Source organism: Esox lucius, chromosome 23, assembly GCF_011004845.1.
Source record: "Esox lucius isolate fEsoLuc1 chromosome 23, fEsoLuc1.pri, whole genome shotgun sequence".
NCBI lineage: Eukaryota > Metazoa > Chordata > Actinopteri > Esociformes > Esocidae > Esox > Esox lucius.
In genome coordinates this window covers 24,560,549-24,685,612 of record NC_047591.1, presented here as the reverse complement: position 1 = coordinate 24,685,612, position 125,064 = coordinate 24,560,549, and the positions used below count along the sequence as shown (strand labels likewise).

General features: G+C 42.2%; 5 protein-coding genes across 7 annotated transcripts; 3 read left to right on the top strand and 2 right to left on the bottom strand.

The window, feature by feature from the left end:
• The first annotated feature begins 1,128 nt into the window (after positions 1–1,128).
• si:busm1-57f23.1 (CY domain-containing protein) lies at positions 1,129–4,297 on the top strand. Its single transcript, XM_010898267.5, has 4 exons — positions 1,129–1,464; positions 2,636–2,787; positions 3,041–3,145; positions 3,590–4,297. Exons 1-4 carry the CDS (start codon positions 1,365–1,367, stop codon positions 3,671–3,673), a joined length of 441 nt encoding a protein of 146 aa, XP_010896569.2. The 5' UTR covers positions 1,129–1,364; the 3' UTR covers positions 3,674–4,297.
• A 1,603-nt stretch (positions 4,298–5,900) lies between these two features.
• rassf6 (Ras association domain family member 6) lies at positions 5,901–26,198 on the bottom strand. Of its 2 annotated transcripts, none has more exons than XM_010898269.5 (11): positions 25,788–26,198; positions 22,477–22,553; positions 22,052–22,130; positions 21,703–21,848; positions 20,520–20,614; positions 20,185–20,384; positions 18,795–18,896; positions 14,158–14,209; positions 13,867–13,985; positions 8,056–8,153; positions 5,901–6,139 (listed from the first exon to the last, which is right to left on the bottom strand). In XM_010898269.5, the coding sequence occupies exons 2-11, from the start codon at positions 22,545–22,547 to the stop codon at positions 6,067–6,069; spliced, it is 1,035 nt and encodes a 344-aa protein (XP_010896571.2). In that variant the 5' UTR covers positions 22,548–22,553; positions 25,788–26,198; the 3' UTR covers positions 5,901–6,066. The 2 variants fall into 2 exon arrangements, with proteins under 2 accessions (XP_010896571.2, XP_010896570.2); XM_010898268.5 differs by lacking the exon at positions 25,788–26,198 and adding an exon at positions 23,244–23,803.
• Positions 15,568–17,029, top strand: LOC117593796. Its single transcript, XM_034290215.1, has 2 exons — positions 15,568–16,161; positions 16,292–17,029. Exons 1-2 carry the CDS (start codon positions 15,856–15,858, stop codon positions 16,943–16,945), a joined length of 960 nt encoding a protein of 319 aa, XP_034146106.1. The 5' UTR covers positions 15,568–15,855; the 3' UTR covers positions 16,946–17,029.
• A 3,800-nt stretch (positions 26,199–29,998) lies between the features above and the next one.
• musk (muscle, skeletal, receptor tyrosine kinase) lies at positions 29,999–57,711 on the top strand. 2 transcript variants are annotated; one of them, XM_013140247.3, is made up of 18 exons: positions 29,999–30,266; positions 36,800–36,926; positions 37,266–37,417; positions 38,363–38,490; positions 38,698–38,839; positions 39,745–39,869; positions 43,958–44,117; positions 44,922–44,928; positions 46,103–46,363; positions 47,389–47,561; positions 48,032–48,055; positions 48,156–48,244; positions 49,738–49,894; positions 50,246–50,429; positions 51,197–51,388; positions 52,821–52,969; positions 53,580–53,776; positions 54,521–57,711. In XM_013140247.3, exons 1-18 carry the CDS (start codon positions 30,188–30,190, stop codon positions 55,124–55,126), a joined length of 2,952 nt encoding a protein of 983 aa, XP_012995701.2. In that variant the 5' UTR covers positions 29,999–30,187; the 3' UTR covers positions 55,127–57,711. The 2 variants fall into 2 exon arrangements, with proteins under 2 accessions (XP_012995701.2, XP_028973008.1); XM_029117175.2 differs by lacking the exons at positions 29,999–30,266; positions 36,800–36,926; positions 37,266–37,417; ... (4 more) ...; positions 44,922–44,928; positions 46,103–46,363 and adding an exon at positions 46,447–46,457.
• A 10,828-nt stretch (positions 57,712–68,539) lies between these two features.
• Positions 68,540–107,572, bottom strand: lpar1 (lysophosphatidic acid receptor 1). Its single transcript, XM_029117027.2, has 3 exons — positions 107,274–107,572; positions 80,715–81,470; positions 68,540–69,846 (listed from the first exon to the last, which is right to left on the bottom strand). The coding sequence occupies exons 2-3, from the start codon at positions 81,451–81,453 to the stop codon at positions 69,539–69,541; spliced, it is 1,047 nt and encodes a 348-aa protein (XP_028972860.1). The 5' UTR covers positions 81,454–81,470; positions 107,274–107,572; the 3' UTR covers positions 68,540–69,538.
• Between the last annotated feature and the right edge of the window lie 17,492 nt (positions 107,573–125,064).

The window sequence follows — 125,064 nt, the reverse complement described above, 5'->3', positions numbered from 1 at the left end:
GAACTATACCCAAGACCAGAACCAGTCCAAAATGAGGTCCAATGCAACCAGAACAATGAGAGCTAAACAGGTCAACTGCTTGTTACAGGGTGGCAGTGTAGTTCAGCAAAATCTGTCCTGGTTCTAATCCCAATGGAAACAAGGGGGAAACCCAATCAGTTCAGAGAACTGGGAAGTAGGAAACCCAGATATTCTGTTCTAAGCTGTCCATATTGATCTATTGTTAATGTGTGAAGTTGTTAAGTTGTACGGAATATAGAAAAGGGTGTTTCATGTAAAACTGCGACACTCCTGCATCTTTTATGTGAACCTCTTTAGCATCTGTCATTTCTCTTCCTGTAGAACCGAGGCACTAATTCTTGAAAAACATTGTTGAAGGTTCAAACACCTCAGATCATGATCCATCCATGATTCACCCATGATCCATCCATTATCCACCCATAATCCACAGGTTCCTGTTTCTTTGAGTTATTTTTCTCTTTGTAAAGAGCTCAGCATATTAGAAACTGATACATGATAATCACTTTCATCACACCACAGTTTCCTTCACTTTAAGATTCATTGTCCTATTCGCTATCCTTAGTCACACTGTTTAAGAGCGTCTGCTAAATGACTGAAATGTTAATGTCATTGCAAAACAAGTTTTCAGGTCAGCAAATGCCTCTGTGCCAGCAGGCTGGTGGATTATGCTGGTAAGGGGATTAGTAGTGACTCTATAGGGACAATCATAGTGCATCCTAAATGATACGCTTCACCCTATCTAGTGTACTACTTCTGACCAGGTTCAATAGGGTATTCAGGACCTAAGCAGACAGGGTGTACTACATTAGGAATAGGGCGCCATTTGGGAGACAGATTCTGTTTTTTGGCTTATTCTCCCTACCCCCTGACTCACTGTCTGTCTGCCTGTCTGTTTCTCTGTCTGTCTGCCTGTTTGTGTATTCAGAGTGCAGGGCCTAATTTCAAGTCACAAGTTCACATAGAAACATCTATACCTTTCTTTCTTTGTACACACATTCATAACACACAAATACATCATACACCCACGCCCACACACACCTACTCAAATACTGAGTGCACGGTCAGCCCTATTAAAACCCAGCTGGATGGACTCTCTCTCACTGCGGTCACTGCCAGGAAGAGGGTGTGGACTCAACTGCCTGGTTAAACATTCCAGTTTTTAAATACAGAACCCTCCCTTGCTGATTCCTCAGCAGACTGACTGGGACATCACAGAACATAGCTGCCACTCACCAAGCCTTTATAGAATACTGGAAAACTCGGTTTTCACCTCACAGAATAAGAACTACTCTCTCTTCCTCTCTCAGTTGTCCAAACCCCTACAGAGGGTACAATCTAACAGCATGGGTCCCCAGGTGCTTTCGCTGCTGTCTGCAATCTCAGCCCTCTACCTAGTGGCCCAGGGACAGGAGCAACCCACAGAGGGAGAATTCATCACAGCCAGTAAGTACAACTTGCAGCCATTAAAACCTACTCTTCACATCCAAACATTGTACCTGACTTTGGAATAGTTGTCCGCGCCAGTGTTACAAATGAACAATTAATGGAAGTTACGTTTTCATGTTTAATGTAAACTTGTATTGTGGTTATTTTACCATATTAACAAGACAGCAACTAAATTAAAATTATCTATTTATGTCCATGATTGGGTACATACAATTTAGGATTCTTTTGGCATATTTAAAATCTCAGATTTCTTCTTTAATCATTTATTTTTATCTGTTGTGCAGGCATTATGATCACCAACATAGACAAAGATTCATTGATAGTATGTTAGATTCAATGAGAGTATGTTAGATTCAATGAGAATATGTTAGATTCAATAAGAGTATGTTAGATTCAATTTGAGTATGTTAGATTTAATGAGAGTATGTTAGATTCAATTTAAGTATGTTAGATTCAATGAGAGTATGTTAGATTCAATGAGAGTATGTTAGATTCAATGAGAGTATGTTAGATACAATTTAAGTATGTTAGATTCAATGAGAGTATTTTATATACAATTTGAGTATGTTAGATTCAATGAGAGTATTTTATATTCAATGAGAGCATGTTAGATTCAATGAAAGTATGTTAGATTCAATGAGAGGGCATTAGAGGCATCTAGGGATCTCTGTAAATGCAGAAATATTGCTTTTTAAAGCAGCAATGTCTGTGAGCAGCTGCAGTTTGAGTGGTTGACTGTCTGGTTGACTGACTGGTTTATTTACTAGTCAGGGTAGATGGAGTGGTTGATTGGTTGACTGGTTGACTGACTGGTTTATTGGCTAGTCCTCCTCAGAGCAGCTGGAGTGGTTGACTGACTGACTGACTGATTGACTGATTAGTCCTGCTTCTGGGTGGGCCTTGTGCAATGGAATAAGCTTCTTACTTCACTGCAGTTTTCCAAACATGACATTTTTAAAATGTAACCTTTTTGAAGTCAACTGAGAACTTATTGTTATTTACAGTGACGATCTGTTGCAAGACGATGCTCAGTTACACATAAATACAATCAGAGCAACGCATCAAAGACGCCTGTTTCTCCGTTCACACATGACTAGATGGCCTCACAGTGACTGTCTTCTGTCCTGCTCCATCTGACTGTGTGTTGTTGTATTTGTTGTGGTTGTAGGGTACATCCAGCCTCTGGGTGGTTGGTTCATGAGAGATCCAAAGAGCCCAGAGATACAGGAGGCTGTAAAATCTGCAGTGGAACACTTTAACAGCCAGTCTAAAGCCAGGAAATACTTCAGACTGGTCAATGTCCTCTCTGCTGAAACCCAGGTTAAATTTATTGGATAAGTTATTATATAAAAACTGTTATAACCCATCAAAATGTATTATAACCTATCATAACTTATTATAACCTATCATTACTTATTATAACCTACTATAACCAAAGCTAATATATGGTAAACAGATAGGCAATTTTTTATTTACATGAAAATCCACCTCCCATTTGTTTTCTGTGAACAAATCTGTCACAAGCTTTTGAAGTTGTTTCAACCAAGCCTTTCCTTCCCTATGACCAACACAGGTGACCAACATGATCAACCACAAGATTACGGCAATCATCGGCAAGACCAAGTGCCTGAAATCAGACAACACCACTGATGTGGAGTCCTGTGTGATGGGGAAGAAGGTGAATTTGTTCCAAATACAGCATGTGGTTTAAATGTTCATGCAAAGAAAATAGAGACTTTTAAAGGGCTTGTTTGTCCTTAAGGGCATCCTAAAGCCTCCGTTCAGAAACGCACAGGGATTATGAAGCCATTTGGACACTGTTAAACAGTGTGGTTATCAAATTACTGCTTTTACAGTGAACAGCTTCAGATTTCATTCAACATCTTTTTACTTTTTATGGATGATTCAGCATGTTATTCAGGCATTGCCAGAGAATGGAAACCTTAAACAGGGACTCCATCAATACTTGGACGTCTGGTTTTGGCTCATAAGCCTTCTTGTTTTAGAAGACATACTCATATTAGTATTAATATTTCACTCCTTGTTAGGGTGGTTAGTGAAAGTGGCCAGTCAGATCACAGCATGTCCGGACTAACAGGATGTTACTGTTTGTTTTTTGCAGCGTCTGACGTGTACATTTGAGGTGCAATTTAATCCTCGTAATGAGCGTGAGGCTTTCACCTCCTCCTGCCAGAAGTCACAATGATTTGAGGTCAGCTCCAACCAACAGCTACTGTACCTGTCCTCCTCCTGTCTAACCTGAATACTGACTATACATCAATTTCAACCAAAAACAACATGCTGTCATTCTCCTGCCTAGAGTAAATACTAACTATAGATCAGCTTCAACCAAAAACAACATGATCTGTCCTGTTTGTATGTAAAACTGGAAAGCAGCTATGAGTGTTCACTAACTGAACACTAATCTAACTGAACACTAATCTAACTGAACTATTACCACAATGAAACCCCACACCTGTGCACACATTAACATCTCGTTTACAGCTGTAGAACTATATAACTCTATTCAGCTGATCTAGAAGGGCTTCATTGTTAAATTAGTTGACTTTTTACCATAGTATGTAAAAGTTAAATATATAAGAAAGGTAATAGAGATTTCTTAAAGGATGTGCTAAAAATTATTTTAGGATGTGTTGTTTGTACAAATGTAACCAACAAAATATTCTGTACATTGGATCCTGCATTTCTCTGTTTTATTGAATTGTATTATTGTCTGGTGAAATGTTTTTCTCAGATCCCCCCACTGCTCTAAACGTGCACTCCTGAAAGTTCGTTAGTGAAAGAAATTAAAGAATTCGCCACAAACAGATTTGTTCTGCATTGTTTTACTGTGGTGGTTTGGATCAAAGTGTCATAACACTGACATGAGCTACGCTACGCTAACATTACTTCCCTCACATGCTGCATCCAGCCTCATTGCCCCGGCCTCATTGCCCCGGCCTCATTGCCCCGGCCTCATTGCCCCGGCAGCATTGCCCCGGCCTCATTGCCCCGGCAGCATTGCCCCGGCCTCATTGCCCCGGCAGCATTGCCCCGGCCTCATTGCCCCGGCAGCATTGCCCCGGCAGCATTGCCCCGGCAGCATTGCCCCGGCAGCATTGCCCCAGCACAGCCAGCTGGAGGGAAGGACAGTAACTCAATGGTACCGTAAACATCTCAACACTGGTTCTCATCCACACCAGCATTATGAATCTGATTGGGTATATCGCTCATCATATGTAGTACAACATACTGTGAGAGGACCTCACCACACCAGCCTGCCTGACGCACAGCTGAGGAACAAGGACATTCTGAAAGAATAGAGAATTAAAGTTAAAACCCAAAATATATCAACACATAATCAGCACTCTCCATGTAGGAGAGAAATGTATTGGAAGTGCTTTAATACCAATTTTAGAAAGATCTTTATAGTCTGAATGAACACATTCCATCAAAGATTTTTCAGCTCACCTTTTTTTTTTCAGCTTTTGCCAAAGCATCATCAGACATCCATATCAATCCAGTGAAAGAATGGCATCCAGTCCAACTATAATCTTAGCAAAGTAATGAAGCGATAACCATCCTTGACAAGTATCTTTTTATTCAATGCTTACTTTAATACAATGCATGTTCTTTTTATAGATGCCTCAAGTTCATAAACAAATATATACAAATTAAAATTGTCCTATTTTGTTCCTGTAGTCTCAGTTCATCACTCAGCATCATGCATAATCTCGTGTTGTTGTGTAAGTTGGCATCAGGAAAAGCAATGTTTCCCAATCCTGGTCCTGGGGACCCAAAGGGGTGCACGTCTTTGTTTTTGCCCTAGCACTCACACACCTGATACAAATGAAAGACCTGATGATAGGTTGATTATGTCAATCATGTATGTAAGTGGCAGGGCACCATTTAAAACAGGTGTGTGAGTGGCAGGGCAACATTTAAAACAGGTGTGTGAGTGGCAGGGCAACATTTAAAACAGGTGTGTGAGTGGCAGGGCACCATTTAAAACAGGTGTGTGAGTGGCAGGGCAACATTTAAAACAGGTGTGTGAGTGGCAGGGCAACATTTAAAACAGGTGTGTGAGTGGCAGGGCACCATTTAAAACAGGTGTGTGAGTGGCAGGGCAACATTTAAAACAGGTGTGTGAGTGGCAGGGCACCATTTAAAACAGGTGTGTGAGTGGTAGGGCACCATTTAAAACAGGTGTGTGAGTGGTAGGGCAACATTTAAAACAGGTGTGTGAGTGGCAGGGCAACATTTAAAACAGGTGTGTGAGTGGCAGGGCAACATTTAAAACAGGTGTGTGAGTGGCAGGGCACCATTTAAAACAGGTGTGTGAGTGGCAGGGCACCATTTAAAACAGGTGTGTGAGTGGCAGGGCACCATTTAAAACAGGTGTGTGAGTGGTAGGGCAACATTTAAAACAGGTGTGTGAGTGGCAGGGCAACATTTAAAACAGGTGTGTGAGTGCTAAGACATGTCCCCAGGACCAGGATTGGGAAACAACAAGGTAAACACTGAGACTTTTCTCTGTTTAATGCTTTCTTTGAGCTGACTCCTCAGGACTAAGAAACCATTTGGAACAGGGGTTGCTCCTCACACCTCTGTTTCTGTCTTGGTGGTTTTAGAGCTGAGGACTTGTGACAAGACCTTCTGTTGCTGATGATACCTATAGGATGTAAGAACAGCACACAACCATTTTGAATACAGAGGGATCCAGCATCCAAGTCTCCACGTTAGATCACCAAACTAAGTCTAACAATACATTTGACTAATTAATAGAAATGTCAGTGTAATTTATTTTCATATAAATCTTTCTAAAGTATAATACATCTTAATCAAATAGTTTAATAGTCCATCCAGTGTATGGTCATACAGTGGGGAGAACAAGTATTTGATACACTGCCGATTTTGCAGGTTTTCCCACTTACAAAGCATGTAGAGGTCTGTAATTTATATCATAGGTACACTTCAACTGTGAGAGACGGAATCCAGACAATCACATTGTATGATTTTTAAATAATTAATTTGCATTTTATTGCATGACATAAGTATTTGATCACCTACCAACCAGTAAGAATTCTGGCTCTCACAGACCTGTTTGTTTTTCTTTAAGAAGCCCTCCTGTTCTCCACTCATTACCTGTATTAACTTCACCTGTTTGAACTTGTTACCTGTATAAAAGACACCTGTCCACACACTCAATCAAACAGACTCCAACCTCTCCACAATGGCCAAGACCAGAGAGCTGTGTAAGGACATCAGGGATAAAATTGAAGACCTGCACAAGGGTGGGATGGACTACAGGACAATAGGCAAGCAGCTTAGTGAGAAGGCAACAACTGTTGGCACAATTATTAGAAAATGTAAGAAGTCCAAGATGACGGTCAATCTCCCTCGGTCTGAGGCTCCCTGCAAGATCTCACCAGGTGGGGCATCAATGATCATGAGGAAGGTGAGGGATCAGCCCAGAACTACACGGCATGACCTGGTCAATGACCTGAAGAGAGCTGGGACCACAGTCTCAAAGAAAACCATTAGTAACACGTCATGGATTAAAATCCTGCAGCACACGCAAGGTCCCCCTGCTCAAGCCAGCTCATGTCCAGGCCTGTCTGAAGTTTGCCAATGACCATCTGGATGATCCAGAGAAGGAATGGGAGAAGGTCATGTGGTCTGATGAGACAAAAATAGAGCTTTTTGTCTAAACTCCACTCACCGTGTTTGGAGGAAGAAGAAGGATGAGTACAACCCCAAGAACACCATCGCCACCGTGAAGCATGGAGGTGGAAACATCATCCTTTGGGGATGCTTTTCTGCAAAGGGGACAGGACGACTGCACCGCATTGAGGGAAGGATGGATGGGGCCATGTATCGCAAGATCTTGGCCAACAACCTCCTTCCCTCAGTAAGAGCATTGAAGATGGGTCATGGCAGGGTCTTCCAGCATGACAATGACCCGAAACACACAGCCAGGGCAACTAAGGAGTAGCTCCGTAAGAACCATCTCAAGGTCCTGGAGTGGCCTAGCCAGTCTCCAGACCTGAACCCAATAGAAAATCTTTGGAGGGAGCTGAAAGTCCATATTGCCCAGCGACAGCCCCGAAACCTGAAGGATCTGGAGAAGGTCTGTAAGGAGGAGTGGGCCAAAATCCCTGCTGCAGTGTGTGCCATCCTGGTCAAGAACTAAGAGATACGTATGATCTCTGTAATTGCAAACAAAGGTTTCTGTACCCAATATTAAGCTCTGCTTTATATCAAATACTTATGTCATGCAATAAAATGCAAATTAATTACTTAAAAATCATACAATGTGATTTTCTGGATTTTTCTTTTAGATTCCGTTAAACACAGATTCCGACAAACAGAGTACCAGTGATAAAAATGACAGACATGCTTTCTAAGTGGGGAAACCTGCAAAATACTTGTTCTCCCCACTGTATGTTAGCTTATTAGACACAATGATTTAGGGGCTTCAACTAAAGGGTCAATAGTATCACCAGAAATATCTTTAGTATACAGGAACAGGGTCAATAGTGTCACCAAAGAGATCTTTAGTACAGTAACAGTAAGGACTCCTCTTACTTAGTGGTGATCCTCTGCACCTCCCTTCTCTCCTCTTCCTCCAGTTGTACTAGAACTCTCTCCAGGATGGGCAGCTCAAGGTTGAGGTACTGAGCCACCTACATTGGAGGGGTGGTGAGAGTTGGGGTTAGAGTTCATTCCCACATAATCAGGCCAGAGAAAAGGTGGTCTGGAGAAATCATTAGCTCGATCAGCCTATTTCTCCAACCTGATTGAGGTAAACAAAAACAATCCAAATTTTATTTTTGATACAGTTGCAAAGTAAAAAAATAAGCAATGCTCAACAAGTGACGTGGGTCTTCACTTCAGCAGCAATGAATACCTGAACATCTGTGATGAAAATATCATCACCATTAAAAAACAAATCCCTTATTAAAAAACAGACTCCTTAAATAGGTATATTCCTCAAAAACTCAGTTGTCCTGAGAATGTGTAAAACTTCCCTGACCTGGTATAATTATTTTTATCCTGTATCGATCGACACGTTCACTAAATTAGTAATGAGTTCTAAACACACCAGTTGGCAACTAGACACGATTCCAACAAAACTACTTAAGATGCTACTTCCTGCTATAGGTCAGGTGATGTTGAACATAATTAATTGCTCCCTATCCTCCAGATGCATACCAAACTCACCAAAAGTACCAGAAATAAAATATTTTCTGAAAAAATCTAATCTAGATCTGGGTATATTACAGTTTTTTACAATCGCTATGACAGTTTTTTCAATACATTTAACAAGTTTCCTAAACTCTTAACACGGCTAGCACAACATCCATCTTTGTAGGCTATACATTTAACACATTTCTTGTTGCTTTGACACAAAATGCATACAGTTAACACAAATTTAAAATGCTTGAACTTCTTTTACACACAAGCTCAACCAAGACCAAAACAATGTAATTTTACAGTCAAATTTACAAATGCTTTCACACTGTATGCCAGAACAGATAACACCATGTTCTAAACCTAACCTTACAGGCTAAAGTCAAGGTAAACAGCTGTGTATATTGTGAATTGAAACACAAATATATTCCCTGTATCTTATTCCATTGCTAATGAGAAAAAACTTATTGAAGTTCTGCAAATATATAAATCACAGCTGATTCCCATCTAGGAAGCACACTCAGGTGTTGAGGTTCTTTCAATCGCATGATCATATGTTCTAAAAGAGAACTCTTTGGGCTGATATTGTGTGGAAAAGGAACAATATGGAGCAACACAAAGAAAGAAAGAAAGAAAGAAAGAAAGAAAAAAATCCCTGCACGACGGAGAGGAAGACGAGTACCAGGACAAGGGAGAGGAGTGGGACAAGGACAAGGACAAGGGAGAGGAGTGGGACAAGGACAAGGACAAGGGAGAGGAGTGGGACAAGGACAAGGACAAGGACAAGGGAGATGAGTGGGACAAGGACAAGGACAAGGGAGAGGAGTGGGACAAGGACAAGGGAGAGGAGTGGGACAAGGACAAGGACAAGGGAGAGGAGTGGGGCAAGGACAAGGGAGAGGAGTGGGGCAAGGACAAGGGAGAGGAGTGGGGCAAGGACAAGGGAGAGGAGTGGGACAAGGACAAGGACAAGGGAGATGAGTGGGACAAGGACAAGGACAAGGGAGAGGAGTGGGACAAGGACAAGGACAAGGGAGATGAGTGGGACAAGGACAAGGACAAGGGAGAGGAGTAGGACAAGGACAAGGACAAGGGAGAGGAGTGGGACAAGGACAAGGGAGAGGAGTGGGGCAAGGACAAGGGAGAGGAGTGGGGCAAGGTAGAGGATGAGAACATGTGGCCAAATGCAGAAGACCGGGCAGATTAGAAGATTACTTTGTTTTTGTTATTATTTTTCCAGTGCTTTTTCTGTTTGTATATCTTGCAGCAATGTCCTTTTACAAATAAAGTCTTTACTGCAGCAATTCTGTCTCTGTCTTTTTTTTTTCATAAACTGTACATTCTATAAAGCTACTCTAAGATGGTCATTCATTTTTTGTATTGAATTTCTGCAGCAAAAGAAACAAAATGCATGCATTTACTAAACCCAACAAAACAAAAATGTAGAGAGGCATCAAAAGAAACTGCAGTGCAAAACACAATCTATGATCAATACAATATACTGTCTATTGTATAAGGGCAGACCTGATACATAAAATAATGCAGTTTCTGTAATTTCAGCTGATGTTTTTTTTTGTCATTGTGTTATGATTGACTAAATGTTCCTGTTGGAAGAGAACATGTGTTAGTGTTTTGAATAATTATTTGATTTTGAAACATGTTTGCAGTGTTTTGTTAGACATGGTGTATTGTGTTAGTGTATTATTGTATTTTGTAAATTAGTTTTGGAGTTTAGTTTACAATGTGTGATTTTGAGCATGAAATTAAACGTTTTGCCAATTGTGTGTTTTAGGTGTGTTGGTGCGTTAAGAGTTTAGGAAACTTGTTAAATGTATTGAAAAAACTGTCATAGCGATTGTAAAAAACTGTAAACAACCATAAGCCAATATCGAACCTCCCGTTTGTATCAAAAATGTGTTTCCCAACAACTGAAGGCCTTCCTGAAGACAAATAACATGAAATTATCCAGTCCAGTTTCAGACCCCATCCTCTCGTGAAGGTAACAAATGACCTTCTAATGGCCTCAGACAAAGGTTCTGCACCTGTCCTGTTGCTTCTTGATCTTATTGCTGCCTTTGACACTATTGATCATACGCTCCTCTTGAAAAGATTGTAAACCCATATTGGGCTACGTGGACATGTTCTAGCCTGGTTTAAATCTTATTTATCTGAAAAATATCAGTATGCATGTGTGGATGGCATGTCCACAAAATATGCAGCCAATTTCCACTGTTATGGTGATGGCATACCGCTGTATATTTCGATGAAACATGGAGAAGCCTCAAAATTAGCTACTTTGGAAGCATGTTTTTCAGATATTAGGATGACGGAAAACGTTTTGCTTTTAAACTCAGAAAAAAATGGAAACTTTTGTTTTAGGTCCCAAGAAACAAAGATATTTATTGTCTCATCTCAAAGTGAACCTCGGCATTTGTATGGTCGTATGCCAAACCTCGGTGTTTCCCTAGACCCTGACTTCTCCTTTGATTATCATAGAAAATGCATCTCTGGAAAAACTTAAGAGACCACTCCTAATTTTTCTTAAATAAGCATCTCTACATGTATGGCAGCCATTCCATTCCACTGTCTGTTAAATTCCAACACAGGCACACCTCATTTTACTTAATGAGGTACTGATTAGGTGATTATCTGAACCAAATCTAATTTAACAAGGAAAAGTATAAAAACCACTGCTGTGGTCATCAATATCCTCTTGCAATAAGACCAGCTGGATGGCAAAAACAGTGCAAGTAGTACCTCAAAGGTAATTTGAATTAAAAAAAAAATAATTCAGCATGACAAAAAAGTTGAAAAGAAAAGCATTGAGTGATGAAAGAAGGGTTCAATTCTGGCTTTACTGGCAGAGGGATACAGTGAGTGTCAGGTTGCTTCCATCCTGAAATTTTCAAAGACAGCGGTTCATAAGAACACGGTCAAGCAACAGACATTGAGGACAACAAAGCTACAGACTGGCAGAGGGTGAAAACTACTGTCCACTGACCGAGATGACTGTCCACTGACCGTCAACTCATACGAATGTCACTCAACAACCGTAGGATGACATCAAGTGACCTACAAAAAGAATGGCAAACAGCAGCTGGGGTGAAGTGCACGATGAGGACGGTTTGAAACAGGCCTCTATGAGCAGGGCAGGAGTCGTGCAAAGATAGAAAAATTCCTTTCATCAATGAAAAGCAAAGAAGAGCCAGGCTGAAGTCTGCAAAAGATCTTAAGGATTGGACCGTGGAGGAATTGAGTAAGGTCATCTTCTCTGACGAGTCAAAATTCAGCTTTGCCCAACACCTGGTCATCTAATGGTCAGACGGAGAGGCCTACAAGCCACAGTGTCTCGTACCCACTGGGAAATTTGGTGGAGGATCGGTGATGATCTGGTGATGCTTCAGCAAGGCTAGAATCGGGCAGATTTGTCATTGTGAAGGACGCATGAATCAAGCCAAGTACAAGGTTATCTTGGAAGGACACCTGCTTCCTTCTGCTCTGACAATGTTCCCAAACTCTGAGAATTGGTTTTTCCAGAAGGACAATGCTCCATGCCACACAGCCAGGTCAATCAAGGTGTGAGTGGAGGACCACCAGATCAAGACCCTGTCATGGCCAGCCCAATCTCCAGACCTGAACCACATTGAAAACCTCTGGAATTTAATCAAGAGGAAGATGGATGGTCACAAGCCATCAAACAAAGCCGAGCTACTTTAATTTTTGTGCCAGGAGTGGCATAACATCACCCAATGGTAATGTGACAGACTGGTGGAGAGAATGCCAAGACACATGAAAGCTGTGATAAAAAATCTGGGTTATTCCACCAAATATTGATTTCTGAACTCTTCCTAAGTTAAAACATAAATATTTTGTTGTTGAAAGATTTATAGGAATTTGTTTTCTTTGCATTATTTGAGGTCTGAAAACAATACATATTTTTTGGGGGAATTTGTTATTTTCTATAAATAAATACTCTAAATGACAATATTTTGATTTGGAATTTGGGAGTAATGTTGTCAGTAGAATAAAACAAAACTGTTTGTTTTACTCAAACACATACCTATGAATAGTAAAACCAGAGAAACTGATAATTTTGGAGTCTCTACATTTTTTAATTTTTACAGAGCTATATATTTCAAGAGCTGCTTTTCCCATCTTCGGAAAATTGCAAAAATCTGAAACCTTTTTTTCAAAAACAGAGAAACTAATCCATGCATTTGTTACTTCAAGATTAGATTACTGCAATGGTTTTCTCTATAAATAAACTTCAATTAGGGCTAAACAGCGGCTGCTAGAATCCTAACTAGAATGAAAACATTTGAACACATTACTCCAGTACTAGCCTCTTCACACTGGCTGCCTGTTAAGGCTAGGGCTGATTTTAAGGTTTTATTGTTAACCTATAAATCAATACATGGACTTGCTCCTACTTACCTCGCTGAAATGATTCAGCCATACATACCTACATACCTGCAGGTCTTTTAATTGTACCTAGAATTTCTAAACAAACAGCCGGAGGCAGGGCCTTCTCTCACAGAGCTCCACTACTGTGGAATGATCTGCCAATTAAGGTTAGAAATGCAAACTCAGTGCAAACTTTCAAGTGTCTACTAAAGACTCATCTCTACAGCATGGTCTATGATTAAGTGTAGTCTGTCCCAGGGGCTTGAAGGTGACCACAAAGGCTTGATACTGTCCACCCTTGCTGTCTTGCCAGGCAGGCTCTCATCGCCACTGGGATGCCCTCTCTTTAATGCCATTCAGGCGCAGAGTCACTGGCTTACTGTTGTTCTCCATTGCTGTCCTTTTGCAATGAGAGTGGCCTATACTGGGCAATGTGGGTTGATTGACTTCCTGCCTGTTGAGCCCTGTCCGAGGCCTCCCCCAGATAGGGCCACAGTGTTACTGGACCCCCCTGTCTCAGCCCCAAGGTTTTACGCTTCTATATTATTGTGCTAGGGGGGAGTAGGGTCAGTTCTCCTTCTCCATTCTAGTTCCTTGTTAATCTAAGGAATGTGCTCTCTAAATTTTCTTTGTATCCTGCTCCATTTAAACTTAGGAGGACATGATGTCTTGGTCCACACCTCAGGAGTACCAGGCTTGGAAGACTTGTAGCTGTCCCTGTCTAATGTCTTCCTGGTAGTGGTGCAGATGAAGATGATACCTGACAATTCCAGCTATCAGAAATTGCTGAAAGAAACTCACATCGTTGCTGACTTCCTCTTCGTCTCTGTCCATGAGGAACATCTTCATAATGTTCTCCGCTGGGCCCTGAAGAACCCTTTCCCACAGTGGCATGTCAAAGGCAGACAGCTTCTTCTTCTCTGGAACAAACACAAATAACAAAGAGATCCCTTGAGAGCTCTAACCACATAGGAGAACTCTCATCCTGGAATAACAGCTATCCTGGAGAAAACACTGAATCCTGAACCTTAACCCTATACAACCCTCCACAAATGGATGGTATCAGTTGTTTTATGAGAACTAAAAACTTACCTCCACTTTGATGAACACAGTAGAGGGCAAATTCATTTGGATCGTTCTCTATCTGAAACACATTCAGTCATAAGTCATATAGTGGTATTAAATCATTAAGCCCCCGGGTAACATATAGTGGTATTAAATCATTAAGCCCACAGGTAACACATAGTGGTATTAAATTATTAAGCCCACAGGTAACATATAGTGGTATTAAATTATTAAGCCCACAGGTAACATATAGTGGTATTAAATCATTAAGCCCACAGGTAACACATAGTGGTATTAAATCATTAATCCCCCAGGTAACAAATAGTGGTATTAAATCATTAAGCCCACAGGTAACATATAGTGGTATTAAATTATTAAGCCCACAGGTAACATATAGTGGTATTAAATTATTAAGCCCACAGGTAACACATAGTGGTATTAAATCATTAAGCCCACAGGTAACATATAGTGGTATTAAATCATTAAGCCCCCAGGTAACACATAGTGGTATTAAATCATTAATCCCCCAGGTAACACATAGTGGTATTAAATCATTAATCCCCCAGTAAAACACATAGTGGTATTAAATCATTAATCCCCCAGGTAACACATAGTGGTATTACAGTTTTTTTCAGTCGCTAACAAGCGTTTGTCCAAACAGTAGTCACATTTTCAAAACTCTAAACACAATTAGCACAGCATCGGTCTTTTGTGGCCATACCATTCACACATTTAATGTCGTTTTCACACAATATGCAGTCAGTGAACACATTTCCACAATGCTTACATTTTCTTAACAGACAAGCTATACCTCCCAACAAAATTATGGATTGTTTTTGTAGTATTTACAAATGTTAACACACAACATCCCACAATAGCAAAAACAATATTCCAAACCTTAAATACAGTATAAAAACCTCTGCTTCTGAAATGATATCAGTTCAAAAACAAAATATATCAAAAATATATCTCAGCTGATAATAAACAAACAATTGAATAATTGACACAGCTGATTTATGTTTGGTGAATTGGGCCAACCACAGCTGATTCCAGTCTGGCTTAGACTCAGTGGCAGGGGCTTATTTTTTCTATTACTATAAAAGGAGGACTTTAAGGAGTGATGTTTTTGGAAACAGTAACAGAAAAAGACAAACATTGTAATGTCTGGACGAGGAAGAGGAAGAGCAAGGGGCCCAGGGAGAAGACCAGGTCCAGTGAGAGATGCAGAAGGAGGTGCAGTGAGAGGTGGAGGTGCAGTAAGAGGTGCAGTGAGAGGAGCAGTAAGAGGTGCAGTGAGAGGAGCAGTAAGAGGTGCAGTGAGAGGAGCAGTAAGAGGTGCAGTGAGAGGTGGAGGTGCAGTGAGAGGAGCAGTAAGAGGTGCAGTGAGAGGTGGAGGTGCAGTGAGAGGAGCAGTAAGAGGCGCAGTGAGAGGAGCAGTGAGAGGAGCAGTGAGAGGTGCAGGTGCAGGCCCAAGGAGAGGGCAAGGTAGAGGTGTAAGAATGCGTGGTGGTGGCATTCCAAGGGCTGCAAGAACAGTAGTCAGTGATGAAATTCGTGCCACTATCATTGACCATGTAATCAACCACGGTCTCTCACTAAGAGAGGCTGGTGAAAGAGTCCAACCCAATTTGAGTCGGTCAACGGTTGCCTCCATTATTCGCATCTTTCAACAAACCAACAGGTAAGTATTGCATTTTACATGGTTTGTTTCTATTCTCATTTGACATGTCAATAAGGTCATACAGTAATGCATATGTTGATATTTTTATTTTTCTCTACAGAATGCAACATCTTCCACCCTCTGGGGGAAGAGGAAAGCTCCTCAATAATGATCAAGAGCTTGCCATTGTAGAAATGGTTGTTGCAAATAATGTGGAGGACCATGAGATATTTGCCAATATAGAAAGCATCAGCCTCACAACCATTACGCGGACATTGTCCAAACACCGAGTGCGGATGAAGCAGCTCTACACTGTTCCCTTTGAAAGGAACAGTGAGAGAGTCAAGGAGCTACGACGACAATATGTCCAGGTATAGTGTATATTCAATTCAATGTCCAGTTATATAACCTTTGCACTTTGCAAGTAGGTTACCTACACAGTAATAGGTTACAGTACAGTATGGTAGACACAGTAATGACATGACTTAAACTTTGTTTCAGAGAGTTATGGAATTGGAAGCCAACCAGGCCCCTCATGAATTCATTTACATCGATGAGGCAGGATTCAATCTGTCCAAAAGGCGTCGACGTGGACGAAATATAATTGGAAAAAGGGCCATAGTTGATGTGCCAGGACAGAGAGGGGCAAACATTACTATGTGTGCAGCAATGGCAAATATAGGATTACTCCTTCACAGATGCCAGGTTGGACCTTATAATACTGAGCGCCTCCTTGCGTTTCTTAATGATCTCCACCAGCGCCTGGTACCAGAGCAGGGTCAGGAGGGTGAAAACATGAGGACCTTTGTAATTACCTGGGACAATGTTGCTTTCCATCATTCACAAGCAATAACAGCATGGTTTGAAGTCCACCCAGTACTGGTGAGTCTCTTCCTTCCACCCTATTCACCTTTCCTCAACCCCATAGAGGAGTTCTTTTCTGCATGGAGGTGGAAGGTTTATGACCATCAGCCACATGACCAGATGTCCCTACTTGAAGCCATGGATGCTGGATGCAGGGATATCACAGTTCAAGATTGCCAAGGGTGGATCCGACATACCAAGCGGTTTTATCCCAGGTGCATCGCCTTAGATGATATCAGATGTGATGTTGACGAAAACATGTGGCCTAACCCTGAAGATCTCAGGGATTAGATACATAAATTTTGTGCCATTTTTAGTTCCCCCCCTTTTTATTTGGGCTTTTTGCTGTTTTTTTTTGGTCAGAATGCTCTTGTGTTTCATGGATATTTTGTAAATAAACCTTGAAAATAAAATAAACCTTGTCTGTTCTACTGTACCTTCTTTGGTAAACAGTTACTGTAAGAAATAACTGATTTGCTTTTTACTGGAATGCGTTTGAATGTGAACATTACTGTACATGTGCACATACAGTTCCAAACCAATAAATTTAGTGTAAACGGTGGATTGCATGTTACCTGAAACATAAAAATCTATGCAGTTTTTATAATTTTAACAATAGCCAGAATTTTGAAACCTGGTGTACTTCGTTTGACTGCATGTACCTTGTGAAGTGAAAACAAATGTTACTCTTTGACAGAATTATTTCATTTTGAGTCAGATTTCCAGTGTTTTGGTAAAGTTAGTGGGTGTAGAGAAAAATATGTTCTGTTTTGAAATTAAGAGTTAGTATATATTTAACAAAATGTGTTTTTGAGAAGAAAATGAACAATTTGGCCAATTGTGTTTTGTAGGTGTGAGTCTGTGTTAAGAGTTTAGAAAAATTATCTGAAGTATGGGCAAGCGCTTGTTAGCGATTGAAAAAAACTGTAAATCAATAAGCACACAGGTAACTCATAGTGGTATTAAATCATTAAGCCTTCAGGTAACACATAGTGGTATTAAATCATTAAGCCCACAGGTAACATATAGTGGTATTAAATTATTAAGCCCACTGTGTTGTCAAATACTGTAGGTGACTCTTGATAAACAATAATATGTTTTTCTCCACTACCTATATATTTTATCTCCATTTTGGTTGAGGTGCTCCTGATGCTCCTGAAAGTTTTGTCATTAGCAGGACTGTTCACAACATTCAACTAAACCATGTTAATCTGTATAAAAAATCTGTCTTCAAAAGAAAATTCCTCTCATCAGTCAAAACTGGTTGTTCTCCCAGACTCAGATGGAGTGTAGCAGACTAGAACGCAGCCTTCCCATTCAGCCACCAAAATAAAACTGAAAATAAATCTGGACAGGAACCTGAAGCTACAATAAGCCACATATCCTGCCACACAGGCCATTAACGTCCTAAAATAGACATTTTAGAAACTTCTTAAAATCCTCAATTACTTATTTTATTTTTTACTGCAGTGGAGGGTTTTTCATCTCACCTGTAATTGGTCAACACACGTGATATATATCAAACAGCTGATTGTTGATGTTGCTGTTGTCAGTAAAGAGCAGACAGCAAACTTTCATAATGTTTCCAATACAATTGCTGAGGGGAAAAAAGTTTGAATGAATCAGCGCCACTAGAAGGTTTGTGGACTATATTTATCTACTCATATTGTAGCCTACAATTTGTCTCTTTGGCCTAAGCTGTAATTGGTTGCATTTAAGACAGGAAGAAAGTTTTATTGATCTCAGTATGTCAGTATCCTGTCATTTCGGTCATTTGTGTGGTGGCCATTTAAAAGTATACCTTCAGTTGTGTAAAAGAAGCGCTAAATGCAGAAATGTTTTCTCAGACAGGCAAATATCTTGAATGTTCTGAAACTTGTGACTCCCTTGGCTCTCTCAATTGATAGACATGGTTTTGATTTCTGTTTCCCATAGTGAGGCCAGTTCGAAAAAAATAAACACCCAGCTTTCCCCTTCAGAATGAGGCCTCAACTATTAGTTCAGCCAGTCCAATCAAATTCAACATCTTTCAAACTCCTTAACTCTGGGAGTATTGATATGATTTGTCAGTATTTCAAATACCTACATAGTATCATGTTTTCAGCACATTGACAAGAACAGACCATTTTAAAGGACTCACCTTGAACTTCTGCAACAGTTGACCAATGACCTCATGTGTTGTCATCCTGCTGTTGATGCAAACTGTGGTGGATGTCCCATGGGAAGGGATGAATATTGACGTCTGGAGAGAGAGAGAGAAAAGATAGAGAGAAGACAGAATGAGATGAGACAGAATGAGATGAGACAGAATGAGAGGTAAAAGGAGAAATATACTGTAATATCATATAATATTTAGTCAATATTGATTAGATGTAGGACATATACACTCACCAAAAGGATTATTAGGAACACCATACTAATACTGTGTTTGACCCCCTTTCACCTTCAGAACTGCCTTAATTCTACGTGGCATTGATTCAACAAGGTGCTGAAAGCATTCTTTAGAAATGTTGGCCCATATTGATAGGATAGCATCTTGCAGTTGATGGATATTTCTGGGAAGCACATCCAGGGCACGAAGCTCCTGTTCCACCACATCCCAAAGATGCTCTATTGGGTTGAGATCTGGTGACTGTGGGGGTCATTTCAGTACAGTGAACTCATTGTCATGTTCAAGAAACCAATTTGAAATGATTCGAGCTTTGTGACATGGTGCATTATCCTGCTGGAAGTAGCCATCAGAGAATAGGTACATGGTGGTCATAAAGGGATGGATATGGTCAGAAACAATGCTCAGGTAGGCCGTGGCATTTAAATGATGCCCAATTGGCACTAAAAGGAGCAAGTGGTTATTTCAGTCAAAGTTGCTCTTCTATCAGCTTGAATCAGTCGGCCCATTCTCCTCTGACCTCTAGCATCAACAAGGCATTTTTGCCCACAGGACTGCTGCATACTGCATGTTTTTCCCTTTTCACACCATTCTTTGTAAACCCTAGAAATGGTTGTACGTGAAAATCCCAGTAACTGAGCAGATTGTGAAATACTCAGACCGGCCCGTCTGGCACCAACAACCATGCCACGCTCAAAATTGCTTAAATCACCTTTCTTTCCCATTCTGACATTCAGTTTGGAGTTCAGGAGATTGTTTTGACCAGGACCACACCCCTAAATGCATTGAAGCAACTGCCATGTGATTGGTTGATTAGATAATTGCATTAATGCGAAATTTAACAGGTGTTCCTAATAATCCTTTAGGTGAGTGTATAACCTTGTAGATATAGAAGTGTCTGTTTGATGTTATATAACATTGTATTTGTATAATTGTGTGTGATATTATATAACCTTGTAGTCATAGAAGTGTATGTGTGATGTTATATAACCTTGTAGTTATAGAAGTGTCTGTGTGATATTATATTACCTTGTAGTTGTAGAAATGTGTGTGTGATGTTATATAACATTGTATTTGTATAAGTGTGTGTGTGATATTGTATAACGTTGTGTTTGCAGAAGTGTGTGTGATATTATATAACCTTGTAGTTATAGAAGTGTCCGTTGATAGAGAAGCGATGATGCCTGTTTGTCTCTCTCTGAGAGGGATTCTTTTTCACTCTCCTCTTCACCAGGGAGGCATCACTCATGCAGCGGATGAGATTTGACAGCTCTTCCTCCGCCTCAGTCTTCTGCTTTGTGGGGCTCGGACGTAGCGTAGAGCTCTCATAAACCCTGTAACCTGCTCAAAGAGTCGGAGGAAACAGTAATATGACCATATTACGGGAATCCCTGCCTGACTTTCCTAATATGGAGAAAGTTAAAACGCAATTAGTCGTTTCTGTTTGGAGGGAAACCCCTGTAGGGACATTTTTACCTGTTATCTGTTTATTAGCGTCTGTAGGATCCTGGCTGTCTTCTATCTCATTGATCTGATGAAGGTCTTCAAACTCCCCCCAGCGAGTCATCCCCCTGCCAACAGTTGGACATACAGGCAGTCAGACAGGCAGACAGTCAGTGAGACAGGCAGGCAGACAATCAGCCAGAGGCAGACAGTCAGGCAGTCAGACAGGCTGGCAGTAAGACAGGCAGACAGGCAGTCAGACTGGCAGGCAGGCAGTCAGACAGGCAGACAGTCAGTAGACATGCAGGTAGGCAGACAAAGATCGATAAGTTTGAATGTTGCTTAGAATTATTCAGTTAATTTCTGGAATTGTTGTTTTTCAAAGAAACAATCAGCCTTAGAAATAAAACTAAAATGATTCCCTGCCCGTTTTGGTAAAATACTGAGGTATGTGGAGGGAAAAATGTAATAGCCCTGAAAAATATTCAAAGACATATGGATTGAAAAACTGATCATCAATCATATAAAATTATAGTTTTAACATTGTTATGCAGTATGCATGATAAATGCCTAGGTAACAGAAGACAGTATGGGATATAGGATTATGGATAAAGGTGACAGAAGACAGTATGGGATATAGGATTATGGATAAAGGTGACAGAAGACAGTATGGGATATAGGATTATGGATAAAGGTGACAGAAGACAGTATGGGATAGAGGATTATGCATAAAGGTAACAGAAGACAGTATGGGATAGAGGATTATGGATAAAGGTGACAGAAGACAGTATGGAATAGAGGATTATGGATCAAGGTGACAGAAGACAGTATGGGATAGAGGATTATGGATAAAGGTGACAGAAGACAGTGTGGAATAGAGGATTATGGATCAAGGTGACAGAAGACAGTATGGGATAGAGGATTATGGATAAAGGTGACAGAAGACAGTATGGGATATAGGATTATGGATAAAGGTGACAGAAGACAGTATGCTGAATTAAGGATGGACGTCATCCAACATACTATTTTCTCTTGCCTTTTTCTTTTATACAATATCCTGGTATAAATGACACTTCTTAAGATCCTGATAGTCTCTACCGACAGAAGACTGTATGCAGGATATAGAATAAAGGATGAAGGCAACATAAAATAGTATGCAGGATAAACATGACATAAAATAAATTTTCCAGGATATAGGACGAAGGTGAACTATGACCTCTTGCCTCCATGTGGACTAATTGGGTCGGGTGACATCAGGCTGGTAAAAGGAAGTTGTTTTTCATCCTGTATTTTGAGCCTTATGGGCCTCCTTACTCCCCAGGATATATTGAGGAAGCCCTCGAAAACCAGCTCCCCACCTCTCTGGAGTGACAGACAATCAAACAGACAAGAAAATAAGACAGATAGACAATCAGTTAGTCAGTGGAGGATTAATGTCAACATTGGAAGAATAACTTGAAGTTTGCTATGTGTTTGTGACCAGCAGTAAAGCTGTCAGAGCTGTAAATGTGTTCACGGCCGATGCTCTGTATTTAGATATGACCAATAGATCTGTTTCCATCTACCTCATTAACCTTCAGCTGCAGTTGTGCCTTGTCTTTTAAAAAACAGTTGTAAGTGTTGATCAATGATATGAACTCAGCCCTGAAACAAACAAACAATGTAAATGATAAGAATCACATAACATTTTGGAATGAGGTTCTGGAAAAACACCCAACATGTTAGACTGGATTTTAAATTAACACTCTATACTGAGTTGGGATGAATGGAAACTGAAGCATTCGGCCTACATATAACTACATATAACTGGTTTAATAAAAAACATGATACTTTGGACTTTGAACTCAAACTGATGGCAGCATGCCCTTCCTCCTTTTCAACAGCGCTCTATTTTATGTGCAGGTAGTATCTCATATGGAATCAGATTCTACACACAACATCCTGACACACATCTTATTATCATAGGTTGATTCAGTGTTATTTGATGTACCGTGACAGGACTCTGCGTTCTCCAACAGTAACATGTGTATTCATCATGGATTCACACCTGATAAAGACCATCAACACCTGCAGAGAAATATGAAGTTATTCTTGAACATTTCAGTCATACATCACTCTATAACATGTATATTGCCTTGTCGTGTACTTCTTTTTTGTATTTCCTAGTTCTGAGTCACAGTAATGTTCAACAAGAATTCTGATTGCTAATACTTTGTCCCAAATCACTACTGCCAAATAAGTAAATACCCAATAAGCTATGTAGTCAATATGATGCCATATAAGCTATGTAGTCAATGCCATGCCCTATAAACTGCGTTGTCAATACTATGCCCTTTGGCTATGTCAATATGATGACATTAGGCATGTTGTTTCCTGATTCCTCTCTGTCTAAACCTGCTCTGGTTCTCTGAAGGGAATCCAGTGTTATTTTAATCAAAGCATGCTCACTGGCTGTAAGTGAATCTGACAAATATAAAGAGTGATTTAGAGCATGAATGAGAAAGTGCCACATTGAAGTGTTTTCCCCCACATGTGCTCATACTGCCCCAAGTTACCCCCTATTACCTACACCCTATTCCCTACACCCTATTCCCTACACCCTATTCCCTACACCCTATTAACTACATCCTTTTCCCTACATCCTAATCCCTACACCCTATTCCCTACATCCTATTCCCTAGTCAATATATTTTGCCATCTGTTTGACAGAGGCTTAGACTCTATTCCATATGCCGTGCACTATTCAATGGGACGCACCTTGTTTCAGTGGAGGGAAATCCGAAGGAGTCCTATCAAGTCCATACTGTCTTTATTTCTAGTGTGTTCAGCCCCCCAGTGAGTTTTGACCCGACCATCCAAACTCTTTCTCCCTCTCTCTGTTCTGAGAGCTCTGACACGTGTCTCAGTTTGCAAGCTACTTCAGAGGGAGTGGCCTGTCTAACTCTGTCCTGTCATGCCTGAGCGTGTATGTGTGTGTGTGTGTGAGTTCTAGAATCCTGGCTGTGTGTTCTCAGAATCAAAGAAGTCTCTCAGCCACTCAGCACAGAGCAAACACATGGGGAGAAACACTCTGGAACAAATGTCAACATTCCAGAGTCAACAACAGTGAAGCTGTAGTCTCTGACCGTTATGACAGTCTGAAGAGACCACAGGCTGCCTTGATAGAGGAGCTGAGGGAGATTGTAGAACCAGACCTGGGCTTCTTATAAACTACTTTGGCCTCTAGCTGTAGCATCCTTGGAGTGGCAGATAGGGGTTCATTGGATGTTTACAGATACATTTATCAGCCATAACATTATGACCACTGACAGGTGAAGTGAATAACACTGATACACCCATCAGCCATAACATTATGACCACTGACAAGTGAAGTAAATAACACTGATAATCTTATCATGGCACCTATCAGTGGGTGGGATATATCAGGCAACAAGTGAACATTCTGTCCTCAACGTTGATGTGTTAGAAGCAGGAAAAACAGGCAAGCGTAAGAATCTGAGCAATTTTGACCAAGTCTAAATTGTGATGACTAGAAGACTGGGTCAGATCATCTCCAAAACTGCAGCCCATGTGGGGTGTTCCCGGTCTGCAGTGGTCAGTACCTATCAAAAGTGGTCCTAGGAAGGAAAGATTGTGAACCGACGACAGGGTCATGTGCACCAAGGCTCACTGATGCACGTGGGGAGTGAAGGCTGGCCTGATCTAACAGACGAGCTACTGTAGCTCAAATTGAAGAAAAACGTAATGCTGGTACTGATAGAAAGGTGTCAGAACACACAGTGCATCGCAGTTTGTTGCGTATGGGGCTGCGTAGCCACAGACCAATCAGGGCGCCCATGCTGACCCCTGTCCACTGCCAATAGCGCCTACAATGGGCATGTGAGCATCAGAACTGGACCGCGGATCAATGGAAGAAGGTGGCTGGGACTGATGAATCATGGTTTCCTTTACATCACATGGATGGCTGGGTGCGGGTGTGTTGCTTACCTGGAGAACACATGGCACCAGGATGCACTATGGGAAGAATGCAAGCCGGCAGAGGCAGTGTGATGCTTTGGGAAATGTTCTGCTGGGAAACCTTGGGTCCTGACATTCATTTTACTTCGACATGTATCACCTACCTGAGCATTGTGGCAGACCATGTGCACCCTTTCATGACAACGGTATTCCCTGAAGGCATTGGTCTCTTTCAGCAGGATAATGCACCCTGCCACAAAGCAAAAATGGTTCAGGAATAGTTTGAGGAAAAGAACAACAAGTTCAAGGTGTTGACTTGGCCTCCAAATTTCCCAGATCTCAATCCAATCGAGCATATGTGGGATGTGCTGGACAAACAAGTCTGATCCATGGAGGCCCCTCCTCACAACTTACAGGACTTAAAGGATCTGCTGCTAACATCTTGGTGCCAGATACCACAGCACACCTTCAGAGGTCTGGTGGAGTCCATGTCTCGATAGGGGACTGACACAATATTAGGCAGGCGGTCATAATGTTATGGCTGATCGGTGTATTTCATTGGTTCATTTGTGCTAGGCATGCTCAGTCAAACTCCAAGAAAGTTTGTAAACGTTTTTATATATATTTAGTTTTGTGTTATCAGTTGTAGTTACAACCAGGTCTCATCGCAGCCACTCCCAATAGGCTCAGGTTCTCTGAGGCCCAACATGTTTAACATGAACCCATTCTCTGTGTTTGATACTGCCCAGTGAACTAGCAAGTTATTGGAACCACGAGGTCAAGCTCCCCTCCACTAACATCCTCAGTAAACTGGAGACATCGTCCCGCCTGAGGGAATCAAATGAAAACCTGCCAATGATGCCCCCCCCACCCGGCAATCATGCACCACAAAGCAAGGAGCCGAGCCAAAGCCTAACCCTATACTGTGGTGGACACCACAGCTCTGCCCTGTGTCATTTTCGAATACTACTTGAACCCAGGTTTGTATGAAACATCTTATCCAGTCTAATCCTTTGTTCCCATTACAATACATAGCTGAATGCTCTGTCTGTCTGCTGGTCCGTGTCTGCCTGCCAACCTGTCTGTCTGCCTGGCTTTTTATGTCTTCCTGCCTGTCTGTCTTCCTGCATTTCTGTTTGCCTGTCTGTTTGTCTTCCTGCCTGTCTGTCTGTCAGCCACCCCATCTGTCCTTCACACCCAGTGTGAGATGAACACATCACCATAACAACACAGTGTTCTACAAGGTTACCCGCCTCTCAACACCTCCTTTAAGAGAATTTGATCATGAAGGCTAAAGACTAGATTATTCATTATTTGTTTATCAACAACACAATTCTTATTAACCTTATTCCTTTGTAATTCAATTCAGTAGCTTTTGATTCATGTGGAGTTAATCCAGAATTCCAGGGTTGTTGAATTCAAGCCGTTATACATTCCTGTTTGGTTTATTCCAGTACCGTTTGAGTCCTGTGTGGTTTAAACATTTGTTCCCTTTGTGGATTAATCCAGTGGTGTTTAACTCCGGTGAGGCTCAATCAAGTTGTTTTTTATTTCTGTGTGGTTTATTCCAATAGTGTTTGAATCCTGTGTGGATAAATACAGTATAGTTTGATTCCTGTGTGAATTGCTTCGAGTTAGGTAATCATTCCACTGGTACTGATAGGTGATTCTGTCTGATCAGCAGTCACAAGTCCTGAATGGGAAGTAATGTGAAGTAGAAGAGCAGAACATCAGGCTTTAGGAGACAGAGAGAGAGAGCAGCATGAGCCACGGACAGCAGTTAATCATTCCAGAACACGTAGATACATTGTTGGGAGGTTTCTGCTGTAACCTGATATGACTCACCTGCTGGAGGGTGTGTGTGTGTGCTGCTGCTCACAACAGAGTAGTTTGAATGAACACACCTAAACCTCAGGTATCAACAACATACTCAGCCTGTCAACCACTGGATGAGGTCAGCATGGACAACCCCTTCCCAAGAGGGCTATCACAATACTGGGATAAGCTGAGATGGACTGATATGGGTCTGTGGTGGGGATAGGGCTGAGATGGGTCTGGGGTGGGGATAGGGCTGAGATGGGTCTGGGGCTGAGATGGGTCTGGGGTGAGGATAGGGTCAACATGGGCTGAGATGGGTCTGGGGTGGGGATAGGGCTGAGATGGGCTGAGATGGGGTGGGGACTGGTCAGGAATGGTGAAAGGCCTGGGATATTGGGAATAGGTGGTTGCCCGATCACGCCATATTCCCACCCAAAGGACCTACTTACTAAAGATAATTAATCAAAATAAGGATTTATATCTGTCAAGTTCTGTAGTCCAAATGGTGATGATCTAATTTCTCACCAAGGAAAGGGAGTAGGTTGTAATAATGTGGTCAGCCAACAGGGGCAGTGTAGGGGTGTAGTAATTTTGTCAGCCAACAGAGGGCAGGGTGTATCAATGTTGTCAGACAACAGAGGGCAGAGCAGGGTGTAGTAATGATGTCAGCCAATAGAGGGCAGTGCCGGGGTGTAGTAATGTTGTCAGCCATGAGAGGGCAGTGCAGGGTGTAGTAATGTTGTCAGCCAACAGACGGCAGTGCAGGGGTACAGTAAAGAAGATTTACCCTCATTATCATTTCATCAAACTGGGGCAACTGGTCAGCTAATTGGCAAGACATTTGATTGGACATTTTTTTCAATAAACAGAAACAATTAAAACAGAAAAACATAACAGAAACAATTAGCCAATGAGATGCCTTTCTTTGGAGAATGCCCTTTAGAGGGATGCGGCAATAATCTGACCAGAGTGGCATCACACTGATCCAGAAATAATTGGGGGTGTCTTCGAATGAGCTGTCTCTTCCTGCTAAAATCTCTGTTAATGCAGTGTCTGCTGTTCTGTGCTCAGTGGACAATGAAGATCCCTCATCACCTACCAGAGGGCAGTGCAGTGGTGTAATAATGTTGTCAGTCACCAGAGGGCAGTGCAGGGGAGTAGTAATGTTGTCAGCCACCAGAGGGCAGTGCAGTGGTGTAGCAATGTTGTTAGCCACCAGAGGGAAGTACATGGTTTAGTAATGTTGTCAGGGAATAGAGCACGGTGCAGGGTGTAGTAATGTTGTCAGCCACCAGAGGGCAGTGCAGTGGTGTAGCAATGTTGTTAGCCACCAGAGGGAAGTACATGGTTTAGTAATGTTGTCAGGGAATAGAGCACGGTGCAGGGTGTAGTAATGTTGTCAGCCACCAGAGGGCAGTGCAGTGCTGTTGACAAGCCAGTGTGAGACTCAAGCTGAGTGAAGACTGCAACAATACATGAAGCTGTGGAGACACATTTATGTTTGGGTCAATATAATGTTGGGAAAAAGCTAATAAAATGTTTAAACACAACAATACAAAAAACACAAAACTCCTGAGTAAATCATGACAAACAAAATGAAGGCAATTGTCTGTCATGCCTGTTGGGCCCAGTCCAGGGTTACCCTTGAATAGGGCCACAGTGTCACTGGACCCCCATGTCTCAAGGTTTTACGCTGCTATATTATTGTGCCTGGCGAGTAGGGTCAACTCTCCTTCTCCATCATAAATCCTTCTCATTCTAAGGAATGTGCTCTTCATCTGACTTATTTCTGATGGAGATGAGTCCGCCTACAGGTGGGAGATTGACCATCTGGTGTCCTGGTGCAGTCAGAACAGCTTGGAGTGAAACACCCTAATGACAGTGGAGATGACAGAAGACTTCAGGAGAAACCTGACAGCCACATCGCTCTGGGTGGCTCCCCTGGCAACTCTGTGGACTTCTTTCGCTTTCTTGGCACCACCATCAGCCAGGACCTCAAGTAAACATCACCTCTTTTACAGAGAAAGCACAGCAGAGGATGTACTTCCTGTGGCAGCTGTAATCGTTCAACCAGCCAAAGACTACAATGGTGCATTTCTACATTGCCATCAGAGTCCATCCTGAACACCTCCATCACCGTCTGGTACGCTCTGCAGAGAGGTACGCTCCCCACATACACACACAACCCTCAACTGGACAAATCTATAACCCCTCCCCACATACACACACAACCCTCAACTGGACAAATCTGTAACCCCTCCCCACATACACACACAACCCTCAACTGGACAAATCTATAACCCCTCCCCACATACACACACAACCCTCAACTGGACAAATCTGTAACCCCTCCCCACATACACACACAACCCTCAAATGGACACACCCCACATGCATTTAATAATTAATAAAATGTGTACTGTTAAAATGTTCACCCAACAGAGCCAGCAGAGGACGGGTCACCCCTCTGAGCATGGTCCCTCTGAGCTGTTATTTGCATGAATGGACTAAGCAAGAGAGGGGCTCAGATAGGTGGTGGTGGAGTAGCTTTAAGCAGAATATAAAGAATTATAGTTAGAGGAACAATGTGCTATAACTGTCAATACCTAAGTTCATTCTGGCTAACAGCGTTGTTCATTTGGACCTGTGTGTTACTGTAACTATTTTGAAAACGTGAATTCTGTATGAACAAAAGTTTAAAGCAATCGAGAAAAATGTTAACACCTTCACACAAATCAGACACGTTATGGGAGACTAAGTCGGCCAACATTCAGCTTGTGGATGAGGAGCAAACAAATGCTTTCTGAAATGTCATTCCCTCCCTGCCTAAAATACATTACAGTAGGGAGAGCCAGGGGCTACAGGCAACAGGTGGAGGAACAAACAAAAGCTGCCAGAGTTTTTGTTCATGTGTGTTCATGTGTGTATGTGTGTGTGTTTGTGTGTTAGAGAGTGAGTTTTTATGACTTGTCTGCTTAGTATGTATGTTTATGTTTGTCTGCATTGTGTTTATTGTCTGTGAGTGTATGACTTCTTTGCGTGCCTGTTTGAGGGTGTATGTGAGTGAGTTTGTGTTTTTTATGCATGTCTGAGTGAGTGTGTTTTTTATGCATGTCTGAGTGAGTGTGTTTTTTATGCATGTCTGAGTGAGTGTGTTTTTTATGCATGTCTGAGTGAGTGTGTTGTTTATGCATGTCTGAGTGAGTGTGTGTTTTTTATGCATGTCTGAGTGAATGTGTGTTGTTTATGTATGTCTGAGGGAGTGTGTATTTGTTTTGTGTGTGCACCTGTGTTAAATGTACACGTTTGACTGTGCTAGTGTATTTTGAAATGACTAGATGAAACATTTCCCAGAATGAGTCCTGAATCCCTGATTCTTAATGATCAGGAAGTGACCATGTAATGTCCAACATGAGTTTTCACAGCAGAAGAGGACCCGCTAACGGTTGGAAGATGTCATTTAAACAGGCGTTCCAAAGGGTTCTTTTGCTGTCTGTGTGTACCTTTTCACAGACGGTTCTAAATGAAACCCACAAGACCCAGAAAGGGCCTTTGAAAGGGTCCCATTGATATTGGCTTGAACACTCTCTGCATCACAAATGCCACACTTGTGCTTTTCTAGTGCACTATTTCAGACCAGAGGGCACAGGGCTATATGGGGAGTAGGGTGTCACTAAGGAGGTGGCCTTTGATAAATACACAGCAGCTGCTGGCCTTCGTCTCCTCAGAGAGAAAATACCAGACCAGACGCCCCCAAATGGCAGAGTAGCGTCACCAGTTAGCATGGCAGGAGACCTGCCTGGAACACACCAACATCAGGGGGAAACTACGGCCTGAACAACAGACACACCGGGAATTACACGCCAGCCAACCACACAGACGGACCGGAACCGCTTGCCTGAAACGATTCACAACTCAGAATCAGCATGAAGATCATGGAACACATTCCAACGCTGCAGATTGTGTGCCTGGCGCTGTTTGGAGCGAGCGTTGGACTGCAGACAGGTTTGTCCTTAAGATCATGCCGGCCATGCTGTTACGCCTCCTAATCTGGAACTAATCAGCGCTGGTTGTTGTCAGGTTCTCCGAGCGGATGGCCTGGGGATGAGTATTGTAAATAGTGGTACAGATGGGAAGGACACAGTATATTACAGAGATGAGTTGTGGACTTTGTTCTGTCAGCTCTGCCCCATGTGGAGTCAGAAGCACAATGTAGAACAGACAGATGCAGACTAAGAATGCACAAATACAGGCTATTGTTGGCAGCGTAGACAGGGACACCTGTAACACATTGACAGAAAGTACACAACATGTACTGTCTTAATACAGTATGGCCACGTCTCTCAAGTCTGTTGTGTTAATGTGGCTCAAAGTAACCCTTACAGGAACCAAGACCCGACAGGAATATATAGTATATCAAAGATGTCGACTCACAGCTACCTGGTAACAGAAGTCTGTTATCGCATAACAGTAGACCCTCTTATGTCACAGCTACCTGGTGACAGTCTATCAAGTCACAGCTGTCTGTTAACAATAGGGACAAAGAGACAAGGACAGAAGACTGCACACTGATATGATGGCCAACTAATTATTCTAACATTATCAAGAATCTGAGTTAAGTTCATGAAGTTAAGGCCTATTACTGTAAAAACATTAGTCAGTGCAAAGTGAAGGTAGGATGTGGCATGATTATAGTGTTACAAACTGTGTCCCTAGTGTCTAAAACAATGTTGATGGTTAACATGTGTTTAGTTGTTTTGTCTTTTGTAAGGACGAACACATTAAGAACACATTTCTGGTGGTGTTCCTTGCATAAATAATAAATATTTTGGATTTTTTTTTAAATAGGAAGCAAACCAACGCACGAAAGAAAACTCTTCACCAAGCAAACACACAACCTTACATAAAAAACAGATGTAATGAAACATCACATCACCAATGGTTAAAGAACTGTGTGAGGGAGCTGAAAACCAGCAGGTCTGAACTGAGACACATATCTACAGAGGATAATATCTACAGCGGATTTGGAGAGTTGCCTGTAGTTTGAAAAATAGCGTCCATTCCAAATGTTAACTTACACTCTGAACTATTTGCCTAACCTTATTCAGACGGTTCTCACTTCTCCTTTCAATCATCCCAAACATTTCAAAGATAATGAGATGAAACTTCACAGCACACATGAGATGAGAAGACAGAAAAAGACAGAGGGACAGACACAGAGAGGGACAGACAGTGAAAGAGAGAGGTACAGACAGAGGGACAGACAGAAGGACAGACAGGAGTGACAGACAGACAGAGAGGGACAGACAGAGAGTGGGACAGACAGAAGGACAGACAGAAGGACAGACAGAGGGACAGACAGAGAGTGGGACATACAGAATGACAGACAGAGGGACAGACAGAGGGACAGACAGAGGGATAGACATAGAGGGACAAACAGACAGAGAGAGAGAGGAACATAGAGTGGGACAGACAGTGAAAGAGAAAGAGAGAGAGAGGTACAGACAGAGGGACAGACAGAAGGACAGACAGAGGGACAGACAGAGAAACAGACAGAGAGAGACAGAGACAGAGAGAGAGGAACATAAAGTGGGACAGACAGTGAAAGAGAAGGAGAGATAGAGGTACAGACAGAGGGACAGACAGAAGGACAGACAGGGGAGACAGACAGACAGAGAGGGACAGACAGACAGGGACAGAGGGACAGAGGCAGACAGAGAGAGAGGAACATAGAGTGGGACAGAAAGAGAGGGAGAGACAAAGGGACAGGGACAGACAGGGACAGACAGACAGAGAAAGAGGGGGACGGACAGACAGACAGAAGGACAGACAGACAGGGACATACAGAAGGACAGACAGACAGGGACATACAGAAGGACAGACAGAGAGGGACAGAAACTCAGAGAGAGATTATAATTTGGGTTCGCCCTGTCCACACAGCTCAACAATAAACAGCTCCAGATCTATTTGATGTTCAGGAACACATGGACCCTGAGATATGAAAGGATTTTTTTGAAGTTAGTCACCCTGAAGTAAAACAACTGTGGTCATCAGTTACATGTTGGCTTCTAAGTTGGACAACTACTTGTGTCTATAGCGCACTAATGTACATGTATTCCAAAATGGCACCCTAAGCCCAGTATAGTGCTCTTCTTTTGACAGGCCCATAGGGTACTGCTGTAAGGAGTGCAAGGATGTGGGGTCATTTGGGACACGTGTCAGGTCGCAGTGTAGAGAAACAAGAACTAGTGCTGATGTCATCACTGTTGGACTGTTTTATTGCATGGGTATCAGTGCTGCAATCTGCAGCTGTCCGACGTTCAATATTCCAATGATTACTAATGCAGTAAGAATATTGTTCCAACATATTTTTTAACCCTCACAACCAATTTACAATTATTATGAAATGTTTGTATGCATAAAAATTATTTTAGAACACATAACACTTATTTCAGCTACTGTGATTGATTTGTAACATATTAATGTGAAGAGTGAACTCTTCTATTGAAGTATACCACATAATTGTCCCTACATTTTGATCTACTGTATTGTTTGGTCTCTTAGACAGTGTGGTGGCCAGTTACTAGGAGATTAAAGTGTTGGCATCTGTAGGAACAGGTGACATATCCGCCAAATGACCCAGCGGAAGCTGCCAGGTTGGGTTGCACAGGACAAGGAGGGTTATTTCACACACACATACACATAGATGTACATTACACATTACCGCCTGGAGTGTCCTGGAGATGAGCCTAAAAGACAACTGGAGGTGTATTCAGCCAGGCTGTCCGTTCGGTCAATACAGGCCACCCATTCAGTTCTCTCTTCCTGGGAGGTGCTTTCTGATGGATAGCTTCAGTTCCAGTGGAACCCAGTGGGTCCTGTTTAGCTTTTGATTTGGTGAGTCCTAATGTTCAGGAATTGGAGGATTTGTTTGGATGTGTAGATTGTGTCCGGGTCATTCCTGGTCACACTAATTCAATCAAACTTGCATTGCAATATTCAGGCAGTATGTATTGTTCAATGGTCATATTTACACAGACTGGTCTTGGTACTTATAAAAACCAACAACTACCACGAGACTGGTTTTAATACTGTATAAAACCTACAACTACCACCAGACTGGTCTTGGTAATGTATAAAAATCAAAAACTACCACCAGACTGGTCTTGGTACTGTATATAAATCAACAACTACCACCAGACTGGTCTTGGTACTGTATAAAAACCAAAAACTACCACCAGACTGGTCTTGGTACTGTATATAAATCAACAACTACCACCAGACTGGTCTTGGTACTTTATAAAAACCAACAACAACCACCAAACTGGTCTTGGCACTGTATAAAAACCAAAACTACCACCAAACTGGTCTTGGTACAGTATAAAACCTACAACTACCACCAGACTGGTCTTGGTACTGTATAAAAAACTAAAACTACCACCAGACTGGTCTTGGTACTGTATAAAAAACTAAAACTACCACCAGACTGGTCTTGGTACAGTATAAAACTTACAACTACACCCAGACTGGTCTTGGTACTGTATAAAACCTACAACTACACCCAGACTGGTCTTGGTACTGTATAAAACCTACAACTACCACCAAACTGGTCTTGGTACTGTATAAAACTTACAACTACCACCAGATTGATCTTGGTACTGTATAAAACCTACAGCTACTACTAGACTGGTCTTGGTACTGTATAAAATCTACAACTACACCCAGACTGGTCTTGGTACTGTATAAAACCTACAGCTACCACCAGACTGGTCTTGGTACAGTATAAAACTTACAACTACACCCAGACTGGTCTTGGTACTGTATAAAACCTACAACTACACCCAGACTGGTCTTGGTACTGTATAAAACCTACAGCTACTACTAGACTGGTCTTGGTACTGTATAAAACTTACAACTACCACCAGATTGGTCTTGGTACTGTATAAAACCTACAGCTACTACTAGACTGGTCTTGGTACTGTATAAAACCTACAACTACACCCAGACTGGTCTTGGTACTGTATAAAACCTACAGCTACTACCAGACTGGTCTTGGTACTGTATAAAACCTACAACTACACCCAGACTGGTCTTGGTACTGTATAAAACCTACAGCTACTACCAGACTGATCTTGGTACTATATAAAAACCTAAAACTACTACCAGGCAGTTAGCTAATGAAAATCCTAGTAAAATCCTTAATGGTTTGTGTAACGAACAGCGCTCTGATTAGAAAACCGAACATTAAGTACACTGATGCTGAGAATAGCCATGAGGTCGCAGATTGCATGTCTCAGTTGTGAATATTAATAATTGCATCAGCGTGTAAATTGCAAGGTCCATTTTTGGCTGCCTTTAATCTCTCTCTAATCACACAAGCAGATGATGATGAAGTAGTGTCAAACTAATGAAGCCTACACTGCAGACTATGTGGTATTTATAGAGTATGTAGCTAACACTAACCTCCTTAACCCTCTCCCAAACCCAATCCCTATCCCAAACCCAATCACTATCCCAAACCCAATCCCTATCCCAAACCCAATCCCTATCCCAAACCCAATCCCTATCCCAAAACCAATCCCTATCCCAAAACCAATCCCTATCCCAAACCTAATCCCTATCCCAAAACCAATCCCTATCCCAAACCCAATCCCTTACACTATCCCAATCCCTGATGCTATTCCAAACCCAATCCCTATCAGAAGCTGGATGTTTATTCATGTTTATTTATTTATTGACAGCTGTCACGTCCTCTGTTCTTCTCTGTTGACTTCTGTGTAGTTATTTGTATTGGTCATGGTCTTCTGTGTAGTTATTTGTATTGGTCATGGTCTTCTGTGTAGTTATTTGTATTGGTCATGGTCTTCTGTGTTGTTATTCATATTGGTCATGGTCTTCTGCAGCAACTTCCTGGTCATAGGTCAGACTGAGGGGTACAGTGACCTCCAAAAGTATACTTTTTTAATTTGAAACTATCAGTCACCAGCAACACAGTCCAAATCCAAAGGCAAACACAAAGGCTGAAATAAAGACTAGACATTGACAGCACTCATATGCCTGTAATAACAATGCATATAAACACACCTGTCTAATAAATAGCTGTAAAGCCGATTGTCTGCCAAAAATGGCAGGACTACATACAAAACATTAATTTCAGTGTACTTTCCTGAGTGTTTGAATTTTAATCTGTGTGTTCAAGGCAAACCATGAATATTCAGGATTGTGGATTGAAGCAGGCTTGTAGCCTTGGTGAGATTCAATGACCTTCTAAAATGTATCCAACTGAAAAAATATTTTAGGAGTGTAGACTCTGTTAACCCATGGCCTAATTTAGGAAGGTCAATAAACTTTTGTCTCATTTGCTGTGTGTTGTCTGACCTCTTCTTGTTGATAGATGACTAAGGGAGTTTGGCATGTGGGACATCTCATATTTTAACGGAAGTGGGAATGTGTATTCTAGAACAGAACGCAGAAAAACTAAGACATGAACAATATATACTGGAACAGGAAATCATAAATGACAACTGAAGAGTTCCTGGTCTGTATCTCTTTCTCTCTCTCTGACCCAATGCAAGGTCATTAAAAGCCTTTTTTACTGTGGAGCCTATCTGTGCATTTCCCTACTTGAACTTCTCTAAGGTCACACATTCATTACTATGCACACAGAGTTCAGCATTCCAGCTATGTTGTTGAGAAAGCTAGTTTCACAAGTCAATAAGACGGTAGTTCACTCCAGGGGTCATGACTGTAGTTCACTCCAGGGGTCATGACTGTAGTTCACTCCAGGGGTCATGACTGTAGTTCACTCCAGGGGTCATGACTGTAGTTCACTCCAGGGGTCATGACTGTAGTTCACTCCAGGGGTCATGACTGTAGTTCACTCCAGGGGTCATGACTGTAGTTCACTCCAGGGGTCATGACTGTAGTTCACTCCAGGGGTCATGACTGTAGTGCAGTATTCTAAATGACACCCTACTCTCCAAGGCCCTTGTCAAAGGGATGCAGAAAGGACACAGCTTATGTATTTAGGACCTTCAGAGCTACAGTACATCCTCAACTCTCTGCTCACCACTCGGATCCAGATTCACAAATAAACAACCAGGACGGACATTGTCTGACCGACCCATCTCTGTGAGCCACATGTGAAACCTTGGTGTTTACCAGACGAGAATGCTTCAGTGCCATGGCTAGAACACCTTTGGCTGGGTCTTTGCATCCAGCTGTGGCTTGGTGGCTCTGTGCCATTATTGTGCTGAGAAATTATTCTCTACAGAGGAGACATCTAGCTAACATTGTTGTAGACACTAAAGGATATTTGGAATTCAATGGAATTCAAACAATTTAATTGATAATCAAAATGGATCAAACTGAAGTTATGGCACTAGACTGGTGTGTTCCATTCATTTTTGTGAGCAAGGATCTTTTCCATGTTCTTTTCGCTAGCTTTGCTTTCTTTTTGGGTTTAGACAGCACTTTTTGACCAGCACTGGTGTGAAATTGACTTTTTACATTGGATTCATGTGCTCTTCTCTCCCAAGCTCCAAGCATCACGACCCTGTTGGAGACCATAGACATCCCGCTGGATCACAACGCCACGTTCTTCTGTGAGGTTGACTCTCGGCCGCCAGCTGATATCACATGGACACGAAATAACCGTGCCATCCCGTGAGAACTGAACCACAACCCTACACAGACCTTTGACCCCAACCATGTCCATATCAACCTGTTGAATACACCCAGCTGCATGCAATCTAAATATGATGACATGATAGTACAAACTGTGTTTGAAATGAAACTCTATTCCTTAGCGTGCAATACTTTTAATCGGGGTATATAGGGAATAGGGTGCCATTTGGAACACACCTAATGATATAATAGTGTAAGCCTACTACGAGCCTGTTTCCTGTTGTATCCAGATGCAGTGATTACTCTTTGATTGCCATGATTAATGTCTATTAGCTAATGTCCTCCAGATACTGTGATTCTGTTTCCTGTCTTATCCAGTTACTATGACTCCCGCTACATCACCAAGGAGAACGGCCAGATGCTGTTCATTCCCAACGTGAAAGAATCCGATAACGGGGAATACTGTTGTACCGCTAATAATGGCATCGGAGAGCCGGCCAAGAGCTGTGGAGCCCTCCAGCTGAAGATGAGTATGTGTGTCCCAAAAATTCATCCATTATGCCACAGTGTCTGGGCTTGTGTGCCAAATGCCACCCTAAACCCTATTTAGTTGTATTTCACCAGGACACTCTGGTAAGGTAATACCCTACTTTTTAGGGCAACATTTAAGCGTTGCACCTCAGTCACTTGCCTTTAGAGATTTTAACGTTTTTAAGCCCCAGTAAAGCACTGTCATTTGGTACCCATTAGTGTAGACCGCTTAAAGCAAATATTCTGAACAATTCTGAGACAAAATGTGTGACCCACAATCAGTGTATTCTGATGTTCTTCAACAGATCACTTTACTAGGCGAGTAAAGGGCAAAGATTTTAGTGGACTCTCGCTGTATGTGATGGTCCCTGTCAATCATGTTGGTGTGAACTTTCCAATATGTAAAGCTTGCTGAAGCTGCGCCAGTGAACTGAGCTGCCTCTGGCTCAGATGGTAAACATTCAAACAATTAGCGTTGGACGTTACTCTGAAAGGTTGCCACAATAGCACACAGACAACCATGGTTACACTACATATGTTATGGGTCGACAGGTGTAAAACTATTAACAAAGGATAGTAAAACTATTAACAAACGATAGTCTGAAAACGCTGTTGACATGAAACAGCTTACTCAACTTGTGGTCTGAATAAGGGTTAGTAGTGATGCTTTGGGGTTAGTTAGAATAAAGGTTTAGGATACTGGTTTATGCTAGATTAAGCGTTTTGGATGATGGTTTGTGGTGGGTTAAGGGTTTAGGATGATGGTTCATGGTTAGGTTAAGGGTTCATGGTTAGGTTAAGGGTTGATGGTTAGGTTAAGGGTTCATGGTTAGGTTAAGGGTGAGTGAAAAGTTCAGGTAATTGGTTTATGGTTAGTATATAGCTGAGATCATCCTTCTTATAACTACCCAAAGAGTAATTCCATAATGATGTTATTCCTCCAGAGCCCCAGATAAAACGACACCCTACAAACTTGACTTTGCTCATTGAGTCTAAAGCAGTGTTGCCATGTGTGACGCTAGGAAACCCCAAACCTGAGATCTCCTGGATCAAAGATGATAATCTTATACAGGTAACAAATTATCTTGTTCAGCAATGATGTGTTCGTTTACGGGAAAAGTATGCAAAATGAATTCTGAGACAATTTTCTTTTAAACTGCAAGTAAAAACTAGGAGACGCTAGATGATGCCACAGCTAATGGAAACAGAGGTCAAGTAGAACTCTGAAACAAAACTTTGAATTGGCTGGAGGAAAAAATGCTTTGTTCTTACTCAACAGGTGAGCGACCGGATCAGCATTCTGGATTACGGCGCTCTGAAAATCCATAATATAAAGAAGGAAGACGCTGGGCAGTATCGCTGTGTAGCCAAAAACAGTTTTGGGATTGCCTTCTCAAAACCTGTCACAATAGAAGTACAGGGTAAGTTCTAGATCCAAGGAGTCACCTTAGAAGTACACAGTGAGTTCTAGAATAAAAACTGTAATCTTTGAAGCAAATAAATTCACAGAAGTTCAGGGTACAGCTTACTTTGAGACTGTCAAGGCTCAGACAAAGACCCAAATGCAGACTCAGGAGTTTGAAGCTCAGGCAAGTAATAAGCAATAGTAAAAATAAGGAGCTACATTAAAATAATAAGAAATAGGAAAATAATAACAGAAATGTGATAGACAATACATGTTAAATACACCAGGGATAAGGGAGAGACAACACAGGCTAAATACACCAGGGATAAGGGAGACAACACAGGTTAAATACACCAGGGATAAGGGAGAGACAACACAGGCTAAATACACCAGGGATAAGGGAGAGACAACACAGGTTAAATACACCAGGGATAAGGGAGAGACAACACAGGCTAAATACACCAGGGATAAGGGAGAGACAACACAGGTTAAATACACCAGGGATAAGGGAGAGACAACACAGGTTAAATACACCAGGGATAAGGGAGAGACAACACAGGCTAAATACACCAGGGATAAGGGAGAGACAACACAGGTTAAATACACCAGGGATAAGGGAGAGACAACACAGGCTAAATACACCAGGGATAAGGGAGAGACAACACAGGTTAAATACACCAGGGATAAGGGAGAGACAACACAGGTTAAATACACCAGGGATAAGGGAGAGACAACACAGGCTAAATACACCAGGGATAAGGGAGAGACAACACAGGCTAAATACACCAGGGATAAGGGAGAGACAACACAGGCTAAATACACCAGGGATAAGGGAGAGACAACACAGGTTAAATACACCAGGGATAAGGGAGAGACAACACAGGTGAATGGACAGTGATGTCCCCCACCCTCCACCTCCAGCCCCGGCCCGGATACTCCGAGTGCCCAAGGATAAGAAAGTGGCCTTTGGGAGTGAAGTTTCTCTGGAATGTAATGCAACCGGGAATCCCATCCCCACCATCACCTGGCTGGAGAACGGGAATACTGTGAGTACTACCATGAATACTACTGTGAATACAAATAGAATTCTCCTAGAAATACTACAGAACACTCGAAAAAAGATTGCTCTTTGTCGTCCCTGTGTGTTGTAACCTGATCAGCACTGTTAGATCAGGAATACAGGCCCATTTCTAATCAGGCAGATCCAAAACCACCTGAAAACCTGGGTCCTCGGAATGATCCACTGTAAATGTCATCTGGCACATAACTCCTTAAAGGATCAACTTTCTGTTCCTTCAAAACACTTCACATCAAAATGTTCTCTGTGACGCCCCAAAAGAGGTCAGGAGCTCTGTTAACACCATTCCAGTCTAGGTGATGGCTTGACATTATCCTGGCATGATTGGGGATGAACACAGAAGAAGAATTCTCATTTGCAGATATCACAGATTCAGCATGAAAAGCACTAAAAGAAGAATGTTAATGGAGAATGATAAAACAGAGATGTAATTGGTTAGTGAGGTTCAACAGAGATGACTTATGTTGAGAATATTCCAGAGGAGACTAAGTTATCATCTGCAGCCCATATAGCATGCTGTTCCCCATATGGAGCACAACTAGGCTAATACAGGGCCCTGGTTAAATGTAGTGGACAACTAGGCTAATACAGGGCCCTGGTTAAATGTAGTGGACAACTAGGCTAATACAGGGCCCTGGTTAAACGTAGTGGACAACTAGGCTAATACAGGGCCCTGGTTAAATGTAGTGGACAACTAGGCTAATACAGGGCCCTGGTTAAATGTAGTGGACAACTAGGCTAATACAGGGCCCTGGTTAAACGTAGTGGACAACTAGGCTAATACAGGGCCCTGGTTAAATGTAGTGGACAACTAGGCTAATACAGGGCCCTGGTTAAATGTAGTGGACAACTAGGCTAATACAGGGCCCTGGTTAAACGTAGTGGACAACATAGGTCATAGGATGCAATTTTGGAGAGTTTCTTTCATTAGTCAGCCTTCACATACATCCCCATCCCCGTACGTCCCCATGATCAGTGCTGAAAACACATATTAGAAATCATCTTGGTTAAGGAGAAAACAGAAAGACTGTTCACAGAATGTTCCAGTAATGGTTCTCCTAAACGTTGTAGGAACTTACATGTAATTACTGTAATGCTCAGTCTGCAAATGTGCTGATTTGTCCAGTGGGCTGGTGGTCAAATAAACATGAGAGCTATGACTCTGCATTTAGTGGAAGCAGGCAGCTCTCCTGTGGGCGTTAATGAGTGGCGTCTCGGTCAATGAGGGCTCACCTAACTGCTGAGGTGTCATGTGGATCTGGTCTCAGCATATCGGAAGTGGTAAGATGAGTGGAAGTCTGACGGAAGGTGAGAGAGGATCAGAGAGAGACCACGCAGCCAGAGGCTAGCGGCTACTGTTGACCAACCTGACCTTGTCTCTGCCTCAGGGTAAAACACGCCAACAGGCTGGGCACAGCTGGAAGTAGGCACATAGTGGCAGGATAGATCTTCATTAGATATTGTAATTGCGTAATGTATTGCGTATTATGACCAATAATCCAGCTGCCCTGAATACATAAAACACAAAAACAAAAGCCACTTGAGAAATCAACAAATACCATTTTGGTGTCTGAGGCATGTCACGGTGGGTGTGGTCAAGGTGGGTGTGGTCATGCTGGAGTAGAGACAGAAGAGATTCCCATACCCGCCTGTGCTGCTGGGAAACAGGTGGAGTGGGTGTGTGTAGGAATGCAGATGATAAACTGTAAGGTGGGAGTCATTGTTGCTGTTGGGGTTGCTGGTTGTAGATACTGGACATGTGGTGGAGGGTCTCTATGTTGTTGGTCCGGAATGTTATTTTAGAGATTTGTTGAAAAGCTCACAGAAACAAAATGTTGAAGAACATAAGACAGGCGTTTAGTAGGCTGTGTTGTATGACCCAGATACATCATAAACCTGTGTCTCATTGCTTAAATATGTGCTGATTTTGCCTTCAATAACAACTGTGATCATGTGAAGGGACTGAAAGTTCTTGTAGCAGCCCTGGACAAGCTGTCTCTGCTAGCTGAAGATGACGGGCCAGTAAAGATCTACTGACATGGTGACTAGTCCAGGGCTGCAACTAACTAAAAAAATACATAATTTCCAGAATTAAATGTGTTTTATTTAAAATAAAGTTTTTCTTATCCTTTTACAATGCCTTCATTACAACAACTGTAAGATAAAAAAAAATTCAAGACTGTTGAAAAGGCATTCCAGGGAACAACATGAAGCTGGTTGAGAAACCTTTGACTGATCCTGTAAATGTTAATGTAATTTGCAATGAATTTAATTTTAAATACCTCAACATTTCTGTTATATAGAACTCACCAAATTTGACACAAATGGTTTAATTCATCAGTAACATCATGAATGCTTAGCTAGCTGGAGCTGCTCAAATATACACCATTTTAAGTAGATCGTGCCCAAGTAGGTCATCGGTCTGGTGGTGAAAAACGTGACGTTAACGTTAACTCAATTAATGATGAATTTGTATTATATTAACTCTGTTTCTGATGTTATCGATTATTAGTTGTTGCAGCCCTGGTCTGGCTCTAGGACGGGCTTCCAAAATGGCATCCTCTGCCCTTGTCACGGTCAAGGAGGCAGGACACAGGCGCAGAATGGTAGCAAGACGTTCCTTTTAAATGGCTTTCAATAACTAAAAAAGAAAGGAGAAGTACAACCACAATAAAGGCATAAACAATGACCCACCCAGTGGTGTCGACAAAAACAACTAATATATGGTCCCCAATTAGAGGCAACGATGGACAGCTGCCTCTAATTGGGGATAACTAAAATCAACAGCAAAAAGATGGCTAGAGGCCTCTCTTCTGCCTATTGATGGCCAAACGAGGCTGCATTAACGTTATTTTAGCAGCAGTATATTATGCTGGCCGCACTCAGATTTTCTTTATCACAATAAAAGCCATCATTGTAATGTATAAGACAATATAGTTTACAATCTAGTCTGTAAAAAAGAACAGACACAAACAATATTGGAACCGACATTAAACATAATATGTAAAGACTAGATTGCTAACTATATTGCCTTATATATTTCAATTATGGCTTTTAATTTGAAAAACAAATTCTCAGTTAGCGCTGCTAGCATAATACACAGTTGCTAGAAGAATGCCCCTGCCATCACTACACCTGCCAGGTCCTGACTATGGCCCCTAGCCCAGTGCAGAGATGGCTAGGGGCATATCTTCTGCTAAGACCTGACAGTCCCAGTTAGTGCACTACTTTTGAGTCCTCCGGTGAATAGGGAGCAGTTTAGGTGTAATTTAGGAAGCATCCAGGACCTAAAGACATGCAGGGACCCTGGCCAGGTTCACTAGGACCTAAAGACATGCATTGACCCTGGCCAGGTTCACTAGGACCTAAAGACATGCATTGACCCTGGCCAGGTTCACTAGGACCTAAAGACATGCAGGGACCCTGGCCAGGTTCACTAGGACCTAAAGACATGCAGGGACCCTGGCCAGGTTCACTAGGACCTAAAGACATGCAGGGACCCTGGCCAGGTTCACTAGGACCTAAAGACATGCAGGGACCCTGGCCAGGTTCACTAGGACTTAAAGACATGCAGGGACCCTGGCCAGGTTCACTAGGACCTTCATGTAGTAATTAAAACAGAGGGTGTTTTGGGGTGCTATTTAATTTTCTTAAGCAGAAAGAACCTCACTGTCTAAAAGTGGGCGTGTGAAGGAAGTGTAAAATATAGCCTGGTGAACTTCTGCTTAATATCATGGCGAGGGCACAGCGTTCTCACTGTATATCCATACCATAGTAAACAGTTAACAGAAATATATTACACCCATGTCCCACAGGAGGGAATATTTCAGTTCAGAGAGTACATGCACAAACATACACACACACACACACACATACACACATATTTTATATTTTACTGTCCTTATGGGGACACCAAAATTAAGGAACCAAACATTTCCACACCTGCAGATTGCCCTGATATTCCCATTTAAAATCACATTAACCCTAACATAAACTCATACACACACACGCACACACAATCTTACGATGCTGCTCTTTGTTGTGTTGCTGCTCTAGGTGTCAGAGAGTTCTGTAGACGAGACCATAATTGGGGAGGTGATTTTGTCTGTCCTCCACATAACAGTGACTAAACCAGCTCGATACACCTGCTTGGCCTCCAACAGACACAGTGCTGGGGCCAACTCTGTCAAATCTAGTGCTGGAGTCACCATCCAAGGTAGGTCCAACTAATACTGTCCCAGACAGGTAGAACCCCAAAACTATGCTAGGCAGGTAGAACCCCACCACTATCCCAGGCATGCAGAACACCAACACAATGCTATGCAGGTAGAACCCCACCACTATGCTTGGCATGTAGAACACCAACACTAAATAGGTTTAACATGTTAGGTTTGGGACAGAGTAGTGTGTTGACTCAAGAGTGTGTTGATTTTAAATCTTGTGTTTTGCTAGCTGCTGCAGTGTGTGTTTGTGTGCATGTGTGTGAGTGTTTGTGTGTTTGCACAGGAGGTTGTAATAGAGTGAATGGAATGAAATGTAGATGCCCCCAGCCACCTGTGCTTTGTCTCTATGAGGGTGTTCAGCTGTCTGTGTCAGTCTGTTATGGCTCTCTGTCCATGTGGTCATTGCCTTCCTGGAAACACCACTGATTCTACAGGACCAGGTACCATTTGGATAGAAATAATCCTGATTCTAGATAAAAGCTGCAGAATATCATCTGAGAACATATTGACTCTTCAGCCCGACCTTCAGTGACCTCTCAGACTCCCACTTGGGGAGGACCATTCAGGCTTTTGTGACCCTCACACAGACACCTGGCAGAGGTCACTGCCACCCCCTTTTCACACCCACGCTGCTCTCCAGGACGGCCAGGGCAGTCTATCCACGTGGTCTGAGTACTCAGCTGAGACAATGTCTCTCTGCCGCCCCTCACTGCAGAACAACACTGGATTAATAACCTCCTTCTGTCTTTTTCTCCTCTGTCCTCCGTTGATCAACACATCCTGTCCATTCCCCGTAGAGTGGAGGTAAGAATGACTTTCCTCTCCTCGCTGCTCAGTATCAGAGCTGTTCTCCCTTTGTGTCTGATCTGTATTGAATGGCTGCTAAGCTACAGGGTCCCTTATCTGCCTGCCTGATTCTGAGTGTTAACTGCATCAAACCATGTCAGATGTAATGCTATAGCAATATTTACGCTCTGTCTTCCTTTGTAATATGCCACTGCTCATACTACTGTTCCTAACAAAGGCATCGATATGTCCCTGTTGGAGGGGGGTCATCCTCGTAGCAGTTGTAGGTTTTTATACTGTAATCTGTCCAATACTAATTGTGAGTTAATCTGACCATTGGAAAAATAGCGGCTGCATGAAAAGGCTACAATACTGAACTGAGGACTGTTATAGAGGAATGCTTTCTCTGGGAATGAAATCAGTGTGTTCCTTCCTGTTCAAGTCATTTTGACAATAAACACTGGGGCTTTGTAAATAAATGTGTTGCCATGCAAACATGACTCCATGAATCCTCCAAGTCACATGGTGTGAGTTAGATGTGAATCACGATAACCCGCGACTGGATCAGTCAACATCTGTCCTAGATTCCTCCAGGACGTAGACGATCCACTGGCCTGCTTGTTGTTAGTTGGTTCCTCACCCTGAAAGTGGTCGAAGGGTCAAGAGAAACTGTAAAACTCTGGTTCCGTTTTCTTTAAACAGCCAATACACACGTTAGCTAACTATGACCACTACCTGTTATTTCATTGGCTAAATCCGATGTCGCTGTGTGTTCGATTCCCAGTGGGGACTGGTTTTACAAGGAGAGAACGTGTTTGCTTTCCCTGCAGTGATTCTGGTTGAGTGTGTCTGTGGAATGACAACAATGTTTGCGTAAATCACATTTCTTAAGTAGCATTAAGATAAATATGGATTGGATGTTCATGGTATGTCTATAATCCTTTTAATTTAGCAACGGCTTAAGTAAGGGGATGGCAGTTTCAATAAAAATAAAAATAAATAACAGAGGATTTTGGCCCCAGACCAGGGGATAGAACCATGTAAAATAAAGTAATTGCCTCCATTAGGAACTAGCCCTTGAAATGTACACTTTTGAGAAACACTAAGAAACCTGTTGTATGATATTGATGATATTGACAGACTGATATGTGGACTGCAGACGTGGCTATGTTCTCTCTGCTGTGTTTTCCAGGCTATATAAAGGCAGCTCTGGTTACTGCAACACATACCGTGGTGATGTCTGTCGAATGCAGCGGACCAACGCATTGGTCTTCTTTAACTCCTCCCTCAACAACCCAGAGGACATGCAGGAGTTCCTGGTTCAAAGCGCCTGGGCGGAGCTGGGTGGACTGAGCGCGCTCTGTAGACCAGCAGCTCATTCCCTGCTATGTCACCACTCCTTTCAGGACTGCAACCCTTCTGGCCTGGGCCCCTCCCCTAAACCTGTCTGCAGGTAAACATTTCCCCTAGCTGAGAACACGCCCCTAAACCTGTCTGCAGGTAACCAATTCACCTAGCTAAGAACACGCCCCTAAACCTGTCTGCAGGTAACCAATTCCCCTAGCTGAGAACACGCTCCTAAACCTGTCTGCAGATAACTAACAAGTTGATGCGTGGTCATTAGGCTTGGATTTGTTGTCCCTATATAGTATCTATTATGCAAATAACCAGAGTTCATGTACAGACAGGGATTCATGGACTGACCAGGGTTCATGGACAGACTGGAGTTCAAGGATATACTTGGCTTCATGTACAGACCAGGGTTATTGTACAGACCAGGGTTCATGTACCGACCGGGCTTCATGGACTGACCAGGGTTCATGTACAGATCAGGGTTCATGTACAGATCAGGGTTCATGGACAGACTGGGGTTCATGGACAGACCGGAGTTCATGGATAAACTTGGCTTCATGTACAGACTGGGGTTCATTTACAGATCAGGGTTTATGGACAGACTGGGATTCATGGACAGACCGGAGTTCATGGATAAACTTGGCTTCATGTACAGACTGGGGTTCATTTACAGATCAGGGTTTATGGACAGACTGGGATTCATGGACAGACCGGAGTTCATGGATAAACTTGGCTTCATGTACAGACTGGGGTTCATGGACAGATCCGAGTTCATGTACAGATTGGGGTTCATGGACAGATCCGAGTTCATGTACAGACTGGGGTTCATGTACATTAACCAGACCCTGGTTAGTGCACGACACACATTGATGGTGGTGGGGTTTGTGGTCCTCAGGCCACAGCCCCAATGACAGCATCTAGCAGGGTTTCTTCCAGAGTTAGGTCAGTGTTGGATCACACATGTCTCTAGTGTTTGTCCAACGAGCCCTGTCTGACGACTGCAGCATACTGTCATTGCGAGTAAATGTGTAATGTTCTAGAGCGTTTCCACAAGGTGTGTGTGTGTCACAGAGTATGTGTGTGTTGTGATCTACTGTGTGTCTGTGTGTGTGTGTTGTGTCCCAGGGAGCACTGCCTGGCGGTAAAGGAGTTGTACTGTAATAAGGAGTGGTTGCAGATGGAGGAGAGCTCCCACAAGGACCTGTATTCCTCTGGCCTGTCTATCGCGCTGCCCCACTGCCTCTCCCTGCCCTCTCAGCATGAACACCGAGGGGCCTGCACCCCTGTCCCCTTCCTCGGTAAGTCCCAGTCTGGTCCAGGAAGGCTCCCCATTCAAGTTAGCACACTAGTTTTGACCAAGTTGCACCATGTTCCTAATTATGACAAGAGCCCAATGGGCTATTTGGGAGGCATACTCAAATGAATTTGGCTGAGCCTGAACCATGTATTATAATAATATGGCAGTGTTCTGCTCTGATATGGTTGATATGGAACAGCTCTTACATGGTTTATATGGAACAGCTCTTACATGGTTTATATGGAACAGCTCTTATATAGTTGATATGGAACAGCTCTTATATGGTTGATATGGAACAGCTCTTATATGGTTGATATGGAACAGCTCTTATATGGTTGATATGGAACAGCTCTTATATGGTTTATATGGAACAGCTCTTATATGGTTTATATGGAACAGCTCTTATATGGTTTATATGGAACAGCTCTTATATGGGTCATCAAGAACAAAGTAATGTTTTTTGTTTTTCAGAAATAAATAAAGATCAAATCACAAGTAAGTTTTTTGTTGTTGTAAGAAATGTATTTACCAACACATTATAAACATATGTTCCTCTACTAGCTTTCAGTTGAATACAAACTATTGTTCTGAACAGCAATGTGTTACAACGACAAGGGAAGGTATTACCAAGGACCAGTCAGCAGCACCAGCTCAGGTATCCCCTGTCAGAGGTGGAGCCAAAAGGTAAAACTCCCTACACATTACATACTCTTATCATACGATTCCCTTGGTAAAAATCTCTACACATTAAATACTCTTATCATATGATTCCCCTGGTAAAACTCTCTACACATTAAATACTCTTATCATCTGATTCCCCTGGTAAAACTCTCTACACATTAAATACTCTTATCATCTGATTCCCCTGGTAAAAATTTCTACACATTAAATACTCTTATCATATGAATCCCCTGGTAAAAATCTCTACACATTAAATACTCTTATCATCTGATTCCCCTGGTAAAACTCTCTACACATTAAATACTCTTATCATCTGATTCCCCTGGTAAAAATCTCTACACATTAAATACTCTTATCATATGATTCCCCTGGTAAAACTCTCTACACATTAAAGATATTTTCTTTCTTTCTTTACCTCCTGAGACCCTGTGTCCACATATGAGGACATATGCTTGTTGTTTCTAAATGAACTAACACAGACACAAATATATTTTCCTAGTCTTACAAGAAAAATGACCTTGAACTTTTCAACAAGCAGTAGAGTTTAGATTTCTTTTTTTGCTGAAATGTGCCAAGGTCATTTCTTGTGAGAATTGTTGTGTGTACTTCGGTCCCAGAAGCTGAGCAAGGAGTTCACAGGATTTTCATCTGTCCCTCAACAAAATTACTTTAAAGTACTGTTCATCAGTTATAGACAGTTTACTACTGAATGTTGCTTTTCATAAGCAAATTGACACGTAATATTCTTTATACCAGTTGCACATGTGTCCTAGGTCTTTGGCACAGTACTGAATGGTGAGCCAGAAAATAAATTATTATAATAATACAATGTAATTCATTGTGAATGTGTGGCAGTGTTATCTAGTGGAAACAGATGTCTCAGTTGAGGTCTAACATGGGGGAGGAGTCCTGACAGAGGGGAGGAGTCCTGACAGGGGGGAGGAGTCCTGACAGAGGGGAGGAGTCCTGACAGGGGGGAGGAGTCCTGTTTGAAAACAGACAGGCGTCTGGTCCAGGTTAGAGTGGGTGGGGTGTGTGGCGTGTGAGGACTAATTGCTTCCAGAGCAGGATGTGACAGAGTGGAGCCCTCCCTCCCTGATGATCCAGCAGAGACACAGTCACACACACTACATGCACACTAAACCAACACACATTGTAAATTCGGCTTTTTGTTATTTCAGGATGACTTTCATCTAAGCACACATGACCGAATATACCGTCATCCTGAGACCTGTTACAGATGTTTTGCCACATGGGCTGAATGTTGCCGGACTCTCCAGTGACAACGTCATGATGTCACTGGAGTGATGTTAGTCCACTGGAGGTGGAAGAAAGAGTGGGCGTGTCTCAAAAGACAATCTATTCTATATGCCCTGGTGCACCAAACGCCAACCTAATCTGTTTTTAGTGCCCTTATTTTAACAAAATGAAGCCCTATGTCTCTCTGTCCATCTCTCTTTGTCTTTCCCTCTCACATGCCTTTTTCCTGTTCCTAGGTTCCCCATCTGCACCATCTCAGTGTGGATGTGATTCCAGAACTGAGGAATGCAGAGAACTTCTGCCGGAACCCCGGGGGGGAGAATGAGAAGCCCTGGTGTTACACAACCAACCCCAATATCCGCTGGGAATACTGCAACGTTACGAAATGTGAAGGTAGTAATACGACAATGTTACTGTAGACAAGATGACTAGAGTCCAGAATTTAATAACATAATTAGAGCCCTGACTTTTATAACATAACTAGAGCCCAGAGTTTTATAACAATTTATAATGTATGACTAGAGTCCTGAGTTCTATTACATACTTTATTACATATCAATGGAGCCCTGGGTTTTATAACACATGACTAGAGCCATAAGGTATAGTCTATGACTAATGCTCTGAGGTTTCTCCTTATTACTAGTCCTGGTCATGTTTCTGGAATGTAGGCCTCTATAGATGAACTGAAACAGAAGCATGCTTTTAATAAAGGTGTGGCCATAAAATGTTTGTTTTTCTTCACAGCCGTAGTGACAACAGAGTTGTTGTTCCCTCATCAGACACCTCTCCTACCCCCTACATCTGTCTCTCCAGCTTACTCAATGAGCATCATCATCTGTCTCCTAGCAGCTTTTGCTGCCACAGCCTTTCTCACCATCATCTTTCTCATGTGCAGACGGAAGAGGAAGATGTGGAAGAATCGCAAGAGGCTTGTCAAAGTTCTTAATGATCCGATATACTGTAACGTTCTAATAGAGGTTGTTGGTTAGGGTTGATACGTTAACGTTCTAATTAACATTGTTGGTCAGGGTTGATACAGTAACGTTCTAATTAACATTGTTGGTCAGGGTTGATACGGTAACGTTCTAATTAACATTGTTGGTCAGGGTTGATACGGTAACATTCTAATTAATATTGTTGGTCAAGGTTGATACGGTTATGTTCAAATTAACATTGATGGTCAGGGTTCATAGAGTAATGTTGTAATTAACGCTGATGGTCAGGATTGATACAGTAACATTCTAATTAGCATTATTAGTCAGGGTTGATATAGTAACATTCTAATTAGCATTTTTAGTCAGGGTTGATATAGTAACATTTTAATTAACATTGTAAATCAGGGTTGATACAGTAACATTCTAATTAATATTGTTGGTCAGGGTTTATACGGTAACATTTTAATTAACATCGCTGGTCAGGTTTGATATGGTAACATTCTAATTAACATTGCTGGTCAGGGTTGATACGGTAATATTCTAATTAATATTGTTGGTCAGGGTTGATATGGTAACATTCTATTTAACATTGTTGGTCAGGGTTGATATGGTAACATTCTAATTAATCTTGTTGTTCAGGGTTGATATGGTAACATTCTAATTAACATTGTTGGTCAGGTAACATTCTAAGGAAGGCATCCTATTCCAAGTAGTGTGCTACAAGGGGGAGGCTGTATCATTAAATCTCTGTCTCTTCCAGAGCCATGGAGACCCCTACCCTGACAGCCTTACCATCTGAACTCCTTCTGGACCGCCTCCACCCCAACCCCATGTACCAACGCCTCCCCCTCCTCCTCAACTCCAAGCTGCTGGCCCTAGAGTATCCCAGGAACAATATTGAATATGTCCGGGACATTGGAGAGGGTGCCTTTGGACGTGTCTTTCAGGCCAGGTGAGGGACAGATTAAGTTACACTGCCTTGTATGAACCAAGAAATGCTCTAGGTGTTACACTATTTATGTTTTTATTAGGTATATTGGTCTGTTTTTGTTAATTTCAATTAGCCCCAGAATCACTTCATTGTGGCTGTGTGATTTTGTGTACAAATTCTTTCAGTTGACCCCCTGTTGACTTTATCTGTTGACATGTGTTTCTGATGAATCTGCAGTGTTTCCCAGGTGAAGGAGAAAGAGAGTCTTATTAGATTATTAGTCTTATTAGAGGACATTAGATTGCATTACATGCTAAAAGGGTAGATGGGGACACTGGCTTCTATCTGCAAAGGTTGCTGTGTCTTACGACTGGTGTTTCGTTTCATTGGAGGATTGTGATATGGTCAGGTTAATCTGTCAAATCCAGCGTCAGAGACTGAGGCTGTCCTAATATGGACAATGTTGCGGTTGAGATACAAGCATTCTGTCCTTTGATACAAGATAATGTGTCAAATGTATGCCGACTCCCTCTTACCAGTGTTAGTAGAAAATAAGTGATAGTTGTTAATATTTAATGTGCAATAGACAGGATGTGCATCTGATACATTATTTTCTCTTCCCCTTCAGAAAGCTATGGCTGGACAACAGTAACTAACCCAGTCACTCCTGCAGACTACTTTGGAGACTCATTTGTCGTCCTGTTTTATCCAGATGTGCGCATAGCTAAGCCAGAGTCCATTTCACCCCCTTGTTCTGCTTAGTTCTCTTACCAAATTAGTTTTTTCATGAGGGATCCAGTATTGTCCAATATGCAATGGTTATTTGACTGAAAAGTAGAATGTGGCCTTCAGTTGGTTCTAAAGAGTTGTAGAACACCTTCAGTGGTTCCAGAATGGGGCCTTTTTGTGGTTCCGAAGAGTTTAGGACCACTATCAGAAGTTTCAGAGTGTGTCAATCCTGTCGTTCCATGTTTCTAGAACACCTGTGGATTGTGAGGATTCAGCTGCTTATCTTGTGTTATACCCCAGGACACCGCACATAATTCCTCCTGTACCATGAGATACCTAGGAACAACACCTTGCCAGCATCTAGTATCTAGTAATATAAATATAAATAGCAACTTCCTCATCCATAATGACACACCCCTCCGACACCCTTCACAACTCCTTGGCCCTGTACAGCTCCGCCCCTTCCTTATCCCAGCCCAGAATAGAGCAGCTTTGACCTGGGACCAAAACCAGCCCAAATTGGTCATCAGTGGGGATAGATTTGACCCTTCTATTACTCCTTCGTCAGCTGAGAGTAAAACAGTGACATGATGTGTAGCCAATCGGACAGTGAATCTGGTAAAACAGCTGAATTTACACTGAGAGAAAGAGTGAGGGAAAGAGTGAGAGGAAGAGAGTCTGTTTAACGGCAACAGACCAAACAGACACATGTATATGTCCTCAGAGCTCCTGGCCTCCAACCCACTGAGCCTGTCACCATGGTAGCAGTGAAGATGTTGAAAGAAGAAGCCTCTACCGATATGCAGAATGACTTCCAGAGAGAAGCTGCTCTCATGGCCGAGTTCGACCATCCCAATATTGTCAGGTTGCTTGGTGAGTTCATTTATCAACCCCAACATAGTTTGGCCATGAGGTTATTGACTTTGACCACTGTTATGTCATCATGTTGATTCAGGAGTTAGCTGTGCACTCTCTCAAGGGTTGATGGACTGTTCCTATTGGAGAACACTATGATTCCTAATTGGTCATTTGTCGTTCCAAACTATGTTGGTTTCCATGTAGAATCCTCAGTGGAAAGGGTTCCGTATGGAACAAAAAACTGTTCAAACTGGAACTAATACAATCTAATCTAGTGACATTTTACAAAGATTTGTGATACCATACAGTCTCATTTGTTCCTGATCATACTGTTCCCAGAATAACTCTAAAGTGGATGTGACATCATAGTTAATCCGGTCATATGGTTTTACCTTAGAAAGCACATAAGTTATTTGATCTGGGACATATTTTCCCTTTCCAAAAAAGTTGTGATACTGCATAAAATGGAAAAAAAAACAGAATGCAATAATGTGCCAATCATTTAAACCCTATATTCAAATGAAAATACTACAATAGACCTTTTTTGGAAACGGGGTTGTAGTTTGTAAGCAATTAGTTTCTGTCTTTGCTAGTGTGACATTAGTGTTGGTGTCTTCTCTTCCAGGTGTGTGTGCAGTAGGGAAGCCAATGTGTCTAATGTTTGAGTACATGGCTCACGGAGATCTAAATGAGTATCTGCGCCGACATAGCCCCACCCAACATCACAGCCTCAGCCGTGCCAGCCTATCAGGACGCAGCTTCTCCTCCGAGCTGGATGCAGGCCCCCTATACTGCGAAGACCAACTGTTCATATCCAAGCAGGTGCAAATATACATTTTGTGGTATTGTGGGCATTTCCCATAGAAATCCTGTACAGCATTTCTAATAGGAAACTTGGCAAATGTATACTAACTGCCAGGATAAGCCTGAATTCTCTCTGGAGTCTTTTTGTGACTACTAACGCTACCAATGCAACACTTCTGTGACTACTGGAGCTAACAATGTAACTTTTATGTGACTACTAACACTAACGATGCAACACTTACATGACTACTAATACTAACGATGCAACACTTAAGTGACTACTAATACTAACGATGCAACACTTAAGTGACTACTAATGCTAACAATGCAAAACTTAAGTGACTACTGACATTAAAAATGCAACACTTAAGTGACTACTGACATTAACAATGAAACACTTAAGTGACTACTAATGCTAACGATGCAACACTTAAGGGACTAAAACGCTAACAATGCAACACTTAAGTTACTACTGACATTAACAATGCAACACTTAAGTTACTACTGACATTAACAATGCAACACTTAAGTTACTACTGACATTAACAATGCAACACTTAAGTGACTACTAATGCTAACGATGCAACACTTAAGGGACTAAAACGCTAACAATGCAACACTTAAGTTACTACTAACGCTAACGATGCAACACTTAAGTGACTACTAATGCTAACAATGCAACACTTAAGTGACTACTAACGCTAATGATGCAACACTTGTGTGACTACTAACGCTAATGATGCAACACTTTTTGTTTGTCAGGTGGCGGCAGGTATGGCATACCTGTCAGAACGCAAGTTTGTCCACCGTGACCTGGCAACCCGGAACTGCCTGGTAGGAGAGGAGATGGTGGTGAAGATCGCTGACTTTGGTTTGTCCAGAAACATCTACTCAGCTGACTACTACAAGGCCAACGAGAATGACGCCATCCCCATCCGCTGGATGCCTCCGGAGTCCATCTTTTACAACCGCTACACCACAGAGTCAGATGTGTGGGCCTACGGCGTGGTCCTCTGGGAGATTTTCTCCAATGGCATGCAGCCATACTATGGCATGGCCCACGAGGAGGTCATCTACTATGTGAGGGACGGCCACATCCTGTCCTGCCCTGATAACTGCCCCTTAGAGCTGTACAACCTGATGAGGCTGTGTTGGAGTAGTCACCCCACAGACCGGCCCAGCTTCAGCAGTATCCATCGCATCCTAGAACGCATCCATGAGAAAACACTGAGACCTCCCCTACACGAACTAAAGCTAACTCTGCCTGCGTCAGAGATAACACCGGCTTTGCCTGCCCTGCCTAAATTGTCTCCATTCTGTCCCCACCCTGCATTGTGTCCGGGGCCTGGGTCAGGGCCCATTGATTGACACTTCAAACTGCCAGAAATGTAATCAGATGTCCAATCATTAGTGATAGTTCCTGTACTACCCCCAAACAAAGATGACTGGATCCAATCTGGTCTCATTGTCATGTACCTTTGCAGTTCTGCCTGTGTGTATGTGTGTTAATTGCCTACAAGTGCAGGAGGGTGATTGGACGGCGGTTTTCCCGCCTGTCGTTACTGTTCCGGTCAAGAACTGGACAGGTGGCATCGTGGTTCAAATGCACAGACACAAGGTTAAGAAAACCGACTGCCGCATAGATTCACCTTAATGTTGACATTAATGTTGTTGGCCTTGGGCAGGAGCAGAGACTCTCATGTCTCTCATATATAGAAGAGACCAAGATGAATGTGTATTTCAGATATTTAATTCAGTTCAAAGGGGCTTTATAGGACACTTTTTGACTATGTCAAACAATCACAAAACAAATTCTTCCCAGCTGCCTGTTTCACTTCCCCATGGGAAATAAAATCAGACGGACTCCTACAAGTAGAGGGAAGGAAAGCTGTACCCTTCCACCCCAGGACTCTAGACTACATCTACAAACTGTAATATACTGTACCCTTCCACCCCAGGACTCTAGACTACATCTACAAACTGTAATATACTGTACCCTTCCACCCCAGGACTCTAGACTACATCTACAAACTGTAATATACTGTACCCTTCCACCCCAGGACTCTAGACTACATCTACAAACTGTAATATACTGTACCCTTCCACCCCAGGACTCTAGACTACATCTACAAACTGTAATATACTGTACCCTTCCACCCCAGGACTTTAGACTACATCTACAAACTGTAATATACTGTACCCTTCCACCCCAGGACTCTAGACTACATCTACAAACTGTAATATACTGTACCCTTCCACCCCAGGACTCTAGATTACATCTACAAACTGTAATATACTGTACCCTTCCACCCCAGGACTCTAGACTACATCTACAAACTGTAATATACTGTACCCTTCCACCCCAGGACTTTAGACTACATCTACAAACTGTAATATACTGTACCCTTCCACCCCAGGACTCTAGACTACATCTACAAACTGTAATATACTGTACCCTTCCACCCCAGGACTCTAGATTACATCTACAAATATACTGCATTCTTCCATTCAACAGCTTCATCTATAATCTAGACACTAGAGACATATGACAAAGATTAGAGGCCGTGAATGTAGGGTTAGTTCCGTAAATTAATCCAGCACCTAGTTACTACATGATTTAACTATTCTTCCAATGACATCACTCTAACTCATGTGTATTCCAGCACTGGCACATACTTGCTTTTGTTTTGTTTTAAGACTAATTATTATTCCAGTTTTGGGCATTCTTATTGAGTTACAATTTTCTGTTTTTAATGTGCTTTATCAAAATAGCATGTTTCGAAAAAGTGATTATGATAGACTTGAACCCAGCTATCTAGCTTTGATGATGTATACATCTAGGTTAATGTCACTCACTTTTGGAGATTGGAGATTTGGGGTTTTGGTTTTGACCTATATATTAATTTGTGAATTACATATTTTGTTTTTATAAAAAATATATTACATTCAAATTGCGTGATCAGGGCAACAATATGAATTGAATGACAAATGAACTCACTGTAAGAGCCACATTCTTAATTATCATTTCAATTGTGTTATACAGCGTTTAGTCCTTTAATGCTAGATATTTTAGGGGTTTTAGTAATTCGAACGTACTTTAGAGCTAAACAATATATTATTGGTTATTTAAAGTATTACTGTGATTGATCTAAGGCGCATGTGCCACTGTTCATGAGGCACGTGCAACTGTTCTTTCTAAATTGACGGTTGTTGGAAATGTTAGAAAGAAAGATGTTATGTAAGATTAGGGCTATAAAGTTTTTGACCGTAACTTAGCGTAGCTCATTCGAACATTGTAAAGTATATAAGGTACTTGAATTGACAACCAATGTTTGTACTCAATCATTGGAAGCTATTGAGAATGGAAAGCTCCAATAAACGCCCCTGGACCGTATTCCTGCTACGTGTTGGATTCGTGAGTACAACGCTAACTAACTCAAGCCAAGAAAGCAAGCAATTCAGAAGTGTACAAATGCATAGTTGAATTTGGATACGCGTCAAACATCCGATTGATCTACATAGCAGCCTAAGCGGCGTTAGGAAAGTAAAGCGACCACAATACTCACTTTAAAATGGTTTTCAGTTCGTTTGAAATTGACTGAATGTGATTGCATCTGTCATTGTTTTCTCATAACTAACACGCCATAATCATACATGATAAGTGTCATGTCTTTACAACCAGTACATATTGTTCCGATGTGTTACAGCTGCAGGGTCTATTTGTTTGTAAAGACAGATGGCGCTGTTTCACCATAATCACGCTTGGCACAATAAAGTTAGATTTTCATAGAGAACAGCTTGGACACATCATCGTCTTTGAGTTTCTCAGAGTTCAACTGGAATTTCAACACAATAGACCATTTGACCAAGCAAACCCACAGCAGTCAGCCCCTCCGCCAAAACCATGACATTCCACTCTTCTTCTGTCAGTTTGATATGTGGCTCCAGAAAGGTGGAAAAAAAGCAACATAGCATATGGAATCAGTCAGATATAGTGGTCCACAACGAAGACCGACATGAAATGGAGAGATAATGAAATTGAAAAACAGCCTAAAAATGACCAGTCAGGGAAAAACAAACCAGAATCCCTCCATCCCCCTTATCTCCCTCCTCTGTATCTCCTTTTCCTCCAGTCCTCTACTGCCTCCTCTCTATCTCCTTTTCCTCCAATCCTCTACTCTCTCCTCTCTATCTCCTTTTCCTCCAGTCCTCTACTGCCTCCTCTCTATCTCCTTTTCCTCCAATCCTCTACTGCCTCCTCTCTATCTCCTTTTCCTCCAATCCTCTACTGCCTCCTCTCTATCTCCTTTTCCTCCAGTCCTCTACTGCCTCCTCTCTATCTCCTTTTCCTCCAGTCCTCTACTGCCTCCTCTCTATCCCCTTTTCCTCAGAATCCAGCCAAGCCACCGCATTCAGACAAACAGACAGACTTAGTGACAGACGGACAAGAGCCAGTGAGAGAGGAGGTGAATTTCAGCACTCAACTCTTCCTGACCTGGATGACTTCCTGCTGGTTTCTCCATTAGTAACCCATATTCTACACTACTCCCTGTGTAGTGCCTGGTCAAATGAAGTGCACTACAAAGTGAAAAGTGTGACATTTGAACCCCATCCCAGGTCCCAGTAGCAGAGACGTCCACACAGCCCTCTGTCTTTCCTTCCAGTTCAACATCCAGGGATTTCAGACATCAAAACACGACCTCACATTCTCCTGTCATAACAGTCATGAGCAGCTACAGCACTGCAGGAGCAGACAGGGGGGTCTTTGCTACTGCGACAACAGAACATTAAAAAGGCAGTTTATTTAGCCTATGTATGCCCCTAGCCATGATTGGTTGAACTGTGGGATCTATGAAAAATAGTCTTTCAGGGAGTAATCCACCCACAACCAAAGAAAAACAAATATTGTTGCAAAATGCAATGGATTAAAAAAGTTCCTTTTATTGTGAAGATAAGTAAGCAAGCAGGGTGAGACATTTGTTGACATCTGTTGAGACTCAAGTCCAGTGGCGGCTGCATTATTGGGCCTAGGTGGGCCTTGGCCCGACCAAATTACTCATTGGCCCACCTAGAAATTTGTTAGGATCTGGATCAAAACATCATGTTGTCCTTCTGTAGTTGAAATATGTAATTGCGAGAATGATCCTCATGAGACTATATCGTTTGCTTATTTTATTATCTTTTGTTTTACAACTATTCTCTTAGAGAAAAAGAAATGGTTACTCTTATCAAACTATCAATTCAGCCTCTCAACGCTCCCCACACCTTCTGCAGGTGCGTCTTATCAATTCATTACTCACACCTCTTCTCTGGTGCATCCCTCATTCATGTGCATGTGCATGTGCATGTGCATGTGCATGTGCATGTGCATGTGCATGTGCATGTGCATGTGCATGTGCATGTGCATGCGCCTGTCTTTCAGGGCACCTGAGTGCGACGTTCCGATTTTGTGTCCTGCACATAGTTAACCTGTCAAAACAGACAAGCCTATTTCAATTTGTGTAAAGAGCACACACTGAGAAAACCATGGCCAGTCTTCTCCTGACGTCAACCTGAGGGAACAGCCTCAGCGGACAGGGCAGGTAGTCCCACACAATCTGCTCCAGGTTCTTATTACCCTCCAATGAGACAGCGGATGGGAGGAGCTCACAGGAAGTCTGAACTCTGTCTGTCTGTTGACATTTGACATTCAGACCTAACAGACAGCTCAAAATATGATGAGGTTATAGACATTTTTAAAATAAAACCTCGCTGCCTCCTGCTTTAGTAGCAATTAGACTAGCACATTTAGGTTTGGAATATGTATATGAATAGTGATATTTTCTCTTAATTGGTAGACCACTACTAAAATAACCACATATTCATGATCTACAGAAACCCTTCCATTTCAAAGTTCAAAGTTTTTGTAAAATGCGTCGAATAACACAGCGTCATTCTGAACAGTGAAATTCTACTGACGTGGCATTTGACATCTACGCAGTAACTATTAAGAAATATATAAAGCAAAAATATAGCATTAAATATACATAACAATGTCATATAGCAGCAATTTTAAAGAGTGGGGAAGTGAGGTTTTCATGATTTAAAAGTTAATATGTTAATTCTCTACATGGCATTATGACTCATGTTAAATGTAGTTGCCATCGCTTAATGCCGAAATAATGCGTAAAGAGAATTGAATTAATTTAACAGATGTTTAACCTGTGGCATAAATAATTTTTTAAGTAAACATTAAAACTGTTGTAATTCAGTTTTCATTTTATTGTTTATTAATGGCATTTTGTTTTAAACCATGTGTGTTCAATGCTGCCTATTGCCTTCACTTATGTACGTTCAGCCCGTAATTTGTTGCATGCAAAAAAGTAGGTTAGTTATCAGTACAGCAGTATTCTGATAGCGATAAAAATGTAATTGATTTTCCAGCCCTAGATGCATTTTTAAAATATTTAGGTTTCTGTTACTGCGTGTCAGTGGTCGAGGGACCTTAGGTTTTTATGATTTTTATCCTGCCCAGTCAATATTCAAATCCTGGAGCCACCACTGCCCACATTCACACAACCCTCAACTGGACAAATCTATAACCCCTCCCCACATACATACACACAACCCTCAACTGGACAAATCTATAACCCCTCCCCACATACATACACACAACCCTCAACTGGACAAATCTATAACCCCTCCCCACATACACACACAACCCTCAACTGGACAAATCTATAAACCCCTCCCCACATACATACACACAACCCTCAACTGGACAAATCTATAACCCCTCCCCACATACACACACAACCCTCAACTGGACAAATCTATAACCCCTCCCCACATACACACACAACCCTCAACTGGACAAATCTATAACCCCTCCGCACATACACACACACACAACCCTCAACTGGACAAATCTATAACCCCTCCCCACATACACACACAACCCTCAACTGGACAAATCTATAACCCCTCCCCACATACACACACAACCCTCAACTGGACAAATCTATAACCCCTCCGCACATACACACACACACAACCCTCAACTGGACAAATCTTGCGGCTTATATATTTTTATTTTATTTATTAATGCTCCGTCTACTGTTTTTATACTCTGTCCACTGTTCTTATTTGTTTGTATTTCTTTTGTATAAACTGTTGCACCAATGGGCCAGAACAAATTCCTTTTTTGTTGTCAAACTTACTTAAAAGTATCTTTCTGATTCTGAATAATCCTAGTCAAAATGAAGAATATGCTTCTAATAGACATAGCTTCCTTAGGTTAGGATAGGCACCTCTCGTTTCTTCTAGATAGTCTAAAGAATCTGCTTATATTATTCATTTGCACTTTGGTTTAAAGGGGGCCTGAACTCAATGTGTTTTATGTTCTGGGAAAACAACAAAATAATTTCTCAAGCAGCAACCATGTCAACTGTGATACAGCAAATAAAAGCAGGAAATCTATGTCTCAAGGCAATGGTGTTCACAGTGCAGGTCATGGAAAATTACAGTGTACAAACAGTACAGTGGTGCAAGCTCATCCAAACTAGTGTTTATGACTTGATGAGGGTAAAGATGTCTAACTGTAGTTTGAGAGACTTGGTAACCCCAACATTCAGCCAGCTACTACCATTCTCCACCTGTGACTGGTGAATCATTCTTTTGCTTCTACAACCATCTACTACTGGGTGTAGCTACAAAAAGATGATTTTCTAGCAATTGTGGAATACATGAAAGTCAAAAACCTTTTGTTTCCTTTAAACTGCGTTCTCTGACCATCATGTTCATAGATCACTAAGGGGTTTAAGCATTTGTGTATTTGCATATTCATACTTCAGGGTAACAGGAGGTTATGAATGACAGCTTTAGTCTCCAATGAACCTGAAGAAAAATACATAAATGGGAAGCTACTTCGATTAGATTTGGTTTACATGAATTTTCAGGAATATCAATAATTGTAAGACATTTTTGAAAAGCTTTTTATTTCTTAGGGTGAATTTTCATTGAACAATTTTCAATTTGTTTTATATTTTGATGGTTTTATCAAGCTGATGCACAGAAATTGGCAGCAGTTTTTATGAAAGTTTAAAAATCAGCAACAACATTCGGATAGGAATTTGTCTGATTTCCATATATATACACCTTTGTCACCTTCCACGATAAACATAGTGACTAAAATGAACAGAAATACAAATGACGAATGTGAAGTGTGGCTCCAGTGATTCATGAGCTGATATCCCAGAAACGTCCCCCACACACGCCTGTATTCCCAGTCATGGGTAAACGCCATTGATTAGGGACAAATTAATTTATTTTAATTGTCTGATTTCCATATATTAACTTTAATTATAAACTGTAAATTATTGAAATTGTCGCATGTTGCAGTCATATTTTTGTTCAGTTTATTTACCCGTAAGATGTTTGAATGAATGGTTTGTCTTGGGTAATAAGTATTGCTGTCAAACTATTAAAATAATGAATTGTGACTATTTGCATAAATGTCTCTAGTTAACCGAAGTTAATTACAATTTGAGATTGTGGTCACATTTGGTTGTAAATATAAAATGTTCTGTTTACAAAGCAATGGATTATGCTAAAGACAATTTACATATCATTGTAAGCTATGGACAGTGCTTAATTTTAAATAAAATGAGCACAGGAGCTGTCTTTTTCCAAGTCATTCAGACCAGGGGGTCATGTCCCTTAACTGTCTATCCTCAAATGACCACAATGACAGGCAGAAGCTATTTGTAGCCCATGTAAATCTAAATAGAAAGTTGCTGGCCTTGGATCACATAGTTCTACCATCTCCCAACATTGTGCACTTTATCAAGGCACCAAGTACCATGACACTTGTTAGGCTACTGTATGAAACTCATCTCAGCCCCTCTATCTGGAAAGCTGCAGGCATGTCATCCACTACTGAATCACATCTATGCTTTTCATGGTATTGTCCTTAGATTTTTAGGCCAAAATGTGGTTAGAATGGAGTTCATAATGAATGGCCTGCAAAAAAGTAGCTTTTCTTATAGTTGTTTTGCCACATCCAAACCGTGTCTTTATTGAATGATTCCCAAATTCAACTAAATGCTTAAGGTATGTTACTTGAATCAGCAAAGGCAGAAGTTAGGCAAGAGACATTCATCCACTAACATTAATCATGAGACATCTGTTTTTTTTGGATGCACAGCATGGAAGTTGTTAATTCCGCTATTATAATGTTTTAGTGGAAATGCAAAAAAAAACTGGGCCACAACATTCATTGCTTAGCTAAGGCTTGAAAAATACCCTGAAATAATTTAAGAGGTGGATTATCTCACACAGTGTCTTGAGACAAGATGGAGAAAAGGATCAGACAGGAGTCACGGCTGGGCTTCTCATTGGTTTTCCAATTTCCGACAGTTTGAAACAGTGCAGACAATTCATTATAACATGGGCCTGTCAGCTGTAACGCACTCTTAGTCAGGATTCACAAACGATTGTCAAGTAAACACGATTCACAACCATTATTATACTGATAAAAAGTAGGCAACAATTGAAGAACTCTGGACAACCGCAGCATGAGTCAAATGTCACAAAATCTGCCGGTACCAACGGTCCCAGATCAGTACGTGACAGCTCCCGCTCAAGTCAAGTGCTAAGTACGGATGGTTCTGAGGCTAACATTCTTTTTTATTGCCCATTTTAACACGTTAACTTTGACTGCCCAAGTAAGGCATTTTGTGGGTTATGACACATTTATGTAGCCTCATAAATTAACCATAATAATCACTGCAAGTATACTTACATTTGCCACAACCATGTTATGGCAATATTATAACAGGTTATCCCAAGTTATGTCAGCTGTTTGTGTCTATGTCTGACTTAACCTTGCTCTAACACCTGATCCTAAACCTAATCATAAGGTCTAAACCTAAATGTAACCCCAATTCTAAGCATGCTTGGAGAGGAGGCCATTCAGCATTCAGGGAGTATATGTCAGTATTCTGTAAAGAGGTCTGGAAGTTCTTTGACCCAATTAGGTGCGTGTCCTTTATAAGCGTTATGTTTCAATTAGGTGCGTGTCCTTTATAAGCGTTATGTTTCAATGAGGTGTGTGTCCTGTATAAACGTTATGTTTCAGACAATGAGGTGTGTGTCCTGTATAAACGTTATGTTTCAGACAATGAGGGGCGTGTCCTGTATGAACGTTATGTTTCAGACAATGAGGTGCGTGTCTTTTATAAGCGTTATGTTTCAGACAATGAGGTGTGTGTCCTGTATAAACGTTATGATTCAGACAATGAGGTGCGTGTCCTATATAAACGTTATGTTTCAGACAATGAGGTGCGTATCCTGTATAAACATTATGTTTCAATAAGCACAGACTGGAAAACAACCTGTAACCTCTGAAAAATGTATTTGTGTGTGTTTTTGTGTGCGTTTATGTTATGTGTTTGCTGTCTTGGCCCATGTGTGTATGTTATGTGTTCAAATAGCTTGGCTCTTTTTGCGTCTGTTTGTGTTGACTTGTTTCCCTACATATTTAGGGCCAAAAAGACCTGTCATTATGAAAACATGAAACAGAGGACTTTTGGCAATCTGGCCTTTCAAAAGGCTTTTTTAGGTTTATGGTTTAGGTTTTGTGTTCAGGGTTAGGTTTAGAAGTTAGGTCATGGAGGTTAATGTTAGAGTTAAGTTAAGGGTTATGGTTACGTCGGGTAAAAACAATTTTGAACAAAATTTTTATATTGAAACTGAAAAGTAATAAAAACATGGTGTGTGTTAACGTAGGTCAGTCTTCTGTTATTTGGTCTGGCACAAACACATAAGAAAGTCACATCTTCTTCAGCAGTGAGGACTTTTGTCTGTTGGTCTGTCCGCCTGTTTGTTGTCTGGCATTAGGGTTAGGGCTGTCCAGCTGTCTTTAGGAATCACAGATGGAATTCTACAAATGAGATATTTCACATACAAGGCATTTCTTGATCAGTACAAGACATGGTATTTCAGGGTTTCTGGGTTTGCGGACCAACTGAAAACAATGAATAATCAACAGCGTTTGACGAAGGGCTCTGTAATCTGGGACCCTGACAACGTTGTGACATCCCTCTGCATTTCACATTCTTCACATAGCAGCCATTTTATGGTCTCATACCAGGTGGGGGAGCGATCGTTTTAGCATGAGCCCGGGGCCAAAGGGAAGCAGGCGTGTTTTGTTTTGTAAAAAGCATCTGGTGGATGTTCTGGGATCAGCATTTTTCAACAGGTCTGAGAACAGCATTGCAGTGGTGTTGATTGGTTGCTAACAACAATAATGATTTATTTTATGTTGATCTGTGGTTTCCCCATAATAGACAGTCAATGTTCAGCAGTGGCAATAGACTAGCACACCTGATTCCACTCATCAACTGATCATAATTCCTGAGTGACTTTTTCCAGGACAACCAACAAAATATGTGGTGTTTGGGGTAGTCAAGGACTTTAGTTGGAAAATCCTTTAAAGGATGAAAATGTAAATGTAATGAAAATGGTAACAATTTGACATCCGTTTCACTCAGCAGGCGAGGGGGAGCTGTCACCACTCGTGTCTGGGTACAGGAAAAGCCTGTGGCGCTGCAGGGAACTGATTCTGCTCAAGGCATCAGTCACACACACACAAACTCACACACACACTTTCACACAATGTTGACACTCCATCCCAAACAGACAAACTATTCCCTATGTGAGGCACTAGATGTGGTCACACCCATGTGGCCCCATTGTGAAAAGCAGGTCGCTGTCAAGGGTACAGGATGTAGTTTGTGACTCTGGCCGAGACAGAGGGAGGAAGGAGCAGGACATATTTCAGTCATTTAGCCAGTCATAATGTCTCTCAGCCAGCCAATCAGTCAGCCTGCAAACCAGTCATCAAGCCAATCATATTGGCTGTCAGCCAACCAGTTATTTAGCCAGTCATAACGTTTGTCAGCCAGCCAATCAGTCAGCCAGCCTACCAGTCATTTAGCCAGTCATAATGTTTGTCAGCCAGTCAGCCAGGCTCCACACTTGGAGATTACAACACTTCAGGCCAGTGCACTCTTTCCTAATCTCATTCTTTTTTGTAGTTCCTGTGCATCAATTCCTATTTTTTCTCTTTTGGGTATCTGACTGGATCGCTGTGGAAGCACTTAGTGACAACGGCTGATGTAAAACAGGCTTCATAAATTTAATTTTACTGATTAATTAATCTTTTCAATCACAATTTAAATACTGTTCAATCATCATGGGTCAAGAAATATTGTGGAACAACAAATATTCATAGTTTAAGGCAGTTTGGTGTCCGGGCTTTATTTATGTAGTCTTTCCGTATTGGAGTTGTGATTTGGGATGAGTTTTCTGGCCAATGTGGATCAGACTACAGGAACTACATCCTGATCCTATATCAGCACCCCTACTTCTGACCACATTTTCTGCAATTTTTACATTGGATCTGTGGATCTGTCTCTGTCTCACATTTCAGCCAGTCCTCTGACCGTGAGAGAGAGCCGACTATCATCTCTATCTGCTTCAAAGCTATGACAACCCATAACACAACTGATAACGCAACAGACACGTCAACTCTATTTGGTTGAATGCATACAACCGAACATAAGGCAGACATTTAGCAGAAATCATCCCTGAACCAAACACAAGGCAGACATTTAGCAGAAATCATCCCTCAACCAAACACACGACAGACACATTGAGCAGGAGGCTGATGAATCTGGATTTATGGTGGTTATGGGAGGAGGCTGATGAATCTGGATTAATGGTGGTTATGGTAGGAGGCTGATGAATCTGGATTAATGGTGGTTATGGTAGGAGGCTGATGAATCTGGATTAATGGTGGTTATGGTAGGAGGCTGATGAATCTGGATTAATGGTGGTTATGGTAGGAGGGTGATGAATCTGGATTAATGGTTGTTATGGTAGGAGGGTGATGAATCTGGATTAATGGTGGTTATGGGAGGAGGGTGATGAATCCCACTGATAAACCATTGTCTCACTTCCAGATACAAAATCTTTGTGTGCACATAGCCTGAAAAAATTAAAATTAAAACCTTAGCATAGTGACAAGTGAGTTACAAATCACCACTGCACAGCAACGGCTTTTATTGGTGCTGGTAAATTTGGAGTTCATGTCTGTAGTCATCCAATGGAAAAGTTTGAAAACAGACTTGTTTTAAGTTCATAACATCTATAAACATAAGCATCCTTAATTGCACCCCATTAAGATGTAGTGCACTCATTTTAATTAGAACCCTATGAGCTCTAGTCAGAAGTAGAGGGCTACATAGAAAGTAGTTTAATTTTGGGATGCAGGCGTTTAAATATAGTTTTAGGCACGAGATGTTTATTCTAGGTGCCAAAATGTCAACAATGTAATGCAAAAAAACACCAGAATGTACAGAGCCATTATTATTACACAGTTATGTATGAAGTTCCAACAACAAAAAAATAATTTTGTTGATTAACTTTGAATATATATTTTATATACATACATACATACATACATACATACATACATACATACATACATGGCATATGCAGGACAAATACACAAAGGTTCTTCATATTTTGGTTAGTTTCATATCTAACACTTGTTTTCTGAAGCTATAGCTAATGGGGGTTATGGGGGGTGGTTCTGAACATGAATGGTGGACATGAGGGGTTCTGAATGAACTGTGATTACTAAAGGGAGAGGGTGAATCTGGATTAATGGTGGTTATGGGAGGAGGATGATGAATCTGGATTAATGGTGGTCATGGGAGGAGGATGATGAATCTGGAGTAATGGTGGTTATGGGAGGAGGATGATGAATCCGGAGTAATGGTGGTTATGGGAGGAGGAGGATGAGGATGATGAATCTGGATTAATGGTGGTTATGGGAGGAGGATGATGAATCTGGATTAATGGTGGCTATGGGAGGAGGATGATGATGATGAATCTGGATTAATGGTGGTTATGGGAGGAGGAGGAGGATGATGATGATGAATCTGGATTAATGGTGGTTATGGGAGGAGGATGATGAATCTGGATTAATGGTGGCTATGGGAGGAGGATGATGATGATGATGAATCTGGATTAATGGTGGTTATGGGAGGAGGAGGAGGATGATGATGATGAATCTGGATTAATGGTGGTTATGGGAGGAGGATGATGAATCTGGATTAATGGTGGCTATGGGAGGAGGATGATGATGATGAATCTGGATTAATGGTGGTTATGGGAGGAGGATGATGAATCTGGATTAATGGTGGTTATGGGAGGAGGATGATGATGATGAATCTGGATTAATGGTGGCTACTGGGGAGGGTGAATAATAAATCATGCATTGTACACATGCTGATAGTATGAACACAGAGACAACATGGATCATGGAAGGATGAACTCTGACGTCTTTGAAACTTGAAGACCATATTCAGGTACTGTATCAGCAGACATACCAGTACACACCGACGGCCATCCTAAGGCACTCTGAGAGGGAGGGACCTGCACTGGTTGCATTCCCAAATAGACTGTGTACCTGATAATATTTGGAATGTTATGTTTTCTGATTGGCAAAAAACACCTGTAGATGACCACAGCATTACCCATCCATGGTCCACAATAGATTATACTTAGAAGGCATACTTGGCTTGAACCAACAGGCAGCTACAATGAGAAACATGGACGTATACACTGAATGAATTGTGTTGTTTTAGTGTTACACATGCTTAGGCTAGCTCCAAGGTACAGTATGTTTACCGAAAAGGTCCTGTCACACAAATCTACACGGTGGCAGATAGCTAATTTCATGATTTTATTTCTGACACAACATTGGTGGTACATTGGTGGGTCTAGATATGGTCCTTGGTCCATCTGGAGGTTATGGAGGGATAGCCCATACAACCAAGATCATTGGTAGAATTGACAAAAACAGGAACAACATACTTAGCTACAGTCACATGAAATGAAACAAGGCTGGAACCCAGATGACTGCCTCAGATTGAGTCAGCTTTGGACCTTTGACCTTGCCTGGTAGGAAAGCAGCGTTTGTTTTTGCAGATTAGTTAGTTGGTGATGATGATGATGAAGTCCACAGGGGAGAGTGGGTCCACTTTAGTCCAGTTGAACCACAGAATACAGACGGCAACATGAATCTAAGTGGTGTGATCATGGTGAAGGACTAAAGTCTGTTAAAGTTGTTAATAAGACATCCTTCACACAATGTTTTGTGGTAACACTTGCTAACGTTTCATTACAATAAACATTTGTGAAATCCATTATAAACCAGCTTCATACTGTTTCTGGGATGGCATGTTCAACAGAAAGATTGACTGGACGGACTGATGGACAGACACTTCCTCTTTCAGGTTCATTAGCAACTGTCCCAAATTGCACCTGATTCTCTTTTTAATTCAAAACTAGTGCACAAAAATGGAAATAAGATGCAATTTGGAAGGCCTGACGTTCACTTAGAGAGAGGGAAGTATCTAGAGTAGAGTTATATACTGGCAAGTTTCACATCATTATAGATCAGTCCCAAAAAAAACATCTCTGATGACAACAACAACAACATAGAAAAAAACCAACCAATCAGAGTCTGTGGACTGCCTACATCTTCCGACCCTCAGAGATAAAGGGCGTTAACTTCTTGATCGTCTTCATAATGTCACCATGGTCTTTCTTAAGGGCCTACAGTCTCCCAGTCGCCTCCTTGGTTCCACCGTCCGTCTCCAGGCCACGGCTGGGCTCCGCGCTGCAGTCCTCCCTGGCTGCAGCCCTCCCTGGCTGCAGCCCGGCCGCTCACACCACAGAGTGGTCGTTGCTCTGCCTCCCTCCACCCAGCACGGTGTGGTTGACGGAAGAGGCGGAGCGATCCGAGCCCTCCGCCACAGTACCGTTGACATTCTCCTGACGCTGGCAGCACAGGATCTGCCTGAAGGTGGCGCTCATCTCCTTGTCCCTGTAACTGTAGATAATGGGGTTCATGGCAGAGTTAAACTCAGCCAGCAGCAGGAAGAATTTCTCAAAGTCCAGGACATTGCAGCTGGAGCAGAACACATCTAGTAGGAGAAGGACGAGGCCCGGAGTCCAGCAGATTATAAACGCACCTGGAAGAGAACGGGGTGGAGGGGTGGAGGGGTGGGTAGGACGTGATGAGAAGAGGATAGAATGAGTGGTTAGAGTTGAACATCTCTTCTAGGAAACATGGTGAACAGAGAAACAGGATATAGACGTCACAGGCTAAACGGGCTGGAAATCATAATGACAGATTAACAGGTATAATACACACATCTTCACACACACACATTCCATAAAGTACCACAATTTTATATTCAACAAAGTTAGAACACTACATTATTGAATACTACAATAATTAACATTGTAACCTGTTATTTTTTTAGCTTCTGAGCTACGTATACTGGTTAGACAACAAGTCTACTCAGTGATGATTGGTTAGAGAACAGGTCTGCTCACTGATGATTGGTTAGATAACAGGTCTGCTCAGTGATGACAGGTTAGAGAATAGGTCTGCTCACTGATGATTGGTTAGACAATGCGTCTGTTTTACTAACCATACCCACCCGCCCACCGCTTAGTACCGCCTCTCTGGGACATTGTTGCACTACTCCCGTGAACTACTGGACTCTGACAAAGTACTTGTCTACCTCTGGAACCCCATTGTTTCTGTCCCTGCATTTCAGTTGCACATGTCACTTTGCACCATCAATTTGCCTGCACTGCATATTTAGAATCGCCATTGAACGTGCATTCTTTTTTTGGCACATCCAGAATTGCCATTTGTACTTCCATTTGTCTCATTGCATTGCAACTACTCATTTCCCACTTGTACATACAAATACTTTATACGTGTACATTTTCTGCCCCCCCATTTGCCTTCATTGCTCATTTAGAATACCCATTTGCACTTTATTTGCTCTCATTGCACATCTATACATTCCACTTGCATTTTGTTGTACTGTACTCAATGACAATAAAGTTGAATCTAATCTAATCAAATCTTAGTGTGATTGTTTAGGAAATGTTTTTTCTCAGTGATTGGTTCTGTTCAGTGATGCCGCAAGCTAGTCTGGCAAGACTCACCCTGAAATCTGGAATTTCTTAAATTGCTGAAGAAGTTCAAGAGAAATATGGGAGAATAAAAGCAGGAACTCTGACATGCATTAAAACACATTTTTAATCCACTTTAACACTGTAAACAACATCACACTACTATACGTAATACTTAATGTGAAAACTCAGCCAAAGACAAAACCTTTAAGTCTCCAAGTACATTAATGGCAAAGCCCTTTGAAGAAACTTCCAGAACTTCTGATGAGTGGATACTGTTTGTTTACATTTGTATCTCTGTGGACTTGCTAACAGACTGCAACACAAAAAAATATTCCATGTCCTAACTTGTGACTGACCTCTGGTGCTTTTAGGGTTCTAGCCAGGAGTAACACACTATAGGAATTAATGTTCCATTTAGGAAGCACCCAGATCGTAGCTCTCCTAAGGCCGAGGTCTCTCCTTGGATCGCCAACCCAACAGTATCCTCTGCTTAACTTCAACTAGACTGCAACAAAACGCTGACCTTCTCTTCACGCAGCAACAACATTCACACAGCTAAGTTTGAATTGCAGCAACAACATTCATACACAGCTACAACTCCCTTTAGACAAATACTACGTTTTGATTGTATCCATTATTATAACACAAAACAAAAATGTATTAAGATAGATGTTCTACAATGTTTTGTAGGAAATGTCTGTGTTAAATAAGAACAATATTCAAGACCTCAGATGTCATTTTGTAAGAAATTTTGTGAAAACCTTCCTCTCGGCTGCTTTGAATTCCATGTGCAGCTGCTTGGTGGTGCTGGCCAGCTGTACCTCATGTCTCAGATACAGTATGTGGAGAGACAGACACCATCAGGAGTTACACAAACTGTTAGAGAGCCGAGCAGCCAACACACACGTTCCTCACGTATTCCAAAAGAGACAGAGACCAAAATGGTTCTCAGATTGGTTCAGTTTATCTGTCCCAGGTCAACAACACCAATCCAGAAGACAGGAAAAACAATGTGTTTTAAAATCAACTCAGGTCATCTCTGTGCTTTAGATAATACAATTTCATTTCCTCCTGGAAGCATGGTGCATAGAGAGGCTGTTGGCCTAACTCAGAGCTTTATGATGTATTCCCCTGGGAAGAATCTTCGCTGTAAAGAAATATGTAATGTGAAGAGCAATAGTACTGTATTACTTACTAATGTTCTTGACAGGCAGTGAGCTGGGTGACTGAGAAAAGGATTATGAAAGAATAGAAAGAAAGAGAAAAAGAGGGGAAGAGAGGATGAGAGAGAGTGTGTGTTTGTGATAGAGAAAGAGTGTGTGTGATAAAGGAGAGAGACTGTGTGTGTGTGTGTGTTCTTGTGTGAAGAGTGTGAATGGGAACACTTCTGCTTCCAGCTAGATGGTTCTGGGAAATTGTGGGAACAGGATAAGGAATAGTCTTTACCAGCCAAAAGGGAGGAACATAGACTATTAAAAACACAAAACATCATAAACACTCTTTATCCTAACACACCCAGAGGAAACTTCACACACACACTCCCCCCTCCCCCCGAAGATCACACCACACACGCACCCCAAATAACACCTCATACACATGCCAAAGAACCAGCATGCTAACAGCAACACTGATGATTTCCCCATAGTGGTCACGACACTATGGGGAAACAGTATTATAGTGAAACAGTATTATTATCCACGACACTGTTTAGTCAAACTGTGTTATTATCCACGACACTGTTTAGTCAAACTGTGTTATTATCCACGACACTGTTTAGTCAAACTGTGTTATTATCCACGACACTGTTTAGTCAAACAGTATTATTATCCATGACCCTGTTTAGTTAAACTGTATTATTATCCATGACCCTGTTTAGTTAAACTGTATTATTATCCACGACACTGTTTAGTCAAACTGTGTTATTATCCACGACACTGTTTAGTCAAACTGTGTTATTATCTAAGACACTCTTTAGTCAAACTGTATTATTATCCATGACCCTGTTTAGTTAAACTGTATTATTATCCACGACACTGTTTAGTCAAACTGTGTTATTATCCACGACACTGTTTAGTCAAACTGTGTTATTATCCACGACACTGTTTAGTCAAACTGTGTTATTATCCACGACACTGTTTAGTCAAACTGTGTTATTATCCATGACCCTGTTTAGTCAAACAGTATTATTATCCACGACACTGTTTAGTCAAACAGTATTATTATCCATGACACTGTTTAGTCAAACTGTATTATTATCCATGACCCTGTTTAGTCAAACAGTATTATTATCCACGACACTGTTTAGTCAAACTGTATTATTATCCATGACACTGTTTAGTCAAACTGTGTTATTATCCATGACACTGTTTAGTCAAACTGTATTATTATCCATGACCCTGTTTAGTCAAACTGTGTTATTATCCACGACACTGTTTAGCCAAACTGTGTTATTATCCACGACACTGTTTAGTCAAACTGTGTTATTATCCACGACACTGTTTAGTCAAACTGTGTTATTATCCACGACACTGTTTAGTCAAACTGTGTTATTATCCACAACACTGTTTAGTCAAACTGTGTTATTATCCACGACACTGTTTAGTCAAACTGTATTATTATCCACGACACTGTTTAGTCAAACTGTGTTATTATCTACGACACTGTTTAGTCAAACTGTGTTATTATCCACGACACTGTTTAGTTAAACTGTGTTATTATCCACGACACTGTTTAGTCAAACTGTGTTATTATCCACGACACTGTTTAGTCAAACTGTGTTATTATCCACAACACTGTTTAGTCAAACTGTGTTATTATCCACAACACTGTTTAGTCAAAGGGCCTGGTTATAACAGTATGAAGGGGACGTTACATAACTGTATCATAAGCTTCATAAAAAACGGATGAGATTTTGTGGTAAAATGAACTGCACCACCATTTTTTCATTTTAGTTGTTTATCAGATGCTCTTGTCCAAGGCAACATCATCATCATTATGTCATCATCGACTACTTTGTCATAGATGTTCTTTAGAAATGGTTACTAAACAACCCCCCTACTCTCCTGTCTTTTCCGGTCCCTCTCCACTCCTAAACTTATTAAGAAAAACTAAAATGTGACTTCAACAAATTTCAGTTGATTATCACCATGGCCAAATGGTGATGGTATCCCCTTTCTACAGGGTTTTGTTATATTGCAGAAAGCCATTACCGCGTGTTCCAAATGACACCCAATTTTCTATTAATGCACCCTATTCACAGCCCTCTGGCCTCTGGTCAAAAGTAGGGCACTAATAGGGAATAGAGAGTCATTTGAGCCAAGAGAGGGGAGGTTTAGGTTTCAATAATGGAGTAACTCTTGCCCCCTGAGCTAAAAGCTAAATGACAACCCGACGTGGAGCTGGGCTGCCGTGCAGTCGGCTCTGCCTGTGGTAAAACCACCATCCCAGTCTGACTCGAGAAAAAGCCTCCACTCTGACCAAGCATGGGGTTTGTCAACAAGCCTGTGGCTTTGTCGCCTAGACAAACCAAACCTGTCCCCTTTCTGTTATGATGGCAGCCATTCACATTTGCACCCGAATGGCATCCTATTACATAGTGTATGTACCAATTGGACACACTTTGAGATATATATCGACCAATAGGGCCATGGTTAAAATATGGGTCATTTAGGCCAGTGTCTTTTATGTTTGTAGTATTATGTATGCAGTATTACATATGTAGTTCTGTAATAATACACATGTAGTATTTCTAACTACATATTCAAGTATATTAACATAGGTCCTAAAACTACATGTCACATTGCTAATTCATCTATGGAATCTCTATGGTATCCTTAAACAATTTTGCATGTTACAGTTCAAATCACTAAGAGCATAGACTTCACTAGTCCCCACTCAATGTGTCTCCTACCTAAGGTGTTGTGTTTAAACAGGCCACTACTCAAGGTGTTGCTTTTTAAGTGTCTCCTACTTAAGGTGTTGTGTTTAAACAGGCCACTACTCAAGGTGTTGCTTTTCAACTGGCCCCAACTTAAAATGTTGTGTTGAAACTGACCCACACTTAAAGTGTCACGGTAAAACTGGCACCCACCAAAGGTGCTGCAAAAGCAGGGTTCCACTTACGAATTCCTCCAAGGTCTCCTCACACAATGAAGCTCTGTAACAGAGCGCAGCACATATTAACACAATGACCTAAAATGGATGCCTACTACAGGCCTGCGACGGCAGTGATGGTCACTGTAATCGGACTGTATTCTGTTCTCTCAGACTGCGTGACCAAATAGGGCCCTTTTCATACTGCATCTCTTGGACCTCAGCTCTGTGGTCCCCAATTAAAGCAAGGCTCTACATAGGAAAAGGGGGCAAATTCTTACCACAGGATCACTCTGAAACTGTAAGCCAGTCTCTGGCAGCGTTGAGGAGCCACTGAAACATGTGTTGTCCTGTCTATAAATATCAACAGTGTTTATTCTGGGATGTACACCAACACCCAGCCAGTGAGGCCTGTGGAAGATCACTCACTACATCAATTTCCATGACAACAAAACGTGTGTGCTTTGTATTTTGTAATGTTCACCACAATAAGTCTGTCTTAGAAACAATGACTTGAAAATAAATACATGATGGTTTAATCAGGGATGAAAGTACAGCAGGTATTATAAAGACATAGATCTGGCTTAGATGTAACCAATTTTAAAGATGTTTTGAACAATCTAATCTCAAAAACCTCACAAAAAGATAGATCAGTTTAAGAACGGACATGTGCGTATAACATATTTTGCTGTAATGTTCTCAATACAAAAAAATGCACAATTTCTTTCCTCAACCAGGAAATCCACAAATAGATGATTATAAGTGAAACCAACCCATACAGGATTATAGGTGAAGCTGGATATAAATAGACATGTAATCCAGTGGTTAGGATGAGAGGGCTAAATCCATGGATTAGGATGAGAGGGCTTTGACAATGGTTTAAGATGAGGTGGCTTGGCTAATGGTTTAGGATGAGAGGGCTTCGACAATTGTTTAGGGTGAGGTGGCTTGGCTAATGGTTTAAGATGAGGTGGCTTGGCTAATGGTGTAGGATAAGGGGGCTTGGACAATGGTTTAAGATGAGGTGGCTTGAACAATAGTTTAGGATGAGGTGGCTTGGCTAATGGTTTAGGATGAGGGGGCTTCGACAATGGTTTAAGATGAGGTAGCTTGGACAGTATTTTAGGATGAGGTGGCTTGGCTAATGGTTTAGGATGAGAGGGCTTGGCCACACACACACACACACACTATATGGCCAAAAGTATGTGATCACTCCTACTAATAATTCAGTTCTGGTGTTTCAGCCATACCCATCACTCACAGATGCATAAAATCCAGTCTTGGGCTGTGTTTCAGGGTTTGTGCTAGGCCCCTTAGTTCCAGTAGAGGGACGTCTTAATACTATAGGATACAAAGACAGTTTAGACATTTGGGTCCAACTTTGTGGCAACAGTCACGTTCCAGCATGGAGACCTGGTTGATGAGGTTGGTATGGAGGAACTCGAGTGGCCTCCACAGAGCCCTGCCCTCAACCCCACTGAACACCTTTGGGATGAATTGGAACAGTGATTGTGAGCCAGACCTTCTCATCCAACATCAGTGACTGACCTCACAAATGCTCTTTTGGCTGAATGGGCACAAATAGAGACACACCAAAAACTAGCGGAAAGCCTTCCAGGAGGAGTGGCTGTTATAGCTGCAAAGCGGGGCCAACTCCAACATATAGGGGTGATGGTCTGGTGTCCACATACACTGGTCATATATAAATACATATATACATACACTGTATATATACTGTATATGTATTCATGAACTGGTTGCTTCAAATCCCAAGTGCTGTTTGGTTGCTATATGGCCGTGGCATATGAGATCATATACAATGGGTATGACATCACATCTTACTGCTCTAGTTGCTTTGGTAACCAGGTTATAGTTGCAATAAAGCTCTGCCATGTGTCTTGCCTTAGAACAGCCCTTAGAGGTGGTATAATGGCCATATATCACACCCTCTAGAGACTCATCACTTAAATATGTAAAGTACTAGTCAAAATGTGGACATACCCATTCACTGTGTCAGTTTGTTCAAACTTTGACTGGTACTGTAGGTTACAACGTTCTCCTCTGCTCTCATTCTCTCTCCTGCCCCCCCCCCCTCTTAAATTCTCTGATCTTCATCTTACTTCCTTCATGTCTGAGTATGAGCGTGACAGAGAGAGGTAACAGCCAATTAGACAGGGCTACTTAGCCATCTGAAACTGTCACACGATATTAAATGTATGATCTGATAACAACACTATGCTAACATGATAATCACATTACAGCACTTAGGCTGTGTGGGCTGTTCATAGTTATGCGTGCGTGTGTGTGTGTGTGTGTGTGTATCAGTATCAGGTAGGTTCTACGGTAGTATCTCTGAGGTTTTAGGAGTGTGTGTGTGTGTATCAGTATCAGCTAGGTTCTACGGTAGTATCTCTGAGGTTTTAGGAGTGTGTGTGTGTGTATCAGTATCAGCTAGGTTCTACGGTAGTATCTCTGAGGTTTTAGGAGTGTGTGTGTGTGTGTATCAGTATCAGCTAGGTTCTACGGTAGTATCTCTGAGGTTTTAGGAGTGTGTGTGTGTGTATCAGTATCAGCTAGGTTCTACGGTAGTATCTCTGAGGTTTTAGGAGTGTGTGTGTGTGTGTGTGTATCAGTATCAGCTAGGTTCTACGGTAGTATCTCTGAGGTTTTAGGAGTGTGTGTGTGTGTGTGTATCAGTATCAGCTAGGTTCTACGGTAGTATCTCTGAGGTTTTAAGAGTGTGTGTGTGTGTATCAGTATCAGCTAGGTTCTACGGTAGTATCTCTGAGGTTTTAGGAGTGTGTGTGTGTGTGTGTATCAGTATCAGCTAGGTTCTACGGTAGTATCTCTGAGGTTTTAGGAGTGTGTGTGTGTGTATCAGTATCAGCTAGGTTCTACGGTAGTATCTCTGAGGTTTTAGGAGTGTGTGTGTGTGTGTGTGTATCAGTATCAGCTAGGTTCTACGGTAGTATCTCTGAGGTTTTAGGAGTGTGTGTGTGTGTATCAGTATCAGCTAGGTTCTACGGTAGTATCTCTGAGGTTTTAGGAGTGTGTGTGTGTGTGTGTATCAGTATCAGCTAGGTTCTACGGTAGTATCTCTGAGGTTTTAGGAGTGTGTGTGTGTGTGTGTATCAGTATCAGCTAGGTTCTACGGTAGTATCTCTGAGGTTTTAGGAGTGTGTGTGTGTGTGTGTATCAGTATCAGCTAGGTTCTACGGTAGTATCTCTGAGGTTTTAGGAGTGTGTGTGTGTGTGTGTGTATCAGTATCAGCTAGGTTCTACGGTAGTATCTCTGAGGTTTTAGGAGTGTGTGTGTGTGTATCAGTATCAGCTAGGTTCTACGGTAGTATCTCTGTTGTCTTTAAGAGTGTGTGTGTCGGTATCAGCCCAGGCTAGCAATAAAGAAAACGGTGAATGTAGTAAAAGTAATTTCTAGCTCAACATATAATGTGGATGATATCACACAAAATTTTTACTTCAAAATACCGCTTAATATGCAGGCAAACAATTGCCTAAATGGCTAATTGTGATTAGTAGCAATTATGACATTTCCATTTTCCCCCATGGGATGTGCATGTGGCCTTCCTATTATTTTGGTGTGTCCTGATTGGTCCGCTCCGCCTGTATTAGAAGAGACGTGAATGTGGACGTGCCTGGGTATTACCACTGCCTTCCAAATGGCACCCTGTTCCCTGGATAGGGCACTACGTTTCACCAGAGCCCTATGAGTCCTGGTCAAACGTAACACAAAAATAGTATGCCATTTGGGACGTGCATAATCGGTTTCTAAGGCCTGGGGCGGATGGGACAGAGCTAGCTGGGGATCCGGCCCTTTTTCATCTGATAGATGTTCCCAAGAGAAATCAGGAATAGCTTATTTTACAGCATCCTGAAAGCTGGAAACTGTTGTCTTCATCTGTTGTCCAGATGTCCTATTTGGAATGATGTCTCTCCCCAAACTATTAAACGAAACTCACTTTCAGAGCTGAAGAGAGCATCAAATTCGCCCACTTCGCTTTCTTCAGAAAAACACACATTCGTAACAGTAGCTAAAGAAAACAATAGCTTTTCAGATTTGACAGATAATGAAACGGAATGCTCGTTCTAAAGAATGAAGTACACACACTAAGTTAGATGGTTGATTTGGGTTGATAGAAGAGCCATGTCTGACCTAACAATCCCATAATGATGGGGTTAAAGGTAGACTAGTGTTACACAGGGTCTATAATGATGGTGTTAAAGGTAGACTAGTGTTAAAGGTCTGATAGGATAAACGGTTAGACTATATCAGTGTCTTCCCGTGGCACATGAAGGCAGCATCACCGCCCGGTATCAGCATCTACCCCAGGCACGCCAAGGCAGCACATACAACATTCTGGAGCCAGCTAGAGCCAGCAGACCTGTCCTGCTACAGCTGTCTCCCATTCAAATCAGTGGGCTGTGTTTGGGGAGGAACAAGGCAGCACTACAGGCAGTCTGAAGATGAAGAGAGTGAAGTGCGTCCCCTTACTTGAGTTTCTTATTGTCTGGTTTGGTTAATAATTCACCATTGCATTACACCGATACCACCTGACTGTTTGTCATCTTTCTCAACCTCCTGCTAAAATACAGCTCTGGAAAAAATTAAGAGACCACTGCACCTTTTTCTTTCCTTTCCAAAAAAAGTCAAAAAGAAAGATTATTCGTGAGGAACAAAAGGGTTAAAATTAAGAGACCACTGCAAATTAAACGCTTCTGTTCTTCACTCAAAACATTCCTTTTCAACTTTTTTGGAAAGGAAAGAAAAGGTGCCGTGGTTTCTTAATGTTTTCCGGAGCTTTATATATACAGTATATATTAGTATATCAGTCTCTTACATTGACTGGGAGATTCTTGCCCACTCTTCTTCACAGTACTGCTGCAACTGTGTTATATTTGAGGGCTTTCTTGCATGCACGGCCAGCTTCAAGTCCCCCCATCTAAGCTTTTTCATGGCCATTCCTTAACCACTCCATTTCTTCTTTTTAAAAGACATTCTCTGGCATGTCTGTCTCAGCTTCAGCTTTTTGACAGATGGCCTCACATTCTCCTTAAGAATTATCTGGTTCAATATGGAAATTGATGTTAACTTGATGAAGACAAGTTGGCTAGGCCTTGAGGCAGCAAAGCAGCCCCAAACAGTAATGCCTCTATCTCCATGCTTTATGGTTGGTAAAGTTTGTAACTTTTTACAGCTGAATAAAAAAAATATATATATTTATCAGCTGTACTCCTGTCAAAACAGGTTCTAGTGATAATGCACTGTGATGTCAGACAGTACTGGGCAGACACTGGGACTGAACTGCAGTGTGACGTCAGACTGTACTGGGCAGACACTGGGACTGAACTGGTAACGGTGACAGGCACTCTGATGGACAACAACACAATCAGCTGCATTGTTCAACCGCTCTCAGTCTCAGTGTTGACTGAGTAAAGAGCTTGGAGCACATCTTTCTCTACTGAGATCTCCCTGGAAAGGACACCAATGAATAGAGTATTATCTACATATAAATCATAGAGTAAATCTACATATAGTATCAGGACTCAAAGCAACATGCAGTATGACACAGCTGCTCAACAACACATACTGGTGTCAGGACCCAAAGCCGTTAGCAAATAAATGACAACATATTGTGTGTTTACAGAAATCCTTTGAGCTTCTCCCAAAACCTTCTTAAACCTTCAAAACATACCTCTGTAATACTGTATATCTAATTATGGTTAGGTCGTTAAGTTATATCATGTTGAGTATCTAGTTATGTAATGCTAGGTTGTAAATAGTTCCTGTTCTTACCTAATACGATAACGACCGTCTTAAGCAGGCTCATCATCGTATCTCTGTTCCTGCGCGGCCCAGAGCTGTGTCTACTCATCCTCATGGTCCTCTGCCTCACGTAAACAAAGATGTGGGCGTACAGAACCACCATGACCAGGAAGGTGAGCAGGTTGAAGACAGCCCAGAACACCAGGTAGGAGTTGCAGTACAGCGGCGCCATGCTGGAGCACGTGCCAATGTCACAGATGCAGTTCCATCCCACCGACGGGATTGCTCCCATGACGATGGACATGGTCCAGATGACCACTATCACCACGACAACGCGCCGGTTGGACATGCGCGTGTGCAGCTGCATGCGGAACACCGTGATGTGCCGCTCAATGGCGATGGCGAGGAGGTTGCACACAGACGCCGTGAGGGACGTGTCGATGAGGCCCTGACGGAGCAGCCACGTCGAGACGGTGAGACGCCGTGTGTTCGGGCCCGTGTTGAACATCAGGTAGAAGTACGCCAAGCCTGCGAAGAAGTCTGCGGCAGCCAGGTTGGCCATTAAGTAGTAGATGGGGAAGTGGAAGCGCCGGTTGACGTATATGGCCACCATGACCAGCAGGTTGGCCAGCATGATGAAGATGCACACCGTGATGCCCAGACCCATCACCAGCTTGCTGACCGTGTTCCACTCTGTGGCCAGATACTTCCCACTGTGGTTGTAGAAGAAAGCAATGGTCTCGTTGTAGTAGCACTGTTGCTCCTCCATCGTGAAGGCTTGGGAGTCTGCAGAAGAGGAGAGAGGAGTCAATCAGGGGGAGAACCGCTCTCCGACAAACTGGTTGGAATTTTAAAGCAGTTAAATGTGTAAACAGGCAATTTTACCAACTTTAAATTTCCTTCCTGGGTTGAGTTTCATCTTTACTTCAGAGTCACACAATCACGTTAAGACTTTCAGAGAGTCACACAGTCAGGTTAAGACTTTCAGAGAGTCACACGGTCAGGTTAAGACTTTCATAGAGTCACACAGTCAGGTTAAGACTTTCATAGAGTCACACAGTCAGGTTAAGACTTTCAGAGAGTCACACAGTCAGGTTAAGACTTTCATAGAGTCACACAGTCAGGTTAAGACTTTCAGAGAGTCACACAGTCAGGTTAAGACTTTCAGAGAGTCACACGGTCAGGTTAAGACTTTCATAGAGTCACACAGTCAGGTTAAGACTTTCAGAGAGTCACATGGTCAGGTTAAGACTTTCATAGAGTCACACAGTCAGGTTAAGACTTTCCGGGTGTTGGTTCTTCAGCACCAGAAAGGATTGGAAATGTTACAGTAGAAGGTGGTTTCCAGTTACAGCTACAGTACACATACTAAATCATACCTTACTGTGTTATGTGAACTAGGGCAAAGAGCTTCAGTCTGGTTCAAACTGCAACACCCTGATGTAAAGCACCGATCTGGGTCATCTTACCGATCTGGATCGCGACCCCTGATGTAAAGCACCGATCTGGGTCGCGACCCCTGATGTAAAGCATCAATCTGGAATGCGACCCCTGATGTAAAGCATCGATCTGGTTCGCGACCCCTGATGTAAAGCACCGATCTGGGTCACGACCTCTGATGTAAAGCACTGATCTGGATCGCGACCCCTGATGTAAAGCATCAATCTGGAATGCGACCCCTGATGTAAAGCATCGATCTGGTTCGCGACCCCTGATATAAAGCACCGATCTGAGTCGTGACCCCTGATATTAAGCACCGATCTGAGTCGTGACCCCTGATGTAAAGCACCGATCTGAGTCGTGACCCCTGATATAAAGCACCGATCTGAGTCGTGACCCCTGATGTAAAGCACCGATCTGGGTCGTGACCCCTGATATAAAGCATCGATCTGAGTCGTGACCCCTGATGTAAAGCACCGATCTGCGTCACGACCAGGGATTGGATCAATTTGGATTTAGGTTATTCATTTCAAAAAGTGATTTAAAAGTTTAACAGTTGTAAGAAATAGGTTATATCAGTCAGTTAATTAAGAAAGCAGGGAAAATAAATAAATCCTTCTCCCCCTATAATTTTAGTACATCTTGAATTCACTGAACATGTTGAATTAGCCCAAGCCGAGGCTACACAACCTAGTGCTGAACTAAAACCAGAACTAAAACCCTTCAAAAGAAAATCTCAGTTGTTATTTTAGTTGAGGATTAGGCTCCTTCTACATTAAAGTCCCACACAGCCGTTTCCTTCAGTAACACCAACAAATTATTACACAACTAAGTGAAAAGAAGTTTGTGACTGAGAGGCGTTTATAAATGCACAATACTGTCATTGTCCACGTGTGTCTCAAATGATAAATCCCAGCAGAGATCCGGGTGTTGGTACAAACAGTCAAGTGGGACTGACAGAAAATGTTGCATGAACACGCAGAAGCCTTGATAACATCACTTTTCCATCTGGGCTGTTTTTATGAGTTTTCCTGCTTAAAACCTCAACAGAGGAAATCTGCCAGAGGAGCACAGCAGTGGATGTGTTGAGTAAACAAAACGTACCCACACTAGCATATACACACACACACACACACACAAACTGGTTGAGTAAACAAACACAAATACACACACACACACACACACACTAGTGGAGTAAACACACACACACACTAATGGAATAAACAAACACACACACACTCAGGTTGGGAAAACAAACTCACACAGACACACACTGGTTCAGATCTTTTCATACAACACAGTCTGTCAGTCCCACTTGAATGGTTTTATTAACAGGTCTCTCTGTTGTGCCTGAGAGTGTGACACGTGTGCACAGCATATTTTTTCTCTTTCGTGTCATGAGTTCACGGAAATTGTTGTGGGTTCTCCAGGTGAAATACTTTACTGTATTATTGTCAGGGGCAGAAACCTCCCATCCAAAAAGGATATTGACTCATTTATGTGTACTAACAGCTCAGCTATGACCGATGCAAGGCAATCAACATTGAGTCAGTGCTGAACAGGTCAGACATGAAATTATGTGTTAGAAGGGGAAAACCAGCAGCAAACACCTCAGCCCTGTATAAGTGGAACAACTTCATATTTCTTCAGGTAAACACCACAGTCTCCCCACTACTGCTGATGTGGAGTTTGTCTGCAGTACAGTTTTTTCGAACCCTCTGGCTGGACTTTCTAACCTTCCAGCTGGCTGTGTGGGCGTCCAGGCTGTGTGGAGTGGGTGTCCAGACTGCATGGAATGGGCGTCCAGGCTGCGTGGAATGGGCGTCCAGGCTGCGTGGAATGAGCGTCCAGGCTGTGTAGAATGAGCGTCCAGGCTGTGTGGGGTGGGCGTCCAGGCTGTGTGGGGTGGGCATCCAGGCAGTGTGGAATGGGCGTCCAGGCTGTGTAGAATGAGCGTCCAGGCTGTGTGGAGTGGGTGTCCAGGCTGCATGGAATGGGCGTCCAGGCTGCGTGGAATGGGCGTCCAGGCTGCGTGGAATGGGCGTCCAGGCTGCGTGGAATGAGCGTCCAGGCTGTGTAGAATGAGCGTCCAGGCTGTGTAGAATGAGCGTCCAGGCTGTGTGGGGTGGGCGTCCAGGCTGTGTGGAATGGGCGTTCAGGCTGTGTAGAATGAGCGTCCAGGCTGTGTGGGGTGAGCGTCCAGGCTGTGTGGGGTGGGCGTCCAGGCTGTGTGGGGTGGGCGTCCAGGCTGTGTGGGGTGGGCGTCCAGGCTGTGTGGGGTGGGCGTCCAGGCTGTGTGGGGTGGGCGTCCAGGCTGTGTAGAATGGGCATCTAGGCTGTGTGGGGTGGGCATCTAGGCTGTGTAGAATGGGCGTCCAGGCTGTGTGGGGTGGGCGTCCAGGCTGTGTGGGGTGGGCGTCCAGGCTGTGTGGGGTGGGCGTCCAGGCTGTGTAGAATGGGCATCTAGGCTGTGTGGGGTGGGCATCTAGGCTGTGTGGGGTGGGCGTCCAGGCTGTGTAGAATGGGCATCTAGGCTGTGTGGGGTGGGCATCCAGGCTGTGTGGAATGGGCATGCCTTAGCACAATGTAGGTTCTGTATTGGAATTCTTATCATTCACACACAGCAGAGAGGATGTGGATAGAGGGTGTGTATGCATACGAAAGAGAGAGTGTGTGTAAGACTGACTGTGTGTGTGTGTGTGGACAGGGGCCATAAGGCCAGCCTATTTCTCATGCTGAAGGTATGTCCACATTCCTGTGTTGGCATTATAGCATGTAGCGTGACGCAGCAGTAATTACCACTAATTCCAGAGCCCTGTCCCAACACGAAACCACCCTATTCCCTTTGGCCCAGAGGATCTGTCCCAACACTAACCCACCCTATTCCCTTTGGCCCAGAGGATCTGACCCAACACTAAACCAGCCTATTCCCTTTGGCCCAGAGGATCTGTCCAGAAACTAAAGCTCTCTTTAACGTGCCATTCTACTCCCTATGTAGTCTTCTACTTTTGTCCAGGAAACCGTAAGGTGAAAGTAGTGCATTGTATTGTAAATGTATTGCACTATAAAGGGAATAGGGTGGGAAAGGTAGTGAACTTGGAGGAATAGTGTCCCCATAACCTGTGAGAGGACTTCAGGGTTTCCATGAGTTCATATTCTGAAAATAGGACATTCCTGCCTGTTTTACTTTTACAAGCACAATGCCTGATGCACAGTTTTGGTCAAAAAGTTGACCTGAATACTGAGCCAGTTAGCTGGAACATTCAGAAGTTCCCATAAACACTCTCATCCTGTCACCTTCACTCTACATGGTTCTGTCATCCTGTCACCTCCACTCTACATGGTTCTGTCATCCCGTCACCTTCACTCTACATGGTTCTGTCACCCGTCACCTCCACTCTACATGGTTCTGTCACCTCCACTCTACATGGTTCTGTCACCTCCACTCTACATGGTTCTGTCACCTCCACTCTACATGGTTCTGTCACCCCGTCACCTTCACTCTACATGGTTCTGTCATCCCGTCACCTCCACTCTACATGGTCCTGTCACTCCGTCACCTCCACTCTACATGGTTCTGTCACCCTGTCACCTTCACTCTACATGGTTCTGTCACCCCGTCACCTTCACTCTACATGGTTCTGTCATCCTGTCACCTTCACTCTACATGGTTCTGTCACCCTGTCACCTTCACTCTACATGGTTCTGTCACCCCGTCACCTTCACTCTACATGGTTCTGTCATCCTGTCACCTTCACTCTACATGGTTCTGTCATCCTGTCACTCCGTCACCTCCACTCTACATGGTTCTGTCATCCTGTCACTTTCACTCTACATGGTTCTGTCATCCTGTCACCTTCACTCTACATGGTTCTGTCACCCCGTCACCTTCACTCTACATGGTTCTGTCATCCTGTCACCTTCACTCTACATGGTTCTGTCATCCTGTCACCTTCACTCTACATGGTTCTGTCACCCTGTCACCTTCACTCTACATGGTTCTGTCACCCTGTCACCTTCACTCTACATGGTTCTGTCACCCTGTCACCTTCACTCTACATGGTTCTGTCACCCTGTCACCTTCACTCCACATGTATTCTCATTATTATAAATCAATTTATAACTCTGTATTTTCCTGTGAAACAAAATATCTCTTGCATATGTTTCTTTGCCATGCTGGGAGCTCTGGTATTGTTGTCACGGCAAAATGGTTTTGTTAACTGAGTTTCGCAAGGAAAAAGCCTTTTTGTAAATTGGGGGCGGGATCTATTACCACTGACCAATCAGTTACCTAAAGTCCTCCAAAAGCACAGCAAAGCCAATGTCATTGGCTGGATTGTTTCATCAGTCTCAAGAAGGCATTGGGTTTCCCCTCCTCCGGTGCTGTTATGGGGGCTGAGGCACTGGTTTGGTCTTGATGCTCCATGCTGGTTGATCACTGAGGAGAACCTGTCCAGTTTGGGGCCTCCTGGTATGATGCGGGACAACTCTGTGCTCTGTATTCGGTCTATATTCAGTCTTGGAGTGGTTGGTGGTCTGAGAATGTTAGACATGGTGTGAAAGGCTGTGAGGTCGTGCTTTTGATCTTGACTGCACATGATGACCCCTGGTGTCGCTGCCCACGGCCCACCTACTCCTTTTTGAACGGCTGGTCATCTGAACATCTAAACAGACTATACAGTCAAATTCATAGAGAGGCAACTACTTCCTAATGGCACTGGAAATACAATCATCAGAGAATAAACACTTCTACTGTTTTCATCAAAGATCACACACACTCCTACTGCTATCATCAAAGATCACACACTCTCCTACTGTTATCATCAAAGATCACTCACACTCCTACTGTTATCATCAAAGATCACTCACACTCCTACTGTTATCATCAAAGATCACTCACACTCCTACTGTTATCATTAAAGATCACACACTCTCCTACTGTTATCATCAAAGATCACTCACACTCCTACTGTTATCATCAAAGATCACTCACACTCCTACTGTTATCATCAAAGATCACACACTCTCCTACTGTTATCATCAAAGATCACTCACACTCCTACTGTTATCATCAAAGATCACACACTCTCCTACTGTTATCATCAAAGATCACACACACTCCTACTGTTATCATCAAAGATCACACACTCTCCTACTGTTATCATCAAAGATCACACACACTCCTACTGTTATCATCAAAGATCACACACACACCCACTGTTTTCATTAAAGATCACACACTCTCCTACTGCTATCATCAAAGATCACACACTCTCCTACTGTTATCATCAAAGATCACACACACTCCTACTGTTATCATCAAAGATCACACACACACCCACTGTTTTCATTAAAGATCACACACTCTCCTACTGCTATCATCAAAGATCACACACTCTCCTACTGTTATCATCAAAGATCACACACACTCCTACTGTTATCATCAAAGATCACACACACTCCTACTGTTATCATCAAAGATCACACACACACCCACTGTTTTCATTAAAGATCACACACACTCCTACAGCTATCATCAAACAACACACACTCTCCTTCAGCTATCATCAAACAACACACACTCTCCTTCAGCTATCATCAAACAACACACACTCTCCTTCAGCTATCATCAAACAACACACACTCTCCTTCAGCTATCATCAAACAACACACACCATGACACACACCACATCATAACGTCTAAAGGTAAACGTGTTTGGGATGCAGATTTTCTGTTTTATTAAGTTGAAGAGGAATGAAATAGAGAGAGGGAGGAGTATTTCCTCATTTAACAATATCATTTTTTCCCTCCCTTCAACAGGGTGAAGGGCTAGAATAAGTCATGATGTGTGTGTACTCCATGCTAGTCTACTGCAGCTGTTCGAGCTGCCTTGGTTGAACTGAAGGGAGGACAGAAGCTTTCTATGGTTAACTGAGTGCAGCCGCCCCTCCTCATCAGGTCACTGTGTGTGATGAACCCCCATATGACACCCTGCATAGCACACTATTTCTGACTACACTCCTGTGACCCACGGATCAAAAGTAGTGCACTACTTCAGGTTCAATAGTTGCCATTATGGACCTCATTTGTCCTCCCGTTCTGACAGGACCACCCAGGACCACCATGTGTCTCACTGATGAGGTCACAGCGCCACTGTTAGAACAGAAGGATAACTGAATAAAGAAGCTCCTAACTGGCTGGAGTCACAAATCACAGTCCGGGGTACTGTCGCCCTGGTGAATGGTAGTGCACAATGTGGGTAATAAAGTGGTAAAAGTAGTGTACTATGTATGGAAAGAATAGCACACTATTTAAGCTCCACAGTAAAAGAAGAGCATTGTTCAGACTGCATCACCTCACTAAGCTGGGAACCAGAGAAGGCTGCACTGTCTCCCTATTCCCTAACTACTACACTACTCTGCCCTCAGTATATTCCCTATCTACTTCACTACTCTGTGCTCAGTGTATTCCCTAACTACTTCACTACTCTGCCCTCAGTATATTCCCTATCTACTTCACTACTCTGCCCTCAGTATATTCCCTAACTACTTCACTACTCTGCCCTCAGTATATTCCCTAACTACTTCACTACTCTGCCCTCAGTATATTCCCTAACTACTTCACTACTCTGCCCTCAGTATATTCCCTAACTACTTCACTACTCTGCCCTCAGTATATTCCCTAACTACTTCACTACTCTGCCCTCAGAATATTCCCTAACTACTACACTACTCTGCCCTCAGTATATTCCCTAACTACTTCACTACTCTGCCCTCAGTATATTCCCTATCTACTACACTACTCTGCCCTCAGTATATTCCCTAACTACTTCACTACTCTGCCCTCAGAATATTCCCTAACTACTACACTACTCTGACGTCAGAATATTCCCTAACTACTTCACTACTCTGCCCTCAGTATATTCCATAACTACTACACTACTCTGCCCTCAGTATATTCCCTAACTACTTCACTACTCTGATCTCAGTATATTCCATAACTACTACACTACTTTAGACTTTTTTTTTTATTTTTTATTAGAGAAGTATGTAGGGAATAAGGGGGTAATGGTAGAGAAGTATGTAGGGAATAAGGGGGTAATGGTAGAGAAGTATGTAGGGAATAAGGGGTTAATGGTAGAGAAGTATGTAGGGAATAAGGGGGTAATGGTAGAGAAGTATGTAGGGAATAAGGGGGTAATGGTAGAGAAGTATGTAGGGAATAAGGGGGTAATGGTAGAGAAGTATGTAGGGAATAAGGGGGTAATGGTAGAGAAGTATCTAGGGAATAAGGGGTTAATGGTAGAGAAGTATGTAGGGAATAAGGGGGTAATGGTAGAGAAGTATGTAGGGAATAAGGGGGTAATGGTAGAGAAGTATCTAGGGAATAAGGGGTTAATAGTAGAGAAGTATGTAGGGAATAAGGGGGTAATGGTAGAGAAGTATCTAGGGAATAAGGGGTTAATGGTAGAGAAGTATGTAGGGAATAAGGGGGTAATGGTAGAGAAGTATGTAGGGAATAAGGGGGTAATGGTAGAGAAGTATCTAGGGAATAAGGGGTTAATAGTAGAGAAGTATGTAGGGAATAAGGGGGTAATGGTAGAGAAGTATGTAGGGAATAAGGGGGTAATGGTAGAGAAGTATGTAGGGAATAATGTGATCTACATGTACAGTTTGCCTGTACTGAACTACACTGATCTTCCAAGCTTCACCACAACCCTCTGGCATTACTACCCTGGTCGACTCAACATCCTTCTTGTTCTGCTAATAAATGTCAACATCCAAGATAAGGGCTACATATCATAATATAAATAATTTGGTTCAAGTTATCCACCTTTAGAGACAACATTTCACCTCAGCTCCACGATCTTTCCTCCCTGGCTGTCTGATCCTGCTGTGACAGGAACCCCTGTCACGGTCACCATCTGATCCTGCTAAAATCCAGTACAGTACATGACATGAACAGCTTGATCTACAGTGACGCCTGCAGAACCTGATGGCAATGTTTTATCTATAAGATCCACATTATTTTGAAATGTCAAATGCAGCTACATTTAACGTTAGCAAACTTTTCAAGAGATCAACTACTAGCCTAGTTATCTTCTAATGTCTCATAGTTAGCTAGCTGTAGTACAGCTACAGTCTTTGCATATAAAAAACGCCTGTATGTCTAATTCAAGTCTCATCTTGGCTAGTGTCATCTCGGTGCTAGCTGTGGGTGAGGTGAAAAGTGTTAATGTATTAGATTGTCTGCTAGCGAGCTAATATATATTTTCAAAATATTATTTTGCAACTATTGTTAGCCTAGCCACACAACCGGTTGCCAGTTAAAAAAAATAAAACACTCTTTGATGGACTAATTTATCTATCTCATTCATATGTTATGGAAGGTAGTTAGCTGCTAGAGGTAATGTCAGCTAGAATACCGAACTTTCTGGAAACAGAGATCCCAGCAGTAGCAACGGTTGCCTCTACTGTGTTACAGTAACAAGCCCCGTACACATTAACATTTTCATGCAACTACCGCAAAGCAAAGTGCCTGCGTGTGGTCCTAAAGCCCAAGTGACCCACTAGTTAGTAAACTGCTTTGACTGTTACAGAGAATAGGGGAACATTTGGAACACAATGCTTCCATATGCCCACAACACAGGAATCCCCTTCATTGCTTATCGGGCTTAAGATGTTCTAAAAGGAAAGAACATAAGTTTGATGAGAATTAATGACTAAGGGCTCAAAGACAACACACGCATTCTTGGGTTTTCAATAAGTACGCTGAAATGAAGACCATTCAGCCTGACTTTTTATTGATCCTTTCATGTCTTGTGAGTTATTGCTGATGTGACATGGGTAACATCTGTCCAATAAAAGACATCTTAGAGGCAGCTTGCCTGTCTGTCTGCTGAATTAACCCAGGAGCTGTCTGTTAGCTAACCCAGAAGCTGTCTGTCTGTCTGTCTGTTAGCTAACCCAGAAGCTGTCTGTCTGTCTGTCAAACTCACTCAGGAGCTGTCTGTCTGTTAGCTAACCCAGAAGCTGTCTGTCTGTCTGTCTGTCAAACTCACCCAGGAGCTGTCTGTCTGTCTGTTAGCTAACCCATAAGCTGTCTGTCTGTCTGTTAGCTAACCCAGAAGCTGTCTGTCAGACTGTCAAACTCACTCAGGAGCTGTCTGTCTGTCTGTCTGTTAGCTAACCCAGAAGCTGTATGTCTGTCAAACTCACCCAGAAGCTGTCTGTCAGTCAAACTCACCCAGGAGCTGTCTGTCTGCCTGTCAGTCAAACTAACCCAGGAGTTTACCGACTATCAAGCTAGCCCTAGAGCTGTCTGTTTTATACGATTTGATGCTGAACAATGACAATGAATATCTAAGACCTGTCTAACTTCATTTCGCTTGAAATAATTGTACCGTCACTCTATGCAAGCAATTCTCTCACTCAGGGAGAGCAGGGTCAAGCTAGCGAGAGCAGCATCCTGTGGTTATATTACTCTCCCCCACTAAACAGGTTTGAAAGAACTTGAATGTTCTGTCACAGCAAAAACACATGGGGAAAAGGGGGAATCCCACTCGGTGGTATATTTAATATATTTAATGTGATAAATGTCAGTCACGGATAACACTGAAGTCCTATCAAAGAGGAGCAACATGGGCAGCCAGTGACAGTCTGATATGTCTGGTCAGTGTGTGTGTGTGTGTAAGTGTGTGAGGAGCATGATGCACAAATTTGTGAAGAGATACGTGTGTGCGTGTGAGAAGATGCGTGTGTGTTTGTGGAGAGCAGATGCGTGTGTGTGGGTGTGTCTGGGGGGAGCGTGATGCGCACGTTTGTGAGAAGATGTGTGTGTGGGAGAAGATGTGTGCGTGTGTGTGTGTGTGTGTGTGGGAGAAGATGTGTGCGTGTGTGTGTGTGTGTGTGTGTGTGTGGGAGAAGATGTGTGCGTGTGTGTGTGTGTGTGTGTGGGAGAAGATGTGTGCGTGTGTGTGTGTGTGTGTGTGGGAGAAGATGTGTGTGTGGGAGAAGATGTGTGTGTGTGTGTGTGTGGGAGAAGATGTGTGTTCTTACGTTTAATACTGGAGGTGTGTAACAACACATTATGTAATAACACTGCATTATCTAATAACTTGACAAAATGTAATAAATGTTCACTTCATTATGTAACAACACCCGCATTTTGTAATAATCAGCTGCATTCTGTAATAAACAGCTTGAACGCAATATGTAATACATTTCCCCGCATTTTGTAATTAATTATTACATAATGCAGTGATTATTGCAAAATGTGATAGTTGGACTTTTTTTATGAAAATTTAATAATATGATGCTTTATGTAATAGCCAACCAAAATGCATGTCTTCATCTGTACTGTTACAACTTTAACAAATATTCCATAAAGATTCAATAAGACCCCTATGACCTCTGTGCCCCCTTTGGCGTTTTGGTTCACCTAAATAGCCACATAAAATATTTTATTTCTAGCAGGTTGACTACAGCAATGGTCTTTTGACACGGCTCCCCAAAAAGACCATCAAAAAGCTTCAACTTATTCAAAATGCAGCTGCTAGAGTTCTTACAGGGACCAAAAGGTCAGACCACATCACCCTGATTCTAAAGTCACTACACTGGGATCCTGTCAGCCACAGAATTGAATACAAAGCAATGCTGCTTGGGGCTAAACTGGGTGAGTCCAGGGCTAAACTAGGTGAACCAACCCATGCTACACATCCCTGGACCAGACTCTATCTGAAAAGTAGCCCTCAAAAATGTTTGAATCAAAATCACACTGTTCATGGATGCTTTTAGTTAAGTTATTTGAGTTGCTTAAACATTTTTAAACATTAAATACATTTTTTAACTATACCACCATTTATTTATTTAATTGTCTTTTCTTAAAAATAGTATTTCAATTTATTAATAAACTGAATTTTAATCTAGTTGTAAAGCACCTTGGATTACTATTGTGTATTCAAAATTTGCCATACATGAAGTTTTGGAATTGCGTTGGAAGAGGGAGAATAAGTTGTAGTGTCTATCAGTGGCCACTAGTGGAAAGGCAACATGTTGAAAGGTATGATATTGAGTGTGACTAAAATGGTATTTCTCTGCAAAGCATTGGATATAGAGGTTGTCTCATTTAGAGTTTCCTGTCGAGTGGCTAAAGCTCTTTAATATGTAGCCCCCTGTTTTCCAAGGGACAAAAAGTTATTGTACAATCGACTCAAAATCTATTTCATGGACCGGTGTGGGCTATTCCTTTGTTATTTCTACATCAATTAAGCAGGAGAAAGGTCTGGAGTTGATTCCAGGTGTGGCATTCACATTTGGAAGCTGTTGCTGATTGACAACATGCGGTCAAAGGAGCTCTCAATGCAAGTGAAACAGGCCATCATTAGGCTGCAAAAAAACATCAATCAATCAAATGTATCTATAAAGCCCTTTTTACGTCAGCAGTTGTCACACAGTGCTTTTACAAAACACCCAGCCTTAAACCCCAAGGAGCAAACAACAGTAGTGTTGAATTTCAGTGGCTAGGAAAAATACCCTAAGAAGGCTTAGGAGGAAATCTAGAGAGTAACCAGGCTCAGAGGGGTGACCTGTCCTCTTCTGGCTGTGCCGGGTGAATGTTTTATAATTAATAAATGCATGTGGGCTGAGTCCAGAGTCTATTTAAACATAGTCCAGGTCAGAAGCATGACCAGATGGACAAGGACAGGGACAACACGGGGGAGGGGGGAGGTGTCAGCACAGTGGCAGCTGAAATAGTGGCATCAGAGAGATAGCAGGAACATTAGGAATGGCCAAATCAACAGTTTGGTACATTCTGAGAAAAAACTATGCACCAGTGTGCTCTGCAATACAAAAAGGACCGGACGTCCACAGAAGACAACAGTGGTGGATGATCGTAGGATCCTTTCCATGGTAAAGAAAGACCCCTCCAAAACATCCAGCCAAGTGAAGATCACTCTCCAGGAAGTAGGCATATCATTATCCAAGTCTACCATGAAAAGAGAAGACTTTCACAGGAGCAAATACAGAGGGTTCACAACAAGGTGCAAACCATTCATAAGCCTCAAGAATAGAAAGGCCATTTTAGAATTTGCCACAAAACATCTATAAAAGACAGCCCAGATCTGGAACACAATTTTTTGGACAGATTAAACTAAGTTTAACCTGTACCAATATGATGGGAAGAAAAAAGTATGGAGAAGGCTTGGAACGGCTCATGAACTGAAGCATACCACATCATCTGTAAAACACGGTGGAGGCAGAGTGACAGCATGGCCCTGCAATGGTGCTGGGTCACTAGTGTTTAATGATGATGTGACAGAAAACAGAAGCAGTGAAGTGTATAGAGCTATACTGGCTGCTCAGATTCACCCAAACACGAAGTTGATTGGACGGCACTTCATGGACAATGACCCAATACATACTGCGAATGCAACCCAGAAGTATTTTAAGGCAAATAAGTGGAATATTCTGCAATGGCTGGGCCAATCACCTGATTTCATCCTGATCAAGCATGCTTTCACTTGCTGAAGACAAAACTTAAGGCAGAAAGACCCGCGATCAAACAACAACTGAAGACAGCTGCAGTAAAGGCCTGGCAAAGCACCACAGAGGAAACCCAACATCTTTTGATGTGCACTCAAAATTTGCATAATCCTTAATGGCAGAGCTGTGTGTGTGCGTGTGTGTGCATGTGTGTCCTGACATTTGTGTGTATTACCATTACTGTGTTTGTGTCAGCTTAACAATGAGGGTCGTGCAGTTGAACCCACAAGTACAGTTTCTATTAATCTAAGGAATACAGTGACACTAGATGACTATCACTATTAAACTGAGGAATACAGTGACACTAGATGACTATCACTATTAAACTGAGGAATACAGTGACACTAGATGACTATCACTATTAAACTGAGGAATACAGTGACACTAGATGACTATCACTATTAAACTGAGGAATACAGTGACACTAGATGACTATCACTATTAAACTGAGGAATACAGTGACACTAGATGACTATCACTATTATGCTGAGGAATACAGTGACACTAGATTACTATCACTATTAAACTGAGGAATACAGTGACACTAGATGACTATCACTATTATGCTGAGGAATACAGTGACACTAGATGACTATCACTATTATGCTGAGGAATACAGTGACACTAGATTACTATCACTATTAAGCTGAGGAATACAGTGACACTAGATGACTATCCCTATTATGCTGAGGAATACAGTGACACTAGATGACTAACACTATTATGCTGAGGAATACAGTGACACTAGATGACTATCACTATTAAACTGAGGAATACAGTGACACTAGATGATTATCACTATTAAACTGAGGAATACAGTGGCACTAGATGACTATCACTATTAAACTGAGGAATACAGTGACACTAGATGACTATCACTATTAAACTGAGGAATACAGTGGCACTAGATGACTCACTATTATGCTGAGGAATACAGTGACATTAGATGACTAACACTATTATTCTGAGGAATACAGTGACACTAGATGACTATCACTATTATGCTGAGGAATACAGTGACACTAGATGACTAACACTATTATTCTGAGGAATACAGTGACACTAGATGACTATCACTATTAAACTGAGGAATACAGTGGCACTAGATGACTATCACTATTAAACTGAGGAATACAGTGACACTAGATGACTATCACTATTAAACTGAGGAATACAGTGGTACTAGATGACTATCACTATTAAACTGAGGAATACAGTGACACTAGATGACTATCACTATTAAACTGAGGAATACAGTGACACTAGATGACTATCACTATTATGCTGAGGAATACAGTGACACTAGATGACTAACACTATTATGCTGAGGAATACAGTGACACTAGATGACTATCACTATTATGCTGAGGAATACAGTGACACTAGATTACTATCACTATTAAACTGAGGAATACAGTGACACTAGATGACTCACTATTATGCTGAGGAATACAGTGACACTAGATGACTCACTATTATGCTGAGGAATACAGTAACACTAGATGTAGTTTTGGCCAACGAAAGATACAATTTGTTCTGCTGATCAGTAGTATCTTTTCAAATCAGTATGGGTTAGAGTCAGTATGATTCATGCTAGAATGCATAAAACATTTCTTTATGAATGGAGACATCTAATTTGGTTGGTTATTACATAATGCACCATATTACATTTTCATTCAAATAAAGTCCAACTCCCACATTTTGTAATAATCACTGCATTTATTACGAAATGAGGGGACATTTATTACATATGGCATTCAAGCTGTTCATTAAAAAATGCAGGTGTTATTACATAATGTGTAATAATGTGTTGTTACAAGGTGCATAAAGAGACATTTGATAATAAATCAATGTGGATAGTCAATAATTTGGTGGCCAGATTAAAACCCCCACTGATATATCCTTTGCATGTATCACATGTTGCATTGGTGTAGATCTTGAGACCACCCAAGAGCACATACTTGCATATTTGTGTATCTGTGTGTCTCTGTGTGCATGCATTTGCATGCATTTGTCAGCTTGTGTATGCCTGAATGCATGTGTGTCTCTTGTATATTGCCTGACATGAGGCCACCTTAACAGTAGGTTGTCTCACCAACAGCATTCATAAAATATTCTGCAACCAGAGGAGCCTGGTTTGATGTCACTGATGTGTGTTTTCTAGTGTACCAGGACTGCCAGACACTGTTTTTGTCCCTTGCCAGAAGAAGGTGGATATCTTGGAAATCTGATCACTATGTGCAGAAAACATTTGCTGACATGGCCCTAAAGCACCAACCCCTTGTACCATGCTTGAGTATCATTGCAGACTTGTAATTCTGGTATCTGGGAGTCTTAATCCAAGGCCAGACTACTAGTACTTAATGACATCCAGATTACAGGCATGTCTTAATCCAAGGCCAAACTACTAGTACTTAATGACATCCAGATTACAGGCATGTCTTAATCCAAGGCCAAACTACTAGTACTTAATGACATCCAGATTACAGGCATGTCTTAATCCAAGGCCAAACTACTAGTACTTTATGACATCCAGATTACAGGCATGTCTTAATCCAAGGCCAAACTACTAGTACTTAATGACATCCAGATTACAGGCATGTCTTAATCCAAGGCCAAACTACTAGTACTTAATGACATCCAGATTACAGGCATATCTTAATCCAAGGCCAAACTACTAGTACTTAATGACATCCAGATTACAGGCATGTCTTAATCCAAGGCCAAACTACTAGTACTTAATGACATCCAGATTACAGGCATGTCTTAATCCAAGGCCAAACTACTAGTACTTAATGACATCCAGATTACAGGCATGACTTAATCCAAGGCCAAACTACTAGTACTTAATGACATCCAGATTACAGGCATGTCTTAATCCAAGGCCAAACTACTAGTACTTAATGACATCCAGATTACAGGCATGTCTTAATCCAAGGCCAAACTACTAGTACTTAATGACATCCAGATTATAGGCATGTCTTAATCCATGGCCAAACTACTAGTACTTAATGACATCCAGATTATAGGCATGTCTTAATCCAAGGCCAAACTACTAGTACTTAATGACATCCAGATTACAGGCATGTCTTAATCCAAGGCCAAACTACTAGTAATCCATGACCTCCAGATTACAGGCATGTCTTAATCCAAGGCCAAACTACTAGTAATCCATGACCTCCAGATTACAGGCATGTCTTAATCCAAGGTCAAACTACTAGTACTTTATAGCCTTCAGATTACAAGGTTGTCTAAATCCACAGGCGCACCCTGTAGCCACAGGCTGTATGTGATTTGTGAATTACAATAACATACTTCAAGTGTGTGTTTCTGTCTGTGTCTGTCTGTCTGCGTGTTTGTCTGTGTTTCTGTCTGTCTACGGCTGGATGTGTATGTGTGTTTTTTCTGAGAGTTCCCAGCACCAGGCATCCATAGCTGGCCCCTTCTCTCTCTGTGTGGTGGTTCTGCCAGCTCTACAGTAAAAGAAGAGCATTGTTCAGACTGCATCACCTCACTAAGCTGGGAACCAGAGAAGGCTGCCCTGGCTCCCTATTCCCTATCTACTTCACTACTCTGCCCTCAGTATATTCTCTAACTAATTCACTACTCTGCCCTCAGTTTATTCCCTAACTACTTCACTATTCTGACCTCATTATATTCCCTAACTATTTCACTATTCTGACCTCATTATATTCCCTAACTACTTCACTACTCTGCCCTCAGTATATTCCCTAACTACTTCACTACTCTGCCCTCAGTATATTCCCTAACTACTTCACTACTCTGCCCTCAGTATATTCCCTAAATACTGCGCTGCTTTAGACTTCATTGGTTTATAAACATAATTTTCTAAGATATAATTTCAAAGGTATTGTTCTGATGGACAACGGTCAAGAAAACACACGCATCGCTGAGAAGAAACCTGACCACTGCTTCCAAATCAATAAGTTTGGATCAGATGAAACCTGACCACTGATCTCAAATCATTGAGTTTAGATCAGATGAAACCTGATCACTGCTTCTAAATCAGTGACTTTAGATCAGATGACACCTGACCATTGGATCCAAATCAATGAGTTTAGATCAGATGAAACTTGACCACTGCTCCTAAATCAGTGACTTTAGATCAGATGACTCCTGACCACTGGATCCAAATCAATTAGTTTAGATCAGATGAAACCTGACCACCGGTTCCAAATCAGTTTTAATGAGCTCTATTCATCTCTTACTGAGGGCTCAATGTTTTAGTAATGTCCCAATCTGTTACTAAGTGTTATATATCTTACTGGGGACAATTTTTTTTAAGAAGCACACAATCTTCTACTGATAGCTCAATCTTTTACTGAGGGCATTACATCATACTGAAGGCTCTATCACTTACTGACAGTTATCTGATAGCTATCTCTGAGACTCTTTTAGGGCTCTATTCATTTCTATGCACTCCATCTCCAACTCTAAATGAGGGCTCTCTGTCACTGAAGGCTCTCTGACTGATGATAATCTGTTTTTTCTATCTTTAACAAAATTCAAGTGTAGATATATGATATGACTTGGTAAAGTAAAGTAAACAGCAATATGGTTCAATTTCCTGCAATGGTTGAAAGCACCGGTGAGCAGAAGCCAAACCTCTGCATGTGCCGTGGCACGCCTGGCATTTTACCATCACAGACACGCTAAGAGCGATGAACAACAAGGTCAAAGTTCAGTGACTAGCACTATAACGTCAGCACAGCAATAGATTGCAAGATTGTTATTGTTACCATACTGTGATTCAGTGTGAAATGTTTTTCCATACATGTTTAAAGAACATGAGATTAGAACGTACGGGTGTGCTCAGGGAAGGCTAGGGAAACACTGGGCCTGTGTCTGTGGTAGAGTGTCTCCATGTTGCAACTTATAATTAAACCTGTTTGTTCAAGGTTGAATACAGAACTTAATGTAATGCGCAGTTCTACTGTCTGTATTCTTTATGTAAAACGTTCATTTTAAATGTGGGTTGTAAAGTATTTCCACTGAACTTGTATATTAATGTTTTGCAATATGTAATTTATTTGTATTTCTTCAATTCCAAGCCTAAACCATGACCACGCCTCATCTCAACAAGCTCACAGAACATTGAAAGATCCAGACTTGTGTCCTTCGATGCTCATCTGGCCAAGCAATGCCTCTTATCCCACATCAACCAGGAAGCATTCAGCTGTGTGTCAGGAGAACGTGATCCCACATCAACCAGGAAGCATTCAGCTGTGTGTCAGGAGAACGTGATCCACAGCCAACAAAAATTACTGATGGGAGTCGTTGGGAGTTTTCAGAGAGTGACTAGTCAATCCTGATCACCATTCACCCGATGCTGAGCCCCGCTTTCAGTCCAGCTAGGGAACCCTGGAGCCTGCCCCTATGCCACAACACAGAACCAAATTCCTGCCCACAATGCAACAGCTGTTCCGGGAGATAGTGACTGCTACATCGCTTTATGAAATATTCTATATTTTGTGTGGACTTTAGAGAAAGTAGATGCTCCAAAACCCTAAACAACTTTGCTGATCTAGCAGTATACTTCAACATAATTTCTGATAACAAAATCAGCCAGATGCAAAAGTCCGGTGTTTTACAACAAACTATGTTGGATCTGTTTATGGGTCACTGAATTGATTTGTTACTCCAAGCAACAGATACCTCAAACGACTGATATAAACACAATGAAGTAAATGACTTGTTTCCATGGTGGACCTCTTTGTCATCTAGATGGGGAGCAGGGCAGAGGAGGCAGATCAGAGCTAATCACTAAGCCTAGAATTAGTCCAGAAAAGTCCAGAGCACTAAAGAAATTCAGCCCCCATGCAGAAATAGTAAGCCAAACACAGATTTTGGGTCCCTACATGAACTGGCCTTGCCCCATTCTACATAATAATAGTTTATGTTTTATATGTTTGTGTTTTTTTTTATAAGCTTGGCTGTCTGGGTGGTCCGGTCTCCTTCTGATGTTAGTCTGCTGAGCCGGACTCTGGTGTGAGTGGAGTTATCTATTTAAGGAGTGTGGTGAAAATGTTGCTAAGGCAAATGTAAGGGGATGCAGGTGAACATACCAAACAAAAAACTGTTTGTAATTTATCTTGTTTATAATACGTCTTGTTTATTATGTGTCTTGAACACAGAGAAAGGTGCTATTATAACTCTATTACACTCTTAAGTGTTCTGATCTTTGATCAGCAGATTTATAAAGCCAAAGACATTTAAGGATAAAGAAAACATAATATTTGTCTAGGGTCTAGTGTTACAGTAGGTAGGCTTCTATAGAAGGTCTGTAATTCAGCCAAATTACAACCCATTATAAAACAAGTTTATTTTTTTCCTCAAACTGCCGATTGTAGGTACTATTACTGTTCAATAAACATACAATTATATCAGAAGCCTGGAGCTTCTATTTTTACATGAAGATTCATCTTACGTATCTTACTTTAACACAACGATAACAGGATGACTTGAATTTTCCTCTGAAATTTGCAATAATACTATATCTATATTTTATTGATCCACAGCACATGTTTCCACTCATTACGCTACTCTTGTACAAAAATGACAAATGTAGATAGTTCATTTTTATAGTACAGAAGTTGTGGCATAAGGACAGGGATGACAAGTTGGACAAGGACAGGGACAACCAGGTGGAATGAACAGGGAGGATCAGGTGGAAAAGAACAGGGATGACCAGGTGTACAATTAGAGGGACAACCAGGAGGACAAGGAATACCAGGTGGACAAGGACAGGGATGACCAGGTGGACAAGCACAGGGTCAACCAGGTAGAAAAGAACAGTGACAACCAGGTGGACAAGGACAGGGTCAACCAGGTAGAAAAAAACACGGACAACCAGGTGGACAAGGAGAGGGACAACCAGGAGGACAAGGACAGGGAATACCAGGTGGACAAGGACAGGGACAACCAAGTGGACAAGGACAGGGATGACCAGGTGGACAAAGAGTGATTTTGGGCCTGGTCAGCAAGGAGACATAGGTCGTAAAACTATAAATCAAACCACTAAATGGTCCTTTTTCCAGTGCAGATGAGATTGTTGGTAGGCAGTCTTTTTACTTCTATCATCAAAGTTTAAGAACAGTGAACCGTTTGTTCCCAGGCTATTCCCCTTATATTCACTCTGTATCCATTTACTATAATCAACCACCTAACCCCCCCCCCCCTCCGTTTCCACTCTCCTTCCTATCATAACCCCCCCCCCCCATAAGGTAGAATGTGCTGGGTTCTGTTAATACAACTGGAGGGATGGAAACTGCTTCCATGTGGCATTCTGGTTCCTCCTTTCTTTCCCCTCTTCTCCTTTTCCTCTCTCCAAAGCTACCTTGAGGGGGCGGGGGAAGGAATGCTGGCTCAGAACCCCTGGCAGAGAAATAACAGACACATTGGGGGGAGGGGGGCTGGGCTGAGGCGAACAACTCTCTCCGAATTTAATTTCAAGCGAAAGACTCTGAACATTCAGTTGAATGAGAGACATCCAGTCGAAAGAGAGACTCAACGTTCAATTGATTGAATTAAACGAGTTGGAAATTGAAATAGATATAATCTACATTCAATTTAATTTAAAGGGCATGGGAAAATGTTGTTTATATTGGCAAAGCAAGTGGGAAATAATAAAGATAAAATATGAATATATTACAAAATTCTTAATGTTAATTGTTCCCTCTTTCTTTGTCTCCCTCTCTCTTATTTACCTTTATTTACCCAGGAAGTCACATTAAAGTCAGAAAAACAGGTTTGAAATGAATACTTAAAATATGAATACTTTCACTCAATTATGACTGTCCCTCTCTCTCCCATTCTGTCCTCTCACTTTCTTCCTCTCTCTCTCCCACTCTGTCCTCTTTCTTTCTCCCTCTCTCTCACACTCTGTCCTCTCTCTTTCTCCCTCTCTCCCACTCTGTCCTCTTTCTTTCTCACTTTCTCTCTCTCACACTCTGTCCTCTTTCTTTCTCACTTTCTCTCTCTCACACTCTCTGTCCTCTCTCGTTCTCACTTTCTCTCTCTCACACTCTCTGTCCTCTCTCGTTCTCACTTTCTCTCTCTCACACTCTCTGTCCTCTCTCGTTCTATCTCAATCTATCCTCTCTCTCTAGATCTCTTCAACATATTGCGGGGCCCAATCCCTGGGCATTCCGGTGTTGGCCCTCAGGGCGTCTTAACATAATAAGGATCCTCTCTTCAAGCCTTTGTTGTGCCCACAGGGCATCTGCTCAGCAGCTTCCACTGATTCACCAGGCTCTCTCTAAGCCAACATGTGTTGCTCTCATAAAACAACATCTGCATATCTAATGAGAAAGGATAGCCTGGGTACCGGTCTGTTTTTGCTAACATTCCACTCTTTGGCAATTCTTATCAAAACACAGTACAAGGAGATAAATTTTAGCACAAAACTGGTCTGGTATGAGAATATTTTCTGGGATGAGAAAGGCTGAGAAATCAATAGCTGACAGACACTTCTCTTTTCCCCACAATAACTGAGTGACTCAAATTAAATGAATTAATGCATGTAATAGAATTAATAAAAAAATTATAAAAAAACATTTTACACTCATACAGACCAGAAGACATTTTTGAATTCACCCTTTATTTCACCCATTATGATGATTATGATTTCATTTGAGTATTTGTTTTTATGCAATTTTACAGTTAAATTTTTTCTTTTTCTTTGGGAAGCACATTGAATTGCTTATATGAATGAATTGTGCTATATAAATAAACTTGCTTGCTATAGATATTCAAAGCCAAAGTGTCCAGGGAGAAAATCCCTTTTATCTATTAGTCTTTTGATCATCATCCTTGTTTTACAGCCACCACACACACAGCACTCATCCTTTTGTACACTAACAAAAAAACATATGTTCTGAATATAATGTGGGCTGGCTTTAGGCGATCTCAAGGGACATTTTACTGCTGTTGTATTTATCTATGTATTCCATTAATATGCTGTTAACATGTCATATGTGCCATCAGAATTGTCTATTTCCTCACGCATCCTGGTTATGTACCCTAAACACTGTTTTGGTGCATATTTCTGAAACACCTCCAATCACTTGTAATTTTGTCTGAAACACCTTAAAACATTTGTAATTATGTCTGAAACACCTTCAATTACTACACACAAATTGCCCTAGTCCTGATCAAGGGGCTATGGTTACCCTGGGCAACAACAAGGGGATCTGAAAGACGTGACTCAGGCCCAAACAATATAGAGTGATTAACAAGCCTTTCAGCTCCATGGAGAAGGGACAGAACCGAGACATCACAAAAATCCATCAGGTATTCACACTAAAACAGGCATTTCAAGATCTGCCTTTGTGATTAGTAATAACTTCACAGTCATTAATAAAGGTGAAGGTGTAGGTTTGTGGCAGGGGTATAGGGTTGGGGCTGGGGAATAGGGCTGGGGTACAGGGTTGGGGCTTGGGGTGTAGGTTTGTGGCAGGGGTATAGGGTTGGGGCTGGGGTACAGGTGTAGGGCTTTGGGTGTAGGTTTGTGGCAGGGGTATAGGGTTGGGGCTGGGGAATAGGGCTGGTGTACAGGGTTGGGGCTTGGGATGTAGGTTTGTGGCAGGGGTACAGGGTTGGGGCTGGGGAATAGGGCTGGGGTACAGGGTTGGGCCTTGGGGTGTAGGTTCGTGGCAGGGGTACAGGGTTGGGGCTGGGGAATAGGGCTGGGGTACAGGGTTGGGGCTTGGGGTGTAGGTTCGTGGCAGGGGTACAGGGTTGGGGCTGGGGAATAGGGCTGGGGTACAGGGTTGGGGCTTGGGGTGTAGGTTTGTGGCAGGGGTACAGGGTTGGGGCTGGGGAATAGGGCTGGGGTACAGGGTAGGGGCTTGGGGTGTAGGTTTGTGGCATGGGTACAGGGTTGGGGCTGGGGAATAGGGCTGGGGTACAGGTTTAGGGCTTGGGGTGTAGGTTTGGGGAAGGGGTATAGGGTTGGGCTAGGCAATAGATCTGAGGTATATGATTGAGCTTGGGATGTTTGGGGCTAAGGTATAGGCTTTGGTATTCATTTGGGGCTAGGGTACAGGGTTTGGGTATAGGGTAGAGGCAGGTGTATATGGTTGGGGCTTGGGGTGTAGGACTGGGGCAGGTGTATATTGTTGGGGCTGGGGAATAGAGCTGGGGTATAATGTTGGGGCTGGGGGTATACGTTTGGGGCTAGGATATAAGATTGGGGTATCGGGTTGGGTCATATGACAAGGCTGGGATATACGTTTGTGGCTAGCATATAGAGCTTGGGTATAGGGTTTGGGGAAAATGTGGGTTATAAGGTTGTGTTTTGGGTAAAGGTTTGGTGTATATGTGATATGAGGATGGGGGTTTGTGGATGAAACTTGGTTGAAACTGTTTGAAGCTTTACTTTTAATCCTGTCCAGTCTCAGACACAGTGTCTCAATGTAGATGTCTCAGCGTGGATCTCTCAGTGTAGATGTCTCAGTGTAGATGTCTCAGTGTAGATGTCTCAGTGTGGATGTCTCAGTGTGGATGTCTCAGTGTGGATGGCTCAGTGTGGATCTCTCAGTGTGGATCTCTCAGTGTAGATGGCTCAACGTGGATCTCTCAGTGTAGATGGCTCAGTGTAGATGGCTCAACGTGGATCTCTCAGTGTAGATGTCTCAGTGTAGATGTCTCAGTATAGATGGCTCAGTGTGGATGTCTCAGTGTAGATGGCTCAGTGTAGATGGCTCAGTGTGGATATCTCAGTGTGGATGTCTCAGTGTGGATGGCTCAGTGTGGATCTCTCAGTGTAGATGGTTTAGTGTGGATGTCTCAGTGTGGATGTCTCAGTGTAGATTGCTCAGTGTGGATCTCTCAGTGTAGATGGCTCAGTGTAGATGGCTCAACGTGGATCTCTCAGTGTAGATGGCTCAGTGTGGATGTCTCAGTGTAGATGTCTCAGTGTGGATCTCTCAGTGTGGATGGTTTAGTGTGGATGTCTCAGTGTGGATGTCTCAGTGTAGATTGCTCAGTGTGGATCTCTCAGTGTAGATGGCTCAGTGTAGATGGCTCAACGTGGATCTCTCAGTGTAGATGGCTCAACGTGGATGTCTCAGTGTAGATGTCTCAGTGTGGATGTCTCAGTGTGGATGTCTCAGTGTGGATGTCTCAGTGTAGATGGCTCAGTGTGGATGTCTCAGTGTAGATGTCTCAGTGTGGATGGCTCAGTGTGGATGGCTCAGTGTGGATGGTTTAGTGTGGATGTCTCAGTGAGGATCTCTCAGTGTAGATGACTCAGTGGTTTACATTAGGATAGTGCAGAGCATTGTGCAGACATGTTGAACCAAATGGCAATATTCCTTTTGTAGTGCATTAGGGTCGGTCACTATGGAAGGAATAGGGTGCAATTTGGGATGCAGTCCTTGTTGTGGTCTACATACTTCATTTCAGGTGCATTGCTGGCACTGAACTAGCCTAGTGTGTTCACACTAGCTTAATATGTTAGCTGACACTGTCCCTCTTCCACTGGGTGCATGGTGCAGTTCTACAGACCACCACCTCCTGAGATAAAGTGACACCCTGAGGGGTTTCACAAAGCAATCCTCATGTCTTTCAATACAATCCTTCACAAAGCACAACAATGTGGAAAAGAATGTTTTATAACTTCCTGGTTTGGTCAAATAAATAGTAATAAACTAAACAGTACAGTAACTTTGGTCAAACGTCATTAACATTGCTATTGAGGTGTGAGGCCTCATCCTGGGAATGGACATATCACTCCCAGAGACCAGGCGGATCCTTTGGGGATATGCCAAAAAACAGCATGACTATTTGCTGACTATCTGTGCAGAGCTGATGTTTATGCAAATAACCCTTCTGCATTAAACTATGGAATAGGCAGACAGAATAGAGCCTGGATGACCACATCACATATAGGTGTGTGGACCTATGGATAAGAGAGTAAGAGAGAAAAATACAGAGAAAGATATGAAGATACTGTAAGAGAGAAAAAAAGAGAATATAAGAAAAAAACAGTCAGAGAGGGAAGAGAGACAGTTAGAGTAAGCACCAGAGAGTTAAAGAGAGAGAGGAAATGTAATCGAAGAAACATCGTTTGTGAGTGAGTGTGTGAGTGTGTATATGTGTGGTGTTCGGGGGGATGCACAACGTTCGATCGATGTTGCAATGCAACACATAATAAAAACGAATTCCCGCCTTCCATGTCATTCCATGTCATCGTAACTAGTATTTCAAATGAGTACAACTAACGGCAAACAGACTCGTTTTAGGGATTGGACACAGTTGGCGCAACAAGTTATCCTGATTCAGCTGGTCGCGCACCAGTCCTGCGTCTCCAGTCGCGCGTAACGGTCATATAAAACATAAGATAATCAGCTGCACGACACCCGCTGTTACTTGCTACAATTAAACTGATAGCTGAAATGATTTGGGCTGTTGAGATGGTTATACTTTAGGCAATAGGCTATAAAGTTTATCTGCCTACCTGAAGAATACTGTAAGCAGGGGAGATGGAAAAACGAACACATATGCTGTTTATACATAACTGTTCGAGATTAAATGTACTATTACATTTTCGCGATTTGATTAGATAAGACATCCACTTACATTTGTTCCGTTTCGGGGATATTTCCAAACTTGCTTGCCACTCCAAAATAATGTTTCGTGAGCTCCCAAATCCACCCAAAAATGTGAATTCCTTTATTCAGGTCGTCCGTTAGAGTCGCATGTGTTGTTTCTTCCAATCCAGGTCAATGATGTATAATCTTTTCATTTTATAGCCAACGGAAAAGAGTGAGTTTCTGTATTTCTGGTTGAATAGTTGTGCTGTCTCCGTGTAAATTCTCCTCCTCTGCAGCCTTTCGGAGCCCGGTATGCCACTCGACAGGACCCGACAGCCGTCTGCACATGACGTCACACACACACACACACACACACACACACACACACACACACACACACACACACACACACACACACACACACACACACGGACACACTTTTTTCTAGAGAGCCTAATTGAAAACACATTGTATAAACAGAGAGAAGGGAGAAGAGAGGCTGAACGCAATTGTATTATTTATCAATTAATAACTGCATTTATTATTAAACAGTTTCGAAATGCATCCCCTTTGTGTTTTTTTATTAACATCTGATTTATACAATTTATCACGAGGCACCGAAGCGACTCAATAGATAATTACCGCCAAAAGTAGCTACAGCTCGCAGGCATACTTGTACAAAATCTAAATGTAAAATATGAATAAAATATTTCACAAGTGACATGTCTTTTTAACAACGCACAAACATCAGCTTCTGAGGTAATGGTAAAATAAATAAGCGTTAATAATGACATTTAAATAAGCGTTAATAATGACATTTAAATAACGATGAACAAACAGGCAGTACAAACCTAACGAGAGCCAGCAGTTCCTCGCCATGTAGCTAGTCTTCCGTGTCTGCTCTAGGCTAATTTAATGGTAAGGGTTTTTGAACAAATCTACGTTTGAAAATAGATAATATAACCTACATAAAGCTACTTAGTAAATTAGTTTTTGTCAGTGACGAGGCGTAACAATATATGAAACAAGTTGGAGTTCTGCTGAACTTCTCCCACCTTTTAAGGCTGAGTGGAATAGCTTTGGTTGCGAGTATTCGCTATTAAACTCACTTTTCTTAAACCTTCGGTTAGCCGCTATAACCAACGTCCGCTGTAGTTGGTTTTCAGGGACCCATGATAAGAGGCGACTGTGACAAGGGAACTGCCATGTTTCACAAGCATGTTTTATTTTGAAATGAACAACATATTGGTATTTTTGGTTAACCACATTGACGTGTTTTCTTTTGTACCTAGTTACAAGGACAGTGTGCTCTACAGGGACAGCACGACATCTGACAGCACACTGTCCAGGGATAAAGAGAGTCTTTGTGCTGGAGAAGGACATGAGCACAGACGACACCTGCAGCTGCTAGTCAAGCTGAGCCTGTTTGCCATTGCAGAACTCAGTGGAACCCGGTTGTGACCGCTATGTGGTGAGTGAAGGGGGTCTACAGACCTGCATGTTTCCTGTAGCTCTACTGTTTTAGAGGCATACATCCGCTGATGCACTAAAAGGTTTAGGGAATGTCCTTGAAATTGTGTTGACTGGTGTTAGAAACAGTGAAAATGTTGATTGTTAAAAGAGGGTTTCTTGAATTGGTGCAATATGTTTCTGTCATTCTCGTCAGTAGCACTGCACGTATCTCGTCAGTAGCACTGCACGCTTCTCGTCAGTAGCACTGCACGCTTCTCGTCAGTAGCACTGCACGCTTCTCGTCAGTAGCACTGCACGCATCTCGTCAGTAGCACTGCACGCATCTCGTCAGTAGCACTGCACGCATCTCGTCAGTAGCACTGCACGCTTCTCGTCAGTAGCACTGCACGCTTCTCGTCAGTAGCACTGCACAGATGGCCCTGAGCATCTCTTCAACCGTGATTCACCAATATGGCAAGTCTCTTCGGCAATTTTACAATTATACAATGTACAGTGTCAATTCTAAATATGCAAAGAGGCAAATTCATTGTGCAAAGTGCATGTTCAACTAAAATGGGTGTAGTAGCAGTGAGGTTCCCGGGCGTGATCTACACTTTCCTTCGGTATTTATTCAGAAACATTAGCAGCCTAAATCGAAACCATTTTTAATCTGCCTGGGTAAACCGGGTAAACATTGTGTGAGGGTTTGGTGGTCTGGGGGGGCATCCTTGTGGAAGGGTTTGGTGGGTTGGTGGTCTGGGGGGGCATCCTTGTGGAAGGGTTTGGTGGGTTGGTGGTCTGGGGGGGCATCCTTGTGGAAGGGTTTGGTGGGTTGGTGGTCTGGGGGGGCATCCTTGTGGAAGGGTTTGGTGGGTTGGTGGTCTGGGGGGGCATCCTTGTGGAAGGGTTTGGTGGGTTGGTGGTCTGGGGGGGCATCCTTGTGGAAGGGTTTGGTGGGTTGGTGGTCTGGGGGGGCATCCTTGTGGAAGGGTTTGGTGGGTTGGTGGTGCGGGGGGGCATCCTTGTGTAAGTGTTTGGTGGGTTGGTGGTCTGGGGGGGCATCCTTGTGGAAGGGTTTGGTGGGTTGGTGGTCTGGGGGGGCATCCTTGTGGAAGGGTTTGGTGGGTTGGTGGTCTGGGGGGGCATCCTTGTGGAAGGGTTTGGTGGGTTGGTGGTCTGGGGGGGCATCCTTGTGGAAGGGTTTGGTGGGTTGGTGGTGCGGGTGGGCATCCTTGTTTAAGGGATTGTGTGTTGATTAGATTAGATTCAAATGTATTGTCATTGAAGTAAAAGTACAGTACAACGAAATGCAGTACAACGAAATGCAGCAAATAGAAGAGGACAGACCTTTACAGTATTAAATATACATATATTACAATTGGAATGTATAGATCTGCAATGAAGGCAAATGTAGTACAAATGGCAAAACTAAATGTGCAGTAAAGGCAAATAGAGGCATAACATTTACTAGTATTAAGTATAGTGTATGTTACCAGTGGGATAATAGTTGTGTGGGTACAAATGCAATCAAGGCAAATTGAAGGAGTAAGGTGGCATGTGCAACCAGGATGCAGAGATAGCAGCAATGAGGTCTCAGAGGTAGTCATGCGTATGTAAAAACTGAAAAAAGCAAGTTCAATGGCAATTCTAAATTTGCAAAGAGGCAAATTTAATGTGCAAGGTGCATGTGCAACTGAAATGCAGGGATAGCAGCAGTGAGGTTCCTGAGGTAGACACATACCTGTAACAACTGAAAACGTCCATTATCAAACTTTGCAAGGCAGTGTCAGAGTAGTACAAGGGGAGTAGTGCAACATAGTCCATGAGAGGCGGGGGGGGGGGGGGGGTATGGTTAGTGATGGGTCACAGAGTTCAGGAGGGTAACAGTTAGGCAAACAGTTTGTGGCCTCGATGTGAAGGGTCCCTGGTGATGCCGCACACCCTTCGCAGACACCAAAGTACTGACAAAATGGTCTGAATATGTGTGAGGTACATGAGATTTATTTTTTATAAATTGCCACACATTTCTAATAACTTTTGCTTTGTCATTAACAGGTATTGTGTAAAGCTGAGTGCAAATATTGTAAAAAGATATGTTAAATCTACTTCATAACACTTGTTTAGAAAATATATCACTCTTAACAGTAGAAAGGTAATGTATCAAACATTTGAACTGCCTTACAGGCACCAAGACCTCTAACTTCAATTTACTATGCAAGGAATTTTGTCTCAATGTTGTCAAGGTATGAAATAATTGTTTTCACATACCGATTCTTTTTGAGCTTAGCTGTTGTCAGCTTGCAGGGTATAAATTGTTGGTGGAAACTTATTATGGCTGTTGGAGGATGTTGTGACTAAGTTGTTTCACAGACAACAAGTTCACAAGTTGTTGCTTAAATTAACTCTGAAGGACTTGTGGTTGAAGAGAGTTCTCTGAAATTATTGCCTGCCTGTGTGGATTTGTTTGTGTGTACAGTATGTCTGTGTACGTCTCGTGTGTGTGTGTGTGTGTGTGTGTGTGTGTGTTTGTGTGTCCATCCAGATGTTGTGGAGTCAGTGAGGGAATATAGGTCACATATTCCACCCATTTAGATGTGGTCCAGGAAGGGTCTCTTTCAGCCTTACCTAGTCCTGATAATGAGATGTTCAGGAAGGGACTTCTATATATATATATATCTCAGTATCTGAATTGAGGATGTTGTCACGTCAGCCAGTGGGCCAGTCATATAACTGCATCTAATGGAGCGGATTTGAGTTGCCTACCTCACTGTTCCATTAGAGGACCATAATGACTGAACACAGGCTGGGGATATATTACTCTACTGTCTCCAGACCCTGCTGCTATCATCTGGTTTATAGTTGAACCCTTTAGGTTTACTGTTGTTTACAGACCTTGTTGATCCTGAGGGCAGCAGCGTCTAATGGACCTGTGAACTGGAGCCAGTCTCAACAGCTCAGATCTGGGTTTAAATAAATGAGAAATCTTTAACATAACTTTGATCTAGACTCCCATTGGGTAGGGCTTGATTCATTTTGATTAAAAATATGTCCTGACTATATGTTCATTAAGCATCCTGTATTCCCCGCTACAAAACATTCATGACACTCAGGTTAATCAGGCTTTATAAAATCCATCCGATAAATGGACTTCAACTTAGTGGGTAATCTACAAAATGTTGAATCACGAGACTGGAGAAAAGTGGCATTAATGATTCATGTTTTCCTCCAAATTTGTTAAGAGGCATTGTGAGAATGCCTGTTAGAGGCTGTTTACTGTTAACTGCCTTTTGGTGGCTACCAAGTATTTCCCAGAAGCCTTCTTAGTTACATGTTACATAGAAAGGAGGCTATGCCCTTCTGGCTGAATGATATCATGTTCATCAGTCCACTTACGATTTATTTTGCAGTCTTCAATCATAAACACATCGGCAATTACTGGGCCTGAATTTTAACCAAGGGGTTTAGGGGAGGTATGGAGCCAGGTTTGGATTAGGGACAAACACACACACACACACACACACACACGCACGTACTAGTGGGAGATGCAGGGGCTGGGAGGTGAATAGGAAGAGGTCCTCAAAAATACTGTACCAAACAGTACCTGCTCTCTCACCGTCTCTCCCTCTCACCTCTCTGTCTCACTCTGTCTCTCACCCTGTTTATGTCTCACCTTCTCTCCCTCTCACCTCTCTGTCTCACCCTGTCTCTCACCCTGTTTCTGTCTCACCTTCTCTCCCTCTCACCTCTCTGTCTCACCCTGTCTCTCTCACCCTGTTTCTGTCTCACCTTCTTAAATATAGTTTACCCCAAATCTCTTATCCTAACTCTAAAAGTAATGCTAATCGTTTCCCTAACCCTTACCTTAGGAGTGGCAGGTGGCATAGCAGCTAGAGCATCTGACTAGTGACTAGAGTTTTGCCTGATAGAATCCCCAACAAAATGCAAAACATATGGTTCTGCTAGTGAGCCAGGAAGTTAACAATTTATTTAAGTGAGGACCAGCAAAGTTTCCTCCCTAGTCATGATTTTCTATGGTTACTATTCTAGTGAGGACATCTGGACATCATGACTGTAGAAGTACATACATGCGCACGCACGCACACACACACACACACACACACACACACACACACGCACGCACGCGCGTGCACACATTTAGTTTTACTGTCCTTGTGGAACCCCAAAAATGATTCCCCTTTAAAACCCTATTTTCATTAACACAAATCTTACTTCTAACCCCTAAACCCAGTTGTAACCTTTACTGTAAACTCCTATAAACATAAAATGGTGTAGGGATAAGCAGTGTCCCCAGAATGTCAGGTATTAATTGTTTTACTGTACTTGAGGGATTTTTGGCGCCCATAGGGATAGAAAACACAGACATAAGAGCTCAGCCAGGCTTCAGCTACAGATGTTTGTTATTGAGTCAGTGAGGTCAGCCATCTCTGATGCGTTGGTGTTTCTAGTTTAGCACTATGCTGAGCTGTGGTTTAATTGTCAGTGGGTTTTAGGTTTTCAGTAGAGTGTAGGCTCAATGAGGTGGGCTGTGATTGGTTTTTAAGATTCTCTGATTTGATTTGTTGCACATATAGAAGGTAGACTTACAGAAGAGACACTACATATTATGGGTAGATTCCATAATGATCACTATATATTAAAGGTTGTCTACATATTAAATATTTACTACAATAGACTGAATTGGTGTGAGTCATTCACCATAAAAGCATCTCTTTTAGCTCTTACACCATTAATTCCTTTCACAGGGAGTTTTTAGTTCCACTTCCAATGAGGTCTGTTTGTAGCAGTCATTATATGATATATGTAGCAATCATTGTTGTCATGAACAAACGCACCATGCCTCTTAGCTGCCTTGAGATTACTCAAATCATGTAGCTAGCTAGCAAGGCCATGTCAACATCAGTGACTAACAGATGAGGACATTTTATTTGTAGTTGTTTATTACATTTTCTTTTTTTTATTAATCAGTAAACCAGGGTGTTGTCTTGAGGAAGTTGATGTAGGTTAAGAATCTAATTTATTTTCTGCAATTGAAAGTAACATTTTGTAAGCTTGCCATGCTGGTCATTTTATTTTATTTTTTATATTTAATTGTTATTTTATTATTGTAGTGACACTGGCTTTGGAGAGTGAAAATATCTGCCATGCAGTTCAGCTGAGGACCCTCTCAGTCCACTGTTTGTAATCTTTGTAAGATCTTATGCAAAAATATGAGTGCGTGTGATGTAGTGGTGTAGCAGTGATGTAGTGACAATGTCTGACTCAAAGACTAAAGCAGCTGCTTAAATGTAAGTCTTATCAGCAACTCCACCACACAACATACACTCACACGCGCATACACACATGTGCACGCACACACACTTGTGCACGCACACACACACAGAGTCACTGTTCTCCAGCCTTCCTCAGATCAGTCGGGCATTGGGGAATGGAAAATACATTATTTGAAACAGGAGGGTCCATTCTTTAAGAAAGCAAGGATCAGGAGCAGGGCAGAAACAGACAGACATCAGGAAACAATTATTTCTAAAACCCCACCTTTCAGTACAGGCTGGGTCAAAAGCCCTACCTTTCACTACAGACTGGGTCTAAAACCCCACCTTTCAGTACAGACTGGGTCTAAAACCCCACCTTTCACTACAGACTGGGTCTAATACCCCACCTTTCACTACAGACTTGGTCAAAAGCCCTACCTTTCACTACAGACTGGGTCTAAAACCCCACCTTTCACTACAGACTGGGTCTAAAACCCCACCTTTCACTACAGACTGGGTCTAAAACCCCACCTTTCACTACAGACTGGGTCTAAAACCCCACCTTTCACTACAGACTGGGTCTAAAACCCCACCTTTCAGTACAGACTGGGTCTAAAACCCCACCTTTCACTACAGACTGGGTCAAAAGCCCTACCTTTCACTACAGACTGGGTCTAAAGCCCTACCTTTCAGTTCTACCTTCAGCCATCTTTCTCCACCATTCTGCCCCTTTTCTTCATCTCTGCCATATACCTGAGGAAAGTGGAAGAATAAATCCAGTGATTAGTCCATAAGACTTGATGTATACCTGTCAGAGTGATGACGTTATGATCCCAGATTCAGGTGGACCACACCCCTGTGTGTTACAATTGTACATATTGTACATATTCAGGTGTACAGTTACAATTGTACACATTTAAGGTTCCACGTGATAGATACATGTTATTATAAAGATATTATTATATGCCTATTCTCATACACATTATTATTACTATTATTATTATGTGGTGTACATTTAACTGCTTGAATTGCGTTAGTATCCGGTTTATAGCAATGTGTCAAACCTATGAACAGCTCTCAGGCATAGTTTATTGGCTGTATACCACACCCCCCATGCTTTAGTGCTTAAAAATATCTACTCTATATACATTTATATACATGGGTGGTTGACATATATGCCAGAAACCTTTTTTTCAAATATTATGTATGAAAATTATTGAGTTTTCTTATACTGATGCTTAGATTTCCTTTAAGATTTTGTATTGGAATGTGAATTTATTCACCAATTTATTGTATAGAAAATGAAAATGGGGTATACTTTTCTCAAGAAACAAGTGTTATCATAATTCTGTTATCATTACTATCTTGAGATCCAGCATTTCTTTTTGAAAATTAATTACATTTTGTATAATTTTTCTTAATCATCGCTCAGAATCAAAAAAATGAAGGGAACACTTAAATCACACATCGGGTCTTGGAGGAAATATATTAAAGATCATTATCTTTACTGTACGTTGTGTAATTCGTTGAGAACAAAATGACGTAACAACGGTCAGTGGAGACCAAGATCACCAACCGATTAAGGGCTGAATTCAAATTCACACCGAAAATCTAAGTAAACAATTGAAAACCCAGGCTGTTCCAACTTGTGTGAATTTCATCACGGCAACTCATTTTGTGACTCAGTAGTGTGTGGCCCCCACGTGCCTGTATGCACTCCAGAGAACATCTGGGCATGCTCTTGATGAGATGGTGGATGGTGTCCAGGGGGATCTCTTCCCAGACCTGGATCAGGGCATCAGTGAGCTCCTGGACAGTCTGTGGCGCTACATGGCGGCATCAGATGTGCCGATACATAGTGTCCCAGAGGTTCTCAATTGGGTTCAGGTCTGGGGAACATGAGGCCCAGTTAATGGCATCAATGCCTTCATCATCCAGGAACTGCCTACACTGGCCACATGAGGCCGGGCATTGTCCTGCACCAGGAGGAACCCAGGGCCCACTGCACCAGTGTAAGGTCTGACGATGGGTCTGAGGATTTCATCCTGGTACCTAACAGCAGTCAGGGTATCGTTGGCTAATATGTGGAGGTCTGTGTGACCCTCCAAGAATATGCCTCCCCAGACCATCACTGACCCACCGCTAAACCGGTCATGCTGGATGAAGTTGCAGGCGGTATAACGTTCACATTACTACGCACTTTACTATACATTAGACATGTTATTGTTCACATTGTATACTGTAACTGAACAGTGGACCCTCTCACTTTGACCCACTGAATTTCAACGCAGAATCCCCCCTAGATTCACACGGTTATTACACATCCTGTGGCGTGCCAAGCCTAACCCCCAACCCACACACAAACACACAGCCCTCTCACGCCCCACACAGACGTGCCCCTGGATGCCTGAGGTAAGCTCCCACACTAACTTAACACATGTCACAGAACACACTGGAGCTGTGTGTGTGTGTGTCTAATACACAGGGCTGTTGTGTCCACCCTGACCATAGGGAGGTGAATCAACACACACGTGTTAATATTTCATGGTTTAAAATGACACAATCTGAATAGTTCCCTACCTGGTATGACTATACATTCAATGTCGTTTTGGTAAAGGCTTTTTAGGTTTGGCACCCAGTCCGTGATTAGACCCCTTGACTTTAGACTGTTGATACCTGTACATGGTTGTCGATGTTAGGGGTTGTGCATGTATGTATTTGTGCTTGGTTTGCACTCAGATGCTGGAGCGGCTCTTTTAGATCAGTCCTGATTAGCGATCATTCCCACTGGTCATTCTCAGCAGCCTACGCTATGTAGTTTAGTGCAATAAATACAAAGTTCCCCTCTCTTGTTGACATTGACTTTTACGAGCGGTTTCTTCTCCTGTTTTCCGAGTGGCTCAGTAGTTGCGATTAGCGTCTAGCGATTGAGCAAAACCAACTGCTAAAGGCTAAGCGCTAGCCGTGGGTGGTCAACAAGACACAGCATGAGCGTAGCATGAGGTGTGTTAACAATCTGAGGTAAGATGAACCCTGCTGTGTGACCCCACCTTTACATGTTTATACACCGATATTAAGTTGATGTTTTCCTTTCCTGTATCTCAGGATCTCAATCCATTTAATTCAGAATAATGTAAAAATAATAATGTTTGAAGTTGTGCATGCTAGGTAGCTACTGTGGTTTTGTCTGTATGCGTCATCATTGGGCTAATGTGGCTTTTTATGTCCCTCCTTTTTGGTTGTACTTTGTAGAGGAGTTGGTGTGTTGGCACTGATGGATGTATTTGTTTAATGGGTGTTTTTTTGTCATTACCAGTAAAACGTTATTCGACCAACACTAGTCCTCGAGTCATTTGTACGCCAATCAAAACACAACTTAATGTGCACCTCTCACACACACGCAGGAATGCGCACACACACACACACACACACACACACACACACACACTGCGACACACAAACTCTGCCAACTTGTTGTCTTTGAAAGCCAGACTTCATGTTTTGTAGCAATAGTCCATTAAACAGCATCTATAACCAGCCACAAGTTGCTTTACATTCAGTTTGAAATGATCAGCAATGGTGTTTAGGTTTTGAAGTGAAGAAAGATCCAAACAAACTGAACAGTCCAAGATAGTGATGCAATACATCTCCTCTACTGTCCTCTGTTAAATTCCCGGTCAGGCTGAAGCCCACCAGTGTATGTGGTGTTACTGTAAATGTTCCCTCTCCCTTTTGAGGCCTGCTATGAGCCTGTTTTCCTCAAGACTGGTCTGTATCAAGCCTTCCCTTTCATGTTGTTACTCCCCCATAAAACAGCACTTCAGTGTGAGGCCTGGTTGATATCAAGCCCATCACAGTGCATCATGTATCCTCAAACTGCTGGCCTTCATGTCCACAGCACTGGACTTCCTCCCAGCATCTCCCTTTGAGGTGGCAGCCAGCAGGTTTACGCAGGAATGCATCAGTTTCGTCCAGTATAAATGTTCCTTCTACCCCATTGTGGTCCGCTTGGACCTGTTGTTCAGAAGCAGTCAAACCGTGTACAAAGACTCTGTCAGATTAATGCTTCAGTTGGCCATGGACTTTTAGTGTTTGTTCGCAGATTGGTACACAAACTAGTAATTTGTCAGCCCCCCCCCCCCCCACAAACACAGATGTTCCAGTTTGAGGGTGTTTCTTGGGCCCTTGAGGACAGAAAATATTTTGTATTTGGGTTTTGCCTCGTCTTCTAGGTCGTCTCCTCTGATCTTTAGGTAAACCATCAATATAAGGCAGGTTCGGGAGCACAGCTGATGTTGTGTGCATTCATCATTTTGTCTTCATCCACCACAAATCAATGCACACTACACCTTGTTAGAAAGGCAACATATCTTTGTTTCAACTGTATATAATCCAATATTGATTCAACTGAATTACAGGTTTTTGCGATTGCTAACAAGCACCGAACAATGCAGTGGTTACAATTACAAAACTCTTCATTGTCAGCAAAACGGAAGTGTATGCCAACCAAACTGTGAATCATTTCTCAATGCTTTCACACAAGATGCATTCAGTGAAAACATTCCCCAAAATCCATTCAAACTCAACCACCTATAAAACAATATATTCACATCACGTTTTCTCAAATGCTTACACACTGTTCTCAAAACAGTTTAAACACATTCAAAACTGAATGATGGCAACTGGTGTGTATTTCTGCAGTAACCAGATTGAAATATAAAGAAAATGTTTGATATTTGTAAGAAAATGTTAATTATGTTAATGTGAAGTACTGGAAACTTTGGATTTACTGTTTTTTTTTAGAGAGTAATGGAGATGGAAGCCAGTCAAACTGCACATAACTTCATATTTGTGGATGAAGCTGGATTCAGCCTGGCAAAAACACACCGTGATTTCAAAAACTAATTGTGATTGGATAGGGAGCAACCATGGATGTCCCAGGCCAGAGAGGAGCTAACATTACAATGTATGCAGCACTGTCCATTGATGGTTTGCTGTTACACAAACCACTCATTGGCCCCTACAATACACAGAGGCTAGTGATTATACTATACTTGTTGTTGTTTGTTTGTTCTTGTTGCAGCCCCGGAATTTGGGTAAATTCGGTTTTTGTTTGAACTTATTATTTTTCAAAAGTAAAATTTACTATATGCAAAGATGTATAAAAAGAAAGGATATTCCTTCAAATTGCGTTTGTGATTCATTCTTCCATATACTTTAGTAGGTGTTTTTCTTATTCAATGATAAAATACTGATTTATATGAAGATAATAAAAAAAACTACAAAATAAAACTTTGTCATTTATGTAATGATCCCTGTTGTTTTTTAGGTCAGTGTGTTATGAGTGACAGTGTGTGTTTCTGAGTGAGAATTGTTGCCAGTGTTTTGGTGGAACAAGTGTTTTGGTGGTTTTAGTGAGTTTTGGGGATGAGATTTACTGTTTTGCAACATTCCATGTTGGTATTGCACTCTGTGTGAAGAGTTTTGTTATTGTGGTTTCAGTATTGACCGATTCTTGAAAGCAATCGAGAAACTAATTATATCGCAAATTCTGGAAGGTAAAATGCATGGTAATTTAGTATGATACAAAAAAAGAAGAGAGAAAGACACAAAAAGTACAGCCGCCAATAAAAAATAAACATAAACACTATTTCTTGAAAATCCATTAAACCTCAGAGTTTAATAACGCTGCCAAAAAGGCCAGATAAGACGAGAGATGTATTTAAATGTAGGTATTTCGGTCCTCTAAATGTATCAAATTATTTAAAAAAAGCCTGAAATCTGAACTGCAGTGTGGATAGAGGTGATGGTTAATGTATGTCTTTAACAACATCTGAACTGCAGTGTGGATGGAGGTGATGGTTAATGTATGTCTTTAACAACATCTGAACTGCAGTGTGGATGGAGGTGATGGTTAATGTATGTCTTTTACAAAATCTGAACTGCAGTGTGGATGGAGGTGATGGTTAATATACAAACCTGATTCCAAAAAGGTTGGGACACTGTACAATTGTGAATTAAAACAGAATGCAATGATGTGGAAGTTTCAAATTTCTATATTTTATTCAGAATACAACATAGATGACATATCAAATCACTTTAAGGGAAAAATAAGTTGATTTTAAATTTCATGGCATCAACACATCTCAAAAAAGTTGGGACAAGGCCATGTTTACCCATCTTCTTTTTATAACAGATTGCAAACGTCTGGGGACTGAGGAGACAAGTTGCTCAAGTTTATGAATAGGAATGTTGTCCCATTCTTGTCTAATACAGGCTTCTAGTTGCTCAACTGTCTTAGGTCTTCTTTGTCACACCTTCCTCTTTATGATGGGTGAAAGATCTGGACTGCAGGCTGGCCATTTCAGTACCCGGATCCTTCTTCTATGCAGCCATGACATTGTAATTGATGCAGTAAGTGGTCTGGCATTGTCATGTTGGAAAATGCAAGGTGGTCCCTGAAAGACGACGTCTGGATGGGAGCATATGTTGTTCTAGAACTTGGATATAACTGTCAGCATTGATGGTGCCTTTCCAGATGTGTAGGCTGCCCATGCCACACGCACTCATGCAACCCCATACCATCAGAGATGCAGGCTTCTGAACTGAGCGCTGATAACAACTTGGGTTGTCCTTGTCCTCTTTAGTCCGGATGACATGGTGTCCCAAAATGAACTTCAAATTCTGATTTGTCTGACCACAGAACACTTTTCCACTTTGCCACAATCCATTTTAGATGATCCTTGGCCCAGAGAAAATGCCTGCGCTTCTGGATCCTGTTTAGATACGGCTTCTTTTTTGACCTATAGAGTTTTAGCCAGCAACGGCGAATGGCACGGTGGATTGTGTTCACCGAAAATGTTTTCTTGAAGTATTCCTGAGCCCATATTGTGAATTCCATTACCATTCCTGTATGTGATGCAGTGCCGTCTGAGAGCCCGAAGATCACGGGCATCCAGTATGGTTTTCCGGCCTTGACCCTTACGCACAGGGATTGTTCCAGATTCTCTGAATCTTTGGATGATGATATGCACTGTAGATGATGATAACTTCAAACTCTTTGCAATTTTTCTCTGAGAAACTCCTTTCTGATTTTGCTCCACTATTTTTCGCCGCAGCATTGGGGGAATTGGTGATCCTCTGCCCATGTTGACTTCTGAGAGACACTGCCACTTTGAGAGGCTCTTTCTATACCCAATCATGTTGCCAATTGACATACTAATTTGCAAATTGGTCCTCCAGCTGTTTCTTATCTGTACATTTAACTTTTCCAGCCTCTTATTGCTAACTGTCCCAACTTTTTTGGAATGTGTAGCTCTCATGAAATCCAAAATGAGCCAATATTTGGCATGTCATTACAAAATGTCTCACTTTCAACATTTGATATGTTATCTATATTTTATTTTGAATAAATATACGTTTATGAGATTTGTAAATTATTCCATTCCTTTTTTACTCACAATTTGTACAGTGTCCCAACTTTTTTGGAATCGGGTTTGTATGTTTATAACCACATACACCCTCCTCCTTCCTCTGGACGCCCTCCTTCTTCCTCTGGACACCTCTGGATATATTTTTTTGTATTATATATTTTTTAATGTGTCTAATTAAAACTTGTGAAAGTCATTGCTCATCGAAATAGTTATGTTTTGAAATTGCATGCAATTAATTAATTGATGGGCACTGTGTGTATGACATCAAAGCAGCCAGTTGGGAGCCTCTGTCTCTGAATGGAAGCTGAGAGGAGGTCATGGTTAGGGGGGTCATAGCCATCTGAGGTCAGAGGTCATAGTGAGACTATGAGTCCCAGCTGGGTTAGGGTTCTCTGATGTTGGAGGGAACCTCTGGGTGAATGAACAGAGCAGATTCTGTCAGGCCTTACTTCCTCTGCCAGGTCTGTGGTATGCTGGGTTTTTAATGCCAAGACAATTTTAATTAGAGTTACAATTATATTAGATGTGCATTTTAATAGGATTTTTTATTTTATTGGAGATTGCATTCAGTTTTAATATTCCATTTGGACTTCAGTCAAAAAAGCAGTACTGCATCCTAGCTACAGTCTAATACCATGATGCAGGCTAGCCAGTTCCACATTTTGTGACTTGCTTTGTTGTTTTCGATGTGTTCATGGTTTAGCTCATACAAGATGGTTATTACAAGATATTACGCTTTTAAGAAAGATATTACACAATATATCTGGGACGATAATACAAAAAAAACCTGGGACGGTTTGCAGCCGAGTGTGAAGCGGTGGGGATGAAAATCAGCACCTCCAAATCCGAGGCCATGGTCCTCAGTCGGAAAAGGGTGGCTTGCCCACTTCAGGTTGGTGGAGAGTGCCTGCCTCAAGTGGAGGAGTTTAAGTATCTAGGGGTCTTCTTCACGAGTGAGGGAAGGATGGAACGGGAGATTGACAGACGGATCGGTGCAGCTTCTGCAGTAATGCAGTCGTTGTATCGGTCTGTCGTGGTGAAGAAAGAGCTGAGCCGCAAGGTGAAGCTCTCGATTTACCGGTCAATCTACGTTCCTACTCTCACCTATGGTCATGAGCTTTGGGTCATGACCGAAAGGACAAGATCCCGGATACAGGCGGCCGAAATGAGCTTTCTCCGCAGGGTGGCTGGGCGATCCCTTAGAGATAGGGTGAGAAGCTCGGTCACCCGGGAGGAGCTCAGAGTAGAGCCGCTGCTCCTCCACATCGAGAGGGGTCAGCTGAGGTGGCTTGGGCATCTGTTTCGGATGCCTCCTGAACGCCTTCCTGGGAAGGTGTTCCGGTCCCGTCCCACCGGGAGGAGACCCCAGGGAAGACCTAGGACACGCTGGAGGGACTATGTCTCCCGGCTGGCCTGGGAACGCCTCGGTGTCCCCCCGGAAGAGCTGGAGGAAGTGTCTGGGGAGAGGGAAGTCTGGGCATCCCTGCATAGACTGCTGCCCCCGCGACCCGGCCCCGGATAAGCGGAAGAAGATGGATGGATGGATTACACAATATACGATTTACCAGACATTTACACTTTTTACATGCATCCAGGTCCTCATTATGAACTGTGAGCGCAGTCTGTAATCTCACAAGATCTTGTCTTGCAATGTCTCACAAGTTCACAGTACTTACTCATAGTGGTATAACTTCAATGACACAACTTCCCCCAGGCTTTTATAGCATTTAGTTTAGTCTATGACAGTAGAGAATGTGAAGGAGAGTGCATCTAGTGGAACCTTTAAGGCTGTGTACCAAAAAAAGTCTTGCTTCTGACTGAAAATGGAACTTGTTGATGCAGTTTTGAGATGGAGATAAAGAATCACATCCAGAACTTTCTGCAGGAGATCAGTAGGGGTCCTATTCAGCACAGGAAACATGGGTCTGGGCCTGGATTCCTCTGGCTGGTCCAATTGATGAGAGAAGGCCTGGGGATGGACAGCAGAGCGCAGCAGAGTGATTGCATGGCAGGACAATGTGAATGCCGTGACAGCAAATGTTTTCCTTTTCAAAGAATGCTGTAAATTCAAATGTTTTGGGAGAGTTCACAGAATAGTACTGATGTCATTCTGCCTTCTACTTCCATCTGAAGGGAGATTAGCCAAGTGTGAGATGCAGACATGACAAGTTCTGCCAGGAGGGTCGGTTGGGTCCACCTGGGGTGAGAATGTCTCAGGGATTTTCTGAATACTTCTCCTCCTTTGATCTTCTATCATGGCACTAGCTCTGAAGGTGATGCCTCCAAAGTGTCTTGAACTGGCAATTTATACATAGTTTAAGCAACAAAATCATCTGCAGGCTTGAGTTCCACACTTTTGTGAAAAGATATCATAATATCTCTGCAATATCGAGTAAGGATTTGCAAGTTAGAATAATTACTGTTTAGTTAACTTTGTTTACTCTATGCAAATGACTATTACAACCTGAAACCTCACTGTTATACAAACCTTCTGGAAAACGGCTCAGTTCCTTACAAACTTCTTTCCTCTGCTCCAGCGCATTCTTTGACTCTTGCCCCATTACAGATGGAAAATGTTATTGTCGATGTCTAGCCAAGTCTTAACGTTTCTGTAACACTTTGGGGAACCATTAGCAATGATGCTAATGATAATTGTCTTCTAGTGAAACTATTTCTGTAAAAACTTCTCAGTTGAACTACATACATAGTAGTAGTAGTAGTAGTAGTAGTAGTAGTAGTAGTAGTAGTAGTAGTAGTAGTAGTAGTAGTAGTAGTAGTAGTAGTAGTAGTAGTAGTAGTAGTGGTAGTAATATTTGTTTTCTGTAATATCAGGTTAATTGTGAATTCCTTACAGGGCGATGTGTATTATCTTAGTAAGGTCAAAGAGATTAGACTGTACTGTTGTTATTTCTCTATAAGGAAGGAGCCATTGTCTCATATTTACATGACTATATATTACCAAGTGAATGAGTCATCGTAACGACGGACTCAGGATATGGGCCTTTCGTGATAATATTTATAGTTGTTGCCCACATTGTGTGTATTAGATTAAGTCATTTACATTTCAACACTGTGTGTGGGTGTGTGTCTGAATGAAGGATGGAGAGAGGATAAGACCAATAAGGAGAGAGAAGAGAGACAGTCATGCCCTGTCTGCATCTAACAGTGAACTTGAGGGATATTGACCCCTCTCCTCTCCCCAGCCAATCACATCCTCTGTCCTCAGACTCACATCCTCTCTCCTTTCTCCTCAGCCTATCACATCCTCTCTCCTTTCTCCTCAGCCTATCACATCCTCTCTTCTCAGCCTTTCAAATAATCTCTCCTCAGCCTTTCCCATCCTCTCTTCTCAGCCTATCAAATCCTCTCCTCTCTCCTCAGCCTATCCCATCCTCAGGCTCTCAGTCTTTCAGCAGTTTCATTAGGGGGAGATGGGTTCAGCTTTCCAGGACTAGAGTTGCTCACTCATAGCCCAGACGGCCAACTGATAGCCCAGACGGCCAACTGATAGCCCAGACGGCCAACTGATAGCGCAGACGGCCAACTCATAGCCCAGACGGCCAACTCATAGCCCAGACGGCCAACTCATAGCCCAGACGGCCAACTGACAGCCCAGACATCAAGGCAAGGATGCTGTGAAGAGGAAGGTGTAGAACACACAGACAGACACGCAGAAAGC

What these genes read in the sequence shown, in the direction of transcription:
- si:busm1-57f23.1 (XM_010898267.5), top strand. Translation starts at nt 1,365, where the DNA reads ATGGGTCCCCAGGTGCTTTCGCTGCTGTCTGCAATCTCAGCCCTCTAC. An exon ending in GGGAGAATTCATCACAGCCA is followed by an intron (nt 1,465 to 2,635) that starts GTAAGTACAACT and finishes TTGTGGTTGTAG; the next exon opens with GGTACATCCAGCCTCTGGGT. An exon ending in TCCTCTCTGCTGAAACCCAG is followed by an intron (nt 2,788 to 3,040) that starts GTTAAATTTATT and finishes TGACCAACACAG; the next exon opens with GTGACCAACATGATCAACCA.
- LOC117593796 (XM_034290215.1), top strand. Translation starts at nt 15,856, where the DNA reads ATGTCAATAAGGTCATACAGTAATGCATATGTTGATATTTTTATTTTT. An exon ending in TACGACGACAATATGTCCAG is followed by an intron (nt 16,162 to 16,291) that starts GTATAGTGTATA and finishes ACTTTGTTTCAG; the next exon opens with AGAGTTATGGAATTGGAAGC.
- rassf6 (XM_010898269.5), bottom strand. Translation starts at nt 22,547, where the DNA reads ATGGTCTTTATCAGGTGTGAATCCATGATGAATACACATGTTACTGTT. An exon ending in GAACGCAGAGTCCTGTCACG is followed by an intron (nt 22,131 to 22,476) that starts GTACATCAAATA and finishes TGTTTGTTTCAG; the next exon opens with GGCTGAGTTCATATCATTGA. An exon ending in TGCAGCTGAAGGTTAATGAG is followed by an intron (nt 21,849 to 22,051) that starts GTAGATGGAAAC and finishes CTGTCACTCCAG; the next exon opens with AGAGGTGGGGAGCTGGTTTT.
- musk (XM_013140247.3), top strand. Translation starts at nt 30,188, where the DNA reads ATGAAGATCATGGAACACATTCCAACGCTGCAGATTGTGTGCCTGGCG. An exon ending in GTCAGAGGTGGAGCCAAAAG is followed by an intron (nt 48,245 to 49,737) that starts GTAAAACTCCCT and finishes TCCTGTTCCTAG; the next exon opens with GTTCCCCATCTGCACCATCT. An exon ending in GGACGTGTCTTTCAGGCCAG is followed by an intron (nt 51,389 to 52,820) that starts GTGAGGGACAGA and finishes ATATGTCCTCAG; the next exon opens with AGCTCCTGGCCTCCAACCCA.
- lpar1 (XM_029117027.2), bottom strand. Translation starts at nt 81,453, where the DNA reads ATGGAGGAGCAACAGTGCTACTACAACGAGACCATTGCTTTCTTCTAC. An exon ending in GACGGTCGTTATCGTATTAG is followed by an intron (nt 69,847 to 80,714) that starts GTAAGAACAGGA and finishes GTTCTCTTCCAG; the next exon opens with GTGCGTTTATAATCTGCTGG.